The sequence below is a fragment of the Hippocampus zosterae genome, chromosome 4, assembly GCF_025434085.1.
Source record: "Hippocampus zosterae strain Florida chromosome 4, ASM2543408v3, whole genome shotgun sequence".
In the NCBI taxonomy this organism is placed as follows: Eukaryota; Metazoa; Chordata; class Actinopteri; order Syngnathiformes; family Syngnathidae; genus Hippocampus; species Hippocampus zosterae.
In genome coordinates this window covers 8,086,779-8,230,957 of record NC_067454.1, presented here as the reverse complement: position 1 = coordinate 8,230,957, position 144,179 = coordinate 8,086,779, and the positions used below count along the sequence as shown (strand labels likewise).

The window sequence follows — 144,179 nt, the reverse complement described above, 5'->3', positions numbered from 1 at the left end:
AATATATCCACCGCTTTGCTGGCAGGGGAAGAAAACTGGTGGCCTTTGGGGAGTCATTGTTTTCAGAGGGTGGGGGGCGCAAAAGGAACTTCTTGTGTGTGTGTGTGTGTGTACCCACTTCATCGAGACTTTTATTTATTTATTTGCCGCCTCAACAGCTTGAGGTGAAGACTGCAAAACACACAGCATTTTGTGAATGGGTATTTGCTCCCATGCGTGTGTGTGTGTGAGTGTGTGTGTTTCTCACTGGTAATGTGTAAATAAAATACCCCAGTGGTGAGTGGTGAGTGTGTGTGAGCTAATGGACACCTCCGTGCGTTTGCAGTGCATGCTGGGAAACACACACACACACACACACACACAGACACGCACACACGCACGCCCGAAGAGGTCTAGCAGTGCTGATATATATAAAAAAAAGTAGGTAGCTGTGACATTTCCAATTTGCCATGCACCAGCCCACTCCATTTTCTTCCCTGCTGCCTCTTACATGCTAGAGTAAGCCTCCAGGATTGACAATAATTACAGCCCGCATAAAATGAAGAGGGTAATATGAACACAGCTTTGCCATAATTGCCTTTTCATTATTTGCTAACAGTGAGCTATTCAGTCATAAGAAAGAGATTGCATAGTAATTGGCTGACAAAGGGAGGCTGCGGCTCTTTTCAGAAGTCTTTTTTGGGGGGGTTGGTTGGGGGGGGGCAAGTGTGTTGCTGTGAAGGATTTCTTCTGTTTTTTTATATGATTATTAAAAATCTCACGCATTAAAGTGTCATTTAAAACTACAATTTTTATCCGTGAATGGGAATCTGGGTATTAACATGAGCGTCCTATTTAGAGTGGAACATCCTATTAGCAGTATTAGCACTATTTTTGGTAACTTTCCATATCAGGGCCGCCTCTCAGCCCAAATGGGATTTGGAGACAGCTTTGTTTCTGATCAACAACCACACAGTCTTGTTTATATGCTGCTACTGCTAATTTATTGGCTAACATGTGCTTATTCAGTGTTAAGTGAGCATTTGGCAGCTGAAATGCAGCCTCGGTGCACAAAGGAACACACCACTTTCAGCACAGTGATCACAAACGGTAATGGTGGCAATTTAATGAGGAGAGAGTCTTACTTTCATCCTCCCAGATAATATGAAAAGAGCTTTACAGTGCATACCGAACCCAATCATTTTGTGAAACTTTATTTTATTAATGACGAGTCAAACAAAGGTATACCTTTTTGGGGTGGATTCTCTTATATTTCTTTCTGTCTTTATTTAATTTTTGTGGACAATATTCAACCTGGTTCAGGACAAGCGGCGTTGAGAGTTTGCATGTTCTCCCCGTGCCTGCGTCGGCTTTCTCCGGGTACTCCAGATATTCTAAAAAACATAAACGGTAGGTTAATGCAACACGCTAAATTGGTGAGATTGGGAGTGTGAATGGTTTTCTTTGTGTGCCCTGCGATTAGTATACTGTGTGTGTGTGTGTGTGTGTGTGTGTGTGTGTGTGTATGTGTGTATATATATATATATATATATATATATATATATATATATATATATATTTATTTTTTTTCATTCATATATGTATTGTGGGCGGCCCGGTAGTCCAGTGGTTAGCACGTCGGCTTCACAGTGCAGAGGTATCGGGTTCGATTCCAGCTCCGGCCTCCCTGTGTGGAGTTTGCATGTTCTCCCCGGGCCTGCGTGGGTTTTCTCCGGGTGCTCCGGTTTCCTCCCACATTCCAAAAACATGTGTGGCGGGCTGATTGAACACTCTAAATTGTCCCTAGGTGGGAGTGTGAGTGCGAATGGTTTTTCGTTGCTGTGTGCCCAGCGATTTGCTGGCAACCGATTCAGGGTGCCCCCCGCCTACTGCCCAAAGACAGCTGGGATAGGCTCCAGCACCCCCCGCGACCCTAGTGCGGATCAAGCGGCTCGGAAGATGAATGAATGAATATATGTATTGTATTTTATTGTTTTTTAATTATATTTTATTTAATTAATGTTGACATTTCATCGTATGAGAGCAGTACAACACATTGTTTTATTTGTTGTTTGTTTTATTTTGCTTTATTTTTGTAATGTTCTGTCTGCTTTGATTTAGTTTTCAGCCCCAGCTGGTGTGAAGGGCCGTTTCCCTCCAGCCGGCGCACCTGTTCCTTGTTTCTCATCAAGCCTTGCCATGTATTAAAGGACCGCCAAAGCTTCCTGGTTTTTGTTGCATTGTTGTCTTTGCTTGGTGTTGTGTTTCAAGTCCTATTTTTTTTTACCTCCTGTTACTATTCAAAGTTGCTTTTGTTTTGTTCATATAGCATTGTCAGTGTTTTTATCATTCAGTTTTTGCTCTTGGTCATTTTTTTTGTGTTATTGGACTTTTGAAATATCATTTGCGTATTCTCGGTGTCCAATTGAACCCTGCCTTTGTGAGCGCCTTTTGTTTCATGAATTGGTTTGTTTCATTCTTGTGACCAGACATTTCAGTTTGTACTTTGTTGGTGCCATTTTCTGTCACAAATACTTTTGTTCTTGCGCTTTGTGTGAGCCTGCGGTTTTGAAATCAAGAAACATTATTCAGTTCGGTCTGAACATTTTTTTAATCATATATTTATTATGTATTTTATTGGTGCTTTGTATGAATTGATCCACGTATTTGCTGACAATTGTGTAAACATCATAATCAATACATAATTATTTTCATTTAATTTTATTGACTTTGACATTTTATTTAGGTGTTTTTATTTGATTATGTATCAACTGACTGCCTGAACCTAATTCCGTTAATGCTTAATATTTATAATGTTGAATTTTCAAACATTTGTTTGTACAAAGAAAGATTTATGTCAACTCCTTTTCTCCTAATGGATAACCTTTCTGAAAAACATTCATCTGAAGTAGCCCCGCCCTCATCATTGAATAAAAACCTCCAAGCCAATCAATATGTATCCCAGACAGCGCGCTCTTGACTCGCTGGCCATAATCGTTTAGCTCGAGTGCTCGCCTGAGTGGTGAATAAATTACATTTGCAAATTTATAATGCCATCATTGGTTGCCTGGGCATTAGCGCATATTTAGCTGCGGCCGCACATTAAAGAAGAGGTCGATAGAGGCGGGCAAATAACGTGCCAAGCACATGTAAGAGAGTAAGTGGAGGTTAATGTGATTGCGCCACTAGTGAGTTATCCATTCTTTAGATTCATATCGACTCATGTTTTTATTGTACTTATAAATAGATTTACACAGAGTAGCAAGCATGTGTTGAAGCAAAAGCATCTTTTGATGGCAGAATCTTTGCCAAAGCAATGAGGATAACTTTACAATCTCGGAATGTAAACAGACATGCTGTTCTGTACTTGTCAAACAAAGTTTTTGTTGGATAGTTTCCCGCAACATTGTAATGTGCATTAGCACCACCTACAGGACTGGAGGGAAACAAGGACCAACTGTTCTGCAAGTGTATTTTTTTGTATGGCCAGCTAAAAGTTGGCAAACAAATTGTCATATGTCCATCCATCCATTTTCTAATCCGCCTCTCTGACAAGGGTTGCAGGTGTGCCTATCTCAGCTGTCTTTAGACAGTAGGCGAGGGACACCCTGAACCGCTTGCCAGCGAATTGCAGGGCACACAGAGACAAACAACCATCCGCACTCACGTTCAGACCTCAGCACAATTTGGAGTGCTCCATTAACTTGCCATGCATGTTTTTGGAAGGTGGGAGGAAACCGGAATACCCGGAGAAAACCCACACACGCACGGGGAGAACATGTAAACTCCACACAGGAAAGCTGAACCGGGTTGACCATAGAGTTGACCATATCTACCACAAAGGAGGGATGATATGTTTCTTTTGGTTTTGTTTTTGTTTGGGTTTTTTTCACTCAGGCGTCCTCCAATTTTTTTGCAAAATAATGTCGAATGTTGAATTGTAATAGGTCCATGTCTCATTGAATGTCCAATTACTGTGCATGCGTCGTCTCCTTTGCTGTCCATCCCCCTCTCACCTTAACCCCCCGCCCTCACCGTAGCAGAGGAGTCATGCCGGGGAGCCCCCGTGTGTTGTTTGAGGTGAGAGTTGGTGTCATAATTATCTAACACAACGGGGCTGCTGCTCTTATTAGTAATTAGCGCCCACCAAAACTGATTGCTCCGCCAACTCCCCTTCCCCCACTCCCTTCCCTGCTCATCCCTTATAATGTTTAAACATTTACTTTGTGCTTGAAGGATTTGTTTGTATATATCTCGTGTGTGATGAGCGCTTTTCAAGTAATTGGCTCCTGGGGGACGCCACTTTCCCAACAGTTAAGGAATAATTACAGCCCCTATGAAATGTTAAACTGCCCCGACTGTCTTTTTCGCCGGCACTTAATTGCGCGCAACAAGTTCGAAGGCAGCCTTTTCATTTTGTTCCAGTGCTGCGATGCACGGGACAGAACTCTAGTGGAAAAAAAAAATGCATGCTTATTTTTTTTGAAGGCTTGTAAATAGCCTCTCATATGCTAATTTAACAGGACACCAAAGCTCTTTGAAAGGCGAAGCACTCATTGAAAGTGATGCCGTTAACTTGTTTTTTTGGAGGTGTAGGGGGCTTTTTGTTTTAATCTTGTTGTGGAAAAATAAAGCTTGATGCATTTCTGTGCTGTAATAGACTTTTGGATTTATGTTGTTGTAATTCTTGATGGGGAAAGACAAAATAAAATGCCCAAAATACGAGAGTGTGAGGTTTTCTGTTAATGTTTGATATGGTTGATGTAAGTACACAGCCTATTAACTTGGGAGTTTTACACATGAAATTCAAATGTCATTGGATAAAGAGTTATTTTATTTCAAAGCTGAAATGATGGATTTTAATTAACTATTTTTTGATAGGAAATAATAAACATAGACATAGTCATCTTTTACACATTACACTTCCACGGGCCACGTAAAATGAGGTGGCGGGCCGGATCTGACCCCTGGGCCTTGACTTTGAACCCTATGCTCGATGCTATCCATCTATCACTACGATGCTAAATCTCTTCTCTTCCTAGTTGTTTGATTTGAAGCATTCAGGTACCTGTCCCCATTTTGAATGTTCCATGCCATCGCTGGTGCCGCAGTGCCACGAGATCGCGCAGATATTTGAATGAGAGATGATCACATGCTGGCGGTGAGACTCAATCAGCTTCCTGAATGCCACGCTTCCTTTAAAAGTGATTAAGAGGAGAACGCACCATGCAGAACTCTCCTGCAGCTTTCCGCTCACGGATTTTAGGTGTTGATAATCTGGTATTTGGTTTAATTAGCGGATAGGCGTGCCATGCGCTCAGTCAGGTATGTGTTGTACTGACAGAGATGTAACGTTCTGGAAAATGTGTTTGCCTTTGTCACCCCCCCCCCACCTGTTTCACAACATGAAGGCGAGACAGATTCGTTTTATTTATCATTTTTAACTGCATATTCAGATTAAAATCTTAAGAGACATGATGTGCATTTTTACTTTGGTCGAAAAACTCAAAGGATCCAGAATTTCAAGACATAAATACAAAAAAAACCTGTTTTAGCCTGTTTTTAGGCTGTGGCCTTGCGCACGTCACTCTCTACTGCAGGGTCAATTCACAAAAACTTTTGTTACCATGACGACCGAGGGTTAAACTAAGAATTTGCTCTGTCTGTTGATTTTGAGATTACCAACAAAGTGGCTCAGCCTGTGTCTAGAGACATGATGAAATTTTAAGTGTTTTTTTTTTTTTTTTTTTTTTACAGCTGGATGTGTAGACATGATCTCAAAGACAAGACAAAAAGTTACAGCATTTTTTTATTTTATTTATTTTTTTGCTTGTCACTTTTTTGAAGAATGGTTGCTAGATGGGTCAGGTAAGTTTCTAAGACGGTATTGCTGAGTCGCCTTTGCTGAGTTAAACCACCCTAGCTCTGAAGGAGGTAACCTGTAGTTGAACCATTGGGTCTTGTTAAGAGGTTTAAAAATAAAAGGGAACGGAGAAGGTGTGGTCAGAAGACCCGTTTTGTGTTTTCAGCCTTACCTTGTTTTCACTTGTTTAGCCATTTTTTTTAGGTGTGGGGGCAAAAAGGAACATAAACCTTAATTGTCTTACCGTTGAAATTTATGCTGATTACATCAATTTTAAATAAAATAATCAATGGTCATTGAGGTCAGTTTACCGTACGCAGCAATTATTTTTTTTTTGTGCCGTGTTTTACGACTGACTCAATCTGACCCAAAACGCAAAGCAAATACGACTCTTCATTGTTTTCCTTTCACTTACTGATGTATTTAGAGGTTCAGTGTGCACATTCAAAACATGGATCCAACCTCACCGTTTGGTTTTGTAATCCAATTTGATCGAGGGCATTCCTGTTGAACCAGGGCTGCTCGTGCTAACTCGATGGAGCCCTGTGATCCAGATGGGAAGCAACACAGCCCCTGGCTAAACAAATCCTCCTTTGTTTTGTGTGTATGTGTGTGTGTGTGTGTGTGTGTGTGTGCTGAGTGATCTCCATTCAGAGGAGGGGACGGGTAAACACTGCAAGCTCTATGGAGCTGCACATTGTAAACACACAGCGCTCATTAACTATAATGAGATGTTATGAGCAGCCCTTGAGCTCATTGTGTGCCTTCTACTGAAGAACCTGCCTTGCTATTGTTGTTGTTGTTTATGCAAAGTGAGTCGTGGGTTTTTGGGGAAGGGGGGAAAAAACAACAACAAAAGAAACAGTGCATTCCTCTTGTAGTTTTCATGCACTAATCAGCAACATCAGGGGAGCTGGTTTAGAAACACCTCGCTTGCTCTCCACAGCTACCTTTCATGCCCTCTCTTTGCCCCTTTCAAGTCGGATTCCCTGCTACTCATGTTATCCTAATTCCCGACTAGGTCTTGAAAGAACGAGTTCTGCGGTTGAGAACATCTCCTCCGCATAGCTAGCGGTTAATTAGACCGAGGTTTTTTTTTCTTTTTTTTTTAATGAGGACGACACCGACCCATGCCGGGTCACCGTGACCTTTCTTTGCATCTCCAACCCCGATGGCATTCCAGCCGATCACGCTCCGCTTATCATATTTCCTCAAATAGCGGCCAGGGGCGTGTTTGGATACTCAACAGCAGAGAGGTGTTCATTTGAAGCCTTTATTGCGTTACAATGCCGGTGGAATGTTTAACTGCCTTTCATTCAGCAGTCACGATATTTTTAGTTTCTATCAATAACAAAGTGCAGTAAATTGGAAGACCAACTTGACATGCATTGGTTTATTGATTTTTCTCTCTTCAAAACAGTCTTTATGGGCTGTTTTGTATCAAGAATAAAAGCCAGGGTAGCACGGTGGACTGCTGGTTCCCAAGTTTGCTCACTGTTCGGAGGTTTGGTGTTTAAATCTTAGCTCCGACCAGTGTCGTACATGAACAAGTTCATTAAGTTGTTCGTACTTGAACGCAGTGTATATGAAAACATTTCTGAGAATAAGCTCATTATGCAGGACAAGGAGACAACCTGGTTAAACACAGAGTAAATGAAATTGGCAGAAAATGTCATTATTTGGCAATTCTGTACACCAACAGTCGCATGACGCATGCGTCATCAAAATGGGATATAGGTACGGAGCACGGATTTTATAGGCAGTATATGCTCGTTGGTGGGAGGGAATTTGTTTTGATCAGTTGATATGATATACAGAAGTATACCCCGAAAGAAGCTTATTTGAGGCGAGGCGTTTGGATATTCAAGACGAGACGCCGTTGCTCTTTGAGAATATACCAAAACCCCTATTGGTAATGACACCTTTGCCAACATGGTCTCCTGCATGCCTCGGTTGAAGTGACTCCTCTGTTCCATTCAAGGGCCTAATTACCACAATAGTGCCACAGGACACTCCCACGTAACAGGGAGGGGTCTGAATATCACAATGGCTGGCTGGCCAACGAGTGGCTGCACCTTAGGCCATTAATTGCCCACCCCCCATGCCTATGTGACATCCCCCCCTCTCCACACAATTCATTGGATCTTCCACTGCCTGGACCCCCTCCCAGACTGATTGGGAGCAATCTGAATTGGCTGACAGTTGGCTGCGATTTCTCAGCCACATGCAGCCTGACGCCTCCTAATTAGATGCTCCTATAGGGTGGTTTACATTAGACAAACATTTGCGCAAGACCACGGGACCTGCCAGCTTTTGTTTGGAGAGCTCGCACACACAAAAAATGAGAACATTTCCAGACTTTGTGTGTGTGTGTGTGTGTGTTCAGTGTGGATTTATATATCTGTGCACATAATGAATTTTAAATCCTGTCCCAGAGATGGCTGATTGGAAAGAAAAAGCGCATTAAAGTTAATTTGCTTCCTGAACATCATGAACACATTCAGACTTATTGGCCACCAAGCATGAAAGCACGTGACAGTATTGTTTGTCACTCACTGTGTGTGTGTGTGTGTGAGTGTGTGCGTGTGTGTGTGCAATGCTGGTTTTCTCAAGACTTTTTGGATCAGCAGCACATGTATATGAACCAGTTAACCTTTCAGTGTTCTCAATGAGAGCAACATCCCAGTCATCTTTTCACTGCTTTTCAGCTGTTTTGTTTTTCTCAAGCAATGTTCGTCCCACTTTTAGGGTTCTTATAATAAATTAATACCCTATCTTCCACTGTCGTGTTTGGTAGCTGATGTCTACCAAGGAGATGCTTGTACAAATATTTCATTGTTGTTGCTTTTTTTTTCCTCCCTCGCCTCAAAATTGGTGTGGATCTGTGTTGAATCAACAAAAAGCTGACCTTGGTGCCGCAGCTTTTGGTGCACGTAGCGTATTTCCTGCCCCCCCACCCCTTTGACACTTGGCAGAGGATGTTCGGTGTGTCGGTGTGAATTGTTTATCATGATGTATGTGCCCTGCAATTGGCTGAGGTAGTGAAAATGAAGGTATGGATCTTTCGGACCACAATCTTTCTATCTTGGTGTGTGTGCTATTCAAGGCCTTACTTTAGTTTAGTTGGTTTTTGATTGTTGTTGCTTCATGCCCACACAAACCGATGGTAATGCATGGATCCAACGCCATTGTCTACCACATTTCCGATGCTCACATGATAAGTGCCCTGTAACAATACGCTTCACACCAGTGGGCCATATTTCCATCAGGCCAGCCTTTTATTTCCTATTTAATTTTCTGAATGGAAGCGCAACGCCCCGCCACCCCCTCGCCGATCGCATTTTTTCTTACTTATCAGCCAGGCCATCGTCGGCCCTTTCAAAGCCAACAATCCTGGTTTCAAATAGGCTTGTTCGGCAGGTGACAAGATGTAGCTCATTTCACTCACAGACCGGCAGCAAGGTCACCACTCTCTCAGGTTCATTTTGCGGGAGGTGGGAGGGAGACAGGGGGGGGGGGGGGAGGAGGAGGAGGCAGCCGCCGCCGAATAAGGCCTCGTCCGCTTGCCTGGAGGTCATTCCCAAAGCCAGTCATCATATTCAGTCGGATAAGGGAATTGCTCAGATAAGTGTGTCTGTGTATGTGTTTCAAACTATATATAGACACTGTGGCTATACTTGCATAAAGTACGCACGTCTTAAGTTTGCCTGCTTTAGTCTGCTAGCATTTCTGTAATTACGATGCCCGCATGAAGATCCTGATAGAGAGCCGGTGAATTATTAGCATATCCCCACCGTTGGCTATTCTGGGGGATTTTCTGTAATAAGAGGCCCCTTTGTACTTTTGCCTGTCCTCTTGTGTGGCTGCCGGGCTTGTCAGCCTGATAGTTTAATCAGCCGACATGTCACAACCGGTGCTGGAGTGGGACTGCGGCCCTGTAAATGCAGATTCATATCTAAGTTACATCATTGAATTACATTTTCTGTCTAAATAGCGGGAGGGGGCTGGCGGAGGGGCTGTAATAAAACTAATCTACTGTACATACAGCTCTGGGTGGATAATCACATCTAATAAGTGGGGACTCACGCCCCTATTAGCAGGCAAACGTGGGGGGGGGGGGATGACGGGGGACAATTTGAGGAGTCAGCTGTGCTCGCTAATTATCTCTTTCGCCCGACGCCCGAGTGTGTTTGTGTGAGGGCTGAGCGACCTGAAGAGGTTCCGCCGCATGTGTGCAGCAGGCCCATCTTAGGAGCACGCCTCACTCATTTTTCAGGGTGGCTCGGATCGATGATTTATCACCAGTGAAGATGCACCATGTCCCGGGTTTCATGTTTTTGGTCTACACTGGTACCTCGAAGTTCCGAGATATCTGCCACTGAGATCTATTATACGTGGATTAATTCATTCTAGAGTTCAAGGCGCCTCCGTAACAAAGTAATGTTTTTTTTTAAAGTCAAAAGTTTAAGTATACCGAGATGTTATCACAAGACTCAAAAATCACAAATGGATAAACTCAAAAGTTGGAGAATGTTGTTTCATTCTGCATATAAAATGAAGTTAGTCAACAAAGTGAGCAAAAAAGTTAGCAATAGCTGGCAACCCAGTCCGATTAAGTGAATGGGAGCCAGCAGCAGGAGCATCGCAACGTATATACGAGAAGAATATGATTTGAATATTCGGCATAGTTTCAGGAATATATGGGATTATTTTTCAGCAGGCGCAGTCAAAGTGTATCCAAATTATAATCATTCATTCATTCATTCATTGTCCGAGCCGCTTGATCCTCTCTAGGGTCGCGGGGGGTGCTGGAGCCTATCCCAGCTGTCTTCGGGCAGTAGGCGGGGGACACCCTGAATCGGTTGCCAGCCAATCGCAGGGCACACAGAATCGAACAACCATTCGCAACCACACTCACACCTAGGGAGAATTTAGAGAGTTCAATCAGCCTGCCACGCATGTTTTTGGAATGTGGGAGGAAACCGGAGCACCCGGAGAAAACCCACGCAGGCCCGGGGAGAACATGCAAACTCCACACAGGGAGGCCGGAGCTGGAATCGAACCCGGCACCTCTGCACTGTGAAGCCGACGTGCTAACCACTGGACTACCGGGCCGCCCCAAATTATTTGTTGAAAAAATGTTATTTTGGGACGTAACAAGGTACCAAAATAAATAACCTCTCAAACTCCAATTGCTTGACTTAGGGTAGTTTTTATTTTTTTTCCAGTGACAGAAAATAGCAACAGCACATGCGGGTCTTCACCTTAAGCCATCCTAGCGATCTCAATTTCCGCTTCTTCTTCGCTTCTGACAACAAAGTGGCGAAAATTGGGGGGAAATGAAGGAAATGCAACCATGTGAGGCCTTCAGAGGGTGTCCAGAAGTCTTCTGAGCTTCTCAACATGCACGCATAATAACCAGCAAATCCAGGGCGGCCCCCTCAAAAATGAGTTTATGAAAACTGGGATTTGCTTTGAATGGTGGCCTCACATCTTGTGTGTCTTTGGTGAACCCCCTCAAGGTGACAAGCGTAACACTTCACCTTCTTAATCTGCCCTGACCTCCAACGTTGCGTGCCGCCGCCCTCCGGGCACCATTATCCCAACCCGAGGCCTGTGGCAATGTGTACCTCTCAGTTTTGAAATAGGACGTTCTTCCGGGCAACTAGAGTTTCGAGTGTCACAGTGGTCATCAGCAAGTTGCAGCAGAGAGAGACTGAGACTGGAAGACTCACAGAATGGGGGCGGCGTGGACTCCTTGGAAATGTGTTGGTCGCTTGAAGGATCCAACACCTGTTGTGAATTTTGCGGTTTTAGCTTCTTGTTGGAGAACAGAAGAGTGTTCAAAAAAATTACCCAAACATTGGACAGCTGCATGTAATGTCTGCATTCAAAGGTTTGGAGAAGGTCAAATCAAGTTTGACTGAAAAGGTGCAGTTTAGATTGATGACGAAATTTAAACCCCCCCCACAAAAAAAACAAAAAAACAAAACAAATGTCCTCATTGTCTTTGGTCAATAACTCGTAGCCGGAATCAAACCCTGCACCTCTGCATTGTGAAGTTGACGCGCTACCCACTGGATCACCGGGCCAAACTTGGTCAAACTCCAAAAGATCAGTTTTGAGAAAATGCCATCTTTCACAGGTAGCGCGAAAGCTTTGTCACACATTACTTCAGAAGCCAGAAATGTGCAATGTCAATATTGTCCCCCACACCTCACATTTCATCCCAGAAAATAATTTTTGTGAATTGAGTTTGCAATCATATGCAAACTATCAGAAAAGCTTTTGGTGACCGATATTTCCCAAATACTGGCCCATGGCGAAGAGGCCCTTGATGATACGATGAAAAAAATGAATCCCATCCTGTGATCGAGATTCACATACAACATCGCACACGGAACACTGAATTATTCAGAGGCCGACTCATGTCGTTTTTACATTAATGACACTATGATAGGAAATTAATGAAGCATTATCCATTTATGATTTTTTTTTCCACCTGACTTATTAATACCACACCCACCAGGTAAAAGTTAGCTTTTTAATTGGTGGACAAGCATTAGGAACATGATCTTCATGGCCACTTAATCACTGCTGGCCATCAATTATTGACTGTAAATGTTTCCACTGAGGGCTGCCCCCCCCCCCCACTCATGCTCGCTCACACTTGCACAGGCACTCATAGTCTCCTAGTATTCTCACACACAGACATTCCACTTACTCTCTTACACACAACACATGAACAACACAGGCCTTCGTACTTCAAAATGACACGTTTGGGTGAAATTCACAGCGACATTATCATCATCTCGGCTAAGTGGGCAATCTCCAGGCTCGGCGTACTGTTAGCGCGCAGTTTTTTTTTTTTTTTTGGGGGGGGGGGGTTACCCCGATTGAACTGTCGAGATGCGATGCGAGGCGTGGTGAGGTGATGCCAAGCCCCCGGGCGCGCTGTCGCCACATTACCTAGCTAACTTGAGACTCCTGTTTCACCAGAGAGCTATCACATTTCATAACATGGAAAAATAATACTTTAAAGCAACAGCGTTTGAGGGGGGTCAGGTGGGAAAATGGCACCTCCAAATGAGGGTTAAGGCCATATCATTGTCTTGCTCGCCAACGCTCACCGCCGCCTCCAATAATTCCGCTGACCTTCGGCGCCATTCGGCTGGTTCGACATGGAGGGGTGAGCTGCCGGGGAGACGATCCTTTTCACGCCGCCCCGCTCCTCCTCAAAATGGCTTTTTTCTTCTCGCAGACAATCATCTGATACGCCAGTTGAATGAAATCACAGATTACATAAGAAAAGGTCCTCGCCGCCGCACACCGCTGCCGATAAGGCCGCACCTGAAGTGACTGCTCTCACTGCGCCGCAGTCATCTGCCTTATCTTCTCTCCTTCCTTCCTTCTCCCTTTTCTTCCGCCTATTAACCTCTGCTCTTGATTTAAAACATCGCGATGGTGCTCGGCCGAGCAGATTAATATGTAAATGTCTGTAAAGCTTTATAATTACAGAAGATTAACTGTATTGTAGTATAATACTGGAGAGAGATGCTAAATTCCATCCGTTCTCAGGTGCATAATAATCTTTTCTCCTTTTTTTTTTTTAACGAGAGGAAATATTCCCCTTTTCTCCAGAACAAAGCGTTAAATAAGAAATGATATCCATTATGCATTTGTGGATGAAAAATAATTCATCACATGTGCATCTCTATGTGTGTGTCAGAGCGTGTGTGTGTGTGTGTGTGTGTGTGTCTGTGTGTGAGAGACCAAGAAAGAGAAATAAGAGAATTTTTGATCTTGGTTTTCAGGAAGGTGAGAACGGCCACCTTCGACATATGAATTTTCAAGTCTGTCGCTAAATCTTTACAGGCGGACACTTTGAAGAAAATGTATTTAATATTATCCCCCCACCCCTTTCCACATGAGGTATTCTTCAAACATATTCCGAGACGATCTGAATAAAGTGGTTTCCGTGGTGTAGCGTTTGTGATGGAATCAGAAGAATATGCCGCTACCAGGGCGCTTAATTAAACTCACACACATATGCGCTGATATTTGATGGCGTGTGAAGCAGAAGGGAGGGAGGGAGGTGGCTCATTAAAAAAAAAAAAAAAAAAGACATGGCAAGAGTCACAGTGCCACACTGTGGGCTGGAGGGATATGAATCATATTAAAACGTAACATCAGGTATATGTGTACATGTAAAATAAAATTGGATGAATTAAATACAAAATAAAAGGAATAACATGACAGAGGAAGACGGGAACCGAGGCACACAGGGTGAAACTAATAAGGTGACTACTTCTCCAGGGTATCAAAAGGGATTCCCACAATATTGCGCAGCAACTGCTTGTCAGAGTTGACTGGAAAAAGAAAAAGAAAAAAAAAAACGCTACAATATTGCGCGGAAATTAATTGAAACATTGAGAAACATACCAGACACAGCAGAACAGTTGAGTTGCTTCTCAGAGCCAACCTATGGCAACACTGTGGAGAGACCACAATGTTGCCAGAGAGAAAAAAAAAGACTATTTTAAAGAACTGAAGCACAAAATGCAAGAAGAGGGCAGGCTGGCAGAACACGGATTTTTTTATGGCTTCCCAGAAAACAAACATCACTGTCGAGAGATCATCAAGGTTTAGGAGGAAGGAAGAAATTAGGCAAGGCAAAAGAACTTACATTTTTTCTTGAAATGTCGTTATCTATTTTTTTTCTCCACTGCTGGGCATCATTTTTGGTCTTGAGTGAACTGCGGCCTATCCCGGCTGGCTTTGGATGATTGCTATTGTACCGCTTCATCTGAAAGAAAGACACGTCACACGGAGTGAACATGCAAACACCACACAGATTTGATTCAGACGGAAATCCCAACTCAGATCTCTTGACATCCAAATTTGAATCTTACACGAGGCATAGCACACTAAGAATATTTACTACTTGTTCATATTGGATTCATTCCTGAACACCTCTTGTCCAACACCGTGCAGTCTATCATCACATTTTTCACTTTTATATGCAATAAGTATGTTAATATGTAACAACAGAATACGTTCTTTGTACATGTACATGTTCTTATGAACATCAAACTCACTTTTTTTTCTAAATAAATCATTGACATGTATTCCAGTGTGATCATCCTTCCATCTTATCCGAAAACTTTCTCCTCTCCTTTTATGCGGCAGAGATTATCCTTGCGGGGGTTTAACGATATTAAAATCAGAAATCAGTAATTAAATGAGAACATGGCCAAAGTATCCTCAGGGTATAACATGTACAGCAGATATTTTCATGCTGTAGGTGGTGGGAGCGAGGGTGGGGGTGGGGCATCACCAAATCCATCAACAGTGGAAATGGGCTGAGAGCTCCTGCATGGATTACTCGAGTGTAGTTTTGACTGTTGATATTAAGGTTTTTGTTCGTAATAATGCCCCCCCAATCCCCCCCCCCACTCCAAATGAAATGATGACAATAGCTTAGCATACATTAGAAGACAACAGCTGACTGATCACAAAGTAACACAAGGACATTGTTTCCAAAAGGCGGCGGAACTTTTGCCGTGTTGCAAAGAATCGGATGCTTTTTGCAATCTCTGAAAGACTTCCCGCCGGCATAGCGACTTCCTGGTATCAAGTGTGTTCGCCAGATAAGACGAGGAAGTCAGGTCTTGTCGGATGCTTCACTTATCTCAGCGAGACGCGAGAGGCAGATTGCATTTCAATCCACATGTATTATCTCAGACGCTTTGAGGTATTTTGTCGAAGAGCAACTCAGCTACTTAGAACGCTTTCAATGTTCATCCGGGGATGCGCTTGAGAAAGTTGTCCCCCTCCCCCAAAAAAATACTTCCTAACCCTAACTCCCCCAAAAAAAGAATCCTGTCCCGCAATGGCTTAGAGCTTCACTTCTCCGCATTCTTTGTGTAAGAAAATGTCTAAATCAAACGAGGTTATCTTAAGCAGCCCCCCCGATTACAGAATGAGTTCACGAAACTCTTTCCAACTTATTTAGCCTGATTTGTTTATCTCTGAGTATTTTAACCCCTCCCTTGTTGAAATCCTCTTTAATTTATTGGTTAAAAAAAGCACAAAAGGGGAATACAGAGGGGGGCTTTAACGCCGGGACAAACCAGAGTGCACATCCAAGACAATCCCGGCGCTACCTGTGCCATGAAGATTAGACCATTGTGCAGGGCGCAATGTTATCGTGCCAAGTGAAGACGGTGCACTCGGAAAGTCGCCAGTAAGGTGCTTAAGATATGCAGTTTTGCCACGGGATTTATTGATACGTTTACAGGGAGAAAAGGTGACCTGCTATCTTGGATAAAGTCCTCGCCGGAGACACTTTGGGGATTTTTATGATGGTATATATATATTTTTACACCTCCTCGACAGTGTTTCTTGGGGTGTTTGCGCCTTGCTAACATTTCGGCGACAGAAATCAAAATCCTCAGTGAACTAAACCTCCATAGATGAAGCCCAACCGTTTTTGGCCTTACCCTAACCATATTCCTCACCTTACAAAGACTCCAAGCATCAGCACGCTATCCTCTAAACGACCTATCCTGACTCGAACTGTGACCATTTGAGATCTTAAACCTCATCAGTCTTAGGCTAGCCCACAAACCCAAACCCTAACTTTCCAGAGATCGAAAGCCTCACCAACCTTACCGGTAAGTTCTCACCCGAGTTCCAACACTCATTACTAGATCAATTGGAAGACTAAGCACCTAATCTTGGCGCTAACCCCAGCTAAACCTCACAAACCAACATGGGCGAGCGAACATTTCAAAACCACTTGTATCCACGACCGATTGTAAATCCTAATCAACTTAAAAATAAAATCAATTCGGTTGATGTGTTAAAAAAATCGCAGATGTAATGACTTGAGAGACCATTAAAAAGCACCGGGATCATATAACAAAATCGTAATATATCTCAAGGAGAGCGTATTAAAAGGACGATCCAATCCTGGAGCAAGGCTCCGTTCGAGGACGCCGAGGTGGACTCTGGGTTGGAGCAATAAACAAATGAGCAGAATGGCGTCGGAAGTGGCACAGTGTTCCGTATCAGAGCTCTGCTGCGTCGGCACTCTGATTCCGTTTGTGCTCTTACATAATTAAATTTGGACTTGGACGGCGCTTTTTAAAGAGATTATGCGAGCATATGTCGCTTGAACACGTGCCATCCTGTGAAGCGCGCCTCCTTTTCATGAGCGCGTATTAGCTTTGGAGAGTTTATTGGAAATTAGAATGAAGTTTGCTGCCAACCGTTAATGAATTAGCCTTATGATGTGAGTCCAAAAGGAGGCGAGCTTGCTGGAACTCGCTTGTCATCAGGATGAAGGAGAAAGGTCTATTAAACAGACTGCATTTTGTTTTTAATTTCACTTTAACTCAACAGTAAAGACGCTTCATATGCCTCACTTTCAAATAGCCTTTTATCCTGTTGTGTCGAGTATCGGGGGCAATAGTTATTGTTGCTTTTGCAATTGAGCACGTTGCACGGATGTATGCAATATTAGAACAGAAAATGTTGAGAATTAATACTATTGCATCAGCTGTACCTTTTTAATGTATTCTCTTCTCAATGAGGATCACGTCCCACATTTGAATGCTTCAAACAATTTCAATATTGCCATTGGATAAATAATATGCAATAAGTGCAAATACATTGCACTCAATGTAACCATTTAGTAGAAAGAAAAACATAACTCTGCGGACGTTGTATCGGTCCGTCATCGAGAGGAGCCAGATGAGGTGGCTTGGGCATCTGATTCGGATGCCTCCTGAACGCCTCCCTGGTGAGGTGTTCCGGGCATGTCCCACCGGGAGGAGACCCAGAGGAAGACCCAGGACACGCTGGAGAGACTATGTCACCCAGCTGGCCTGGGAACGCCTCGGGATCCCCCGGGGAGAGCTGGAAGAAGTAGCTAGGGAGAGGGAAGTCTGGGCTTCCCTGCTAAAGCTGTTGCCCTCGCGACCCGGCCCCGGATAAGCGGTAGAAGATGGACGGATGGATGGAAAAACATAACTCTGTGACATATTTTGGGGTAATTTGATGCCTTTAAATCATACATTATGTTTGTACCTCATTTGAAAATATTTATTGATATTTGTTATATCATTGAATTATTACTCTGTCTTGAAATTTTCACCCTAGTTATATGCAAGTATGGCAAAAAATATTTGCGCAGCAATACATGCAGCCTATTTACTGTTCATCTTTGCATTATTGTGGAGTTATGCATGGGGCGTGCCTGGTGGCAGTGGCATGCATGTTTATTTGTTTTTTTTTTGTGTATGTTTTCTCACTAAATTCGTATTGGGCTGCGCTGTTTCTGATTGACTCCAAACCAAGTGCACGGATTCACTCTCGGACAGAATTCAGTAGCTCAACCCAAATTAATGGGATACTTTTAGTGTTATTTTGTTTACTCTGCACCATCATTTCTGTCCTCACGCCGAGTCCACGTTTTCCTGCCACGCATTCATCAGGAATGGGAGCGGACAAGCCAGTTGGCTCCAGTTGAACGCGTGCACATATCAGACTGCGCTCCCCTCCCCGCATCTGTCATTTTCTCTTTGCTTGAAACATGGCCGCTGTCAGCACACCGGCTGAATATATCACTCAGCCGCTAGCTTGCCTTTTATTCCCGTCTTGCTCCGCCGTCACCACTCCGGAGCGGCTGTGAGGGTCCGTAAAGGTTTAAGCGGTTATTCCAGTCATTATTGGCTGTTAAATCTGTTGATGGTCGTAAAGGCCCAGCCTGTTCTCCCCCCTCTGTGCCTCAGAGGTCAGCCGATGGTCTGGTTTATGGGCTCGCAGCACCGTGCATCATGACTGGGGCCGCCGGTTCATTCCAGACTCCTCCTCTCCAGCCACTTTCCATCCCGTGGGCAGGACGGATGGGTAGGCAGGCTATCTATTTTTCCAGTGTCGGCCGGGTTAAACCAAAGCACCGAAAGGCCACCGGAGTGCCATATTACTTCTCGTGGGCTGATGGGGGGGTGCCCCCGCCGTGATTTGTGACACGGCACGATATGAATTGACTGGACTTGCAAGAGTGGAGGCAACCGTTACGGGTGGCGCCGACGTCAAGAGCAATCCAGCAAATTTATGGCGCATTTCAAGAAATTGTCATTTTATTACAATCCCATAAGTGTGAGAGTGAGTTACGTGTCCTCGTAAGTTTGCGGCGTTTCCACCATTCCGTTTATCGGGAAGCCTGAATTCCCGAGATCACCGTTGGGTTTCAAAATAAAAACGAACATCAATTTTATTTGACGTATTCAATAAGGGCTTTGCCTCACGTTCACTCGTTATGTGAGACCACATCAGTTACGACTCAAGGAGACTGGAGGACGACTTCTGTCATACCGAGAGCTTGTTCCTCACATTGACACATTATTAACAACGGTAAAAACTTTTCAGGCTTGTGATTGAAAGCAGCTATTTTATTTATTTTTTTTATTCAAGAATCCCTTTCGGCCGCGTGAAACCTTTGTTCCTGTGAAGAAAAGTTACATTTAATGGTGTTTCTGCAAGAAAGGGGCGATGTTCTCACTGTCGCTACCGTGTACGAATAATTCATTGACCTAACCAATTATAATCTCACAAAATAGGAGGCAGGAAGCAGAAGAAGGTCCGCTAACGGTCCGCTGCATCCGAGTCAAAGATACTTGGATGTTTTCCTTTTCCTTTTTATGGCTCACTCATTTTTGAAGGCTTTCTTTTTGAGCCGCACACCAAGTGTGCTGTCGTTACTGCGAAATGCCGGAGCCTTTATTGCCAGTGCCTCTGGTGACCTCACCTTACTGAATGAAGTCATTGACTGGGCTGCGGGACGACAAACCGGCATTCCGCGAAATTAATCAGGTCCATCAGAAGCAAAGCGGCAGAACGTTGTATGGCTATGCCACCGCCGGACTCAGGGAGTTGACAGCCAGCTGATAGACCCACGGCTGTCATATTAAAGTACTTGAAAGGCCGGCATCTCAGATAAGCTGTGATGGTGAACGGGGGCCTCTCGGCATGAGCCGGCCGGATGAGTGGAGAATGACCTCATCCCTAAAGCCACCAAGCACTGTAATCGGGTTTAAAACAATCCAGAACCTTCAACAGGGTTACAAGCCCCAGTAGGAAGGGGATTTTTGGTTTCTTGCTCAAGGACATCTTGGCAATGCTCAGTTGTTGATTCCATACATATCCAATCTTTATTTTTCTATGTCTGCATTTCCTAATGTCTCTTACAAGTCGATCCCAGACATGTTTTTAGTCGTGCAAAGTTCAGTTTTGTAAAGCATGGATGTGGCAAACTGATCTGGTCGAACGAGCATAACAAATCCAACCTGTCAAGAAGTCAGCAAAAAACAGATACAGGTCCAATCACTGATATTATCTGGAATTTGTTTTTTTTTATTGTTTTTAATTCAACAAATTATATTTGTGAGTGAATTTTGCATTCAATCACAGATAAAGGTTCACAAGTTTGAGTTGCATACTAGTAGCATGGGTGGTGGATTTATGGATTTTAATAGACGAATGGATTGAAATTATTCTGTGTGTTGGTTTGTAAGTCAATTTACTCATATCATAACAGATTTCACCATTGAAATGGATTGAAATGTGCCCTGCGATTGGCTGGCAACCGATTCAGGGTGTCCCCCGCCTACTGCCCGGAGACAGCTGGGATAGGCTCCAGCACCCCCCGCGACCCTAGTGAGGATCAAGCGGCACGGAAGATGAATGAATGAATGAATGAAATGCAATTAATCCTGAAACATTAGGGGAGGAAGCTCAATCATCTGGGAGGGCCACGAAAGCCGCTCCCGCTGCTCCTCCTCATTGAGAGGAGCCGGATGAGGTACCTCTGGCACCTGGGTAGGATGTCTCTCCTCTGCTTCGTTGGTGAGGTTTAACGGGCACGTCCCACCTCGAGGAGGACCAGGGACTGACCCAGCACATGCTGGAGAGACCGCGTCTCCCAGCCTCGGGGCCCCTCCGGAAGTGTTAGACAAAGTGACTGGGGAGAGGGAAGTCTGGGCTTCCCTGCTGAAGTTGTTAATGACCCGGAAATAACTTCTGAAAAAGGTTCTTTGTGTTGCGTGATCACATAATCTTGTTCTTATTCTAGTTCATTACATGCTGTTTGTCACCTTGAAACGATGCATGTCAGGACCCCTGTACTGTGCTTGAGCTCTGCTCTTGCCATTGTCCTTGGACCATAGCCGGCAAGGTCCAACCTGAAGGAATAGACACCCGAATATACATCACCTAATCCGGAGCAGAGCCGTCAAGTAATTTGTGAGTTCTCACAGGGGCAACAGCATCGTCCTGGTTCAGCTCTCCCAAATTGACTTTGGACATCTACTAATACTTGTGGCCTCATGAATATATTTTCATCTCACTTTGAATGTCTCAGTGTGTCAACGCTGAGCTCTACATTTGACTTTTTGTTGCCTGAAAGATTAAGTGAGAGTTTCATACAGATTTATGAGTGCCGCAGTCGCAGTTGTTGAAAATCCGACTACACACCTGCCCGGCGCCTCAGGTCTGTGGACCAGACATTATTAGAAGTACCAAGAACTAAACTGAGGCTCAGACGTGATTGAGCCTTTTCTATTGCTGGTCCCTATCTCTGGAATGACCTCCCACTGAACATTCGGCAAGCCTCCTCGCTGCCCATCTTCAAAGCCCTCCTCAAAACTCTCTTGTATTCTTTGGCATTCGACTCATCATGACTTAGATTTGTTCTTGGTTTTACTGTTTGGTGCTTTCTACCGCCTTTATTACCAATTTGTCTGTTTATTGTGCATGTTAAATTGCTCCATGTACAGCACTTTGTATGCAGCGATGGCTGTTTGAAAGTGCTCTATAAATACTGTTGACTTGACTTGACTTGACTTGAAAAGCCAGAAGACGAGGAGCCAATAGCCCACAGACTAGAAGCTTTGTGATGTTAACTCTTCCGCACTCTATGGGGAAAGATACACCCTATTTGATCCTTTTTCAGCCAAATAGACTTTATTTTACCATTTTATAGCTGTCTTTCTTGTGCGAGAAAGGCACTCTTCTGCGATGTTTGACAGCTCGAGCGTGTTTGTGTGTGTGCCTCCAAGAGAGGGGGCTGATGGGCGGTGGGGGCGCGGGGTGGTGCGTCTGGATTCCTGAGCTGTGTGAAAAGGATCGCCTTCTCTTGGGGGTGGAATTTAATGAGATGATCAATGACCCTAAAGCTTCGCATTCACAACACGGAGAGGCAAGAATGAGCGTCCGTGGACTAAATGGGTTAACTGTGATTGTGTTTGTGGGGCCCTCTTGGAAATGTGCATTGTTTCTGAACTCTGTCTTTTGATTGCACAGCCTTTCTTTTGATGTAGCTGCGAGATGGATGCAAACGGCTCAAATTCTTTTTCAAGTTCTCGTAATCGATGAGTGTCTTATTTGTCAATAGCTATTTTCGGTATTTTGACCGAAATGTTTCTGTTAATTGCTCTCACCTTTGCCTCTCCTTTGCTTTGAACTGCAAAGGAAGGATGGCAGAAGGGTTGGTAGGTTGGATACTGTATTGACAGAAAGCAGCAAGTTCTCACTTTGAATTAAAGGCCACATGAGCCTTTGTCGGATCATGTTGGCCATCATGCAAGTTTGGTATTCATTTGTAGTTTGCATACGAAGTAGCCTGCACTGTCTACAATAAAGCCCGCTACACCCATACAAATTTTTAAAATTATTCATGACCAAACCAGACTAGATGTCTGTCATATATGCAAATTCAAGCCTAACCTGTGAGAAGAAGCATGGTGCCACAGCATATGGAGACTGTTAGATAATCACTGCCAAAACTGGACTGAGAAAAAAAGCACTACAATGTAGACCATACGTAAGACATGCTTACAACACAGAGTTCAAACTTAAGGCGATCACGTAACTCAGTTGAACACGGAAAGAGAGCAGCGGCAAGAGAGTGCAACGTTAACAAGTCAATGTTATAACTTGTTGTTGGTTAAGTGAACTGTGTTGCTGTTTTATTAAATATGTTTTACTGACATCTGATCGTGCTGTTGGCATTTCCTTGAGCTCACCTCCATCTAGTGGATGCATTGCGGATTGTGTCTTATAATGCTATGCGTCCAATATATGAAAAAAATGACAAAATAGGCCATTCATTGAAGGTGCGCCTCATAATGCAGTGCGCCTTTTAGTGTGGAAAATATGGTAGTCTATTTATATACTACCTATACCTATGCGTTTTTTTTGTTACTTCAAGCTTACACAACAACCATTAATAAAATCTCAACAACATGTTATTAAGTCAGATTTGTACGCGATAAGCAAGTGAAATGCCATTAAACAAAAAACGGAAAATATACTCATAATCTGTAAAAGAGACAATAACAAATCATGTCATTTGATTTGAGCTATTCAGTCTTAGTCAGATTTTGCAATGTGGTAGTAGATGGGAAACATGGAAGAAGCTGCGTTTACAAACTAACAACACAACCAGTTTCGCTTCTATTTTAAATAGCACGAATTTCGGGACACTTTCTAATTCGCTGCCGTTCGATTTCACGTGACAATCACAGAGTCCGTGGTTCCGCCTAACTCTGTTGACCTCACGCAGAAGTATTTGCAATCGTAAATTTTCAAAAGGTTTAACATTTATGATTGTCAGCCCTGCCCTGGAGAGGTTTCAGAGCAGTTTATGGAAGGAAAAATATTCCCAAAATACCCCAACCCACAGGATAATCCATAAGTATAAACCTTATAATCAATTTTTTTCCCAACTTTGGAAAAAATGCTCAAAGTCAGGCCTGTCTTTGAGCATTGTGGGCCCCTGCTCCGGTCAGCAACCACAAAATACACTTTCTACTACTGTTGTAGGTCATGTGTCATGACAATGGAAGGTCACTCTCTGGTGTACCGCCGTCCCCTCACACTTTGCCGATTGTGAGAGTGAAGTGGGGGCGGTTGGGAGCGATGACATCATGCAGCAGCTAATGTTTGAAGTGCCAGTCCTGAAGGAACCACTTACAGCAATTAGGATATCCTTTAACAAGCGTTTGCGCAACATTGGCTGGTTTTTGGCATTTGCCTCGCCGTCCCTGCCTACTAACTAGCAAGGTTTGATCTCCCGTAATTATCCGCCCAACCGGCTCCTCACTCCTGACAGCTCCCTCCCCGGAGAGGGCTGAATGCCGCGGCTACTCACTGATTGCATCAAAGTGTCAGAAATTGCAACATCAAAAATAATAACTGATATTCCAGCAAGCAGGCGGCGCTTTGAATATTTCCTTTAAAACGTCCTCTAATTTGTGTCTCGTTCGGTGCCAGCCAGCGCGTGTGTGACTGCGCCGGGCTTAAAGCAAATAAAAGCAGAGGAAGCACATTCATTATTTAACTGCTATTTACATATGGCAGACTATTCTGTCTGAACTGGCATGAAATAGATAAATGCTCATTCTGGTGTTGCTTGAGCACCATTCTGCATTTCTTTCAGGACTTGTTCGGCATCTGCACTCTTGGCCGCCTTCCCTCACGGCGTGCCTCATCATTCTTAAGTCTTTGTTATCCTTCCTCAGCAAAGCTAATAGAGAGACAGGTGGTACGCAATCTAAGAGAGCAATCTGCTAAAATTGTGAAAACAACACCAAAGAGACCCCGATTTCCCTTGTGGGATTAATCACGTCTACCATCAAGCTATTTATCCATTGTCATTTTCTCTCAAGTCACACACTGTTTACCTTTCATACTCGCAAGAGCTCGCATTTCACGGCAATCAGTAGAGTTAGTTTCAGGGTCTAAGTCCTTCAAAATACTTGTCAAGAATTTTATTTTTGGCACTACTCACTGGAATCACTATCGGCACAATTGTGCCGTCACGACCAGTCATCAGTGCATGTGGACTGCGACGCTCACTGTCAAATGGAAGCCCCGAGCGGTGCTGCCGGTAGCATTAGCATTGACTCCACTGTCCACAGCTGAAAAAAAAAACATATCAATATTCTATCACCCAACGTGTGTCCAGAGGGTCCACTTGCAGCGATGTTAGCCTGCTCCTTGAGGCTGACATCCATATTTCAACACGCATCTTGACTTTGCCGACCTTGCCGAGTTGTGCATTAATAACACATTCATAATACATCATCTTCCCCCTTGTTCCTGGCGTGTACCCCGTTCGGTTCGACATGGGTGTAATCCGTTTTTAATTGTGGACATCAGAGGAATCATTTGCAAGCGCTTCACATGCTTAAGCGTTGCACAAAAAGGCCATTTGCATCACATGCCCGCCGTCTGCGGATGGGGTTGGTAGGCGCGCTCATGGTGAGTATCACTTCCGCCAATTGAAAGGGACAATTGTGTGTTCAAGCAATGAATCGAGGGAGACAGTTGGCCAAGCTTTTTTGCAAGACTGAAATTAAAATCAGCGCGGCGGCGAATGGGGCTGCTTCAGCGGCATAAATTAATGCCAGCCGAGGGAGAAGAGGCAGGTTTGCTTTGCGATGACAAATGTTGATTTCCCCTGAGGTATTGAAAGTGATTTGACCCAGTCATTCTTTTAAATCACAGACAGGAGATGATAAATGTGTTGCTAATGAGGCCTCTACATGTTATCTTGTGCTTTTCCTCCTGCAGAAGAATCGACCAACATTCATAAGGGCACTTGCTATGTTTGCGTATGGATCGAAAAGCAGACTTTGCCATTTATTTTGTTGGCACGTCTCCACAGCTATTCTAAAAGAACACCACGCTCCGTTAAACTCACCATTCAGAATGAGACACGCTGACAAAAAAAAAAGCAATAAACTATTTACATTCATTCATTCATCTTCCAAGCCGCTTGATCCTCACTAGGGTCGTGGGGGGTGCAGGAGCCTATTCCAGCTGACTTCGGGCAGTAGGCGGGGGACACCCTGAATCGGTTGCCAGCCAATTGCAGGGCACACACAGACGAACAACCATCCGCGCTCACGCTCACACCTTGGGACAATTTTAGAGTGGTCAGTCAGCCTGCCATGCATGTTTTTGGAATGTGGGAGGAAACCGGAGCACCCGGAGAAAACCCACGCAGGCCCCGGGAGAACATGCAAACTCCACACAGGGAGGCCGGAGCTGGAATCGAACCCGGTACCTCTGCACTGTGAAGCCGACGTGCTAACCACTGGACTACCGGGCCGCCCACAATATTTACAGTGTCCGGTATTTACTTTTTGACAAATAGCTACGAGACACATTTTATCCGCAGGAGAATGAGGGCAGTGAGAAAACAGACTTTAGCAGCAGAGTGGAGACCAATACGACAATGTCCAAGTGCTAAGGCACAATGACAGCTAATAAAGATGAGCTTGGATCCATATATTTTTGATATACTGTACTGTATGGCTTCCGGTTTGCATGGTACATTTTTGCCTTGCATTTGTAGATGTAGCGACGAGCTGCGTGACCAGACAACGGTTTTCTATAGAGTTCCTTGCGCCCACGTAGCAATGTCCTTTACACAATGATGCCGATTTTCAATGCAGTGCTCCCCGAGGGATTGAAGGTCATGGACATTCGATGTTGGTCTTCAGCCTTGCCCAGCATGTTTTTGGAATATGGGAGGAAACCAGAGTAGCCGGAGAAAACCCACTCAGGCACGGGCAGAATATGCAAACTCCACACAGGAAGGTCGGAGCCGGAATCGAACTCAACATCTTTGCACTTTCGAGGCCGATGTGCTAACCTGTCGTCCACTGTGCCACCTGTTATTAAGATGACGATAATTTGTTCATTCAATTAAATTTTACAATGATTCTGAGGGATTGTAGTGCGTTGTCTTATTTATGAATGAAATCCACCACACACATCAGCCAAGCACAGAATCGGTATGTCTGTGCCTCGATCAAATCCGCCCAAATCCCTGTTACACCACCTGCGCAGCAAAATAGACCCTGCTTTGTGCCAGTCTAAAATGTCATCAAATTGCGAGTCTTAAATTTGGTTTCATTAAGCCTGCACATACCCTGAGTGACTGTTACTTTCTTTGCTTGCAATGTCCACGCAATTGGTTACAGAAATGATGTACGGAGACCTCCCATAGCTAGTTGTGGAGTGCAGTGTAAAACAGGGGGGCTTGTGTCCCAACAATGCACACGTCGGCAAATCCATCCAGCAGATGCTGCGAAAAATTATCTGAAAATTAAAAATCAAACATATAAATCGCATTGTTCTGCAAATACACTGCCCCCCCACCCCGAAAAAAAAGCCCCGCTAATCTCAAAACGAGTGAGTGGAATTCAACCCTGTCAGCGTTTGTAGACATTATGCTAATCTTCCTAGCATAGGCCCCTCTGTGTTTTTTTTTTCCTCTCCCACCTCACATCTCAAAGCTAAGCACTTTGCTTTATATACACATGACAAAAAGCAGAGCTCCAGGAGCTGTTAACAGCACGGCTCTCATTATCTGTGTCGCCGAAGGAGACGAGGGGCTCCTTTCAGGTGCAGATGTAGAGCATCATTGATAGGCTCCTCCTTTATAGCCGCGGCACCCCTCTGATCAATCAGTGCTGACAGGGCGCTTGCTTTTGTGTGTGGCACACGGTAGGGACAAATGTCTGCCATGGAGCGGGGGGCACACCTGAAAAGGGGAAGAAGCTTAGACCCCCATCCTGCTTTGATGGATTAGCATGTGGAGAAATTACTTGATTATTGATATGAAAATGTTTTTTATTTTTTTCCAAAGGGAGGTAAAAAAAAAAAAAAAAGGTCTTGGCCTGGTATGTTTTCTCTCTACTTCATTTCCCCTTCCTCTCACCTATCCCCCTTATACGTCTTTAGAGAAAAGTGATGATACAAAGAAAGGACATGGGGAGGAGACACCCCCCCAAGGCGCGACACGCCGAACCGCCCTTCACGAAATATTGTTCATCATCATATTAACAGGGCTGAACGTGCAGCGATAAGGCACAAAATAAAAAAAGTAAGCAGAATGTCCCGGTGAGATATTTCAATCCTTATCCCATCACCCTTCCTCCCATCTCCATCCATCCTTCATTCATTCACAGTGAATATGAAATATAGCAAGACCTTTTCCCTGGCCCAGAAAATGATGACATAATCACCTCCCCCTTTAATTGCTTGATTTGTCAATGCTTCTCTATCCTCTCGCTCTTAAATATCTCTCCCGCTGACAGGCCCAACACAGGCTTTGGACCGTACAGACTCATGTTGACGTTGCCTCAGGATCGTTACACTTGAATCAACATAATTTTGTAGTTACATGCAGTTAGGCCTTTCCAGACCTTCTCCAAAGCTATCAAGAAGCACTGACCTACATTTACAACTTAGACAAAATGTATTAAATCTATTTTTGTATCAGTTTATGATCATTATTTCATTGCATGAGATTTGACTGCCCAGCTTCTAGAAGCTTATAGTAAATGTTGATTATTATTATTTTTTTTTTCCTCAATCAAATTTCAATTAAAGGGGGCAACTACTTGTCAAAAATGAGTGTCATCAAAAGTTGAGCCAATGCCATTGAGGAGAGTGAAGATATCCCCAAAAATTCGGGAACAGGTAAAGGACCACAATTGTAATTTCTTGTCGTCTGGCCACATGTCTTCTTGGTAATCAAGCACGGCGCAACTCAGACTCTGGATCCTTTCCATCCTTAACTATACTGAATGTGAAACAAAAGGTCATCTGAAAACCAGCCAACGGATACGACAGTGATTTCTGACTTATCATTACACCCCATCTTTGGTCTATGAACAAAATGAACACACAATCAATGATCTGATTTCTGACACAATGCATAATTGAAATAAACAGAACTAATCTGGTGTCATACAAACCAAAGTCAAAAGAATTTAAAATACAGATTTTTGAGCACTGCAGAGAATAAACCGCAAGTACTGTACATCCAGCCAAACAGGTTTATAAATCGGCATCACTGTTGTCAATTCCAAAGTAAAATACGGTCTGAGACATATTCAGCATGCACGGGTTTGATTGATATAATCACTTCGTGAGCCAGTTATTATTAAGAACCATCACTTTGCACAATAGAAAGAAAGACATTCACTAGAAATGACCAACAGAAGCCAATGAATACAGCGTGAGTGGCCTAGCGTGAGAACTGGTGTGCCTTTTGGTTTCTCACTATTATGCCAGAGCAGGAACACATTTGCTGAGCTTTATTCAGACAAACCACCAATGTCAACCTCTGTTCATCTCTCACCTCTCACATCGGGGATTTTTTTTTCTTTTTTTCCGCCCGTGTGGTTAACGGCGTAGCAATCTCAGGAAATCGGTGCTCCTGCCTGTCGAACATCAGCGAAAATTGACGAACGGGACGAGGACTCTCCCACAATCCCGACGATGACCCCCACGAGGGAGCAGTGCCTAACTAATGGAAACAGTCTGTGCTCAGTCTGAACCCCCTGCGCCCCCCACAACCACTCCATCAGAACACCGGTGACAAACACGGGCAAGGAAAGAAAAAGAAAAAAAAGTTTGTGCTTTACAACCCTCCTCATAAAGGCCCAGTCATAAAAGGGGAAATTTAGCCCTTCATTAGTGGTAATACAATGCACATAAGTTCCACGTATAACAATTGGGAATAGCTGTAAAGTTAGCATTTTATACCTTCTCAATCTGCGACTTGTTGGTGACCTCTGCAGAGGCAAGCCAAGGGCGAATGGATTTACTGCCACTTTACATGTCCTCCGATCGGCCGGCCTGTTTGGGGAATTAAAAAGGTGCTAAAAGACAAAATAACTGAAGCGACTGCACAGTGTCAGGATTATGAATCTCCAAAGAATCATTTACAACTTGTAACTGGAGTTTTCGTTCAAGGAGATTTCACAATAACTCATGTCCAACTCTGCTTTTTATGGCCAGCCAGGGACGAATGGAAACCTATTGCTCTTTTCCTGCTTGTTTTACCCTCTCGGCCCACTGAGATGAGGTTATTACCGCTCGCATCGCGAGTAGTGGTTTTACGGCTTATATAGTATGATGGAAAAAAAAAGTCGTAAGCCGTCAAGGTGGGAACATTTGTACTTGGCAAACTTGGAGCTCTACTGTAAATGTGCAACTATGGGCTAGTGTGACCTGTGATGGAAGGGCCCCAGGTTCAAGTCTCTGGATTTGCGATTTGCCCTGTGGGTTTTCTTGAGCAAGGAACCAAAAACCCACAGACCAATTCAGTAAGAACAAGAAGTATTTTATTTTTGAATATAACCGTATTTCATAACAGTTCCTCTGTTGTTTTGTTTCTGTGCTATCTTCCTCACATTATTGAAAATGAAGGCATGATTTCAATGATCCCTTGAGATTTCAATAAGCTCAATTGTGACCCTAATAGGTACAGAAAACAGCAGTACAGAAAATGAACGTACGGAACGGAATACTGAGGCGTATTTACATTTGCTTTGGGTTCTCTCAACTGGAGCCGTGAGCTGGAGAGTGTCCTGTGCACTAGTCAATCATTCGGCCGCCATCAGTGTCAGAGGCTGGCACACACTGAGCAGGTCGGGGGTGGGGGGGGGGGCGACTTCAAGAGTGGAAGCGCGGCGGCCATTGATGAGATGAAACAGGTTGACTTCTCCCTCGTCGGAGTGGAATGAAAAACAAATGTCACACGGGGTGACGGAGTGCGTCTGCGTCTTATCAGCGCGGCCGATGTGAGTGATGGCTCTTATCTGACCCCCCTCTCCGCCTTCTCCCTGGACCCCTTCCTCCGAGGCTGTTTATTATCCTAAGGTGGCAGGGTGGTGCTGGGCCCTTTGCGATCCATCTCTCCGGAGGACTCCTTCCCCCACTCTCTTATCTGACCGCTACATGATAGCCGTAGCTCTTGTTTACAGATGCCAGCCCATTTGAATGAGGAGCAGGCTGAAGGATATGACTCCTTTGCTCGACCACTTCCTGCTATGGAGGAGCCAGGTGAGTTATAGGGAGGAGGGCGAGCACATGCATCATCCTTTAGCACGCCACTGCATCATCACGTCCTATTTTGCTCCTGTGTGGGAAATAAATGGTGACTGAAGAGGGGAAAAAACAGTACACACGCGCACACACACATGCACACACATGCGCGCATGAGAGACTAAGCTTAGTTTATCGCTTCTCGTGAATTACATTCATTTCTGTTATCATGTCCTTTTTATTCTCTGGGTTATCTCAGCCAGCATGTGTCGTCGGTGTATACATGAGTGAGTTGATATGAGTAGAAAGAAGCCATCTACGCCAGTGGTGGTGAGCGGGTACTCTATTGAGGTGACTGAATGGGAAGGGTCGCTCCTATATTTGCACGTGTTTTTGAACGGAAAACCTCAATAAAGACGGCAGTTTTTTTTTTTTTTTTGCCCCACAGCCCACCCCCCTCACTTGTTCCATTTCCTTTCACCGTCCATCCCTACCGGGATATTCCTGGTGCCTCCCTGGCAGGGCATAATGCGCCGGTTTCCATTTCAAACGTGGCGCTCGTGTCCATCACATCACCGGGGGTCTCTCCAAAAATACATACCTTCTGTTAAAGCCCAGGGAGGGAGGGCAATGAAAGGAGAGGTGTTTTGAGGCTACCACTCGCCCGTTTCTTCCCCCCTCACACCCTTGGGACTCGCTGGACTGGCAGGCTTTCCCTTCACATCCAAGTCAGCTTTCAACTAAAGCGGAGATTGAAGGCCTGTGAACGTGTAATCCCCCACCCCTTTGCCAACATCCCCGGCAACTGGCCGTGACATTCAAAACACTGCTTTCAAACCACCCAAAAACAAGCAGATGGCATGAGTCAAAGTGACAAAAATTCCATTGTGGGTAAATGTTGATGAAGGTATGAAGGATATGGGACGAGCCATGAGATCAATGCACACCACAACGTCACCATAGACTTCCTGTAGACTAAAACAAAAAATGCATCTGTCATTATATAATTACATAAAAACAGAGCTCTGGTGTCATTCCAGCAAGATATATTTTTTTTAAATAAGCATATCCCATCTGTTGGCGGCCATGTTTAAAAAGCAATAAAGTGTTGCTGCAAAAAATAAAAGGGACTTGCTTTTTCTGCCAGATAAAATAGATATCATCTCACAATTATCCTTGGACCTTTGAAAAATGCATAACTCATAAGCTTAAGTTACCCAACAGATACAGTAGAAACTGTCTCAATCTGATAGGGGAAATTGTTGTGACATTATTTATATTCCCCACCATAAAACATGTATTAAGTGAACCAACAATGTTTTAAGTGACACTGTATTGGCATGCGAGTGAAAAATATAACTTCATCAAGGCTCGGTAACTCATGTGCAAATTTGCTTTTTATGGCCATCCAGGGATGGAGAGAATATTGCTCTTTTTCTGCTTATTTTTCCTACGCTTGCTCTTCCAAGATTTATATCTCGATTTGCGAGCAGTGTTTTTCCATTTTCCTCTTTTTTTTGTATGACCAGGAACACAACTACAGAAACAGAGGCAACGGTTCTCAACTTGGATAAGTTACGGCTGTATATTTGTAACAGTAACTGTGTTGGAACAGCTATGGACCAATGGTTTAGGGTGTGACACGTAACCGATAGGCCCCATGACTGGCATTGGGATTTGCTTCCTATTTTCACAGCTGTCCATGACTCAGATATTAAATTTAAGGAAAATGTACGTCAAGAGTTTACAGAAATCCAGCGCTCAAATGAAATCGAGTGAGATAAAAGGTTGAAGAAAGTTAACTGTTGTTAATAACAAAGGATTATTCAGTTAAAACACCCCTTGTTGGGGCTGCTCTTTTTGTGTATAAAACAAAAGAAGAAGCAAAACATGAATTAGTATTGAGTGGAACATGTCAAGAGTGAATGAATCGCAAAATAAAAAGTGAGAAGAAAACGGTTCAATCCAGAGCACATGCAAAAAAAGGGTGGGATGAGACGAAGCCATCATACACATGTGAAATGAAAATGTTAACGGTAAAACATCCATTTTTCCATTAAATCTTTATTGTCCTAATTGTGGTCGCAGCTGAGCTTAAGCTTTTCTATTTGATTAAGGGTACAGGGGACACACTGGAGTGGCTGTTCATTGGTCCAGGGCATGTATTAATAAATATTCACCCTCATATTAACGCCTACATAAAATTTTGAGTCTTCAATTAACCCAATCTAACCTATGAATGACTGAAGAAGTACGCAAAGTATTTGGAGAAATGCAAGCTTGGAGGTCATACAAATTCCACACAGGAAGGCCAGGCAGATGATTTGAACTCAGAACCTCAGAACTGTGGGGCAGAAAAGCCAACCAATTGCCCACCACCTTGCCTCGTCCAAAATAAAAAAATAAAAACTTCTAACAATCTCTCATCTTGCCTTGCTTTGAAGTCAACCTCACGTTCGATGGTGAGATGGTGTGTGACTTTTGTTTCTTGCCCAAAAATAGTGTACAACTTCAGGACAGTTGGACTATATAAATCAAAGCTAAACCTTTGGAGTATTGCAGCTACATTTGGGCCATGTGTAGGCTGGAGGTCATATGCTAGAGTTGAAACATGACTCAAGGTTCATTCTTCTCAGTCCAGGACTTTAGAAAAAAGCAAAAATGTCTCAATTTGATCCTCACCAGAACATGCTCTGCGTTTTCTCTCATTGCAAATCAAGCTGACGCATCCAACAAATCCCATTTATTGCTTTGTCATTGACCAAAGTGGATCTAATGCGCAAACGATTAGTTGATTCTTGCCTCTGGCTCTTTCCAATACTTTGTCAATTAATTTCTACTTTTAAAGCCCCGACTCTAAACGGGCGTGATCCACCTCCGACTCAACACTGCTAATTAATCACGGGGAACAGCGGCTTGCTGTCAAAAATAATGGTACTTTAATAACACGACGCATATAGCAGAGTGCATTACTCGGCGTTTCGAAATGTCAGAGGCTTGCCTGTAATACACAACGACAGGCAAACTGCTGCGTGTGCACCCCAATGTAAGGTAACATAGGCATCATCCTCATAGCAAAGAGGCTATGAATAACAGCGATAATCACACCACAATGGATTCATTTGTCAGCAAGTGCGGCGCGACGACATTAGCGCGATTAGCAGGCGTCTTTATTTTCTCTTGACAGTGATGTCACAGGTGTCTCTATACTGTCTTGTGACCTTTGTTTTCTAGTGTGTGGCAGGTAATGATGGTTGGCTCTTGAGAAATGACTGTTTAATGTATTGTTTAAACATTAGCTTAGGTGGTGGGACAAGCTGGCCTTATGCCGCAGTACAAACTAGTTCATTGTGCTTCGTTTGTAACTTTGTAATGTCGTAAGGTGGCACCTTCACAAACTCAAGACGTTATGTGTTATGAAATGATCCATTAATGAAATGTAAAACATCAAAAACACACACACAGATATAGTTAGCATGAGATGCTAACGTAGCCGTCATCTTCACTAAAGGCACCTTATTAAAACATCAAAACAAAGTTTCATGAAAAAAAGTGACAAATCAAAGCCTCTCCTAAAGCAACAATGAACAATAAATGGCCTCTCGTTGTATTATTCCGATTAGCAAAATGATCGTATGTTGCTTTTAAGTTGCATTATTAATCATTCATTTTATATGGTATTTGAGTCTGCGATGTAAACTCCACTGGAAAAAAGGTGCACATAAACTGTAACAGCTGGAGCTGAAGGGCGTGTCGGCAGCATGTCAGTTTGTGTGACAAACAACTTCCCGGCATTGTCGACATGATATAAAGTCACCGCATGTGCTTTAATATGAAAGTCACATTCTGTGGATGCAAACAATACAGGCCTGTGCAAAGATTAACAGAGTACCACACTGAGATGGGAAAATTAGCTACAATAATAATAATAATAATGTGATCAATGATGAAGATCAATAATGAGGACCTATGATGTTGCCACTTGCTGTACTTTGGATGAAATTATCCATCCTCCATCCATCCATTTTCCAATCGCCTTATCCTCACAAGGGTCGCCGAGGGCATGCTGGAGCCTACCCCAGCTGTCTTCTGGCAGCAGGTGGGGGTGCACCCTGAACTGGTTGCCAGCCAATTGCAGGACACACAGAAACAAACATCTGCGCTCACACTCACACCTAGGGACAGTTTAGAGTGTTCCATTGACCTGCCACGCATGTTTTTGGAACGTGGTAGGAAACCGGAGTACCCGAAGAAAACCCACGCAGGCATGGGGAGAACATTCAAAGTCCACACAGGAAGGCTTGAGCCAGAATCGAACACTGCACCTCTGCACTCTGAGGCCGATGTGCTTACCACCGATAGAGTACAAAGCACCACCTCACCCGATTGTTTTCAAACCGTGCGGGATCACTCTATGAGTACTTGCCCCGATACTTTTCTTCACTTTTCACTTTTCCATATTCGTCGCTAGCCAGCTTTAAACGAACAGTGTCATCTGGATATGGAGTTGTTCAGAAGTAATTTTCATAGCGTTCATCAGCTGCATTATTCGCCTGCACTCGAGTGCAATGTTAACACAGCAAGTCACTGTGTGGACAGCTGATGGGAAGATAGATGAGCTATGGGAATGCGATCTCTTTGTCGAGGGGGGTAGGAGCGTTCTGTCGTAGCTCAGTAAAAGAGTGAGATGGATAGGTTGACAAATGAACAGAGAGCGAGGGGGAGAGAGACTGCAACGGGGGCGGAGGCCGCTCAGTGGGGATCTGAGAGGAAGGAGGTAGCGGTGGAGCTGACCACCGTTGGGACCAGAGAAAGGTCATGGTGAAATGGAAACTGATTCTCCACCCCGACTCCCTGGGTAATATCCAGTGACTGTGCCAATCCCTCTCCACGATGACGCCGTAGCGCTACCTCTGCAGACCATAATGTTCAGGTCTGACAGAGCAGGTCGCAGAGTCTGTTGGGGTACATCCTTTATCATGCCCGAAGGGGTTGTGTCATATTGGTGGGGGTCTGCGTTGACTGAGCAAAGTTTCTGACAGCCTTTGAGCTTCCAATGGAGACTCCACCGGAGGTTCTGACCCAAGTTCCGTTCCTGCACAACCCTTTGAAATGCACAGCTCCCTCGCATCAATTACCATAACGGAAACCCACTGGGAGTCTGACCGTGTGGGTTGAAGAGAGAGAGAGAGAGACCTATTAGGGATGGACGTTGGACTGAAATTCCTCAAATTAATCAATACCATTTATTGAAGCATTTTCTATGATTCATTTGTCACCTATATTGGAACTGAACTATTTTTCAGAAATTTAGTGGAAACTGGGAAAATTATAACAAAATAATAACAACAATAACAATAATAATAACAATAATAGTAACTGTTCTTATTATTATTATTATTTAAGATTAGGGGTGATGTGAGCTGCATAGGTACATTTAGTCTCCCTCCAGTAGTGTCACCTTGAAAACAATGTTTTTCAGTTTTGACATAGCAGGGGTCATGATGAGTCCAAATTGACTCCATTGCACCAAAACACCAATCAACAATCAATTCCACCAAAACCTCGCCTCGATTCCTGTGTGGTTACATTTGAAGTTTCCAAGATTGCATAATCCAATAATCCCATTCCATGAACGTCACCATTTATCTGACGGTTTGGTCTCAAATCAAAACAAACATACAAGTCAACAGTCGTGTATCGGAGTCACATTATGGCCTGGCCCTTGAATAAAACACACAACCACAAGCAAGATCAGCTTTGTGCTCATTTTTTTATCAGCCCGCTAACATCGCACGCTCGGGATAGCGCAAGACAGATTGAAGGGCCAGCTGTAGGAAATTCAATGAACTGTACCCGGCGGTGAGATTACTTTCGTGAGACATTTAAAGGGCTAGCCTTTTAGCGCGACAATGGTGTGGTAAATAGCCATTATAATATGAAGTGTACAACCAAATTGCTTCCCACTTTCACTTTCACGGATGGTTTGAGGATCTCCTGCAGTTAAGAGTGGGCAGTGCTGCTTTTGTCAGATGTTAATCAGTGATGGGGATTGTTGTGGAGAAGTAAAACATTATGAAACAAGTGTAAAGGGCAGCACAAGCAAGATCATTCCTGCAATAGTAGGCCAACAATTCCCATGGTGGACTGTCTATTTCTGTCTCGGACGTTGAACATTTTGTTTGTATCACTTTACAATAAATGTTTATTTTATCCTGTAGCATCTATATTATAGTGTAAAGCAGCATGCATTTCCCGGCTATTTCTCGCCATCTCCTACCCAATCATATACTGTAAATAACATTCCTAGTTAGCCAGCCCAGACCATCACGGGACATTTGCTGCCAACTAACCAGAAAATGTGTTTCTGGTTCCTGAGACTATTATATGGTTTTCAAGCAGCAAGAGCCCACGAGCTTGGCTGACTTCCTGATAGAGATTTATACAAGAATCTGTGAAAGCTGGATGTGGATATGCATATGGAAGCGTAAAAGACATTTATTTTTCCACCGGGGCAAATATATGATGAAGTCGTTCTTTGGACCTCTTCCTTTTGGTCTTGGTGACCAATACAAGCATTTTATTTTAGAACATGTTTCAGTTGTCATAGCTTCAGTCAATTGTGGTTTATTGCAGCATAAAAGAACACCTATGACGATCACATTTAAAGATAGCTTTTCAGTGTTTAGTCTGCTGTGATTCAACATTGGCATTAAATGTCTTTTTGTTCCTAGGAGGGAAAGGAATGGACAATGATGAGCAGGAAAAAGCCTAACTTGAGCTATGTTTCGAAGTTGATCGATATACCCATCCATCCATTTTCTGATCCACTTTATACTCACAAGGGTCGCGGGGGACAACACCCTGAACTGGTTGTCAGCCAATCGCAGGGCACACAGAGACGAACAACCATCCGTGGTCACACTCAGACCTCAGGACAATTTGGAGTGTTCCATTACCCTGGCATCCATGTTTTTGGAATGTGGGAGGAAAACCGGAGTACCTGAACAAAACCCACCCGGGCACTGGGAGAACATGCAAATTTCACACAGGAAGGCCAGAGCTCGAATCGAACCTCTGCAGTGCGATGAGGTCAATACGCTAACCGCTGGAACGCCAAGTCGCCCGGATCAAAATACGATTATTCATTGTAATATTTTTTTTTTTGAAGTTTTATAACAATAGTTTGGTTGCCAAAAATAGGCAAAAGTGACCCATCAACCCTGCTTGGGAAAAAGTATCACAGATTGTTGCCGTACTTGCTTGACATATCGTCTGGTAGAGTAGAACGAGGGTACCTTGGGCAGTTTCTAGTTGGTGAGGAAAAAAAATGAACACGAGACTGAGGACAGCAAGACAATGAGGCACCACAACAGGGTCAGCTAATGTTTTGCATTTAGGGTTAATTTTTGTTATCTTTGTAGTCTCGGGGCCAAATTTTGCTTGACTAAGGAGCCACCAACAGTGGTCTTGTCTCGGAACACTTGAAACCCCAAATGTTCAGGTACTATAAACAAAATACTGTACAGTCGTGGTGGGTTCATGGATTAAAAAGCCCTACGAGTGTCTTCCAAATGTAAATTCACTCAAGAGTCGCGGAAAAGGTCCACGGGGCAGTGGTATGCATTGAGGGGTGTCAAATGTTGGCTCTTTAGTCAAGACACAGCCGAAGCGGCCTTCACTTCAGTGTATTTCATCGTGCCCAAGCCCGTCATCTCGATTATTCCTCTGCCCCCCACCCCTCTTTCCGATCTCTTGCCCTTGTTTTCAGCCGATCCCCACTTTGCGGCCGTCATTCACGACCGCCTGGCTTTTTGACACGCGTGCAAATTGGCAAATTACAGGATGGCGAGCTGTCACTAGTCAGATTCATGTGGTCACGAGGAGGGGGGAGATCGGGGCGGAGGGAAGGTGGGGTGCCAGATTTACAGGGGGGGACATTAGCCCGGTTCACTCTGGCCTAACATTGTTAACGCTGACCGCTTGATTGACATTCACTGCTGTCAGGATTTCAAAAGGTCTTCTGTGCTGTGCTGCTTTTAGGAGGCTTCCTCAAGTGCTCCGCAACCTTTTCTATCCATGTGCCCCTCAATGTTCTTTCCCTATTCTGCATCATACCACTTCATTTGCATCAGCCGCTGAGTTTCCTCTCACACGAACCCTCCAGCAAGGCCCTCTTTGTCTCAGCGTGAGCGCAGAGGGCCTCCCGCTCTGCCTCTTCTGCCCCGGGATGGGGCTGGCGTTTTTCAGGGTGGGCTTGCTGGGAGGAACAGCATGATGGTGTTATTGTAACTGGGCATGGGCCCCTCTCAAGCAACGTCCACACGGCTGCGTCTGGTTCATCCAGTTGATCCCCCGGGGAAGGATGTCTCTCTTCAAGAGAACAGGAAGCCGCTGCTGAGGATGGGATTTCTGGGTAAATAAAAGAACCGCTGTTTGCAATCCCGGAGAGGCTTCAGGGACCGTCTCTCGTCTCACTCAGGTGATTTGTAGTGCGGTGAAAGTGGACTTGTTGAGAGAGTTGATGCTACATGGTGCCGACTGAACAGTCCCGGAAGAACAATAAAAAGGTTGATATGATACTTATTATCAAAATAAAGGTAAATATAATTCCGAGAAATAGCTAATCGTCAGCAACATCAAACCGACTAACTTCCAAGTTTTTTGATCAGGCCATCCGTCGGTTCAAGTTGTATTCATTACATTGTACAATGAGGCACACACATCCCACATCACAACCGTTTTTTTTTCAATTCAAATCGTTTTTCGTTCTTACCTCCGTGCATAGATAGAGTTACTTAGTGAATGGGGAAATTAAGGGAATTCATTTTTTTCCCACATGCTAACACATCAGCTTTGCCATCAAAGGCAAGGTCATTGGTGTCATATCACTATGAGATCTTAGCACTTGGTAAGTCAAAAGTAGACTTGCTGATATTTCCAAAATACTATGGAATGCTATAACGTATGAACCCAATCGCTTATTTCTTTTCCATTTATTTCAGCCATGTGAAAACTAAAACAGACTCCGTCCCCCCTGCTGAACCCCCCACCCCCAGCCCCCTCCTGCTTTTAAGTGCTTTGAGCGTGTTCCTAGTCTGATTAAATTAATGGCGCCCCTCGCTGCGTGCGAGGGCACTCGTGCCCAGTTGATGGCTACTGTTTGCGTTGCAAGTGCAGTCTTCGATTTCAAAGGGTTAGGGCATTTCTGAGACCCTTTTTAATTAACACGGAGACAACACCTCTCTCCCTGCTCATCTTTGACTTGGGAGCTGCTTCCAGGGTGGCAAGTCTGACACCATCGCTGCATGCTTCTGATTAAATCGGAGCTTCATTGACCACTGCCTGCAATCAACAAAACACCACTCGTGGCACCGTGCCCAGACATCGGCGGTCGAGTAGGACCAGCCCCGCCCTCGTCCACATGAACAGATTTAGCCTGATCTCTGATACAGGAGCTTAATCTCTCTGTGATGTGATCAAGGATGCTTCTCATGTCACAGGACTGAAAAGGCTTAAACAGGTAGAAGCAAGTTGGCGACCCTGGCAAAAGTCACATTTGTGCTTCTTTCGTCAGCTGATGGATGGCGGCGTGGATGTGCCTCGCATTCTGCCGGTGACCTCATACGCATCCCAATCGCTCCGCCCGTCACTTCCTCTAAATATAGTCAAAAGCCATTGTTCAAATAGCTCGGGTCGCCCCCCCCTTTTTGATGTTCTGGGCGGAACAAAGCTGCCAGTGGCCCTCATGCACTTAAAGAGAACACTCAGGTTTGGAATCCTGAACATGACGCTTGTGTCAACCAGTCCATTAACACCTCGGCGCACTTGACGTTAAACGGATCTGTTACATACAAGTTAAATCACATTGTGTGAGAACCAAAATAGCAAGAACACAGTCCCCCCCAAAACAAACAGACAAGATAAAGGATGGTGTCGTTCAAATGAAAAGCTCGTCAACCTGAGGATGACTTTGTCTTGAAAGCCCAAATCTGTTTTCTCCTGCATCTACTGTTAAGCATGTGGCGAGACAAGCGATGTCTTTAACGATGAGATGTTTCAAACAACTTTTTTACATGTTACATATACACAACAGAACAATAGCTTTACATTTCGGAGACCTAATTCCTTTTGTTTTTCAATTAACTTGCTGCTGAACGTGCCTTTTCTCATCTCCATCCAGTCCCACGGCGATACCTGATGGTACTCCCAAGGTGCATTTTGACAAGGCCTCCATTTTACCACGAGCCCAACGCTATTATAAAGGAATACATTTCGACTGCAATGTCACTCTTCGTTAGTGTACGTTGTACTTTCTTGTCTTTGATTAGTTCACGAAAATGTTTCCATTTAATAATGCCAACAGCGATTCATTGGGCTTTTTCTCTACTTGTTACCTTTAACAAAGAGGAGTGCATTACGTTTGACGGAGTGTGCTGATGAATTAGAAATGTTTGTTTTTTATAAAGAGGCAGCTCCTCTCTTGAAGCAGCCCTTTAAATGTTTATAGCGTACAACTGACCTCAAATTGGAAATTAGTGTCGGCTCACGAATGCAACTCCCGGCTGTTGTTAATTTGATATTTGTCCAATAAATGGCACAGCAAGGTTACGGCACTGTTCATGTGGTTGATGAGGGGCTCCCCAATGTTTCATGCAACCGTGTCATATTATGGGCTCACGCAGTATTTGGCTTCACACGTTGTTACTGTATTCACTGAAATACTCACCTATCTGTGCTTTTGGTGCTCTTTCTGAAGAGCCCCAAAGATGCTGCAAAAAGCCTCTTTGTATATCGGTGAGGACTTTAGCCTGGGTTGTAAGTGGAAAAGTCGATGCCGCATGTGCATGTACCTTGTACAGTTCTGGTGAATTGAAAAAAAAAATTAAAAATCAAATTTACATTTCAGGTGGCCCGGTAGTCCAGTGGTTAGCACGTCGGCTTCACAGTGCAGAGGTAGCGGGTTCGATTCCAGCTCCGGCCTTCCTATGTGGAGTTTGCATGTTCTCCCCGCGGCTTGCGTGGGTTTTCTCCGGGTGCTCCGGTTTCCTCCCACATTCCAAAAAAACGTGCGTGACAGGCTGATTAAATGCTCTAAATTGTCCCTAGGTGTGAGTGTGAGCGTGGATGGTTGTTCGTCTCTGTGTGCCCTGCGATTGGCTGGCAACCGATTCAGGGTGTCCCCCACCTACTGCCCGGAGACAGCTGGGATAGGCTGCAGCACCCACGCGACCCTAGTGAGGGTTGAGCGGTTCGGAAGATGAATGAATGAATTTACATTTCATGCTTTAATAATGTAAAATAAGAATGGAATGACAAACTGTTTTGGGAATATTGGAATAAATTTGTAGTATAAGGACATGTAGATAAACATACAGTACATACAACTAACATACTGTAAAACTAACATACTGTTTGTTTGTTTTTTTTTCCCCACCTCAGATGCATTTGGTTGTCTTAGTTGGTACAAATCGCGTAAGTAATGCACCTTCTCCAGCCGTTTGTGCAGAAGTCAACAGAATGACACAAGGCAGGATAGGAAATGCGCTACAATGATTGCTGCCCGGGGCACACTGAACTGTGGAACCACTTAAAAAGAAGGAAAAAGAAAAGAACTCAAATGATGTGTTGTCAAACTGTGGCCGCCTATTTTGTCGGTGGAAACAATATCAGTGATGTAAAGGAAATGGGACATGAATGGGCCTGTTTACAGTGGTTGGATGTTCACACATAAGCAGCAAGTTCCAACATAAACCCACTTAGTGCATGTAAATCTTTGGGCTATTAATAAGCTCTTTTATCTGCTCTTTTTTTTGGAGAGCTGCCCTGGAGGCTTCTGGGTAAACTGGCTCCTCACTCACTCACCCACCTCTCGTGTGTATGTCTTTCTCTTTTTCTTTCCTTTTTGTCTCTTTGGCCAAAGGCAAAGGAACCGCTTTCCAAATGTTCACGTCTCCGCTTCAGAGGTTTCTTATTGACAGATTTTAGTCCGTCTTAATGTCGCACCAGCGATGCGGGTGATTTATGAGCATCCGATACTTGATGACAGAACTTTGTCGGTTTCGTTGGAATCGATCGTGTCACATTCAAATCAATGCGGTGTTTCTAATGTCGGCCTAAATGATTTCATTTCCTGCAATTCATTTTTGCTCAGCATGCGTGCCGTCTGAACGGGCCTCGGACGTTTGATGTGGGATCATTTCTAGCCAGCAAATAATTGCATTCATGATGACATTTTAGCACTGTTTCTACAATTGAATTGCAAAAGACAACCACAAAAACAAGGCTCTCCATAACAGGATGCTGGTTGACCAGGTTTTTCTGATTTTGCAGACACTGAAAAAAAAAATGGCGTGTTGAATGTACTCAATGTTATTTTGTCAAGCGGCTGCACACAATAGAATCCGCTGGATTTTTTTTTTTAAGTAGCTGTATAGTTTGCTTGGGAAAAAAAATTGGTCTGGATCAAGATGGCTTTATTTTGCGCAACCACTTGACAAAATAAAATGTGACATACTTGCCAGCTGTACACCTGGGGAAAAAAACAACTGCTAATATTTATACAAACAAAGACATAAAACTCAACTCTGAAGGCTGAATGTGAAGGTGAGCTGCATCACATCCCTCGCTAATGCTGCTTTTTATTTGGTAAAAATGGAAAAAGCGAAATCGAACCTTTCCAAGCACACTTTAGTTGGGACCTCAATCTGGTCGAAATCAAAAGTTCTTCATGCCTGGAGTAGCTTTCGTCCTGACTTTCCAGTCTCTCTCTGGGTGTGTTGTGTTCAGCAAGACGGTGACAGCGCTCCCTTCCGCATTTTGCTCTGCAGACTGATGAGTTCTGACAGAGCGTATGAATTCATCTCCCATTTTTCTCTCTCCCTCTCTCATGCAGACCGGCTTTCAACTTTTCTTATTTCTGTTGACAGAAAAAGTTGTTTTAGCTTCCTCTCTTCCCTGCGTGTCCACGACAAGCCTACTTTTCCTGGGCTTGGCTGCGTCCACACCACTGTGCGCGTGTGTGTGTGTGTGTGTGTGTGTGTGTGTGTGTGTGCTCGCACATAGTGTCCGTGCATGTCTATGTATGTGCCATTACTTCAGTGGAGTCGAAGCCGCTTTCATGTGCACGCCAAGTGCGCAGAACGGTTCCACCAGTGAAGGACGGCCTCTCCCGCCGCATTGGGTTACCCGCTCTTTTCGGGAAGAGCCAAATACATTTTTTTTCTTTCTTTTTAATCTGATGTGGGATCTTTTGTTATATGTCCATGAAATTACAACTGAGAACATGTTATACTTGAGGGACGCAATGAGTGATCTTCTCCACACCGGCGCGTGGACGCGCATAACTGGAGCAGTTTAGCATCGTATATTATGAACGACTCATAGCCAGATTCCCGCAGTAGCCATCTTTTTGAAATAGCAAGCAGTATTCCTGGAAGCTCTTCCCGTAATCGCCGCGAGGGATAAGCCACTTGGCCCGAGCCCGCCACCGCCGCCGCCGCCGCCGTTGACATCCCAAAGGCTGCGATGTTCATGTCTCTGCGTTGTGCCTGAAGTAAACTGACAGCCATCTTGAAGCGCATGTTGCAGACGACTGTCTTGTGGTTTGCGTTGGTCTCGAAAGCAGATGGTGGCACAGTTTCCCCCAATTTCCCAATCATCCACCAAAGCGCTTTAGTTGTTTCCTCCCCGGGTCATCGATATCAAATTTTGGATCGCTACGTTATTGTCGGTCTCAAGTGGCCGGTGCTTTTTCACCACTGTCAGAATTTTCAAAACAAACTCCGCCACCCGTGCGTGAACTCTCTCGCCAACACGCACACACACTCTGCAGTAGATTTTAATCTAATTATGCAAAAAATATGTTCACTTCTATTTTGTGTCACGACAGCACCAACAAGCAAAACCACTTTTTTTTTTTTTTGGTTAATTGAAATTTGGAACCAAATTTAAAACCTGCAAATCTCCACCCCCAAATTCCATGCACTACTCTTTCTGGTATTAAAAATAACATGGACACAGGTCAAAATATGTAGGGAACATTATTGTATAGCTGCCCCCCACTCCCACACACTTTCTTTCCTTGGCTTACACTGATATGTCAATATTTTATCACCCTAGTAAAAAAAAATGGCAAAAATTCAACCAGGCCTGAAAAATGAGACCCAGCATGTCCATCACTGCTTGGGAATAGTTGCCACTCCGATCCAAGAAATGAAAAAAAAATAAAAAGTTTTGCCGTCTTATTTCAACATTGTAAGTGTGCTTCACACTTGAGATGGAAAGTACAGCCTGGCTGCCAAAAGGCTCGACGATCCAGCAGGACGCTTTGATATCTGCTCACATTTCTTTGATGCTCCCAACACGAGATATGCAGAGATATTTACTAAATCAAAGACGCCTTTCTTTCGACAGCTGCGGAGAATTTAAGATGAATGGAAACAGTTGTCTCACACTGAAAACACAGCAACGGCACCTTGAGGAGAAAGCCATGTTTTCATGTCTGGTGAAATGCCATACCCCTTAAAAATGGATTTTTATTTCATGTCTGTGGGAGTGGAGGACGGACAGGGGGGGGGGGGGGGGGTTGGTTTTTTCAATAGAAAACACAAGAAACAAGATTGAATAGGTCTACCATTTTATGTTTAAGCAACAGTCTATGATGAAATGCCAACAAACTATTTGCCAACAAATTATTATCCACGTTCATGTCGGCTCTTCATTTGGAGCATGATTTGTAAATTATAATGTGCTCACACTACTTTTATGCTACGTGTACGGTATCATAAACAATCGCCTAACGCCCACGTGGGATACATTCTGGTTAACGAAGACCTTACATCTGTAATTTCATGTTTTTTTTTTTTTTGGTGGTGGGGGTATCAACATAAATATTTGTGTCTTATTTTCTGCAACAACTTTTTTTTTCTTTGAGGAACCAATGTCTTTTTGCCTAATGTCTTTTAAAATGATACATAGGACTCAGTTATTAATTTACTGTATTATTCATCATAATTTTCATAATTCATTTCATTTTTTGGACTTAATTGTGTCACTTTCCTGAATGATCCCTGCCCTTTTTAATGTGGGTGTTGACAATCCCTTTTTTCACGTTTTTGTTTGACACGTGCAATTTTAACTCACATTTCAATTATTTTTCAGAAGAACATTTCGGAGCCTCACATTGACATTTCTTCATTTTTAAATTTTTGTTTTTTTACTTCTTTATTAATCATATCAAATCACATGTTTGTCAGGCTCACAAATGATGTCTTAGTTTCAATTTTTTCTTGTATTCATCTTCATTTATGTTCCACCATCCCTCCTTATTTCTTAGTTTTGGAAGAACTATCCTCATATGCCGAACATCGTCATTGTCCCCAAATGATTCTTTCATCGGGAGAATGAAAACGAAACGACCGGAGCTGCGCTTCCACCAGACTCGACGCGACGCTTCAAGAGCGCTTTGATTGACGCGAGTGGCATTGAGTTTGAGCCGCCTTAAGATCGCCCATATCCCTTTACACTCCGCTGGAAGCGGAGGCAGGCTGAAAATGGCCCTCTCCCAGGGAAAGCCGACAACTGGCTTTCAGCCCGACCGTTTGTCTTCATCAATCAACCTGCGCTTGTTGACCGAGCAACATGATGTCAATATTCTTGTCATGCACACCCTCAACAGGGAGTGGGGAGCCCCTGTTGGTCCTCTCGATGGGCGTTTCCTGTCCCGCAGCATTCTGGGAGATGTCAGCTTCCGTTTTTATTTTCTCTCTTTCTCTCTCTCTCCTGCATGCCGCCCGCTTTGTGTTGCCGTTGTTTGCTTTGTGGCAGCTCCTCTTGTGTTTTCCCTTTCTTGTGACGCTTCCCACCTTACTACGCCGAAGTGGATGCAGCGGCGGCGTTTGATCGGCGCCTCAGATAAGCGGCGCGGCGCGCTCAGATCAGCGCATTAGTATCTCATTTGAAAGAATGGTGTCACCGTGTTGACAAGCCGGCGATAAGTCGGCGGCTTCTGACGGGGTAGAGCGAGGGAAAAGGAAAAACACGTTTAAAGCAGATAAATGCCTTAGGACTCCATCTGTCTGTCTCATTGTCCCGACTGTAGTTTATTTCGGGGTGATGCTGAAAAACCTCTCGTTTAAAACGGCCTTTTGGGATGTTAGTTTATTAGAAGTGCGGCGAGTTAATGTTATCTGCCGCTTGCTTTTGTATTTACTGTCTACGGTGGGAAGGCTTTTATCATTGCAACATGGGAAATTGGCATGGACCTCCTCTTCGCTCGCTTTCAACTAGCATCCACGTCAAGCTAGCTGACTGTTGCGCGTTGCCTGATTTCTTCCTATTGGACTTCTCTTTCTTCTTGGTCATTCGCGGCATTGCGTTTGCCCCGTGGCAACGGGGTGCCTCTCACAGGTCACTTTGAGGGAGGAGACTCCTGCTTGTCAGTCATTTGGAGCACACCACACGATATGAGAGCAGTGAGCGCTCGTCAAGATTTGATTGACATTTTTTCACATCAGGTGAGATGTTCGAAAACTCTTTCTTTCCTCTCCGGAAATGGTTTGCGGAATGACTCAAATGATTCAAATTTTCAGCTTCTCTCAAGCAGCTCATTGTCTTTGTTTTTCACCCCGAGGCGTATCTCAGGTTTGCACGTTGGTTTCACCGAACAAAATGCATTAGTTTCTTTCCGTTTGTTTATTCAACATAAAACATATACAGTAATAATTTCACAGGAAGTAAGGTAAGTAAAATAGTCAAAAGGAAAGAGAATCAGTCATCATTCAACACAATTATTATGTTCAAGGGAGTAGGAAGAAGTAAAAAAAACGTATCTCATCGTACCCCATGTTACGTGTTTGTATATAAATCGATCATTTTTATATCAATCAAAAAAGAAAGAAGGCTAATGCTTTTCCCTGAACGGTGATATTTTTACAAATTTTGGTTTATATCGGCATTTTATACATACACAGCCTGGCACTCTTGTGTCAATTTTCTCTTGTATTCAAAGAATGATGCACCACAGAGCATTGAAGTGCCCATTTCCGTCACATATAAATGCCTCGGGAATCTTTTGGACTGATTCATTGTCTCCCACTGTTGGTTATTTAAGGTGAGGGAGAAAAACTTGTATTGAAAAAAACCTTTTTGAGATGGTACTTCATTAGATTAAGTGCAACAATTTACTGTTGTCTCCCGCTGGCTTCTGTATTTACTGTCTACATCGGGAGTTTATTATCATTTCTTTTGATTACGGCACAGGAAGTTTGTGTTGGTTATATTATCTCCCCCCCGCCCCCCTCATCCCCTCTGGCTTTAAAAGAAGGCTTAGCCGCAGCTTAGCGCCCAGGTCAAGCTGCCCTTTGCCCTTCCCACGGCAGCCTTTTGATGTGGTGCCAGCGTTCTGCCTTTTTTTTTTTTAACGGGACATCCGAGGGTCACGGGAAGGCCCCCGCATGACGCCTCCCGTCGCAGATGTTTCTCGCGATGCCCCCTGCGCACGTCGCCCTGCCCGCCCTAGTGCCCATTATTATTTTATAGTTTGGTTCTGCATTCCTTTCAGTGCAAGGCGGACCTTTTGGGCTTTATTGCTTACACATGTCCTTGGCTCTCTCCCTTGGCCGGGAGAGCGGATGGCCAATAGAAGACCTGCCATCCAAACTCTCCCCACCTTGAACTAATCGTTGAGAGAGGGCTTGCGTGGCACTCTGCCCCCCACCCCCACCCCCTCCTGCGCAAGTCAATTTGTAGAGACATAAACAGATACTAAAGCCAACGTAACAAACGCTGTGATTTATCAGGCCGCTTCACATCAAATTATCACAGCGCCCTCCTGCCGTCAGAAACCATAATGACGACCCCCCCCCCCCCCCCCCGCCCATTTACCCGCGAGCCCCTTCAGAGGTGAACCGTGGTCACACTTCATTTGGGAATGCACAAACATGTGTCCCTCTGTCTGCTTTCTCTCTGAGCGTGACGCTTTTAAACAGCCAGTGATCACGCAGGAAGGAGCGTGAACAGATTAAAGGGGACACGCGTTGATAAAAGGGAGAACGTGCGACTGCGCTCCTCTTCGCTACTTACACGCAGGGCTGTAAATGTGCAGAAATCGTTTGGTAGTGAGCACGGTTGCACGCGTTTTCAACCATGTATTGTGAAAAAGTGTGAGTCGCCACGTTTTGCGATTTTCTTTTCACTCCAAATAGGAGGACAAATAAAGTCATCTCCCTATGTCATGGCTCAATCAAAGCAGTCCTGCTATATTGCCGTCCAACTTTTTTTATGCATCGGAAAATGTATTCAGGCGGTACGGCGGTCGACTGGTTAGCATGTGCAGAGGTGCAGGGTTCGATTCCGGCTCCGCCCTTCCTGTGTGGCGTTTGCATGTTCTCCCCGTGCTTGTGTGGGTTTTATCCGGGTATTCTGTTTACCTCCCGCATTCTAGAAAACATACATGGCAGGTTAATGGCACACTGGAAAATATCCCTAGGTGTGACGGTGAGTGTGAATGGTTGTTCGTCTATGTTGCCCCCCCCCCCCTGCCTACTGCCCAAAAACAGCTGGGATAGACTCCAGCATAACTCAAGTCCTGACCTTCATGTTTTCAAACAAGTGCTAAGTTACCGTGGCAAGAAAAATCAAGCAAGTCAAGCCAAATCTCCACTCCAGGTCCAGTTGACTTAAGTCATTACTTATGTTAAGAAAGTCCAAAATCAAGTCTTTTTTTTTTAATGGTCCCAGACCAGTCTCCGTTTTGTCTCTGACTTTGTCTTCTCAAATAAACACATAACTGACATGAAGTTCATGTGGTGTACCTTTCTTTGTGGGTGTGAAGGATGGCATGTAGTTTTAGTTGTCTTATAAAACTTGCGCTTTGCCACCATTATCGATTTAATCGGATAACTTATGCTAGAATGCAAATTTATAATTAGGTGATTCTTTGTTGTCGTCACGAGGTGGCCTCCAAACTCTGGGTCATAGCATTTTGACCGAATCAAGTGACTCGAGTCACGGCCAGCTGCTAAAAAAAACGGTTCAAAGTGTTCATTACTCTTGTCGAAATGAATCATTGATTACCTACTACGTGTCCATTAAAGCTGGTTTGATTTGGGTTTGTGTGACATTGTTTCTTGGCTTTACAAACTAGCCAAGTCAGTTTTATTCATGTCGTGCCAATTCAAAACCAAAGTTATCTCGTGGTATTTTACGCATTGAGCATGTCAAGAACCACTGACCGGGAATGCATCTTCAAACTTTCTCTCGACTGTCTTGCTCTAACTTTAGAAAGCTTTCTTGTTTTTATTAGATCGCTGTCATGTAAACACACCCTAAGTATTGCCATGTTAGTTTCTAAATGTCTCCATTTCAACACCTGCAGTGGGCTGCAGAAGTCATTGGCTATAAAAACACCCGCGTCGTCTTCAATTGCGTTCCCGTTCCGTTAGTAGGAATTTTTCTGGAAACGAACAGATGAAAAAAAAAAAGTTTTTTTCTTTCTTCTGCGGCAAAATCAGGTTTCAGCGCGACGTGGTGCTCGAACAGCCTTTGATCTGCGGCAGCTAGAGGCCAGCACATGGATAGTATATCTTTCAAAGATAAAAGTAAAAATGTGCAAAGGCCCATGATGTCATGCAGTCGTGGCCGCACGCCCGGGAGTAAAAAGCGAAACTTTCACAGGCCCTGGGAAAAAAAAAAAAAAAGAAGGCTTCACCGGGGAGAAAAGGAAGGAGGGTGCACTCGTGCGCCTTTTGGGAAATCAATTACACATTGTCCGAGCTGTGATTCGTGCTGTAGGAACTTAATCGTGGGGGCCCTCTGCGTAGGATCATCCTGATGAGTTTGGACACTGTTGTTGCTCCCTGATGTCTGCTCACCTCTCTCCTTGTCCCCGTAGCCTTTAAAAGCTTTTTGGGTGTAATTTGCAACATTGGTGCACAACTTACAATCCTGCAGAGGGTCATTCGTCATCATTTGCTGCCGTATCTGTGCGGGACGCTTCGCCTTTGATCACTTTGTATTTTATATTTTACATCTGTTCTACGTTTAATCTTTTTTATTTTTTTTTTTGAAAGACGGAAGGAAGAGTTTGTACCTGGTGGCTCTGAAAGCATACGTAAATCTGCCATTTGAAAGCTTGCGATAAGCGCATATATGTCGACTTCCTGCCTTATGGGACTTGACTCACAACAATCTCTTTTTCTTTTTGAGGATGTGCTGCTCTTTCAAGATCTTATCTGCTCCTAAATCAGCACTCCCCCCACGAGGAAGTCCTTTTAAACTATTTCCAGGTCTATCATTTCCAGTCACGCTGAGTGCATGTACGGTGGAGCCCGAGGAGCATAAGGCCCTGACCCAGCCTCCCCTTCTCGGCATCCCTCTCTCCCTTTCCACCAACACACTAATCATCCCTAATCACAAGTGAAATGCATTTTTCTGAGGAAGTAGCTGGAAAATTTCACAATCTGCATTGGTCCCGACCGGGCTGATTAGGGAAACATTACCCTGCTTTCACAGTCACTTTCAATCTGCCTTTAATCTGTCACTTCAATCGCCTAATTATTTAGTCCTTGACCCGAGGACGCAATCTTACAAAAGAATGAAATGCATGCCATATCATTTTCCCTTTCATTTGCGCCTGATATCGCCGCTTACATGTGTCCTCTTCCCTTTTCGGTGGAATACAGTACGCAAGCCTTGTCGGCGTGACACTTCGGCATTTATGTGGTTGTTTCTGGGGGAGTGTACGCAAGTAAATGTGTCGAATCCTTGAGTGGGATGAGGCATCATTTAGTTGCATTTACAATAATATCAAACAAGCCTGCGACCGTAGTGAGGGTTAAGCGGTTCGGAAATGGGATGGATCAAACAATAGCAACATCATATTGCAATGAGTGAGTTTAAATAATTAATAAAGAACTATACTGGAACGTAACTGGTTCTTACTAAAAAAAACACAACAAAATGCCGTCTTTCTTTTAGATCAGGTCCGTTTCAGTGCTTTGGTAGGTTTTGTTGTCTTGGTTATGAACATTCAATTCAGTTAATTATGATACCAATATCTATGAACTGTAATAATTGCTGTTAATACCTGTTTTTGTTTTTGTTGTTCTTGATGTGGTGGCGAAGGGGGTTCGCTCGACAGTATACGATGGAGGAACTTCTGTTTCTGGAGTTTACGTGTATTGTGTTGGACAACAGCAGATTTTACAGTATCTGTTAGGGAGGGGCCAGCCAGGCAGCCTCCTCAGCCAGGGTGCTCTGCACCTCACACCTGAGACTCATCAGCTCATCACACACCTGTTGCCTATCCGCTCGTTTGGACTGGTATAAATTGACTCACAGACCATTCCCCAATGCAAGTTTGTGCCGTTACCACAACAGTGGACTCTGTTGCCGTCTCGTGAAGCTTCTTGTTCCTTTGCGGACCTTGTGGACTCCTCGTGCTTCTCCCTGAGTGATTTTGTGAAGACTCTTAAATAAATTACGCCAAGTGTTGGCTTCCACAATACCTGCCTGTTGTCGTGCTATTGGGGTCACATCCAAACACTAACAGTATCTGTTGAATTCAGAACAACACGTCGGAATATGGTTAGCATGTCTTCCTCACAGTGCTGCGTTTCGGGTTTGATACTTTTCATATCCATATCTCTGGTCATGTTTGAACTCTTTGCCATCACTGGTACTTACCCTGGCGTGGCATCAACATGATACAGTACTTTAAATTCTCACTGAGCTGAAGTCTCAAATGCTAGTCATAAGTCTTATTCCCAAGAAACCGTGGCTATACTGTACACACACCGGTCTCAATGTAAACAGTTGCAAATTCAAGTGAGATCCAGTACAAGAGTTGTATAAAATATTTCACCTTTGCAAAAATAATAACGCATTATTTCATTATTACCATTAAAAATATTTGAGTCATTTAAACAGTGTATTATTTTTGTAGTTTGCAGTCATCACTTTGCATAGTGATGTAGTTTGCATCACTAAAACATGATCTGTTTGCTTACCTCAAGTAGTAACATGAGAAATTCCAAACAGTTCACATTTTTGGATTGGATTGCTTTGTCATTACACATTCGTGCAACAAAATTTCACAATAGAGGACAACCACAGCAAGAAACATGCTGTATTGTTTAATTGGTACCACTCTGAAAATGTCAAATAAAAGTGAGCAATAATATCTTTGCGACGGCATCATATTTGATCGATCTCTTTTTCATAGAATGTAATCATGGTGTGGACTGGTTTGTGTGTGCGCGCGCATGCCCTGCTTTCATAAACGCGTGTGTGTGTCAACAGTAGCTGCTGAGCTGTGAATGCGGGCTGGGAATAAAGCAGTTTAGTCTGAGGAGCCTTCGGGGGGAGAACGTGGCTCAACGGGGGAAGCGGAGTTATTGGAAAGGTCATGATTACAGTAGGAGGTCAGAATAACTCGCTGACACTCTTTATACACAAGCGACTGTCGGCGTGCCCGGGGGCTGTGGAGAACTATATTGAGTATTGACTATATGTCACAGCAATAAAGAGGCAGCCTGGCGAGCCTCCAAAGAGAGCGGGCTTAGGACAAAAAGAAAGAACGAGCGTCGCTGTCAGTGTTAACATGCTAATTTGACTCTGGAGGGGGAAACGATGACGTCAAACTGTGAGCCGGCTATTTGTCTTTATCGTGCTGTAAGTACTGTACCGTGTGTATATCCAGTTAACATCCTGTTACATAGTGCTGGGCACGAGCAGGGTGGGTCAAAGCTAGGGTCAGGTATCAAAAAGAGTCCTAGGTCCATTTTTAAGTGGTTTTGTGCATTCAAGTTGTATTTAGTTTTTGATTGTAAATCAGTCTTATTTACGATGCTAATTTGCTCATAGAAAATCTTAACTTATTATATTGTATTAACAGCAGCAGGTGGATCCACCAATGGATTGTGCGGCTGTCTAATTGTTCTGCCTGTCGCTATACATCATTGACAAATATACAGTAGATGGGAAAAAAAATACCATCTGGAATAAACAAATAATCATTACAAGACACATTAAGTGAAATTGGATCATTTCCGATGACACTACTGATGATCCCTGACAGTGCAAGAATGTGCCATGCTGCCCTGGTTAAGAATCACTGCTACAGACAATGATCATAACTCTAAGTCCAGGGAGAAAATTACATTACATTGCTTTCAAGCTGAAAATATGACAAAATTCCAAGCCTTTTCTGGTCTTGATAGACAACAGCATCAGACACAAGCAGTAGAATTTGTTTAACTGGGCCAGTATGCCACAGTCAGACCGATAAGGACCCAGACCGGGTCCAAAGTATTTCTTTCATCTCTGCCCCTGGCCCTTCCTCTAATTGTGGACGCCTTGTTCCTCTTATCAAGCACACATTCTGGAGGGCCCATCATGCTTATTTGTTCCTGACACACAATCTGCCAATAAAGCCTTGTTTAAAAGCGTGTAAGAAAACATTCCAAAGTCTGTCTGGCAGGCGGCGCGTCTATAGCCTGACTTTTTTTTTTTCCCTCCACCCCTAAAGCCAATGCTTAGCGCCCTGAGTGGCAAAACACACCCGTGGAAGAGGTCATGAACTCCGGCACTGGCAGAACACTTTGACTTTTAGGAAAAGCAGTGTTTAAGCCAAAATAAACACAAAAAAGATGGACATCAAACAGAGTCACTCTTGGGATGAAATTGCATATTTGGGCTTCTCTTAAATGGCAAGGGCATTCACACATAGGATGACTATATAATAAGCTTTAATTTTAATATACCAGAAATCCAGGCACTAAAAGTATGTTTTTTTGTTTACATTTGATTTTTTTAATCATTTGACATAATGTAATAAAAGTTGGTTCCCATAAAAAAAAATGATAGAGAAGCCCCCTTGTTCATAAAAAGTCAAAACAGGCCAAAAGTCATATTGAGTCAGCAGTCATTATAATATATAGATGAGATGCCATCCATCCATTTTCCGAACCGCTTGATCCTCACTAGGGTCGGGCAGTAGGCGGGGGACACCCTGAATCAGTTGCCAGCCAATCGCAGGGCACACAGAGACGAACAACCATCCACGCTCACGCTCACACCTAGGGACAATTTAGAGTGTCCAATCAGCCTGCCATGCATGTTTTTGGAATGTGGGAGGAAACCGGAGCACCCGGAGAAAACCCACGCAGGCCCGGGGAGAACATGCAAACTCCACACAGGGAGGCCAGAGCTGGAATCGAACCCGGTTATATATATATAATATATATATATATACACTCGACTGATCATATTTAAATATGATAAATTCGCTTCATAATTAAAAAATAACACACACATAGCAATTAGCCGGTCAATGGCTAGCACGATAAGCTAACATATGGCTTCACTCAGGGCTTCTTCTTGTCAAACAGCTCGATGCCAGTCACAGAAAATCCGAATCAAAGTACTCGGTCACAAAAAGCTGCTCAATAGTCTGATTGAGCCAAATCAAATGGAAAAAAAAAACATCCAAAATGAAAGCAATGGTATGACTGTATTGCAGTCTGTTATTGACTGAAGCGTATTGGGGATTTGTAATTTTGTGTCACCTTTATTTGTTACATAATGCCATGCAGCTGTTACTATTGATGCATTTAGCTGTTGAACGGCTGTGAATGTGATTTTAATATCAGATGACTTATTGCATTTGTCTGGCTGGTTGATGCAACGTGCATGATGGGGCTTTAATAACAAATGGAGGGAACAAGTCAATCTAAAAACATTTTTAAAAACTGCTGCATAGGAAAAGTATTGATCGAGACAATTCCGCTTGAAAAAGAATGCTCTGTTGAAGATCACAAATATGTATGCTCTCGTCTTCCTCCTCTCCTTTTATTTTCATCACCGGAGGTGGGGGGGGGGGCAAGGGAGGGTGGGATGGGGAGAAATCTCATCTCCATTGGACTCGATTGTGCCGGAGCATTATCAGTTCACAAGAGCTGGGGATTTGACAGCTCTCTGCTCCATGGTGATTAATTACAGCTTGACTGTGGTGGGCCCTCGCCTTGCCCTCTCCCCTCCCCTTTTCCTCCCAGCATGCCGCTATCTGTAGGTGCTTGTGCGTGTGCAAGTGTGTTTGTGTGTGGTGGCTGGAGGCAACACCTGATAAGTGCTGCCCTTATTACTGGTCTCATTGGGAGAAGGCCCAGGTGGCTAACGCAACCCAATCACACCTCGGTGAGGCCATGCGTGGCATGCTCTGTTTTCTTTACGCTTTACAGTGTAATAGAAAGCTACATAGTAGGTGAATGTGAGTTTTTGTATGTGTACCATGTTGGGTCAAATTATTCAATCTCACCAGTTGTAGGATGTAACATAGTCCAAATACGTCCTTACTCTACTGAAGTATATGAGTGTAATCAATACTTCTACATTTACCAGAGTCATAGCTTGAATATATTTCAGTTTGACTTCTACCTCTGTATCTCAGTCTTGGTCGATCGCTCATCATTGCGGGGCCAAGACTCTCGAGCATCAGACAGAAAGAACAGTCTGGTGGAAAGTCTTGGATCACTTGCGGACACCATACCCTGTGTAATCACACAGGAGAAGTGGCGAAGCGAGTCGCGGATGTTAAGCATTTAGTTGTGTTCATATGTGTGCTCATCTATTTGCATTCAGCAATCCAATCGGTCCTTGGGCATCTTCTCCGTACAAGGCCCCGGTGTGCGTCTGAGTGGCACTTTCCCCGAGGCTCTCACCCGCTCACGTTTTTGCATGTGATGGGGGGCAGGTGGGGGTGGGTTTCATTATAGTTGCTGTCAGCACTGTGGTTCTACGCCCCGAAGGCAACATGGCGGGGATGAGAGACGGGAAGACACATGGTAAGGCCACGGTGTGTGCATGCCTGTCACATGCCTGTCCCCACTGGTGGGCACGCAGGCCATGATGATGTCTTCCAGATGGACATGTTTTTGTGTGTGTGTGTGTGTGTGTGTGTGTGATTCACCCCAGAGGAAGTCAGTTAAAAAGCAAAACAAGAGACTCACAAACATGTGACTTTTCTTACAACAGCGAATGTAAACATCTCTTCCATGCGCTCTTGAAACTCTAAAACTTTGGTACTTTGAGGCGTGACCACAACTTGTTCGATATGGTCAACTTGAAGGCAAGTGACAGCACAATTCTCTGTTGAGAAAAGTTATGTTAAGAAGAACCTGTCACAGAAAAACATGACTGACTGGACAGGCAATGCTTTAAGGAAAAAATGTAAATAGTATTAAGACGAAAATTAAGTGAGCCACTGATGTGAAGTAAAACAGATGTACCTGTACTTGAGTAGCACTCACTGTCAGGCCTATGCACACAATAAACAGCATTGGTAACTTCCAAAATTTTTTCGTAAAACACTGGTATGCAGAGGTGGGCACTCCATCAGTACTGACGGAAGTTCCGTCAGACGCCCGCTTTGCTGACGACAGACAGAAACACGCCCCTGCCTCGTGTGTTTCTTCACAGGGCTGAAGACAAGCCGGATAACTTCCATTGAGTATATATGAAAACGCTTTGCGCTTCCTGTCCAGAATCCATCAAAGAGCTATAAATCCGCCTATGAGAAGAAGAAGAAGCATACTGAAGAAGCAGATGACAACAAGCATTTATGAACAGGAGTACTTGAACTGGGGTTTTCCCTTGGACACAATGCAGAGCTGGATTCTGGTTCAGGTACGGCAAAAAACGTTTGGGTGTTTTAGGGGTTACAAGCCATGAGCATGCGCCTGCTGTACTTACTGTAGTTTAATAGATTGGCAAATAAGTTTGTGTGTGTGTGTGTGTGTTTGTGTGTGCGTGTGTGTGTGTGCTTTTGTCATCCACCCCTATGATCTAGATTCACCTCTATATATTGCACACCATCTACCATTTATGATGGTTTTGTTTTTGTTTGTTTTTTTGTTTAATTTACTGACAGAAGAGATGCTGTAAGTGCAGTTAAAATAACATGATAAACCGATTGATTAACAATTTTCGTTTGGTTGAGCTTGAAAAAAAATGATGGAAAGATGATGACGGACTGGTGCTCAGATCAATGACAGAGTGGCAAAATGTTGAAAACTGCCCACCTCTGCTTGCATGTCAGTTATATAAATTGATGACCAAAAATATGTTTCGGCATTAACAAGATGTTATACTTTGCTGACATTGACAGGTCGTGAGTGGGATTGTGCATCAAACTAGCAGTGGAGCCTCAAACACTGGAATTATTTGACTGGAAAGGGAAACCAGTAGCAGGGCCACTTGAAAAATAATAAATAAATGCACGCACATTTAAAATGGCATCCGCTCAGGATAGCTGACAAACATCCTTAAATCATCATGTCAGCCTTTAAGGAATTCACCAAAGGCTCTCCTGGAACAATGAAAAGACGGACAATATACTGTCGAGTCTACTTTGTACTTCAATAATGAAACAGATGGTCAATCAATAACCTCTTTACCGTATTTGATCCCAAAAAAAGTTTGGTTCTGTTAAAAAAAAAAAGGCATTTCTCTCTTCGCCTGCACACATGCTCGTAACCCTCGTCCTACTCCCTGACTCACGAATCCGGTCACAAATCACAGACTCCTTTATGGTCTCAGAGACGGATGGACCATATAAAAGTTTTCACAGCAATCCACACGACACAACTGCAGGTTTGCTTCAATACATTCTAGCAAAGCATGACCGCTGTAGACCAAGTACAAACCCAGCACTGGTGTTCCGTGAACTGGTTTTATCGTTTAACAATTTCCGACAGTCTGCAAGGCAATGGCGGTGTCGTCATCAGAACGGATGAGCAGGTGTCTGAATATAATTGGATGAACAAGTTGGCAGTGTGGTTTGTGCAAGTGAGGTGAGAGTGAGTGAGCGGGCTCGTTTGGAGACGCAGGCATTGAGTTGACAACTGAAAAACACATTCATGACATTATCGCTTAATTGAAATCGATTCAACTGCCTACACCTTAGTGTTGACTACAAAAAAAAAAAAAAAAAAGTTATTCAACCCCTAATATTTGTATGTTGTTGAATGGGACTTGTTTTCCCATCGAAAAAAAAAAGACGTGATTTACTTGACTGCATCTCTGACATAGCGTAGACCAGGGGTGCCCAAACTTTTTGGATCGAAGATCTACTTTTTGATCAACTAACCTCACGGGATCTACCCTTACCGGCGCGCGCACGCACACACAAGTACAAATTTAAGATTTACCTGCTTTATTTTATTTTTTATATATTTTTTTTAGTGAAAATGAGACTGATTAGTGTGCAGTGTAGATTAACACAAAAAATATATTACTAACATGTACAAAGACACACAAATGGTTGTTTGTTTTTTTTCTTCTCGACACTCCTCGGATCTACTTGGGACCTGTCTTAGATCTACCGGTAGATCAGGATCTACCTAATGGGCACCCCTGGCGTAGACAATATGTCCCCTTATAATGTACATATTGCTGGTGCAGCAATACTTTGTTAAATAACTCGTCCACGAACGTGCAATCCATACGAGCGCGCATCAAGTGACATGTCTGTTTCATTCCCAAGTGCTATCAGTCAGCCTTGTCCATCACTGCCACATAAACAGCTTTTAGCGCCATCAATAGTTGAGGTGTATTCCCTCACCCCCTCTTTTGGATTTACCTTGTCATCCTTCATTTGGCAAAAGGGATTCCGAAAAAAATGAATGACAGGCGAAGAAGAGGAGAAAAGACAACACCGAGGGAGGATTTAAGGGAGAAAAGACACTCTCGAGCCTTTTGCTCTGCGATGGACGGACAACAATGAGCGAGCGCAGGCAGCCATTGCGAAGAGATGACAAGAGATGAAGATGAATGAGGGGCCACTCGAGAAGATAAGAGTGTTGTCTTTCTTGCGCTCTCTAGCTATGATGAGGTGAAAAGGCGATCTGGAAGTGAACATTTCCGAAATATTTTTTTCTTTCTTTTTTTGTAACCCCAATCCAAAGATGGTCACCTTTCCTCTAAGGGGGGATGTTGGGCATTTGTAATTTCAGCCACGAAACTAGTGATTACAAGCGAGACAACTTTTTTTTTCTTAATTCCCCTCCCCGCCTTTTTTTTTTTTTTTTTTGGGGCTTCAGATCCCGGCAGCTGACGATCTGCCCCAGCAGCCGGGCCTTTTAATCAATCACAGAGATAATCAAATGTCACTGGCTATCTGCTCCATGTAATTACTTTTGCAATTAAAAATCAATCTCCAGTCACCTCGTCTAATTAGAGGGATGGGCAGATCTTCATTTGGATTGATTTGATAATGCATATTGACTCCCAAAAAAACATGCAGTTACGTGGCCGCATTTGCTCATTATCTTCGCCTGTGGAGCAACACCCGACAAAATGCCAGGGATTATGGACGCGTGCGGCTAAGGCGTGTTGTGATTCCTGCTGTAGAAGGAGGAGGTCTCCTGTTGAGGAAAGGTTCAACCTCGCGTGCTTGTCTGTCATGACAACACTTCATCGGAGGAGGAGGACTAACTGAAGCTTGGAAGAATGCCTTTTAGGTTCGTGACGGTTGGGGGGGGGCGGCTGAAAAATAGATTCGGTTGACTCTTGGACCATCAGTGTTTCAAAGTGTTCGGTCAGTTGTTAGTCCTCAGCAAAACGGGAGTCCGTCAGTGATGGGCCGCCAGTATTGACGCACTGCCCACCGCTGTTAAATTCCAGAAGCAAGTGCCATGGGTATACTCAGCATTACACATATTAGTCGTTAGCAGCACAAACAGTTCATTTCGTCATGAATGTCATGTTCTAGTCAGGATTCACGAGCAGACATCCTGCTAAACCCGTTTTAGGACAGGCTCCATGCCACTTATAGACGTTCCACGAACATGTTCTGTGCGTTCGTCGTCATAAACGTGAGATCCTTTTTTTGTCACAGGGGGAGCCATGTCTATAAATCACGCGTGCTTAAAGTATCATTTAGCCTGTGCGCTTAAAGCCACCGCTGTCATTTGAGCGGAAGGTTGACTTGTGCAGCCAACGACGTCGATGCCTTTAATTTACAGCTTTTGCCTGGAGGATACTTCTTTAGCTTTATGAAGTGGTATTAGGGGGGGCCTATTTAGTTGTCATTGCAGAGCTCCGCTCAGTGTGGCGCATCCAGAGTGAGCCAGGCTGACGAGGGCGAGCAAAGGGAGCCATTTCAAATGGGAATGGCTGTGCTTTTAACTCAAAGAGCTGTGTAGTGTGGCAGCTGAGCAGCAGTGCCTTTGAAGGGAAGGAAGAGAGAGGAGTTAAAGGGGAGGGGGAAATATAACAGACGTGGGTCAGCCCCGCATATTATTCCCCCTCAGGACGTACACGTTCTATATTGGCTCAAGCAGCACGATGCCCCTTGGGGTCAGGAAAGCCTTTCTTGGCCCAGTGCTTAGAGGGGCCCTTTACAAACGGGCCGAGCAGCGGTGAGCACTTATTAAATTTCCATCAAGTTCATATCAAATTTGCAGGATTGGCGGGGAGACGCCACCAGGGGAGCTGATGCCACCGGCTGCAGCCTCTCTGTGTCACTGAGGCCCTGTGTGGTTTATCCTCACTTTCATCTCTCCCTTGATGCCTCCTCCCTTCTACTATCCATGCTTTCCTATTCTATTTGCAGAAACAAAAATGGCGTTTCAATGTCGAAAACAACGTCACTTTTAAAAAGGCTCTAAAACTGAAGGAAATGTACAAATACATGCCGATCGTATACATTTCTGAAGCTGTTGCACTTATGACTGCGAAAGGTTTCTCCTGGATTCAAATGAATCAAAGTCCATAACAATCACCGTCACCCACTACTGAAAGCATTTATCATGTGATCAAGACTGTATATAAGTTAATTATGACCATAGGCAGACGTATATAAAGCACAGTTTATTCATTTTATGGTACGGTCAAAACTAAATATGTTTACCTTTGAGAAGTAAAACACTTTGGAATTGAGCACACTTGGATAGGATACAGTATACAGTATAATGCATTCCCGGATCCAAGCAGCTCAAATAAGGTGTTTGCTGTGATTTGTCACTCAGAAATGTGACAACACAACAATGTAGATGGAACAAATAAGAACTCGTAATGAAATGCCACTGGCCAGTTGGGTTTATAGGTCAAGAGCGTGACCTGAAAGTGCACACGGGCCTGCCTGTGAGATCAAGATGGTGATGATGGGTTATACACGACTGTCCCATTAGTTCATCTAAGCCCCCAAAACCCCCCACACCCCCACACCTCCTCTGCTTAGCCCCACTCTCAAAGATGATGGCGGCCAAATGGACCGATCCTGTCGCCTGATAATGTCTGGGCTGTTGATGGGTCTGATGACATCTGCACTGTCCGTCTGCGCCAGCAGACAAATGCAAGCCCAGCAAGGTTATGGCTGGCTTTTTTGGAGGCTTATCAATCGATTACATTTTGGCTTTGTCAAATTAATTGTATTGAATTGTTTGCTGCAGATAGGGAGTAGGTAGTTTTTGGACAGGAAGGTGGCCTGTTGTGTTGGGTTCTGTTCAACCTGGTTCACTTTTACTTCCCCTTGATCTCTCCTTTATGGCTGTGAATGTTTTCTTTGGGGGGTGGGGGCAAAAAACAAATGGAAACAGTGACCAGTTCAGGGTGTCCCCGGTCTACTGCCTGAGGCTGGCTGGGATAGGCTCCAGCAACTCCCCCCCCCTCCAACCCTGCGACCCTTGTGAGGATAAGCGGATTGGAAAATCGATAAATGTGTGTATATATATATATATATATATATATATGGTGCTGTGTTGGTGTTTTACAAACGGCTTATTATTATTTTATATATTTTAACTGCACAGTACACGAGAATGAAAGGTCATCCCAGGGTGTACAAAGCAACGTGAAAGTCCCGATGCCCGTCAGAAACTCTTCATCAGTGAGAATCGAAACGATGTGGACGGATATTAAATGTCCTTCTGATCCCAGTCAGGAGATTTGTGAACCGCGTTTCTTATCGCTTTGAATCTTGTTTGGAAGTCAACCTTAATTGTAGTTGTATGCCCTGGACCTAAATCCCTCACACCCACACCCCGAAGTCAGTCGAGTAGAATGCATTCCATGGGTTCTTTGTTAGTTTTCCCCATATTCAATCAATGATGGTTGGTCAAAAAAAGCCTATTCCTTACACTAAATTAAAGCAAATGTGGTTCAATTAAAAGCAGAAGTATGCTTATAGGTTGGCTACGGAAGTCCAGCCCCACGTCCTTATGAAAAGCCGGATTGATTACATAACCCTCAGCTCACCATGCCTAATAGCTGATAATGATGTGTGATGGGTGAGTAGAACTCTGGCGTAGCAGACTGCCAAGCCTTGCCGGAGCCAGGGTCAGGCTGTGTTCATCTTCCTAATGAGATGTCGCACGGAGAAGATGAAGCGACCGAGTGGTCATTTCCAAACTAATTCCTCCTCTGGCTTTGTCCAGACAGGCCCGCCAAGTGACCACATCACTCCAAAGATTCATTTGTCAGAAGGGTATTTGGCCTGGTCTGCTTACCCCCACCACAGTAATGGTGGGCCTGGGGTCCTAATTAATCCACTGCAGGGATCATCAAACTGTGGTGCATGCAACCCTGAGGGGGTCTGAGAAACCTCCAATATATTGATCCGATGTTACAGGGCTGATCCCATTCAGTGAGGTGATCAACTTCCTGCAACACAAATGGGAAGCAGTTGTTACCGCACAAAGTATGGAGAATCATAGGAAAACAAAATTAGCAATCATTGATGCTCTTTTTCCCATAAATATGTGTTTGTGAAGAAAATATAACGCCTATGTCAAGTAATTCTCAGGAACAGCAGTTTGACCAGTTTGGTAAGTGCGCAGTTTCAAAGAAATTCTCTTACCTTGGTAACAATTTTGGATGGCACTCCAGCCTTTGGCAGAGCTTATCGAGTTGTCGTTTCTTTATTGTGTCACGTGACTAAAAACAGCTGACTGGTTCGGGAAACATTCAAAATGACGTTCCCAGACCTATCTGAATCCGTTCTTCCGTCCTCAGCCACCACAGAAAAATGTGATCCCAGCTTTGCGGGAACATGAATTCCACTTTGTCCCTAAAAGAAATATATGGTAGTAAACGTAATCTAGACCAGGGGGAGGCAACTAAATGCACTTTAACGAATCGTCGATGGTTCACTGTTGTTTAAGTCAAGTCAACTGTATTTATAGAGCACTTTCATATACTTTACATACACTGCATTACTGAACTTTTTCTGTCCTGAGGAATCAGTATTGTTTATGTGTATTTAATTTGTTTTAATGATACTGCAATTGTGTATGTATGATTGAACACGATGCCGTTAATGGCGATATACTGTATTGGCTTTTTTGATGCACCAACCGCCAGAATGCCGAAATAGAGTGTGCAGCTTACAAAGACCGGGAATGGCTGATTTACCGGACGCATCGCGAGTGATCCGGCCTCCCATCCAGTGTTTACCTCCACTCCCGAGGAGATGAGCCGAGGTTAAATCAGCGCTTGTCTTTTCCCTCTGAACATCTAAATCTTCAATGGAGAGAAGTGAGATGTACTCATTCTTTCATCCAACCACCTCCTCCCCCCCTTGGGTGAGATTCTCTTAAGTTCTTCGCTGCATTTTCAGTGGGTCAGGTTGATCCCCTCCATCATTGAAACTCATTCAGGGGGCATTAAAGTGTAAACGAGATGAAAAAACAAAGGGCTTAGGCAAATCAGATGGCTCAAACAACAACAACAAACCCACACTCTGTAATCTTCTTAGGGAAATTAATGAGGGGGGAACCCACCCTCGGCCAAGGTGGATAATGATCCCGGACCGCGGGGATGCGAGGCTGCAGTGGATCAGGCAGAAGGTGAGAACGGGAAAGGGGGATTAGAGACGGACTCCCACCAGAATCAAACAGGACTCTGCCAAAGGGATCCCTCCCCTCCGATTGCCCAAACTTCAAAAAGTCCTGCCTAAGCTGGAAGTAGGTGTCTGTAATCCCCTCTGTGGCTGCAGATCCATGCGGCCGACCCGGACCCGGGCTTTCATGCTGCAGCTTGTTCGCCGTGCTCTTCCTCCATGTCCTGGGAACGTAAACTTTTGCACCGCGGCGGCTCGCCGTTTGCAGATTGCCGGGATGGGCCCGCTCATTACCTCTTCATTAGTGCACCGCATCGCCGGCTGCCAAGAGATCAGTCCCGTGCATTGAAGACCGCCTTGTTGCACTGCGCTGCTCATGAGGGGCCGCAGACCAGAAGCCTGAAATTTTACTTGGCATTGATACAAATAAATATGAAGAGAATGACTCCTAGGAAAGCAAATCTTCAAGGATCTATTAACATCTCCTGAATGTTTTTAGACTGCAGCAATGAATTGGGGGGTAAATCAGATAATGTCGCTTTTTATTTTTTTCTCAAACCATTTCATGCTGAGCTGGGACAGTCTCTGCAAATGTCATTTTACATAAAACTGTTACAGGCTGTGAAGCATGTTTGACGGTTTTTACTGTTCAAGAACATACTTCAAAGGAAACAAAAAACATGTTTTTAAGACATTGGATGTGCCTGAGTTTACAACCAGTCCTTTAAAAGCTTGAATGTAGCCTGTCATTTTTGAGGTAGTCTTGAATTGTCAGATCAAAATGTAGATTGAGCACTTATACCAATACATTTGAATAATTGTGTGTGGATATCACGCTTATATGAAACATACATATTTTTGTCATATAAATTCACGTATTTTTTTGAATTCACAAAGTATTTCATGAAAACAATTCTCTCCGCAGGTTAATAGAGGTCAATTTTGCGACTAGATCTCCTCAAAATTCCTTCTTTTATTGCCTTATACCTGTCCATTCCTGCTACATGGTTGTCTAATCAAATCACGAAGGAATGGAAAGGGATAGCAGAGGGGGCAATCTTCTAAAAAGAAAAAAAAGACATATCCCTGCGTCTTAGATTCTTAGAATTAGTGTCACAACTGTCACTTACATCCTGCTGGTGTCTTTTGAGCTACCTTTTGAAATGTGATGCCAGATGCCACTCGCAGCTGGATTTATTTGCCGCTCGCTTTACTTTTGTACCGTTCGTAGAGTACCGGATTATTTAAACTGTGTGGAATTGAAAAAGGAAAAAAAAAAGAGTTGATTTGTGGCGCTTAAGGCGTTCTTTCCAATTGCCCCCCAGTTCCAACTCATCCCCTCCGATTCCGTTCCCTCCCATTGAAGCGACCAGCCAGAATCAGGAGCTAAGTCTCATCAACCGCTCTGCCATCCTCTGGTGCATACGTATGCCAGCTGCATTGCAGTGGTGGGTTTTATGTACGTCTGAGCATGCTATATGAAATTAAAAAAGATTTTGGGGTAAATAGCACATTTGAACTGGATTTGTCGTGTTTTGGGAAAGAGCTCTTCAAATGTCACTTTACATCAACAAATGGACCAGCAAAAAAATTACTGCCTGTTCTGTAGTTTGCTAGGCCCAAGGAAATCATGCAGCTACGTTTGTGCACTGATGCTAAAAATATTTTTTTCTCTGCCAACGTATAGGTCCATATATGAGATTGTAGATGAAGACATTTGTAACTCATGCATAACTGGTCTTTTTCTAGTGACGTGGACTGCATCTTGTTGGCTTAGCTTTTCCAGTATTCACGTACGAGTACCAGCGAAACGTCCTCATGTTAGTAGCACAGCGGTAGGATTTTAGTTAACAAGCTTTACAAAACAATTGTTTTAAACCGCCTACACTGTTCAGTGTCAAGGGGAGCTGGAGCCTATCCCAGCTGACTGGACCATATGCCTTGGACTGGTTCCCAGTCCGTCGTAGCGAACATGGTCGCAACATACCCTGAAAAAATGGGTGTGTTAAATTGATTCCATTTTCTTTTCTCAAGTAGTTGCACAAAAAAGCATTTAGATCTAGCTTCATGTATAGTAGACTTAAAAAGAAAATTTGGATCCAGATTATATTATTTTGCGGAAACGAAACTCGATGAATGAAAACGGGGGAAATTCAAGAAAACAGTTTTTCCAGTGCAGCCTCAATTTAATGGTAATTAATTTTGTATATTCTCTGCATGTGAGGTTAATTAAAGACTCTAAATTGTCCGTAGCTTTGAATGGTTGTTAGTCACAGTATTCTCTACAAATGGCTGTCGATCTCTCCTTGGTGTATCTTGCCTCTCACTCAAGACTGCTCGGACTTGCACTTTGGCGCATATAAAAAAACTGAATAGATTTTAGAGTCACTATTGTTTTCCAAAATGCACTTTGCCCACCATCGCAAACAGCATTGACAGTCTTGCATAACGCGACACCTAAACTATTCGGTAATGGTGTTGTGTCCCCTAAATTAAATTACTGCATCTCCTCTCCCGACAGAAATTTACAAGGCCACGCACACACGCAGCGTTGCCGGCCCCACGCGGTTTTCGGCCAGGTGTCGAAGCTCGACTTCTCTGCTGGACAGCCGAGTGACTTTCATTAGAGTGCTCACTGCTGACTTTGCTCATAGATTAAACACCGTGGCTGCGTTTGAGATGAGCGGGGTCGTCTTTAGATAATCCAATAAGCGTCACCAAACAGATTTGAACAGCGGCATTAATGTTTGTATATGCCTTCAACTGTATATTTTTGGTGTATGAGTTAGGAACAGCATGCCATTATTTTAGAGACGCATTGAAAATGTGGCTTCGATCCAGCCACATTTCTGTTAATTTGGAAACTTCAGCCTCTCATAATTGGCATCATGTTGTCTTTTTTGACAGAAAATTAGTCAAGAATGAATTAACAGCATCGTTGATGCGTTTCCTTAATTGCAGCAATTTGCGGTCAATGCCACACATTCGATCGATTCCTAATGGTGTTCATGATTGTTCGTTACCTTCTGAAACATTGACATTTTTTTCCACTGAATAGATGCATTCACTTGCAACACACACACATGAAATGCCTCTGGATTCCCCCAGCATGTCTGCTTTGCTTCCCGCCCTGCTGGTGTTGTCATGAATACCTGCTCGACCTTGTTTTTTGATATTTACATCCACTCGCCAGAGGATATTTATCTGCGGGAGCATATTAGCTTCAATTTCACCCCCTCAAAATGCTAACAGTTGCAAGGACACGGCACTAGTAGCATGCTAATTAATGCCTTCAACATGGTCCCTGGAACAATTAATGTGTGTCATTATATTGTAATTGCGTGATAATTCTAAATCTAAAGCACAAGCGGAAACAACGAGCAACACTTTTTTTTTCAGCCCTGAAGGCAGGATTCCATGCTGCTCCTGGGAGCAGATTATGCCTTGTGATTATTCGCCTGTACAGGATTAATAGTAAACTGAACAGTAAGATTTGCCAATGCTTTGTTCTTTTACTATTTTGGGATGCAATTTAACATGTATTGGAGAAGGAGGAGTTCAAGTACACTCCTTAGAAATTGAAAATGTTCAGAAAAAAAGGCACCGTCACACAAACGTTGCAAACTACTATTCATGTGAATGGGGCGCATGTGTCCATGTTGGCAAAATTAGGCTTTTTTTTTTTTAAAGCACGCTAGGGAGTCGGTAAATGCCCAAATTAAATATGATTATGATAGTATGAATGTCTGGATGGATTAACTACCATATATGCAATGTCATGAAAACTGCCGTGTTGCACAAGTCAGTTGCAGTAATTCAGCATTGTGTTATGACTCGACTCAAACAATACCGCTTTAAAGTCATAAGGTGTCAAGTATGGATTAGTGTGACCGACTGTTGCAGCAAAAACATGCTGTGAGGTGGGTTTATCAGCGCCCCCCTGCACGGACACTTGGTGAAGACATATGGTCCTCTGCCTGAGGAGCACCTTGCTTGTCATCCACCGCAAGTCCGCTCACCCTCATCCGTACTTTTAATTCACTAAACTGACTTGCACTTTCCTCGGGGGTCCTTTCACTTATGCCACCGGTGACAAGAAATATGCAAAGAGGACAATCCCTCATCAGGAAGGCTGACAGGGCGCCGTCTCATTTATTGCCACTCACCACAGTGCTGTGGAGCTTCCCCTTCAAAGAGCCTTTTATTAACCCCGTGATCCAAAAGATCTTGAAGGTGTTTGGCTATTGATGCAGCGTCGAGGGATCTTGTCGCAAATTTTGCAAGGGTGCAGAGAAACTGCAATGAGTTGACTTCCGATGAGAAATAGGTTACACCTTCGATCAAAGGTGCCAAGTTCAAGGCCTGGCGGCCAGATCTGGCCTGCCATGTTATTTTATGTGGCCCGCGAAAGCAGCTCAAACATTTCAACTTCAATGATCTTTTAAATTCTCATCTGTAATTAATAAGAGATGTATTCAAAGCATTGTGACCAAACCCTTCATGATAGTAACTTAAACAATTGTTGAATCAACAGTTATTCTTCATTTCTTTATATAATTTTAGTCATAACAGCCCTTCTAGTGAAATGGTAGCTAAAATGTGCCCCGCCCCAAAAATTATTTTGACACTTCTGCCCAAGACTTATCGTCACTCACAAGGTACAAAGGGATCAATCCGATGGACAATTTACACTCATCAATTAATCCAAAGCTCGTATCCCACTGAGTTTTGCAAATGTTTGCGAATGTCTGGCGAACACCTTTGCGACATTTTACGAGCCTGAACTCTGAAGAAAAATCAACATTCTCCACCTCTGCAAACACTCGTAAACATTCGCTGCTCAGTGGGATACGGCATTAAAATGGAAGTCAACCCAATTTTTTATTTTTTTAATGCAGCCCGACAAGTCTCAACATGGCATTCTGATTAACATTGACATTAGCTGCTATGAGTAGTGCTGCTGGCATGACGGAAAGTCTAGTGGTGATCATGTTTGCCTGAACAGTTCTGAGGTTCATTCCTCAACTTTCGGCACGGGGCAGTTTGCATGCTCTCCCGATACTAATGTGGGTTTACTTCATGTAATCGGGTGAGCCCTAACATTCCGAAGACAAGAAAAGGGTTATTTGTCCAGTGCCTTGCAATTAACTACTGCCCACTTCAGGATATCTCGAGCATTGTCAGATGGAATATGCTCTAGTTCATCAGTGACCTGAATCAGGATGAGCACTCCAAAAAAAAAATGGATCGATGGATTCTCCCGATACTTTCATTCTTAAGCGAGAGCTTTACCAAACCCATAAAGCAAAGGATCTTTGGACGTGGCTAGTGATTCAATGGAAGATTGATTTTGTTGAAAAGTTTGTAAGAGTTATTTGAAACTACAAACCGCTACTTCTTCTTCAGAATCAATCCCAACCTTATTTCCGCCCATGTGTTTTAATCTTCGCCCCACTTGAGTGTAGTCGAGTCATTGATGGGCACAAATAATTGCCATCAGTCTTTCACTCTATTTTAGTTACTTTTTTTTTTTGCCTCCGTCGGCCTTGCTTACAAATAAGACACTTGGCGAGCTAGTGGAATTTCCTGCCCGTAACGCTGGTGATGTATTGGATTTTTTACGGTCGCAGCAGCTTCACCAACAGCCCTTTCATTGTCTCGTCCTGAGAACAATCTTCTGTGAGTGTTTGCAATAGTCACTCACACCCTCACTCGCTCCTCTCTGTGCATTTCAGGGTATCATTTGCAATTTAATGCTCACCTGGGGTGAGCCTTGACAATAGCTTTCCACCATGAAATGGCCCGGGCCCTGCCTGCATGCCTAATGAGGTTGATGTTGAGCTATTTAGGACATTGTCCCTTTACAATATCTACTTAATGCAACTCCACGGGAGTGGATTGTCAGAGCGGTTAAAGATTCTATTAAGTCGATACAAAAAAAAAAAAGCCATTCCATTCCACGCCATGCACCCTCCGCAGTGTAGTGGGAAGGTGCAACCCAGCTGACACTTCTTGTGTGTGCCTGTTTGCTCCAAAAATCATGTCGGTTTTTGCAACATATGAAATTGGGCTTGCGCTGGCTGGCTCGTGTTAATTGTCTCAACAGAAAAAAAAAAAAAAAAACGTATGCCAGCGCAGACGCATCCTATGTGCACTGTTATTCGGAATGTGTTTTTCAAATGACAAAACAGGGAAAGAGTCACGGGGTGCTGTTTTTTTTTTTTTTTTTGGTACTTGATATTATGAAAACGGTCTTGTTGTGCTTTGTACCAGCCTGTGGGAGTTTTTAAACAAGCCCATATGGTGATAGCCACCAGCTTTTGAGAAGACGGCTGGAGTAGGAGGGGGGTGGGTGCTATTGGCCGAGGCCAGGATTTCACACAGTCAGTATTGAGTGGGATTGAGGAGGCGAGCTCTTAAGCTGTCTTTTCAGGCACAGCAAAAGCCTTCCATCTGGCCTCTCCTAAAACTCAGGGCCGAGTTTACTCAGCTCCCCGCCGGCTGATTGGGCCTCCTGAAGCAGAAGTAACAGCATCAATAGTGTAAACCCTTGCCACTTGAGAGTATTACATTTCTTTTCATGCTTGACTTAATCAAAAGTGGGGAAGTGAAATTAACACCTTTTTGATGTCCTTTTCTCCCCGCTCGCCGAGAGGGCCGACGTGAACCCGTTTGATCTCCACAAGAGCCCCCGCTAAATGGCTAAATATGCCAAGCAGACGGTGTGCGGTTGCCAGTTTACGCAGGGTCACCCTGTCGGAGCACTCCATGCGGTGGGGCGAGCAACCTCGCGGAAGGCTCGTCCAAGACCCTTCGCCAGAGTCCGGCCAAGCTGCTGTCCTTCTTGGAAGCACGCTACGTTTCCTCCAACTTCCATGTAACCAGACCGAGCCAGAAAATCAATCATACTGATGATCTAACCCAGAGTAAGCCTGGTGTTGATTGACCAACATCGAATAAGACTGTAACTTCCCAAAAGAAAAAAAAAGCATATTAGTCAAGTGTCAAAGCTATGATGTGTTTATTTTATGGGACCGGCATGGCTGTGCTAATTTAGTGTGCATCAGACAAAAGATTGTGTCAATTAAGGAGCGGTTGGGGTGGCATCGTAGATGATTTATGGTAATCATTAGAACTCCTACCACAATCCTATTATGTGATTTCCTGATTGGTCCACGTTCAAAACCGTGTTTTCCACTGAAACCAACTTTATTCGAACTAGAACCAGTCGTTGGCTTACGAGCTAGTAGCTAGCATGACAATACCTTCTACAATTTCACTAAGTGACCCCACCCATGAAGTAAATTCTTCTAAAATAGCCAGGGATCACTATGCCTGTTCATTTATTGCATTAATCAATAAGTATCTGCATATAATCATCCCATAGATAAGGGGTCAGCGGTCTCAATAAATGTTGCCTGTATGTGGAACTCGTACTTTGATGATATCAAATAGCGCCACATCACTTGAGCTGGGGAGTTGTGACTGTTGTGACTGCAGTGCCCAATGAAAATCCAAGCTGTTGACTCACTAAAGCTGAGAGGAGATGGCCCGGGAATGTGTGAAGATGCCCCTCAATGGGAATCGGGCATGAGCCAATGACAGTTGCTCTCGGAGCCGGCCTGGCTTTAATGAGTGTGCGATGTCTGCGAGTCTTTAGCTCCTTTTAAAGCTGGGGGAATCACAGGCCAAGGATCCGACTGATAGGGGGAGCCGTGAGGATTTCAGTATTTCGGGGGACGTGTTTGCGCCTCGCCAGCAAAGACACAAGCTTGGCCCTCTTTGCTCTGCCCTTCCTCTCTCTGCAGGCACCAGCGTTGACCACCACAGGGAGACTCACCTCACAAGTTCCTGTTTATTTCTCAGTCTTGCATGTTGTGTAGCACCCCCAACCCCTCTCTTTTGTTGTTCACTCTCTCACTCTCTGGCTGGACTTGAAAAAAAAAAGCTGATAATTAAATGCCTTGTACCCTGCGGACAACAAATTTCCCCCCCTCTTTGAGCTGAATATAAATGACTGTCAAAAATGTTGTGAAAAGAAGGGGGCCCCCCTACGACCGCCATCCAGGCAGCCAAAAATCCCGCTGAGGAACTTGTCTAGAGATCGCCATGTTCCGACAGTTCCAGCTCAACAAGATACATAGTTTCCTTTCAGCGACAAGCTTCTTATTGGTTACTATAGTTTCACTAATGCGCAATTGAAGGCGATGCCTAATCTGGACAGAATGGGTTAAAAGGTGCCGATGTCCATCGCCGCAAAACCACATGTTGAGAGTCAAGGGACCACTGGCCCATAAAACCCGCGTGCCCCCCACCCCTCACGCACCCTCCTTCTCGGCTTTGATGTGGCCCCTATCAAGAAGCAGGAGATTGAAGAGGGATGGGAGAAGAATATCTCGGGGCCCCTTGCAGCACACAACTACAGCAGACAATGGCATAAGGGGCCCCTCAGTGCAAAAGATGGGCGGCCGGGGGGAGGTGGAGGGGTATCTCTCAGAGAACACGAATCACCACTTCTTCAGCACCCTATCATAATCATCATCTCGCATCGAAAGTGTCGCGGAGAGGCTCTCATATTGGGCTATGGAGGGGGAGTGTGTGTGTGTGTGTGTGTGTGTGTGTTGCTGGGGACCCTGGTTTTCAAAAGACCGCCACTCAAAGGGCCCCGAGGAGTAATTGAAAAGCTAATATTGTTCATCATATCCCAGGGATTACATGGCATTGTTGGAACAAGGATGCAATACTGCAGTGTTTATTTTTGGTCAGGCTTTGTTGCAGCCACTAATTGGTGCCGTGTGTGTGTGTGTGTGTGTGTGTGGGTGTGTGTGGGTGTGGGTGTGTGAAAATATGGCGGGCGCATCGACGCGACCAAACAGTCCAACCGTAATGGTTTTGTGCCTTGTTATCCGCAGCAAATAATGTGGGAATGAAACCCTGAACTCGATGGGTGTCATTTTACAAGCGGAATGAAAACATTCTCAAAATTCCCAGCTAAAAAATGAACTTGATTAGTTAACGTTAATTAACTTGCTAGTTTACTGCTACTTGTAGTTGATATGAATATTAGTTTGTTGTCATTACATGACTTCGATTGAGGCTGGGCAGAGAAAGCAAATCAACAATCAACATGTCCACATTGCTGGACAACGGCACACACAACATTAATTTTGTTAATTATATATATTGAGCATGTTTTAGTGAGGCATGTGGTGGTGGCTCTAGTGGGGGCAGGGGAAGCATCTGCACATATTTCTTTGTAAACAAGACGGCTATTTCAATGTTTAGTCATTAATGTGTATTGCACATGTGTATTATCCATTTATTAAGCTAACATTGATCTGAGTGTTGATGGTAATGGCCATTTGCATGACAATAATCAGGAAATATTGTTTGTTTATTGATATGACTGCTTTTTCTTCACACATTTGTGACATATTAATTGCACTTTTACAAATTCATTATAAAAGCTCACATGGTCCTGATAAAGTATTAGTGACTCATGTGGTTAAAAACAAGCTGTGTTTTGATATTACTCCAATAAACTTCTGTGAACCTTTGTGGTGTCTGGATAAGTGATGATATTGGGGAAATGATCATCTGTTCACAAGCTGGTGCATTATACTAGATTTAATACATGTTTATTACGCATATATTAAGCCGTTATTATGCATACATTAGGGTTCAGCATGTTAGAGTGTTACTCTATCAGCCGGTTGCCACATCTCCCCTCATTGTGCGGTTTATGGTAGATTTTAAATCAATTAACTATGTAATGTGCAACAACTGCTGAGCCTGGTTCTGGCCTAAACAATGGCAATGGGATAACTGCCCTTTAGTGAAGCATCAATGGGCTTACAATGTGCTGAATTAGCTGGCATATTAATGACCAGCCGCAGTAGTCCTCCATTGCCCCAAAGCCCCTCCACCCAAATCTGCTTATGCAAATGTGCCATGAATCCAGTTCAAAGGGGCTCTTTAAAACCGAGGCCGGTACCCAAAACTCATTGTATGGGTGAGTGCGGGGAAAGTGACATGAGAAAAGTTAGGGACTCTTGTCTTTTCACTCTCACAGAACATGATCAAGTTAGCATGCACCACTACTGGTTGCACACATGCGGGGAGCAGGCTAATCCAGCCAATAGGGTACTACCGTGCGTGTTTAAAATGTGCCGTTCAGTGAGACCCCACCACCACCACCACCACCACCGCTCAAGCAAAAAATACGGCCTGTCCGACTTTGTGTGTGAAAGAGAGGAGTGAGGCGGTGAGGTTGAAAGTTTGATGGGATAGAATAATCCCCCCTCTGTCCCTCCCACCTTCTTCATTTTGTTAAAGGGGCCGCCAGGCTTTTTGTGTCATCCGGGACAAATTTGAAAGGCAATGTCATAATGGCTGAATTGAACTGATATCTTTTGAGCACAATAGACGTGGCTTCTCTCCACGAACAACTTAAAGCCTCATTGTCCCCATTATTCAGGGAGATGTTTGGATACATGCAGGCACCCTGAATGAGGATAAATTGTTGTAGCTACACCGTGTTGTAAAAATATTGAGCGTGATTACGCATGTTGGGCTCGCATCGAGGGTGGCGGCGAACAAAGAGGCAGAGTTTCCAACGGGAAAATTTGATAATAGCTTTCCGGCGGCACTGATGTATTCATAGTTCTGCATTTCAACTGACAAACTGAGAAAGATGTACCCTGTAAAAAGTTTTTGGTTGAATTTACTCACTTTGGCAAGTGATTCCATGAAATCAAATCATCTGGATGCAGATGCATTTTTAAGTAGACTGTAGGTCTATTTTTAAAAAATATATACAGTATATGGGTCCAAATGATTCTATTTTGTGAAAGTAGGTGTCTAGTGTACTTTCAAAAAATTATCTGGATCTAGATGATGATTTATTTGGTGCATTAAAAGTTTTATCGGTGTACGGTGTTAGGACGGTTGCATCAAAATATTGTGATGTGGTATTTTGTTGTGAAATCGTTGAGGTCATACGACATTGTACAATGAGTTTACGAAATGTAGGACACCAGTGTAATAATAATTTGACTTAAGAGAGTGACAATACAGAAAATGTCACAATACAGTTCCAGTGTTTCAACTGTCATGATTTTGTGACATACTTTCCTGAGGCTTTCGTTATAACATTTTGGTATTGGTAGGAATGGAACCATATACTGTGCTCTCTTTAGAAATCATATAGGAGTGGGTGACATCATTTAACGATAGAGTTTACCTAAATCTGTCCTGTATTTGGTATATTTACCACTCCTGCACTGCTGGAAACAGTAGCTGCTACTTGTTCACATCCTGATGATTGATCATATTTCCTCCAGGGCGAGGCACTAGACTGAGAAAAGGAAGAGTAGTGAGTCTTCCCTGCTTGACTGTATAAAACACTATAAGCAAAATAATTCCCCCTCTAACTTATGACCAGCGCCTCCCCCCCATCATCCATCTTGGCACTGGGGGTGGTGCTGGACGGTGGCCTCCTAGTGCATTTTCCCTCCCTTTTTTTTTTTTCCAAGGCGCTCATAATGGTGGTGTGAAGTCCCTCCGAAGGGGGAGGGGGCCTTCCACGAGGTGACAGATTCTTCCTGTCCATGAAATTCCCCCCGCGATAATTTGTCTTTGTGCTGATGGGCCCGTAACTCCACGCGACATGGGTTATGGCAGCGAGGGCGGGGACCATCCTCATCACCTGCCATCTCCGTGGCCCTCTTGACACTCAGTCACCCCTCCAAAGGCACACACACACGCACACACACACACACACACACTCATATATACTCTATTCTTCGCCCCCCCCCCCCTTCTTTCATCTCTCCAGCAGGAGCTGTCTCCTCGCTGGCAGAGCGACCAAATAATGGAGCTTGTCACCAGCCTTGTTCTTTGTGGTTTTCAGGGCCCGGGAAAAATGCAAACACTCCATTGTAGTCGTTAGTTTTCTCATCCTTTCTGGGTTGCCGCTGGTGGGTGGGAGGGCTTTGACCCGATTCAAAAAGGGACTCGGAGAGGAATTCTTTTCTGGAGAAAGTGAATTCTTGATGTCACATGCTTGCTGTGTGCTTGTGTGTGCCTATCCTGAACCTTTTCATTGTCCAGTACAGGTTCCCTTTGGAGCAAGAACCGACAGGGGTGCACATAAGGCATTTGCGTGCATGCTGCCCCCCTGCGGGTCCCCTCCTCAACTCATCAGTCATTTGTCTCAGTTAAACCGGACTGGTACAAATGTGAGCCACTTGAACGATTTGTGTAATGAGCTCAGTGAGTGTCTGGTGGAAATTGATTGTTGTGACACTCACAATGGAGTGCTGCAGGGAACCCCAGCATAGGGGTGGGTCAGGTGGGTGGGTTTGAAGCATGTTGAAGAGGTAGGAAGCAGGTGGTCAGTACTGTTCGTAATGTTCACCGTTGGGGTCACCGTTCTACTACTGTACAGTAGATACAGATGGAAATTATTCTGTTTCAGTGTCAAATTGTCACGGAATACCGGGCATGTATACACTATGAACAGTGTCTTGCAAAATTTAAACATTGGCTATAAAGGATGAAGAGTTACAGCTCACTTGACATCCACTTGTAACACTTACCGGTAGTTGAATTTGGTCTGTTTTTTTTATTTTTTTGTGTGTGTGTGTGTGTGTGTGGGGGCGCTCTGTCTCATTCAAGTGAGCCATGCCTCCCCCATCCTTCCGGGAGCCTTGCATTACTATGATCACAACATAGCGCTGTCATAGGGATTTAATTGTGTTTTCATTGGCAGAGGTATCATTTGATCACCCAGCCACTGAGTTACACTTACACGTCAGTTAGCTTGCAGGTCAAAAGCGATATTGTCCCATTTTGCAAAGTCTGCTGTTGTGGGAGTACCTCATATGTGGAGTTTATATGTTCTCCCTATTCTTTCGTGGGTTTGCTACAGGGAGTCCCGCTTCTTCCCGCATTCCAGAAATGCCCATATGAAGATGACTGACTGAATTGACCATCTGCGTAAATGGGAGTGTGTCCTGCAACCTGTCAGGGGTGTACCTCGCCTTTTCCCCAATGTCTGCGAGAATATCTCTTGCTCAGCCATGAGCCAATCAGCATAGAAAGTTTGAGGATGAATGGAGTTTACGTCCTGGATCTCGTTACATTGTTGATGTGTACCAACTGTTGTTGCCTGTCAGTATGTATCGTGCGTCTCTACCAGCTTATCCGATTCCGACATCCCTTTGAGTGGATCCTTAGATCCAGACACATGACTGACTAGAGACTGTTGTCAGGATATTGTGCGGAAGCTTGTAGATACAAACAATTTGGGCCTGACCGGGAAGCTAAAACCCAACGCCTACGCGTTTTTTTTTTTTTTTTTTTTTGCTGCCTTTGTAGTCGCTTGAAATTCAGCTGTTATCTGGAATGTACCAGCTGTCCACTGTACACAAAAACTGCTGCCATTCCCAAACCCGATCCTGGCTTTCGAGTGAAGAAAGGGAGGGGGATCGCCAGCCCTGTTCCCCCCCGCTAGCCTCTGTGGGTTTAGAATTGGGGTCCCCTGGGAGGAATCTGATGGACAGCAGCGGAGGGGAGTAAAGCAACAGGCTGGCCATCACACCGGGCCGTAATTGTCTCTTCCCAGGTGTACGAATCAGCATGCGCGTGCGTATGTTTGCATGCATTCACCGGCATGTAAATACACGTTGGCGCTGCGTCCGGTGTAAATACGCCTTTCTATGTATAAGCATGAAAGAACAGTATGCAAACATGTGTTCACACATCTTGGCTGGCTCGACAATCAGTCTCTTTGACCGACGACGGAGCTTCAAACAGCCTGATAACCCAAAGAGCAGGAGAGATGATGGCAGCCACTTTGAAGTAAGGCTTATCTACTCTGCGGCGAACGACCCAGTGTGCAAAAAGTCACAGGGTGTGTTTACACGAAATCTAGTCCGATTCGTGCAGTGGTTTTGAAAAGTCGCATGTCCAAAAATTGTTTCAACGATCGCTTAAAATGACTGAACAAATTGGTAAGGTCACTATCAAGTATTTTTTGACGAATCTGGAGGAGGTAGCCATGCGTTTTGCAAAATTTTCATTCATAGTTGTTCTGATTGTAGGAACACGGCGGTCACATTCTGCAGAACACCTCCGCGGCTTGTTTACGTGCAGTCGCTTTCCCTCATTTTCCTGGAAGCGCTCGTGCTGCATAATATGGAGTTCACACTTCATTTGATGTTGTTATCTGGCATTAGCCACAGTCTTCCTCCCTTTCGTCTTCTCCGGAGCCCCCCTCAGGTTAGAGGGCCCCTTCTCATCTCTCCTCTTTTTTTTTCCCTTTTCCCTCACTAAACGACTTAACCAAACTAATGAATTAGCCAATTAATCAGAGCAGGACCCTCTCCCCTGCCCTTAAGTGCTCGTTTATGGAGGCGGACCGCCCCTTTGACCTCTATCCCCCGGAGGGCGCCTTCAGCTGGCTCCGCCGAGTTAACATTAACTAAATATCATTTCAAGGCCGTGTTAATTCCTCGCATAGCCGTCCATAAGTAATTAGTCACACTTACTGTATGCATTCCAGGTTGTCAATACGCGTGTGTGCGTGGGCGTTTGTGCACAGTAGCTGTAGGTTGGTGTGTGTTGTGAGTGTTTTTAATCCATTTAAAGCAAGTCCAATTCAGCCACTTCCTCTCCACACGAAGCTTATCTGTAGCTGCTGGGGACAAAAATCATTTGCAGTCGAGTAAAGTGACTGGAAAATAATGGGGAAATATCAAGAGCATCTTCATTTGAGTTTTTCTCATTTATTCCGCCGAGCTTTATCGGGTTGAACACATCTCAACATTTTTTTTTTAACTTAGATTTTATTTTTTGCCCATTTCCTGACTTTTCATTTCCTGACAGATTGAGGCACACTATTTAACAGTTTTATTCATCTGCGCCTGAAGACAGGGCCCGACGTTACAGTCAATAAAAAATAGCCGAGCTTCGCACCCAAAGCCCGCTCCCCTACCACTCCCCCCTCCCATCTTCCCTCTCATTTGTGTGCATAGTGCCAGCCGCGAATTTAATGGAGGGAAAATGTTGTGATTACTTAATGGTTTCCCAGGCAGTGGTGGACGGGAGAATTAAATTCCGCATCTGCTTTTCCGAGGCGTTAATCTCCTCTGCTCACATTCAGCCTGTTATAATGTGCACACAGGAGATAATGTTCAAACCAACTAAAATGTGGCATAAAGGAGCACAGTTCTGTCGCTAGCCCTGTAATGACAAAATTAAGTTTTAGTTTTTAGTCTGAACTAAGGTAATGGTAAATTCAATTGGCAAACTACCGAATGCCAACACAGTGCAACCTCCACGGTTAAATGGCCCAAAAGCGGTAGGATTAGGATTTCAGATCAAAATATGCAGATTTATAAATAGAATGGAGGGTGGAAAAAAAAGAACTAGCATGTGTCATGTGACCATAGACAAGCCGAGTGAGTATCTAAGGCACAAACGTATGATTATATAAGTGTGATTATAATCATAGAACAAAAAACTACAATCTACGTGGACAGGAACATCTTTGGTTGGTAGTTCTATTTCCTGTTCTCTGGTAATCATCACAGCTTTTGTCTGGATGAAGTGACCCATTTTGTAAACATATTGACCCCCCCTCCCACCCCCACTCCCCTGTACATCAATCAAATGAGTACCGGTTGTTTACTTTATTTTCAACTGATGTGATTTTATGACACAGTAGCGAACTGAATAGATTTTTTTTAAACTCTTTCCAAAGGGGCAAATTGTTTCAGGAGTCAACCAGCATCTCAGAATGGATTTTGTTCAACTTTGGAGTTTTTTTTAACAGGAAATTCCATTCATCATTTCCTCTTTTTCCCGTCAATGTTTGTAGCTCTGAGGGCGTTATCAGTGGGAGTGTAGGTCCAAGATCACTGTGTGTGTGCGGGCGGAGGGGTGGGGGGGGGGGGTGGATCAGTCCATGCCAGGTGCATAACAGTGGCACTGTAAATTACCTCTGGCCTACCCGCTTTGCGCAGCCACTGTGGGGCGCTTGACCCTCTCCATGAATTAATTCCATCTTTCCTCACCCCTGATCTCCTTCTTATTTCTAATTTACATTGAGATCATACACGTCTGAAAAATGATATCGTAAAAAAGATGAATGTACTAATTACCTTCCGCTCTTATCTCCCCGCCTTTTTTTTTGAAGCAGTGTGTAAGGATGTCACTTATTTCACAGTGACAGGGGTAATGTATTCACACAAGTGCGCCATAAATATGAAGCGTTCGTCTTGGGCCTCCTCCTCTCCGATGGCGAATTGACAAACCTTCACGCAGCCAAATTGCCCCCGCGGTGTCACTGTGAAATAAGGCGCTTGACCCAGGCTTCTGATTCATGCTTATATTTCTACATCGCCACCCACTCCTCACTACTTCCACCTCAATCGGTTTTCATGCGTGGCCGTTTTGGAGGTAAGGGGTATTTTTTAATACACCTGTGAAATGAAAACGGGCTCGTCATGAATATGCTAAAGTGGAGCTGTCACAGCACTCGGAGTGATATCCGCTCAACCCCGCCATGAGGGGATAACTGACTCCTGCTTTGAGGAATGAGGTGGTAGGGGGGGAAATGTGGGTGGGGGTGGTGGAGGGTAGCTTCTGCTGCCTGCCACTGTCATTTGAACAAATGGGCTTATTAACAGTTCAGAGGCCAAGGACGACAGCAAGGTGACGCAACTCCCACGGAGGATACGGGAGAAATATTGAAGTGCGTTCGCCCGCCATCTCATTACAGCGTAGCCTCGTCTGAATGTCGTCTTATGTCCGGCTGTCACCCCAACTGCTTCCTCAAGTGTTTGTTTGCGTCGCCTCGGGGTGAACCCGTAGCATGCCTGTCTACATCTGTTTGCCCAAGAATTCACCTTTCGAAATGACTTTGACTTTTACAGCCAAGCATGCTGTCATTTTACGGCGCGCGCTATGACAGTGAACTTTGGCACTTTGACATCCCGACCTCATTCTCAGTCACGCTAAAGCCACCCCTCGGAGCTCGGAATGAGGAGCAATATAACGGTGATTCTCGCAGGTCGTGGTTGCTAAGCTCAGTTCAAACAAAACTCACCAGAAGTCATGAAACATCCCAAATAGGATACTGGTAGGATTTCTGATCGATGTGCCATGGACAAACTCTCGGATCATCACACAAGATTAATATTAGTCGGTCTCCGTCAAGGATTAGGAATGTATACCTGTGTGTATTGTTATACGGTCTGTCAATATGGGTTTATGTTTAGATATAAATGCAAGAACACCATCAAAATAGATGCTCATTGTTAGTTAATGCGGCTATACAATTTCCCATTGTATGTTAGCATTCAGGTAGTGGAGGCTATGTGGTTACTTTAAATACGCAACATGTAATTCTCTTTGGCGGCCCGGTAGTCCAGTGGTTAGCACGTCGGCTTCACAGTGCAGAGGTACCGGGTTCGATTCCAGCTCCGCCCTCCCTGTGTGGAGTTTGCATGTTCTCCCCGGGCCTGCGTGGGTTTTCTCCGGGTGCTCCGGTTTCCTCCCACATTCCAAAAAAAACATGCATGGCAGGCTGATTGGACACTCTAAATTGTCCCTAGGTGTGAGTGTGAGTGCGAATGGTTGTTTGTTTCTGTGTGCCCTGCGATTGGCTTGCAACCGATTCAGGGTGTCCCCCGCCTACTGCCCGAAGACAGCTGGGATAGGCTCCAGCACCCCCCGCGACCCTAGTGAGGATCAAGCGGCTCGGAAGATGAATGAATGAATGAATAATTCTCTTTGCTTGATCAGTGGCTATACAGCTGCCAACCCACTGCCTGTTGGGAAGTCGGTTAAGTGAGTTGAGTCAATGCTCGTACTTCAAGTCCTTTCTTGCCGGCGTTCGTAGTGAAGATCCACGCAAACATGGACAGAACATGCCAATTCCACACAATAAGGCCATAGCCCGGTTCGAAGCTCCACGCTGAAAAGCATGACGCAGATGTGCTAACCACTAGTCCACCCTTGACTGGTCAGGCCACTCTTGACTGGTTACCAGTCAATCATAAGACACATATCGGAAAAAGAAGCCTTCACGCAGTGTCTGCCATTTGACCTCAAATAGCATGACAGCGAACAGTGAAACGTTGACATCTTAACGTCATTTCCAGTTACGCGAAAGCCGCCCCTCGGAGTCAGGAATGACATGAAATATAACGCTTGTTCCAGCAGGTCATCAGTCAAAGATGCACACTAACCTTCGCTAAGTTGCTGCGCCTTACCCTGAAGGTTGCAGTATTACACTCTGCTTTTTTTTTCCAACTTCGCTGTTTTCCTGATGCTCTCCTTGCTACCCTCAGTCTCCTCTTAAATAAAAATGTTGTGCCTTTGTACCATTTCAGGATAATCTAACAGAAACGACAAAAATACTTCACAGTATCCACTTAGCCGGCCCGTTTTATCGCAGTTCGTAGTCTCCTGTCAAATAAGTAAATTTTTCTATTTTGGACTGTCAAGCGGACCCAGTAATTAGGCCACCACGAGCTGTGTTGTTATTCCACAGCAGTCGTTTGGACTTAAACTTAGTGAAGTAAACATCAAGTAGGAGGGGAGATATTAAGGGTGGCGCACGGACGATGGAAAACCCCATTCAGCTTTGTTGAGGATCTGGATAAGGGTGCAGTGTGATCTTTGAATACCACAAGAAACTATTGAATTAATTTTTACCTGACAAAACTTTGGCGAAAAGTCTTTCTGCTTTCACCTCTGCAACTTTTTGAAGTAAAGTACAATCTGGTGGGGGGAAAGAAGGGAAAGTGTTCTCCTTTGAACCACCAGTTTTTTTTTCTTTCTTGCGCGTGAGTATGCAGTCATTACCCTTTGGTGTCACGCTTGGCATTTGTTTTAAGTCAACTCTTTTGGCGCACACAAAAGCACTGCCTCGGCCCTCTGAAAGCCTGCATGAAACGCTTTGCTTAACCTGCTGACACCAAAGAACCACTTACCGGTAAGCCATTTTTGGCCCCGTCATCGTCTACGAGCGCCCTGACTCGCTTTCCGTTTTGGATCAATAAAAGTGGGGAGACAAGATAAACACGAAGAAGACACAAAAGAAGGGAGCCAACGGTAAACACCATTTAGACTGTGATGCTTTTAATGCAATTACAGAAATAATTTGGGCCTGTAAGAACACACTAGTGGCGGCCCGGTGGTCTAGTGGTTATCGCGTTGACCTCACAGTGCAGAGCTACCGGGTTCAATTCCAGATCCAGCCTTCTCCTGTGTGGAGTTTACATGTTCTCTCCGTGCCTGCGTGGGTTTTCTCCGGGTACTCCAGTTTCCTCTCACATTCCAAAAACATGCATGACAGGCTGATTGAACACTCCAAAAAAAATTGTCCCTAGGTGTGAGGGTGAGCGCGGATGGTTGTGTGTGACCTGCGGCTGGCTGATAAACGGTTCAGGGTGCCCCCCGCCTACTGCCCAAAGACAACTAGGATAGGCTCCAGCACGCACCGCGACCCTTGTGAGGATAAAGTGGATCAGAAAATGGATGCATGGATAGGAAGGACAACCGACATGTTCATTCCCAATAAAGGTGCAACTTCACTAATTGTTTTTCACTTTCCACTGTCCAGAAACCGTTTTGTTTTTTTCGTGTGAGTGTCTGTGTGCGTTGTTGGTATGCCGCGACTGTCGTACACTGAGGACACCCTACAAAGACATGCTAAAATCATGTGGTAGAATAGACCTTCATAGGTTGCACCAAAGAGGTTGTGTTGGAGGTGAGGTTTGGCTGTATTCTCCATGTCTGGAGGGCATGAGGCCACCTGGCAAAGTGGGAAGCGTCAGTGATGAATGCACCTTGTTTAGGGTGCCGTCGTCGAGATGAGACAGACGAGGGGATCAGCGTGATGGATGATGGCCGGAGCGGGAGGGTCTGGAGGGCTTATAAGACATGGCCCATGAATCTGTTCTACATCATCGGCTCCTTTGATCATTGACACAAGTTCAGAGATGGGCCTGTGTGCATCTGTCCAAACAAACAAAAGCGTCTTCCCTCCCTCCACAGTGGCCATCCTCCACCCCCACACCCACCCCCAGCCCCCTTGGCTCTCATTTGGAACTAATGACGCAAACACGGATCACATGTGAGCGACGAGATGGAGTGATTAAGGAAAGGATGGCACAGTAGCCAAAAGCAGGGGGCTTGTGTTCTGTGAACCATGGCAGGAGCCCCTCCTCGGCAATGACAGACTCAGTAGATAAGAGATGATCCATGAAAGCCGATCGGTGCGCTGACAGCGGGGAGAGGGGCCGGCGGGGCGCATTACTGCGGGTAAATGCAGCTGTTGGGGCCAAACAAGTCTTGGGCAGCCTCTTGCCATCGTGACGTCACAAAGCAACAACCCCCCCGCCCACCCCGCCCCTGAGCATTCCACCCGCGACACATTTCCACACCAGGCCCGTTGCACAACTTCATTTTTGGGGACGGGTGATGAAATTCACTTCCTTCTGCAACGTATTGACAAGATGCCGAGGAATGTGAGTGTAAAGGGTCGCAGGCGTTCTGACAGGTACGACATAGAAGATTAGGACCAGGATTTACCCGGGGGACGAATCGCACTGAGCCACAGCTACGAGTTTTCTCTGACTGGCCTAACGCACTTAGATTAAGGGGGCTTTAGCGCACGTCTCTGGATCGACAGACAGAAATATGGACGGCATGGAGAATGCGATCCACTGTGTAGAACAGAAGACTTTCATGTACTTTCCCCCCCCCCTCACTTCAGCAGAAATTAGCCCGTCTTCTGAGGATGGTGTGCGGTGGGGGGACTAAGAGAAAAAAAAAGCAGTCGAGATGATTCCCTCAAGGAAATGAAAGGCGGTAATAAGCTATTTAATTTATACTTTATGCTCAATAGATACACTCGGGCTACTTATTGCTATTTAAATGATTATTCCAGCCAAATTATTTTAATCTATTTTCAGAGGAAGGAATTGTACATCCCTCATTTGAAGAGCTAAACGGGGGCATCCTAGTACTTCACGCGGTCGACGCAGTAAATTAGAGAACTAAGACCCCCACCCCTCCATACCCCCGTCCTCCCTGTTTTATTTGGGCGTTCATTTCAAAGTATTATCTCGGTAATGGGGTATCCACACATCCCCAGGAATTATTTTACATATAAATGCTGAATTAAGCACACAGACTTGAGGCTTCTTGGATTGTTTGTGTCCTTTTAACAAGGACCATTATAAACAACCTTGAAGTAAACCAGTGACGGGGAGGCCTGCTTTGATCAGCGCCCTCCTAAATATGTGTCAAAATTGGAGAAAAAAAAGTCATTTTCTTTCAAGCATTTTGGCCTGAATAATTCTGAATGACAGCACTCCGAACTAGTGGTTAGCACAACTGCATCAAGGTTCTGAGATTCTGAGTTTGACTCTCAGGACCGGCCTTTGTTTGAGGAGTTTGCATGTTCTTCCCGTACTTGTACGTGGGTTTTCTACGGGTACTCTGGCTTACCCTCACACATCAGGAACATGCATCGTAGATTCATTGAAGACCCCTGGTGGGAATGGGACTGTGAATGGTTGTTATTCTACGTACTGTATTTGGCTAGCAACCAGTTCCTGATGTCACTCACTAGGCCAGGCCCCTTTAAGGCACACATAAAACATGCTAGTTTTTGTTGTTTTGGGTGATGGAAAAGATTAATAGTTTCTGTATTTCCATTGACTAAGTTGTGAACAAATCAGACTTGTAAGTCAAGGTGATGACAATTTGGGGGCCTCGCATGCTATATATCCTGCTTGATCTGCTTCTGTCTGAACAAATACAGCGCTGCCAATGAATGGAACCTCATTGCTGGGGGTATGAAAGAACACGTTTTCGATCAAAATGCAAGACATGCTACGGGCTCTCCAATCCTTCACCGTGTCTGATTCAAAGCTGGCTTTGAGATAAGAGGCGTTCATGAACTGATCAATTTCATATATTTCTTTTAACTTTTTTTTTTTTTAATCTTGTATCTCAGCGTCTCGTTCTCTGGCTCGCTCTCACCTTTCGACTCGCATTAAGCGGCAAGGTGAAAAACATGAAAAGATGGCTGACCTTTTAATGAAAATGTCAGTAGTCCTGTAAGGAGGAGGTGCGAGGAGGCCGTCGCCATGACGCCGGAGCTGGCGCAAAAACTCAGCTGTATAAGAGCCGTGACAGCCTCTCTTTTAAATGTCTCCGTTTTTTTTTCTTCACCTCTATTGTTTTAAGCTCCGAGGCCTGTCTTCAGCAGAAGACAGAGCCGTCGTAATAAGCGTGCCAATCCCGTTACAGTCAGCCTTCTTGGCCTGCTCGCAAAACAAAAGAGGACACACGAAGATGCAACCTAAATCTCAACCAGATGTTTTGCATGAAAGGCAGACAAAAGGGAAGAGTTGATAAATGATTCCATGGTAATTCCTGTAAGTGGACTTGAAAAGACGGAAATAAAGAAACCTTCCTTGAGGGCTGATGTCACTTTGTCTTCTTCTTCTTCTACCGAGGAGCTTCCACCACAGCGCTCCATTTTACCTTTTGTGATGTTTCGTCTCACGGATGCTATTTTTGAGCACGGTGGCGGGACGTCAAGGCGAAGGTGTACTTTAAGTAAGTGACAACCTGACGCCGGGCTCCATTTGATGCCCACCAGATCAAAGCCCTCACGGCGAGGCCGTGCTAATTTGAAGTCTGCCTCCGTGATGATCGCCGCACGTGATTAGCCCACAATGGCGCTCTTATTAATCACATCACTCTGATTATTCTAATTTGACTCGACTCTCCCTCTCTCTCAGTCTCCCCTCTGTCGTTTCCCAATAAAACTGTCAAGCTGGGTCGACGGCTCTCCGCGGTAAGTGGGTGACATTTAAAAGGCTGCAACATGACTGACAGTGTACTCACAGAGGGAGGGAGTTAAGAGTGCAGAGAAGAACGGGGGGTTTTGGGGGGTGGGGGGATGCCCATGTTAATACGTACAAATGGGTAATGTCTCCCACAGCAGGTGCCCCCAAGCAGACAAACTGGATAAATATTGAGACTCTGTCTTACGTAGCGGCATGCCGAGTGAAACCCAACTGTTTTTGTTTTCCCATCAACTTTGTCTTTATCAAATTCCCATAGCTTGAGTTTAGCACCCCATATGGACTTGAACCAAAGTTTCCGGGAAAAATATGACTCTAATATCCCACAGAACTGTCACGAGCGATGTCGACATATCACAGCTTAGCTCTAGGAACTCTGGGAAGGTGTCTTTTTTCTTTGAAAATTGTCACTAATATCCTTTTTTTCACTTGTCTGACAGTTTAGAATGTTAAAATGAGAAGTTTGAGACACAATGTCTGGACGAATACGGGAATATACCTGTGTGCTATATTTAGGCACATAGCTACTCCCCGCTCAAATAATCCTTAAATAAACCTTTTCCTGTTTCCTTTGATAGAGACTAAAACAAATTCTCTGTGTGCAACCTTGCTGTGCGAGGCCACACGCTCAGTGAGAGTGGAACGCTCCACCCCGAGTGAGAGTGTTTTGTGCGTCATACTCAGTGTGTCCCCGGCTCAGAGCCCAGACAACACCGGTGCACATCCTCTCATCAGACAATGGAGGCTGGTTGCCATGTAATACCCGCACAGCGGGCGTCCGTGCTGCCTTGCATGGCAGGAAGCTCCTCCAGCTGACCCGATGCCGCCTTGCATATACAGTACAGTCACAGGAAGGTGCTTAGGACAGCGAGTCCACCGTAATATCCCTTTTCTGTCATACAACTACAACATACGGTTTTAGCCTAGATTCCTGTCAAAGGCCGCAACGTGAGGTTTATTCAGAAATAAGCTTCACTACTCACACACTGCGCTTTATCCTAAAGATAAGAACAATATTTCAAACTAATGGCCGAAACAATACTGATTTGGTTCGGAAATAAATTGTATGCTTTCGATGATGACAATCTTGCATGGGTCTGAATTGGTTTTAGGAACCGTGCATTATGACTATTAATTGTAGCGAATGTTTTTTTTCCGGAGAGGATATGTCACCTATCATGAAAACAATCTTCACATTGGCTAGCCAGAGCCCAGATAAGAACGTCTCAAAACTGGGAGGCCGATGTGATGTGCCACTCAAAACAACCACGAAAGTCAAAACCAAGTAATTATGGGAAATGTCATGGCCTGTTTGCAAATGGTGATAATAGAAAAAAATTTGGATTTATAAAAATGTGGGTTGTAAAAAACAAAAAGATAGCTCAGAGCATTCATCGAGATATGCATCAACATTTACCAAGCTTTTTCCGTCCCCTTCATCCTGCGAGCTAACAAAACTAAAACCATACCACATTTTGCAGGAGTAATGAAATAACTACCAATACCCCGTGGTCATAGTTTGTAGGTAAAAATATTCCGTTTTTTTTCCTGCTTCTGTGAGGATGCTTCATGGTGATAAAAGACTGTCTGCTCCCTCTCTTGTCATTCTAGGACACTGCAGCGACATTTCGGCAGGGACTCCATAAATGCCTTCAATTATTGTAAAACACACACACACACACACACACACACACTCCAATCACGCTGGTTCAGTAGAAGAAAAAGTCCCTTGTAATTGTCCATGCGTGCACGTGTCTCTGGGAGTTCAACCAGATTAGATATGGAACAGTCTTTTGTTTGCGTTGGGGCACCGCAAAATGTTTGGAATGTTTTTTTTTTTTTTAATGTTGCCGGAGAACGAGGAAAGTGGGGGCCAATGTGTACTCAAACACATACAAGACCCCTACTGTGTTTAATACACGCGAAGGCCTGTGATATTCACACCTATCAGACCAGAATGCCCGTCCAGACTGGTCCATTTGGCATGCAGATGGCCCTCCTGGTAAAAGTGTGATGTAATTGGTGCAAAACCGTGCCACTGTGAGTCCGAGCAGCCGTGGTAGTGGGTGGGGGGGACTAATTTTCTGGACAAAGGGCAGGCGTTTTTTTTTTTTTTTTTTTGGCTCCATAGTAAATCGCCGAGGAGAGCCTATATTGCACGAGGCCATATGTTCACCGCGTCTTGGAGCAGCCAGTATGTCTTTGTGCGCGCGTTGCTGCAGGGTCATACGTCTTTGTGTGCCATGTGTTATGGTGTGACATGGCCATTATGGATGAGTGCTGACAGCCGGTGGAATGGCCACAGACAGAGAGCTTGTACTTGTTGTGTTAACACTGGCGGGGACACAATAATCTGCTACTTGTAAAGCAGGTATCGTCCTGACACAACCATTATTGTGTCCATATGGTAATGAGGACTGGGGAGGGACTGGGAAATAGATTTAGAGGAGGCCGGTCCTGGGCCACGGCCTGAGATGAGAGATGGGGGGGTTGAAGAGGGAGGTGGGAATGGGGGCATTAGGTTTGTTCTCTTGCATCACTGAGCACTGAAGAGTTGTCTAAATTGCCACAATACAAATTAGCTAGGCTGAAGAATGGACGAGGGAGGGGTGAAGCAGATGACAAGTCTGAAGATTTAACTCAAAAAATACAATGAGCCCCTCCCTCGTCCTGCCCACATCCTGCTCTCTGAGCAGACACTCAAAATGGAATTAAAAGAAAGCAAGACGGCCGTGTCGTTGGTGTCTTCTAATGAAGCAAGCGAAGATGCAAGTCAATAGAGCAATTCATTAACAAATCAAAGTCCCAAAGGGCCTGGCAGCATGGCCGTGTTTGTGAAAACCTACGTTCAGAATAGATGCCCATATGCCGAGGGTCAGGAAGAGTTGGGAGTGGGGGCTTTGTGCAAACGTCCACCATTCAGCACGGCCGTTTAGATTACCGCCGTATAACGCGGCCAATGCTCACACAACACAACTTCCATATGGTCCATCAAAGTTGATCTCCCTTACTTCCCACTGATTGGAATTTCGTTGCAACGTGTGCTGCTTTGCATTCATTCGAAGGAAGTGTCAAATTCCACTGATTGACAGTTTAGAGTTTTCGGTCACCTCGTTGATTAACAATGTTATAGCATCTGTACCAAAAACTAAGGGTAAATAGAGAGCAATTCAATATTTTATTAACATGTGAAGTACATTTGAAAAATATGATTTTTTTTAAGTACTCAACGGTACAACAAATGTTCAAAACGTAAAAATACCAGTGAACTACTCAGAATTGACCCCTCGGGAATAATGAATGTGCCTCAAAATGTAAACATGATCTGTTGGATTTACCTGCGGCTTTAAAATGGGGCGTGGCTCCCACTGACAGGTGACCATTCACTTGACCGTTTAAAAAAAAAGGTAGACTGTCGTAGATTGGTTCAGTAGGAAATCATTCACTTCGTCGCCAGTGTAATCCCAATGGTAAGATGCGTTTTTATTTACGCTTTTCTTTGACAGATCTGTAGATTTTTTTAGATTCAATCATGCTTGCTTGCTTTGTTTGCTTTGCGTCCGTGGCTCTTTATTGTATGTTTGCTGCATCGCTTGACGTTACTTGCTGTTCGCAAACGGCAGTGCAGTCGCCTGCGTTTAAACAACGTGGGGGAAAGTTATAAAGTTAAGACTTGTAATCCTCGTGGTGTCCATGCTTAGTTCTGTTTTGTTGTGGTGTTGCCACATCATGGTTGTCCGGCTACATTGGAAAGTTTGAATGATGATTTTGCGTTACGGCTCGAATTAACAGTGCCGGCGTTTTGCTTCCGGGTTTGACTGCTGGGAGCTGTAGTCCTTTTGTTCGGTTCCAATTGTATGGTTTCCTCATTCTGCTTCGATGCTGAATGTTGACGTTATAAATAATTTTTATTATGTTTAAAACATTACGAGAAATATTGATGACAATGATAAGACGTCATGCTTAAAAACCAATGGGGTGTGATAAAAATCGTGATTGATAAAATTATAGTGGCTTTACATTGTGAGGCATGAAGATCGGTCCATTATTTTTTTATGACCTGCCGTGTGCTTCAATAAATGATCAAAGAGTACATAGCGAGGGATCCTTCCATGATAAGTGACGATCCCTATTCAGAGGGCCGGAAAAAAATGGAAATAACTAAACATGGTCACTTTTAAGTAATGATCTTACCTACAGCATTAAGATCTCTATTCCTTGTAAATGTGCATGCTCAAAGGCTTACGCTTACACCTTACTGTTAATTTCTGTTTACTTCTTCATCCTGCAAACTAAAGTTGAGAAGGAAGGGGTGGAGGGTTGTGGGGGCAAAAAATAAATTAAAAAAAGCCCCTGTGCAGCCTGGTACCTAATAGCCCAGGGAATGGTGGTTGGGGCCCATCGATCTACTGGTTTCTTGATAACCCTTCCTCCCGTTAACATTTACAGCCAGAGCAACCACACAAAACCTAGCAAACACTTCCACCTCATTAAAAAAAACAAAAAGTGATCAATGATCTGAGCTGATATTTTCGTGATAGTCAATCAAGGAAATTTAATCCAAACCTAAATCGCAGATGTTCAAGTCATACAGTCAAGTGTGCCAAATGGTGTGCTCATCCTTTACCTCTGAGCCAACATTCCTCTTTCCATCATGTTGTTCATTTGTGCTTCGTGCTCTGACCAGCAAACCGCCGACACGTCCCCCACTACCCACCACATATTACCTCCCACCCTCGCTGCAGAGAACCTTTCAGGGGACTTTAAGAACTTCTCGCAGCAGTGGCGTTGATGTTGTTCCACACGAACGTGAGGGCAGTACTGATGTGACTGAAGCCCCATTGAGACGGCAGTGACCCGCTGAAGAGGATTCCAGCTTGGAGGGCACTTCACATGACTCTTTCAAATCCGCACAAATAAAGCTCTTTATGGCCTGAAAATGGCCCCCACAGAATGGGTGCTACAGAGCCCCCTGAAAAGCCCAACACGATTGTCATGGATATTACATGACACAAGCAACAACGGGCCAAGGAGACAAGTGTAGACGGCGAACAAAACTCGAGCAGACTTTTCCGTGCGGTGGGCCAGGGAATGTTGACAGGCCGCTGAATGGTCTGTTTAACCCTTTGAAAGTGAATGGGGGCTCCCTGAAACAAATGTATTCTGATAGACTTTGTACGCACCGGGGACACAAAAAGTACACTAAGCCCCCGCCAAAGGGAAGCAGGCAGAAGGCGAGAGACGAAAATAAGATTGGAAAGGTGGGAACGTGTTTGCGCCAGATTCCATCAGCCCGGCTCCTTCCATTTTCTGGCTCCAACGCGTCCCTTTTGAGCTCGACGGAGAAATGATTTAAGCCTTGACTGGGCTCTCGCATCCATTTGGACTGAGCCTATTTAGAATTTTAGACAGACTGTTTGTTCACAAGAGTATGCTGCGGTTTGATGGAGAATGTCAAGCCTGAAGAAAACGCTCTTCCTTTTGGCACTGGTGCTCATTCATTCGAGCACCTACAAAAACTTTTTATTTTTTAACGAGGCGCAGGAAGGGAAAGGGGTGTGCGCTTGACTGACAGCTACATAGAAAAGAAAGACTTGCCCACAGGCCTTAGCAGAGAGAAGGTGGGGGTAACTAATAATAACATCATTAAAAAATGCTAATCACCACCATGCTAATGCTTTACTTTGTAATTAAACTTTGCTCTAAAACAGATATTATTCCTGCTGATTTAAAATTGAGCCAATGTGACAGTTATGGGGGCTTTTAATTGCAAAATTACTCAGCATTGCTAATTGTTCCACGGGTGATTGAGGAAACACTCCGCCAGGGTACTCCATCAGGGCGGGCGATGGAGCAGCGGCCTCTCTGGCATCGCAACCTTTGAGCATCCGTGCATTCGCTGTACCGTCATCATGATTTATGTACTTGTGACATATTGTGTGTATTGATTCTAATGTGTATGTGTGACACATTGTCTATAATTAATGCTGATAAGAGAGTTCTGTTTGTTTCGGAGGCTTATACAAAAGGTTGCATATCATTAAAAAAAAAGAGAAGCAAAAATTAGTTTATTTTGGTGTACAATGTAATGTTACTTAGGTGGTACCATCAAAAATATTTTTTTATAAAGCTTAGGAACAAAGAGTGAGTTTAATTTGTTCTGTGATGATGCTTGTAACGCTCATATCTTAAATCTTCATTTGCCATTTCAATGAATGGAAATGCCATTAATGCATTCGAGCCCTCCTCCGAAAAACAGAAAAAGGCATATGTGCACTCGATAACACAGTACCCTCACCCAATAAATGTTTACAGTAATGACATAACATAAAAACATTTTGCCACAATTTCACATATTTCAATTTAATGGACATTTTGCTACTCCTCCTGGTGTGTGCACCTTTGCCAGACATAAGGGAGGGTTTGACAACTCACAGAGGAGTTTCACAAGGATAAAATGCATGTCGGTATGTGGTTATAGGCTTTGTCTACCTGTTTTGCTTCACACTTTTTGTTCAAAATCCTTTGCTTAAAGGGTTAAAACAATGCAATACTGTTGTTATTTAGCTTTTTTGTGAGAATACATCTTTATAGAGAGCTTGACTGTTTACATTGTTAGCAAGCTAAAAAGATTTTCAAGGCAAACGTGTGTGGTTGTTTTAGATACATAACAATTAGTTCCTCATTTGATGTTTAGTTTGACGGTTAGCTCAAACTGGGAGAGACACTAAGCTGCTAGAAACCTCTTTCCTGAAGAATTGTTCACAAACACGCTTCCAGGCCAAAACTGCTTATGTCAGAACTGTTGAAAACCCAGGGCCCCCTGTAGGTTCAATCTGTGACTCGTGATTTCAGAAATTAGCCACATTCGGTATATTAGGCCCATTTTCCGATGCACACTTCACCTATTGGTGTGTTGCTTCATTTTTTTTCATGTTGTTTACAGTCACCTTCAGGGAGAAAAGAAGTCTTACTCTGAGCAAAGAAATAAATACAATCGACCCTCATTTTCCACTATTGTTGTTTGTTTGTGTGTCGTCCCAACTGACATGCCCAGTTGCATCATGATTTTCTCCGTTTTTAGCGGGACTATGTTCCAAACCAAGAGAAACAAGTCTGTAAAAGAGGTTGTGACAGTATGTACATGTACTGAATTTTTTTGTTTGTTTGTTTTTGACACTCAACATTAATCCGAGGTGCCTCACGCTCTAGCCATACATACTTCCAAACAAACACAGTGCAGCTCAGCTTCATGCCACCTCTACATAAGTGACAGGTCGTTCCAATGCTGGCCCCAGTAGCTAAACTCAACAGCAAAGTGCTGCAGCTAAACCGTCAAACTCGACTCTCAAAACATCCTCTTAGGAAATCCCACCCCCAAACTTCTGCCTGTCGACGGTAATTCACAACTTTCAGAAAGTGCACGGCGAGGTAGAGAAATGTGCTTAGTTCAGCTCCATCTTGTCACGGCACCGTAGTTTCGAGTGGGAGCAGACTCTGCCGCCATCGTGGGGAGGCTTTCGCCGCGTTTGTGTCGGCGCCACTTCCAGCCAGCGAGCCTTGATGACAGCCGCGGGATGTGTGAGATGCATTGAGATGTCCTGATTCTCGGAATCCTGCCACCGCTATTGCCGTTGCGAGGTCGGCCAATTATGCCTTCAGCATGCAGATGTCTTGCAGAGAAGGAGTGAAGGGGAGCGGGGAGGCGGGGGAGGTTCTAAGACAAAGATACAATGAGGTCTGTGAGGGTTCCCGTTTGCACTCCACTCCAGTCTGAGACTCTTGTTTAATTGTCGTGTTTACCGGGAGACTACATCCCATGTCATTAGCGCACAGTGTAGTGTCATTTGTGTTGTCACACCACTCTACGGCTCCACGAGGTCATTATCGCTGTGACTGGCTTGAGTGGAGAAAATTGACATATTTTACATCACTGATGCACTCTGAGACATTGTTTTTCCCGCCGCCTTCAAACAGCCATGGGGCCAATTAATTTCTGACCGGTCCAAATCCTGATGAGGGCTGTTGCACTTAATGGGCTCAGTTTCACATCGCTCCCTGCTTGATGGGACAGACAACTGTAGCCTTTTACAACAGGGTCTGACGAAAGAGCACTTATAATTACAAAATGAATATGCGTATCTGTGATATGTTTGCAATGGAATAACAATAAAGCTATAATTGCAAGTAATTTAGAGGAAAATAGAACTAAGGCCAGTCTGCTTCCCGAGCCCTTGAGCCAAGCACTGAACCTACAAACTGATCTTGGGTGCAGCACATCGTGCCTTTAAGCATAAATATGTAATAAGAAATAAATATATTTTTCAATTCATCTTCTAAAGTGCCTCTCATAATCGGGAACCTACTCCAGATGACTTGGGGTAGGAAGAGGGGGAGTGCGCGCTGACAATCTACACAGGGGTGCCCATTAGGTAGATCCTGATCTACCGGTAGATCTAAGACAGGTCCCAAGTAGATCCGAGGAGTGTCGAGAAGAAAAACAAACAACCATTTGTGTGTCTGTACATGTTAGTAATATATTTTTTGTGTTAATATACACTGGACACTAATCAGTCTCATTTTCACAAAAAAAAAATATTAAAAAAATAAAATAAAGCAGGTAAATCTTAAATTTGTACGTGTGTGTGCGTGCGTGCGCCGGTAAGGGTAGATCCCGTGAGGTTAGTTGATCGAAAAGTAGATCTTCGATCCAAAAAGTTTGGGCACCCCTGATCAACAAAGTAGAAGACGATCATTCACAGCTATGGACAATCAAGAGCCTTGAATGCCCCTAAAATGCATCTTTATGGAATGTTGGAGTAATCCTGAGTAACAGTCAATTTAAATAATTTCTAGGCAGAAGTCAGAATGGTGAGGGAGTTGTGCGAACCACCCATCCAACGTGCTTCCTAAATTTGTCTCCGTTCATCAATGCATTTTCTTATTTTTGTCTTTTTACTTATGGAGGAGTATTTTTAAGTGTTTTGCTTTGGGTTAAATCTAATACCATATTTTATAATATTAGTAAACAATAGATATAGAAAAGCATTGCATTTAAGGAGGTTCTCGTGGTTATTTATGGTTTCCACAGGCCAGGTTAACTACAGTACATTTGGTCATTAGAGTGGGTGTTCAAAATGGAAGCTCCTCAACTCAGCCACTCGATTTCTCCTATTCAATCAAGAAATTTAATTGTGATCATAACTATATAGTATCGATCATAACCGGTCATTGTAAGGAAACATTTACTGAAGGCATATATAAAGTATTATGGGGGGAAAAAAAATAGATCAGACTTCATGGTGCTGTTGTGTTATTATAGCAGAAGAATGCATTAATATCAATGAAGTATTGCACGGAAAATAAATTTACATATTTTTAATGTATGCATTGCTTGGATTTGCACACCTTGGAGGCTGTGCCAGTGCCGGCAGTAGAGTGGGATGAGAGAGCGAATAAACACCGGTGGGAGTGGGAGGTGACTCCCTGACTGCCCGGTCAACACAGGTGGCACATTCACAGGAAACACATTTAATTATGCTCCTTGATAACAATGCGTTGTCCTTACAGCGGCTGACATCGATGTTGACAAAGGCCGCCGCCGCTGCATTCTAATCAGCAAACAAAATGCAGCCGAGCACCCCCCAAGGCCCTGCCGGTGCATCATTAGCTAACCACCTCCGAGTATCCAGGGGAGGAAACGGCGGAGTGCAGAAGTGTCATCCAGCATCACGACATCAGGCAGCCAGAGCTCGCTTCCCACCCCGGGAGGAAGAAGCTGACCAATTGACGGACAGACGGGGCAGGGTGGAGGAGGTGGGGGGGGGGGGGGGGGGGGAACAATGCTGCATCCCTTACCCGCTCCGTCCCAATAGGGCCCGGTTTAACAAGAGGGCTGACAGGCTGCAGCTGGGTCCTGCCTAACTAAGGCGGGGACATTAGCGAGCCCCTGTGCGTCTGTCTCATTAAAAGACATCAGCCTTCCATTCCCGTACTCGCCACGCACTTCCGTGACAGCTCCCCCCCCAACCGCTCCGGCGGCGGGCAGGTGACGCGAGGAGATGTTGACATAAGAGCGCGGCGAGGGACAGGGGTCAAATGTAAGGGAGACCCCTGTCTCGAGGACAGTGATGACCTCGTTAGGGGCCCCTGACAAAGGAGTAACCGTCTCGGCGTCGCAGTGTACGCAGGGGAGGGTGACATCGCGGCCGGCCCGACCACTGACACGCCACTGCTCACTAATGAGCATCAAAGCGGCTGTCCTTCAACTCGTAATGAGGACATGTGAAGACAGTATCACACCGTAACATGGACTGTAACTGCAGTCTAGACAGTCCAGACAGAACAATACCGCTACCTTGATTTATGAACGTTTCAAGTTACAAATGGGCTCACGGAACCAATTTAGTTCATAGCTTGAGGTTCCACTGCACTCTTATCGAGGAAATGCTCATATCTAAATGACGTATTTGGTAAAACAAAAACAATGTGGGGTTGATATACACTAGAGTTGATGTGTAATTGTTATATCAGGAAATGATACTGATGCCCCAACATCCCCTCACCCCCCAAGGAGGGCACTCATGCACACACACCACAGTGCGGGCATGACTATTTTCGTCGTTCACAAACATGCAGACTCCACATTGCCAAGCCCACAACGTGAAAGCTAACCACTGGATCACTGTGCTCCCTTCTGCATTTTCCACTTGCCCTCACACTAAGCGACACTTGAGTGCTTTTTCATCATGTGAAACCAGATTCATGAACATTCCTAATTATGCAAAAGGGTCCCAGCGCAGCGGCATTAAGCGGCCCCTCGCTCGCTCAAACCGACTGCTTGTATACACTTCCCAGCATCCTTCCTCCGCTGGCGGGGTCTCCAGAGCTAGTCTTAAAAGAGGAGGATGAATGGCGTGATGAAGTGCGGGTCACACGTCTGTTTGATCAGGTGATAACGAGGGGGCTGGAGAAATCATCTATCTGCAATAATCCCCCCCGACTCGGGAGAGATGCGGCGAAACACGCCAGCGGATGACAGATGCACACACTTATCACCATATTCAGCAAGGGCCTTCATTATCCCTGTAATGTGAAGCAGGGGAGCCCACAACCAAAATGTCCAATTATTCAGCATCTCGTTTATCAGGCCTGGCTTCGCTTGCTGGGGCCAAAAATGGAAGCAGACAGGCGTTGTTGTTTGTTGTCATTGGAGGAGTGGGCTTGTAAAAGAAAAAAAGAATAATAACAATAACACAGAGCAGAGGTTGTCTAAAAAAAGGTGACACCACTTTAGTCCCAGGCTGAATTTACAGTGAATGGTTCAAGTGAAATTCTGTTTCTCTTCAAGTGGTATATTTCTGATATGACCGCGTAAATAGAAAAAAAAAAAGCACAACAGCCGTTGGTGACCCGATTGCTTCACATCGGAATCTGGCCTCTTCCAAATGAAGATACAAATCAAACACATGTTGGCTGTTTGTCTACGCGAGGGCAGTGTCAACACAAAGATTTGATGCATACCCTATCAACGCAGCTTGACGTGATAGAAGATCAAAACTATAGTTGACCCGTGTATGTTCGCAGCTCGGCAACCGCAGGTTCGCATATTGGTGATAGTGTTTTTTTTTTTTTTTTAAATCAATTTTGTCATTTTTTCCCAGTATTTCTGGGATTTGACCCACCACCCGCAATTGGGGAACATTCCGAAAAAGGGAGACTATCAAAAAAAAAAGTCCACACACTGTAATCACAAGGAAAACTGAAACATACTTTTAAAACGTATTTCACAGCAAAAAAAAAAAAAAAAATGAATAAGCATAATTAGTTTCTATTCTTTTTTAAGAGAAAAATCTGCGATATTGTGGTGAATTTAGACTACAGAAGGGGCTTACTGTTTGTTTTTTGGTTATTCCATGTAGCCTCACAGATTTTTTTTTTTTTTTTAATGGAGTTATTTGCGTACAATTTGGGCCTCCGCACTCTCGGGTTGTTTGATTTGTTCCATGCATGTAAACACAGCCGGGATGGATATGTGTCACTTGAAATGTCTATAGCAATAGACAGCCAATATAGGTATTAAATTGGAACTGTGCACTTGGACCTCCGGTGTAAATCCACCCTCATTTGCCGTAACATTTCCTCCTCTTCTTCAGTCACAGTGAAGGAGAGGATCTCATTTCCTGCCGGAGTCCGTGTCAGGGAAATCATGTAACCATTTACATTCGCCAGAAAGAAGTATGGAGATGAGATGAAGAGTCAGCAGGAGGCGTGACACAGACATAAATCCACAATGACAAATCTAACCAAACACAATTGCAAACGCTCCTGTCCACGGTGTCACAGGACAGTCTGAAGTCACGTCACCGGTTTCGATGCGGAGGCCGTCGCCGCCGTCTGTTGTTGTGCTTGCAAATGAAAGGCTGAGGCGAAGCGAATGAACAAAACAAACGCGCTAATGATTGTTTAGACGGCGGAAACATGAGGCAATTTTGGCTGATTATCACGACAATGTCTGCCAATAACGCTATTGTTAGCAGACTGGCCAAAACTCTGGTGGGGAGGGGTGGGAAGAAAAAAAAAAGAGTGATTGAGAACAAAGCGGGGACAGCTGAACCCTTCATCTTTTATTCATTACATAAATGACATTTTAACAAGAGAAAATTCCTCATTATGACTTCATTGTACTGTATTAGATCTCTGTCTCTCAGATTGATAGAGTGATGGCGCTTTTATGAATATCAATATGTTTAGACAGAAGGGCTGTTGAAGACCTCAGCCAAGGTCAAAGATATATGTTATGATAACAGCCACAGTGATAACACAGCGATCGGGTCAATAGATGGCGGTAGGAGTGGAAACATAGGCTTTGTACTACTGGTTGTGATGTATAGCTTTTTAATTGCTGAGGGGTAAGGAAAACAACTGAACACACGATTCACCAAACAATGTAAACTACGGTCTACTGCAACGTTGAGTCGAAAACGCCCCCCCCACCCCCAACCCCCTAGTAAAATCCCACATTGGACAGCCCAATTGTCCTTCTCTTTGAAACTGGTACGTAGCAACATAAATAACAGATAGCCTGTTGATGAGAAACGCCATTGTGTGTTAGCATGAAGCTAATTTTGCTTTGGCCACAATTATTGTCACATTATCACGTACCGCTGAGACCATGGAGCACAGTTGCGAACTCTGCACATTGTTAACCAAAACAGCAGCACTGAAGAAGACAAATAACCTTTCGGATGAATTCAAGCTCAGAACATCACTGCAAAATTTAAGTTGTGTTTCCTACACAGTATTATCTCAATATATGTGAAGATGGCGTTTTTAATCATGGTTAGCTTTGCAGTAGACTCAATTGGTTACTGTTCCACATCCAATATTGTGTGTTTTTAAATGTCTGTATGCCTCCATAAACTGTACTTCCCTTTTCATCTTATTTCATACTCCATGAATGTTGGAGTCCTCCTCCAACTGTCACCCTCCCATAAAGGATGCCTCCCACTTCTGTAGTTGAGTACATGATCACCCCTGCCCACTATTTCCAGAAATATGGTTAAAAATATGACTGTATTGACCAATGCATTATTATTATTTGCTTTTGATCACACACCATTACACTCATAAGTGAATCGCAATGCAGTACTGCTAATTATTCAGTCTGGCTAGTTTGGAACGGTCTGAAAAAAAAAAGGAATCAATTGAAAAATGCATTATTCCTTTTTTTTTTTAAGTAACATGTTCATAGTCTTTTTTTTTTTTTTTCACTGCAGGTTTGTGTCCTGATCATAAAACACATTTCAGCATTTCTATTCATCGCAGTATATTCTCGAACGCACCGGTGCATTTGGATTTACATTTTTGTTTTCTTTCTGAAAAATCTACGTGTCAGTCACCCGCGAGGCGAGTGCCGCCTGACAAGTGAGAATACTTTATTCAAATTGGTCTTGGGCGGCCGAGAGCAGACGACGGTAAACGTCTGAATGCCAAATGAGGTATTTATGAAAAACGGAACCACGTTGTCCTCCATCCTAAAGAAGCATTACGCTCGCACGAGACGGAGAAAGTGGAAGTGTTGACCTTTTACGCCCGGGAGTATGGACATAAACACACACACACACTTCACCATCTCAGCTCTAGGGACGTTATCTCAAATAATTACCGTCGGCCTCCCCTGTCCCCAGTGGTGGCTGCTTGTGAGCGGGTACCAAACAACAGCAGGTCACCGCGGACAGGCTCCAGGAAGGAGGAAGTGAGTGTTAGCAGAGTGGAAGATCTAAAACCGGCCTCCTATGGCCCTGGCAACAGCTCTTAATTAACCACCCAGGTATTCTTGAGCCGCACGGCCCGCTGCCCGGCCGGCCATATGGCTGGAGCAGCGCCACCGTCCTAATTGCCAGGGGAAGCGCTGCATCAAAAAGAGCTCAGCCAACATAAAGCTTGTGTAAATTATTTTTAATGGTTCCCTTCTGGCAGGGGTGCGTGTTTGTCATCACAAAAAGAGTGGCCAGGGCGATTTATTCGCCCTTGACCCCCTTTTTGTTTTTTTTGTATTTTTTTTCTTGCTCCCTGCATGACGTTGTGACCTGTCTACCTGATTCTCCCTGGTCTCATACACACAGACGGGCCGAGGAGCCATTAGCTCTGTCAACCAGCAACTCCCCCCCCCCCCCCCCCAGGCCCCATGCCCCTCATGAATTGAATGAGTGGTTATAATGCAAAAAGTGCCAAGCGCTAATTCTAAATGACTCATTGCTGTTGTACTTTAATTATCAGTCACCTCATGGCTATAAGTCTTAACACGTTAAATTCTAAGTATGCCCTTGTTGCTAAACGTACCCGTAAAGAAGAGCAGGTGGTACAATTAAGACTGTTCACACTTGGAGAACATATTTTAATGCACGCCTGGCGCTGATACCGGCAAGTAAAAACCATACAGGAGGTCATCTTTTTATGACGGAGGTCAGTTCCTACAGTGGCAACGGTACCCCAATCTGTACACAAGTTGGAGTACACACTAACATGTACTAAAAGAGCAATATCATCATAATTACAGTAAATACGCAAACTACCATTTTTGACCTTACAACCAAAGGTGGCTGAGTAAAAAGTATATACATGCATCGAGTCTTGTTTGGGTGAAAATGTTGGTGAAATTGGTCCTGCCAGCCCCCCCCCTCGATCCACTTTTGCTACCTCCCTGGCCCTCACTTTCGTTCCCCCCACCCCTCAGTTTACTTTGCTAATTGTCCCCGAAGGGGTTCGTCAGGGACAAAGTGAGCAGCTCATTGCAGTTTTCCGCTTGTGATATTTTTGACTCTCCTTCTTGTAGAAGGATGTTGCAAAGAAAATGAAGGTGGCGGTGAACAAAACCCCAACCGGCTCTCCTCCCAGTCCACTTCCCAGTATGTCAGGAACACAGGACATTTCCATGCCCCCACCCACCACCTCCTGCGGGTCTCAAGCCAGGCCATCGGTGAGCTGTTTTTATAAGGAAGCGAGCCAGCAATCTGGTCAGAGCAACCTCACATCTGCCTCGCTAATGAGGAGGCTGGCATCCTCCCAATTCGCCTCCTTGTAAATTGTTCTGTATACCTACACGGGTCACGTACACTGTGGGGTCAGCCTGCAAGATACAGGGGGGGAGGCGCAAGGCAGCGCAAAAAAAAAAAAGAAAAAGTCAAACAAAAAAACATGCATACACCGTGTAAATGATATTTACACAAATGTGTTGATATGTCGTCATGTGACCCCCTTACTAATTATGTACCAACAAGCTGTTGTGATGCCAAAATAGGACGTCGACTGCCACCTGAACAACAAATGCATATAACTATATTATTACTAAATATGCAGTGGCAATGTTAAATGTCAAATGTTACTTCAAATTGCACGGTTAAAAGGTTTATCATGGCGACATTTTGTTATTGTATCATATTCTACCTGCAAAACAGATCCTACTCTTAGCTCCACAGACTTCAAACTGTAGTTAGATGATAATAACAGTTTTGCAATAAAGTCAGTAATTACTCTTCCCAATTACTTTTTTTTAAGAGAATTCAAACCTAAACACACATCCACATGAGTGTCTTGCCCAAGTATGGACCATAAACCTCAGGAAAACTCACAAACTCAAAACCCCAGCTGCTCCTTCGTCCAAACTCTGGCTTAATGACTTGGTTGATGCTTGGTACCGCACACAGCGCACTTGAGTGGAAATGAAAGCATAATTGCCGCCATAGATCCAACACACAGTGAAAATAATACGAGCACGCCTCCATGCATTTAACTGCACCAACCGCCCCAATCGCTGTCTCTTGACGACATCAGAGTCATTACTGCACTATATTTTAATGGTGTTTTCCCCCAAAACTTCACATGGGCGAGTCGCGCTATCGGGCGCAAGTGTCTCCAAACAGACCCCCGTGCATTGACTTGATCTGCTGCCAGTTTAATGTACCTATCCTGTGATGCAGCTCCAAATCTCCTCATTGGCGGTTTCTGCATCTTAGGCCAAATGAGACGGCGACACAGGCGGCTCGTTTCCAGTTTTAATGAGCCTCACACAGCGAGACAGGGAATGCGATATCGGCCAACGCGGGCTAATCTGAAATGCCCTAAAACGGCAGGGCCATGAATTAAGCAAAAGACACGCATGCCTGAAACAGCAAACACTTTGTAAAGCAGCCTTTTGTGCTGTCACTTTGACTTCCATTTACAGTGCTTAAAGTTTGTTCGGACAAGCCTCTTCCATCTGTCCGCTTTGCAAACACTCCACTGATTCTGCTATGTTGTGACCTTAAATTAATCTTCCATTCGTTTATGGTAATGTAAGATTACACAAGAACCTTTTATTTTTTATTTTTTCAAATTCTGGCCCGAGCACGTTGATGAGCATTTTGCAATGAATGGTTTCCAAGGCTGTGTCTCAGCATTGATTTTTCTGAAACATCACCATTATGTTTTCTAACTTGTGTATTATGATTTTGCTTTGCAACGCGTTTAGCGCATTTTGCAACTACACGACCTGCTCTCTTTCTTCCAGTCACACCAATCCATTTCATTTATTTTTACACCGTTATACATGGAGAAAGGCATAAGAAAATATTGATGCCTGTTGAGAAGCATTGGGTTGCCTATAAACGTACAGGTGAACGTAACGTTCATCCTTTCTGAGGTGAAAAAGGTGCGGCGGAACTCCACTCTGGGTTCGGGCACAAATTTTCACAATCAGCTTAGTCTTGCCCGCTGGTTTTGCAGTAATGTAAAATTTTAATCGCAGTGGCATGATGTTGCAAATTATAACCAATCAAAATGCACTGAAGCTTACACACAGGCAAAAAAAAATCCCGGGTTATAAGTAAGCAAGACTCAACCGTTGCCAAGCGATATAAATGAACCATACACAGGACGCATATTGTGTTTTATAACAACACCTAACCATATTTATACTTTTGGATGTACCTGTGGAAGAAATAGTGAAATTTTGGTAAAGTTTAAATTTCGCTCCCAATTCAAATGAATGGGAGCGAGCCCCGCCTTTCAATATATGTATCCCCATTTTTTTCATCATTTTTCACTCCCATGTTCACTTCCTTTTGCAACCGGTGTCACCTGACTGGCACTCTTTATGCATTAAACAAAACATCAATACAACATAATGTATGAGCAGATTCAAAATGTGACGTAGACTCACACAGTTCACGTCGCAAGGATTCATCTATCATTTTTTTTGCGATGAGCCGTTCCTGTCAGATTCGGAAGCATTGCAGTGCGCAGAGGCCCTAGAATCAGTTGACTGCGTTTCTACCAAGTAGTCATGTTAGGCCTAACTATATGCAAGCAGGTTCTCTAGCAGACTCTGACATTCGAAGAAGAGCGGCTATTCTCTTGCACAATAACGTATGTTCTGCCCTGAAATGACCTGAAAAATGCTCACATAGTGAATACTCACATTGCTCAATGCTCACATTGGCACACCATTGTAATGCTCTGAATAACCTAAGAGCTATAAGCATATGTTGGAAATGCGGTGTTCCTTTGTTTATCCAACTTTTCCAAGGCGAGACTGTTGAAAAGTCATATGCAGAATGTGGCTTGGACTGCAGCCATGCATTGTAAAGAGATTAAAGTCTCCGCTCAGAGATGGTGGTTGTGAAGTACAGCATTACGACTTCAAAAGCTAAGGCACAGCAAAGTGGTAAGCTGACAGCGATCTGCTCGACCAGTGAGCCACCAGCAACAGTTTACATAACCTTTAAAAATATGAAATAAGTGCAACATCGACCAGGTACTAGAAATGGCACCTTACACTACTTGGTATCCGGCATGTACTTGTGCATGATGGAGTGATGTGAATCGATGTCATACTGAAATAAAATTGTCCATTTTATTTGAAAGCGCCTTTCATGGTTCTCAAAGTCACTTCAAACAAGAATAAAATGATACAGGATAAAAAACATACACTTTAAACCGAGGCCACTCCACCACCTCGGCCAGTGAGGAGTGACTGGCCGATGTTGGTGTATCTTGGGCTGGAGGGCTTGGTTGAGTGAAAATTAGTCCGGGTTTCTGCGATGAAAAGGAAGTCCATGTTATTTTCATTTATCAGTTAGTTTAAGATGACTGCTTTGTTGTTGAATTGTTAAAGAGAGACAGTTTGAGGATATTCTGATGTATGAGAGGTAGTAGGAAGCAAGGGAGTGGGTGGAGGTTTGGATTTGGCACTTTGAAATATTTTCTCTCCTTATTGTCGGGGCGGAGGGGTCCAGCTGTGATGATGGATTGAATGGGATAGATGGCAGCAGGAGGGCACCGTGACAGTGACAGCTGGAGCCTGTGGGGGGAGCTCTGGCAGGGGGAAGTGCCGTGAAGTGGTAAGAGTCGAGGAAGAGGAAGCTGCAGGTGTGTCATTTGTAAATAGTCAACATGTGAAGTGATGAACAGCGTGCTGGACGTTTGCTGCCAAGCTCGTTGGGGTGAAAACCGCTCGCCTTTAAGAGGGATGGATGGCCGCAAAATAAATTCAAATTGTCAATGAAGCACACGAACTGAAGAATTTTGTTGATGTGCGTTTTGGTGATTTCTGACTGCCGGCGGGATTCATCAACGCAGTCAAACATGGACAATAATTCTATGAACAGATGGTGGAAGTGAATGAAGCAGAGCGGGGAGTTTTGCGAGGATGACAGGAACAGCGGCTCTGGGGTAAAACGTGTGTTGTTGTATTTAGAAAACAGAGGTTTCGGGTGGTCGTCGCCCAAAATCAGGGTGGTTGGGAGAAAAATTGGGCGAGGCGGGCAGTCGTCGGGGCTTGGTGATGGGAGAGTGGATTTTGGAGTAGGTTACATCGGCGGTGGTGAGGTGGAGGAAGAAAAGCGGGTGAGCGAATCTTTTCCCATACATTGTCACTCAAGGGCTACTCTGTCAGTCATCACTATACTGACAAACTACAGAAAAGGAGGCACACTTGCACGAAATTGGTCCACTGGAAGCAGATGCTTCAAGATCAACTCTCTCTTATAGGCAGAGGCTTTGTTCCGTTGATCATCTGCTTGTCATGCCAATTTAGTTAAGCCAAATGAAGCTCGCAGGTGCTCAGGGGCCCCTATTCTTGGACCAGACAATGGGTGGGGGGAACCATCGCTACCTCAGGTTTGTGTCATCGAGAATTAGATTAGCACATTTTAGATTTCAGGACAAGGGTTTGTGTGGTGGTGGTGGATCACAGCGGTAAATCGAGAACATAGACGATATCGGTTAGCTTTCACAGCTGTGCCCAAAGCATTTTTGACCAGAGGATACCTGATCCTGAAATTTTGAAACGCCTTTCCAGATCATCCACAAATTTGTTTTGACATATTTCGACACAAGATGTAAAATTATTACAAAAAAAGAAAAATCCCCAAGCTGCTCCAATTGCTTTTGATTTGCCACTCCAATTGTTTGTCCACAAAGCTAATGCAGTGATTCATAAATGTGTTAAACCGAGAAGATGACAAGCAAACAAGATGCTGCACATTAAAGCCTTCCCAAATACATCCCCGAGTCTAAAAACTTAATTTCAAAACAACAACAACAAAAGTGATATGATATGTTTTGAAGGGACGGCTTTTCAACTCGACAAACGGCGCCGTATTTGACGCCAACTTGGTGCCAAAGCAAGCCGTGATCACACAGACAACAAGAGAGCGGCCGTGTAAACATTGCAGCACAAAAGAAATGTTGAAACGTGACGATGGGTTCGCGATGACGGCTGATGGACGCTTTGAAACGCAGCCGCCAAGTATTGTCACGTGCCACTGACTCACGGCTGCTCTGATATCTCTTTTGCTAACAGCCTCATTTTGGAATTATCCCGTCTGTCTCGCGGTGTGATGAAAACGCTCCTTCTCGGTGCACTTGAAGGAGGCAAAGTGATCTTATTTTAAAAGTTGCACGTTTTAATATCCAGACGCTTTCGCCTTGGCTACACGCGCAGCGGCGTGATCAATGGCTCGGTTAAATTATGGTGCCACACGGCGGCGCGGAGGGGGGGGGGGAAATTCATTACCGCTCAGGGTCGTTTCCTCCCAAAACAAAAACATTTCATTGCGACGGAAAAGCTAAATTAATATTGGCTTCGCACGAAGCCGATTTTATTTGCTAAAGAACTGCCACTCCCCCCCCCCCCCACCCCCTTCACTTCATCCGCCGCATGAAGGATTGAACGTGTGACTTGAGTAAAATGACTTCCACGCTCTCACACACAAAACGCGCACACATCTAATTTCACTCCCCTTGTTTCTTTGCCTTTGTCGCCGCCGCAAACACACAAAGCGACACGCGCACGCCGCATATGCGTCGCAAAAAAAACCATTTCATCCTTCCTTTCACCAAAAGGCCTTTGTTTCTCCATGATGCCTTGCCATCAAAGGCGCCTCGAGTCTCACTGTTGACTCTGGATGAGGCTTTTCGACGTCACCACATTTAACTGTGTCAAAGTCTCCACATCAAGGGTGTGCTTAGCTCGTTTGATGAGCAAACGGTGTGAGGACGCCAACGAATAAAACGTCCGAAGTGTCTGCGGTAAAGATGGCATCAAATCGGAATGTTGGGACGACAGTCAGGGGCTGTTTACAAAGACATTATTTTTAACTGCACAATCAATCACACACAATCATTTGGAAGTTTGTCTACGAGTCTCACAATGAAAGTGTGTAAAAAAAAAAAAAAGTGTTAAAATGTGTGTAAAATTATGCAGTGCTGAAAATGGCGCGTGTGCTTGTTACTCACATGATTCTGTCGTAACCCTGCAGCTACTGATTGTGATTGATTCGTTTTATTGATATTGCCATGGTTCTCAACAGTGCTTCTAGTGGCAAAACAAGTCAAGTCAAGTCAAGTCAACAGTATTTATAGAGCACTTTCAAACAGCCATCGCTGCATACAAAGTGCTGTACATGGAGCGATTTAACATATACAATAAACAGTAAGACGAATCAGTAATAATTCGTATTACTAATAATAATAATAAGTAATAAGGCGGTAGAAAGCACCAAGCAGTAAAACCAATAGCAAATCTAAGTCATGCTGAGTCAAACGCCAAAGAATACAAGTGAGTTTTGAGGAGGGCTTTAAAGATGGGCAGCGAGGAGGCTTGCCGAATGTTCAGTGGGAGGTCATTCCAGAGAGATGGACCAGCAACAGAAAAGGCTCGATCCCCTCTGAGCCTCAGTTTAGTTCTTGGTACGTCTAGCAAAGACTGGTCCACAGACCTGAGGCGCCGGGCAGGGGTGTAGGGGCGTATGAGCTCAGAGAGGTAAGGTGGCGCGAGATTATTCAGAGATTTGAAAACAAAGAGGAGGATCTTAAAAATAATTCTAAAATGAATGGGGAGCCAGTGAAGGGATGCCAAAGTAGGAGTTATATGCTCCCTCTTACGAGTACCAGTCAAGAGGCGAGCAGCGGCATTCTGTACCAGCTGAAGGCGCTTGATGGAGGACTGGCTGACTCCAAAGTACAGGGCGTTGCAGTAATCGAGCCGGGATGTGACAAAGGCATGAATTACTGTCTCAAAGTGTTCATGTGAGAGGAAAGGTTTTATTTTGGCCAGCTGTCTAAGGTGAAAGAAGCTGGATTTAACAACGGCACCAATTTGCCGATCGAGTTTGAAATCACTGTCCAGTTTAAGTCCCAAGTTTGAGACCGTTGATTTCAGATAAGGAGATAGGGGGCCCAAGTCTACAGGATGGAATGTACAAGGTCCACTGGGGCCAAACAATATCACATCTGTCTTCTTTTCGTTGAACTTCAAGAAATTTTGTGCCATCCAGGTTTTGATTTCTTCCAGACAGGATAGGAGTGGCCTTAATGAGAAGGTGTCTTTCTTGCTCAGTGGGACATAGATCTGGCAGTCATCTGCATAGCAAATACAAATAGCAAAACAAAGCAAATACTAGTTTATTTTGTTGTTCAGAAGTTTTGGAAGCAAACAATATAAACAGTATTTTGTTGCCGTGTTAACAAGGGAACATTTTACAAAGCGCTTTCTTTTTTCACCGATCACCGTCATAGCATTGCTGAACCTCCAGCTCGCATCCTCCTTCAAGTCTGCCTGGTGCCAGTGCCGCTTGCGTCATTAATCTGTTTCGCCGTCTGACTCGGCTTCTCGTATAACTGATTTATTCAGCTCCCTCATCATCAAGCATTTGTTTACGGTGAAAACATAAAAACAATCAGGATTCTGATGTGCGAAGGATAGCGTTGCACGCGGCTATTTATTTGGCCATAAAGACAGTATGCAAAGTCATCCCAAACGGATGCAGGGAAGGTCAGGGGCACGGACAAGGAGACGAGAGATGGAGGCTTGGGTGTACGATGGCTTTGAATAGCTGATGAAGTCCCGTTAAAAGTTTTATAAACATGGCTGAGGCTTATTGACTGGGAATAAAATACGCACCTTGTTTCCCACTGCTGACTGGCCAAACATGGAATAAATGTGTCCCATAGCATGCAATGAAAACATCTCAATCAGGATAAAGTCAGATTATATATTTTCCACTGCTTTTTTTTGGGTTTGTTCTGTTTTATCCCTTCTCGTTCAGCCGAACAAATCACATCCATAAAGTGACTGATAAGTGACTTGTGACTAGCATTCAGGTTTGATTGGCCGGCTAAAAGTCCGCCCAGTAAAGTACAGGCTGCGGATGTGAGGCTAGTGTTTATGTTGCATGTGCAATTCACGGTGTAACACCGAAAACGACGTTTCTTTTATGACCGCTTTTGCTTGAGCAACACATTTCAGCAAGTGATTTTTGAGGTCAACATCATTTTGGGTCAAAATTAATCTCACTGTTCTGTCTCAATGGCCATCTAACAAACAAGTCACGTGCAATTCATAGTTGCAGGAAAAGCCTTTATTTTCCACTTCCACTTTGTTGTCTTTTTCACCACCTTCCAGGGTTTAAGAGAGCACGTGATTGCAAAAACCGTTTTTGGGTCAGCCCTGATTTCTTTATCCCTTAAAGCGAGGCACATATCACGCACCGCTGTGACTATCCATTCGACAGTAATACTTGGCATACGCCCTTTCTTCTTCTACTTCTGCTTTGTTTTCTTAAAAGCCACCTTCCACACTTTGAGTTAACATATTTGACACTGATTTAAGGAGAAAGCAACATATAATGCTCTCTTGTGACCATTCCACATTATCTGCAATAGGATGTCACCATCGACTCCCTTGCCAAAAGTATTCATTCGGCCCCTTTGACTCAGATATGAACTTAACTGGCATCCGATTCTTGATCAGTCAGGTTTAATATGAGTTTAGCTGAAAAAACATTTTCATCTTTTCTGGAAAGAGTTGTCTCAAGGTTGAGGGAAGTCCAGGCGTTCAATTATAAGATAACACTCTTATGTTGGACGTGATGGCCTGGTTTTCCGTCTCCACTCTAATTCTTCCCAAAGGTGTTTGGTTGGTTTGCGGTCAGGACTCGGTGCAGGCCAATAAAGTCCATCCACTCTAAACTCTATCCTGCATCCTGATTTTTTTTTTTTAATTCTGAATGTCAGTGCATACCAAGCCCTTTTGTGACGAATTCTAACATAAAACCTCCTTTTTTCTTCTGCTTTGTTGCCATTGTCAATGGCTTCCATAACTCTTTGTTTGCTCAATTTTGGCACATTTTTGTGTGATCTACAACCATTCTTGGCAGTCAATCCAAATTCTGTTCTTTTGCAAACGTTTTGGGTCGAAATATTTTTGGTTTTAGAATGAAGTAACTGCACCATAAAAAGGCCATAAATTCAGGTTGTAACATTACATAAAATCAATACTGGTTATTACTGTCCCAGGTGGAGTGCAAAATGGCACGCCTCATATCTACATTTGTCATCTGAGTGTGGAAAAATTCAATTTTTATTTTTCTTGCCAACAAAGACTGGGACGACAGCTCAATCAAAGGACGACGCGAAAGCAGCCGTGATCGATGCTGAGAAGCAAAAGCGGGGAAAATCATTGAGAGGCTGTGGCGATTCATTCGCTCAGCTGCCACTTGCAAAGTTGACGTCTGACGACCTTTCGCACACCGCCATGTAAAACAACAATCATTTCATTTTTCATGTGTCCATTATTATTTCAATTACATTTGATGGATTCGGGTCGCCCTGTGTTTATATTCAACCTCAAGTCTAAAGCAAGCGCATGCAAGACCTTCCCCTTGAAGAACCAGTGAGCCATCATATATATTTGCATACATTTTAATCCCCCACTAACACCCAGACACATATGTTATGCACACACAGACTGCATGTGCGAATACACAAACAATTTCTGAGGTCCCCCCCCCCCCACCCCTCATCTCCACCTCACTCCATATGCCCCAGACGTAGCCTTCAAAATGCGATGTTTGGGTCAAGCCAACTTGCACTCCTAAGTAATTTATAATGCACTTTTACTCAGAGGTATTGCGCAATCTCATTATCATTACATTTTTGCATATTTAACAACAGTTTTTAATTAGAAGGTTTTTCATTATTCATGCACATAATTTGAGTCGAGCACGAGCTGTTGAGGACGGACAAAAAGGCGAGGTGAGGAAAAGCCAAAGATGCAGATTTGATCTTTCTTTTTTTATTTCTTTTTTTTTTATTTTTTTTTGCTTGTAAGTGGATCCAGACAGTAGTCTTGTAATGGCTCTTTTAATTTAGCTAATAGTGATCATGTCGGGTACCTTTATGCATTTGCTTACTTCCCAGCTATGGGAGTTGTTCCCCAGTGCCAAAGCTGAAGAAGTGTGCTTTTGGCTTGCGTTGTGGTAGCTTTTTTTTTTTTTTTGCTCCAGCTCCTTGATGTATTATTAAAATTGGAAATGGACTCTGGGGACAGCATCTAGTTATGTGCTTTCATTTGCCGAATAAACCAAGCGTTGTTTTCATCTTTGCTCATGATTGTTAATGGCGCCGCTGATGAGAGGGGTGTGTGTGTTTGCTCCCGCTCTCTTTATCGGCGCACACCCGTCATTACTCTGGCCAAATAGCCCAAGCTGCTGATTTTGTTTTAGGTTTTCAATTAGTCATTTGTCTAAGCACATCTGTTACTGGCAAAGGCCCAGAGTGCGAACAGCCCACTCGGTCTGGCGCGGCTCACACGTCCTTCGAGGAGGCCCTTGGTGGTGAAGAGCACTTTGGAGCTCCTCATGGGTGTGTTCCGGGGTCCCTATCACATTTTACAGCGGAGTCTACAGAGAAAAGGTGCTTCCAAAAAAAAAAAGAACAGAAAAAAAGACACCCACCGTCTGTCCTAGCGTGTGTTTTTCTGCTTGGGTAAAGCCCCCAGCGTGTGGGGACCTGATTGTGTGACGCCGCCTCCAAAGATTTAAAGTTCACTGGTTATTGTCCGCATACATCTCCCGGTATATTTTATTTGCTTTTAATAATTTATGTATCACAGTCTGCTTATTCCCTCCCTCCTTGCAAGTACTAAAATTGATGAATATACAATGTGCCGTTCTTTGAAGGGCTATGTTTAAATGCGCACTATTGCAAGTGAACTGCATATTTCCTGAGTGAAGTAGACGTGCTATTTAACTTTATTCATTTTCTCTCACGCCGGGATGTGCGCTCACATCTTTTTAGAATATTATACATAATGTGTTCATACCAACAAGGATTCTATTCGGGATTGGCATTTATTGTTTGAAGCTAATTGCGTGTGTTTTTGGAATCATGTCTCTCAATCAGCCAATTTATGGAGGATTTCAGCTTGCCCGACTGCCTTCTGCCATCAACATAGTGACACAATATTCACAGTCCTGTGAGGGTCCGAGAGTGCAGTGGATGAGAATAGCAGTAGGCCTCATAAGCTTTGGCTATACTAATCACCCCTAGTCATAAAAATATTTGAGTCTTGAAAGACTTTTTTTTTTTTTTTAAATCAATCATGAAAAGCAGATTGACGGATTATATTTCTGTTGAAGCGTTTGTGTGAAACATTTGCATTTTATGGTAGCTGTGGCGAAGTGGTTAAGATTTTCACCTCCTACCATGCGGACACTGTTTCAAGACCATCCCCGGACATGTGACTGAGGCAGATTCACTCAAAACTGAGCGCGATCACTCTGTATGGCCTGGGAGTATGTAGAATTTCAAATATTGGGACCAAAATTTGTATTTACAACAGCTAATGTATTTTTGTTAATTTGTTTATGCCAGTCATGTATTGTAAAAGGCAGAACATTGAAATGCACTCACATGAGATAGAAATTGGATTGTGGATCTATTGTTTGCGCCATTTTTGTTTGGTCGTGTGCAGTGAGCTTTTTTGTTCATCCCCTGTATTTACTGTCATCAGTAAATAACTGCAGCCTATCCCGATGGACATTGGGTGAGAGGCGGGCCTTTATACTGGCCTGATTTCCAGTCAATCGAAATGCACACACAAACATCACAAGTCCATCCATCCATTTTCCGATCCGCGTATCCTCAGAAGGGTTGCGGGGGGTGCTGGAGCCTATCCCAGCTGTCTTCGGGCAGTAGGCAGGGGACACCCTGAACCGGTTGCCAGCTAATCGCAAGGCAATCACAAGTCTTATTATCAATTAAGAGTACAGTTTATGTTGAACCTAACATGTATTTTTGCAATGAGGTAGGAAAGCGATGTACCTGGAGAAAATACATGCAAACGCCACACACAAATGTCCCAACTGGGTTTCAAACCGGGATCTACTGAATGCGAGTCAAGCGAATATTTCACCTTGCTGCTTCACCTGATCCACGCATCCAATAAGGAAGACATTTAAAAAGTAATAATAAAGACATTGGAACTAAAAACTCTTTGTGTGTTGAGTCTTCTAAAATGACAGTCAAGTTAGATTTGTAGGTTTTCAAAAGGCAGCAGAAGCACAGTTTGTCTGTGGTCAGCGGTTTCCAGCCGGAGCGAGCGCGTCAGACGCCTCAATCATATTAAATGGCGGTCTATTTTTGGGGTGGGCGACACAGGCATCCCCGCCCAGTCGAGCTGTAGCCAATCCCTGATTGTCGAGAGTTCAGGGAGGGTTCAGTCGGCAGCACCGTCGGGTCTGACTGATCCAAGAGGGACTCCCACTGGGCTTTAATAAAACATTTTGCTCATTGTGGAAAGTAATGACCAACAATGTAAACTTGTGACTCGACAACAGATGTTGGCATGCTTAGTGGAAACAAGGTGCTGTAAAATTAATTTGTTTGAATTATTTACTGCATGCATTACGTGCTTGAGGAAGTAGGTGGGGGTGACGGGGCGGGTTTGGTTGGCAACAACAACAGAAACATATTCAATTAGAGGTGAACTAGTGGGATGAAAGGGGATGGGGGGGAGGGGGGGGGTTGGCGGGGGATATGGCAAAGAGAACGATCGCATGTGTTTGCTCTTGAAATTCCAAAATGGGAATCAGAGCCACAACTGCTGACATCACCCGTGTGATTCATATTTAATCGGATTGATTCTTTCATAGTGTCACTTCAAAGGTTGTGCTTGCTTAAACTTGCCCAGAATGTTTCCCCCGCAATAAAATAAAGTCAAATGAATATTTGGACAACTGCAGTTGAAGAGGCGGGCATGACTGTTTGTGCTGAACAGACTGAAGACAAACGCTGAGGAGATTGTGTTTAAGAGGACGTTTTGAAAAAATAAAAAATAAAAAAGACCAAAAGGAAAACTACATAAAGCGAGTGAGACTTCCTTCGTAAAATTAGTATTCGGTCTCATTGCACATATTGTACATAATGCATATTTAATATATCAATCGGATGGATATATCAAATTATAAAAATGCAACAGCGACAAATTTCCATTCATAGATCTTCATCGAATATTACACTGTATGACAAGAAACGGTAAGACATGAAGAAGTTAATAGTTCTAACGTTTCTCTATCATAACTTATTTCTTAATTAACAGTAACTTTCTTCATCGTCATAGTAACCCTTTCAGGGTACAGCAGTTACTACAGTGGACGGCTTATCAGGTTACAGGGTGCATGAGAGGGTATATACCACAAGAAATAAACAATACATTTGACTTTCATTTTGCTGATTAGAGAGATTATTGCTTATTGATTGATATGAAAGTAATTTCATACTGAGTAACCAGGACAAAGACAGTTGAACCGCTCCTTTACAATACAGTTAAATTTCCACTTGTGCTTGTAGTTGTGCTTCTCATTACACTTTTACTTGTTGCCGCACTGTTGTGAAATCAGAAAAAAAAACACTCTCGGGGGGTTAATCTTTTGGACGCTTAGTGAGCAGAAATCCAGTACAGTCATCTCTGTGGTTTGGAGGTATTTGCAAAGTCAGAAGTTTGTCGGCTTTTATTTGTTGGTCATTTTCGACATTATTTCTTGAAAATACGAATGCGTGGGAGTTCCTTGAGCAAGTGGCAGACCCGTTTCGGTTCTTTTTGTCCACGCAGGACAAGCGCCAACTGGGCTGCGCTTGCTGTCGTATCAGTTGGCAGCCGGCAGCGCGAGGCCATCACAGAGTCACAAAGCTGGATTTCCTTCATCGCCCTCAGGCCGCAACGAAACAGCACGATGCCGCTGTTGTACCGCCGCGCTGTGGAAAAATAACAGCGGGCGCTATTTATACAACAATATTTCCTCCTAGCCATTGACCCCACCCCACCGACCCCCACCGTGCGTTATCCATCTACGTGTTTATTTTCTTTTTGTTGGTTGTGCAAAGGTTGTCTTTGTTTGCAATGGTCCTGCAGAACCGTTCAGCTGAGTGTGAAGTGCTGGGCTACAGGAAGTGAGCTTACTCTTTCACCCGAGCCCTGTGATAAATGGAGACACTTAACAATAGTGTATCCTGTGACCCGCAGCCTCAGCTGCTGACATCAACGTGTCCACATCTTTACACGTCCTCTTCTTTCCCCAAAGCTTGCCTTATCAGCTTCGCCAATGTACATTGCCGAGCCCCTCGTGCAGTGCAGCCTCCGAGGTTAAGCACAATGCATTGTGGGATGTTACCCACTTCTGATGTTTCTATTTGTCTCCCGAGTTTGACATAGTTTGGATCAACCTCGTCAGTCGAGCGGCACCTAGTAAAAGCATCATTTGACTTTTGGGGATTTTCACTCCTGTGGTTAGCACTTGATCACCAAGCCACTGAATTGAAATTAAACAATGAGTTTTCAGAACATCAGCCTTGCGGTGCTGATGTTTCTTTTTCATGCAGTGGCTGTTTTGATTTTGTGATGGAACAAGGGTGAACGATTTGATTCTGATTCCAAAGTCATTCATTATTGTCAACGCGATAAACAAATTGGGACTTGGAGGGCGAGTCTCTGCCCGAGTGATAAGTAATGCGTGTCCAATATTACTGTAACTGCTGCCTTTGCACACAACAGAAGTCATTTAAAGTTCACAGTTCAAATGAAGTGAGAGAGAAAAGCCAGCTATACACAAAACACAACCAGCTGTAGCGGTGCAGAGATGAGTGCTGCATCAGCACTGCACGCAGGCGCACGCACACAAAGAACCCATTACCCCATTAGCCCAGCAGTCTGAAGTTTCACTCACACTTATGTATTATTACTAAAAATCCGACAAAGGGTTTTGCACGTCTGTCTTTGGCATCCACATTTCACCGCAACATCCGTCTGTCAGCACACAAGTCTCCGTGATTCTCGGAGTCACGGGTATGACTCATTCCAGCGCAATGCCACATGTTCCCGGCACAACTTGATCCAAACCGGCTTCATGCATTATTTGTCCAGCGTTTATATAAAAAAAAAAAAAAAAAAAAAAGAGAAGCTTGTCAGCTTATTTGCGGTGCGCCGCAAGCGTCGCCGTCGCGTCACTTCCACGTCCCCACATGGCAACGCACTCGACCGACGTGGCCACTTACTCGTATCAAATTCCCATGCTAAAATATCTGACTCATCCATATCACATGATCTCAATATTTGCTCTTGAGTGACTGAATGGGACTAAAAAATATCACTGAAGAATTTGACCACATGTACATGAACGCAGATTTTCTCCAACATGAAACTTACTCGGATGTCAACTAACTACATGTTCTCCGAATGTGACTGTGATAGGAATATTATTTGAAGTATGACAATCGCTCAATCTGGGATTTCCGGCGCCCACTCGGCATGGATTATTACCCTGCACTGTGACTCACAGTTCTGTTTTAAAGTCCTTCTTTCTTATACTGTCTTATACTAATTTCCCCATTGCGGGACAAATAAAGGATATCTTAATCTTAATCTTATACAGTCTGAACTTGCAAGAGCCTCCATTCTCATTGCTCATCATTTCAGTCACTGTTGATGCAATGTTTGGCTATGATCTAAATTTGAATTTGAAATCACTTTTTTCTTGTTGAGCAAAAGAATATTCTGCAAGTACCTTAATGACCATTGTAGTATTGAATTGTTATGTAAAGGTTAGCCAATATAACTTGTTATTGGTTGATTTATCGGAAACATACTCAAATGTTGCACCAAGAAGTGGTGGGGGAGGTTGAGGGGGAGTCGGGGTTAGTTCCGCTGCATGTGCCACTTCAATGGGTCCACTACACTGAGTCCATCCATCCATTTTCCGAACCGCTTGATCCTCACTAGGGTCGCGGGGGGTACTGGAGCCTATCCCAGCCGTCTTCGGGCACTAGGCCTGGTACACCCTGAATCAGTTGCCAGCCAATCGCAGGGCACACAGAGACGAACAACCATCCACTCCCACACTCACACCACCGGACAATTTAGAGCGTCTAATCAGCCTGCCATGCATGTTTTTGGAATGTGGGAGCAAACCGGAGCACCCGGAGAAAACCCACGCAGGCCCGGGGAGAACATGCAAACTCCACATAGGGAGGCCGGAGCTGGTATCGAACCCGGTACCTCTACACTGTGAAGCCGACGAGCTAACCACTGGTCTACCGGGCTGCCCACTACACTAAGTGATAAAGTCTAATCTGACTGCTTGGCCGTGAAGTGCTGCCTTCAGAAGTGAAAATGCAATTGGTATTCCCTGGCACATGTTTTACTCGTCATAGTGTTGGCTGATATTAGGACTCGCTGAAAACTGAAAACTGAAAACTGGCCTGGCTGTACAGGAACCCTTAAAATTAGTTATTTCAACCACGGTAATACAAGAGGATGTCAAGTGTACATTAGTCCTTCGTTGTTTGTGTGTTTTGACCAAAGAATGCGAGGCCCCCTTAAGTGTGGAGAGAAAATGCCCAAAATAAAGTTATTTCATAATTCATTCATGAAAGTCCAGCAAACACTAATAATAGCTTTTTTTATGCAAATGAAATATGTTTCATATGCAATAATCTTAAACTCTACTAAAATATAGAGAGTTTTAATGGTGATCATAGATTGTATGTTCATGGACCACTCTGGACACTTTTTGTTTTACTGGCTAGCATTTGTGCAAACATTACTGTTCAAACGAAATGATGAGACAATGTTTAATTCAATGCTGTAGTTATACTGGTGTTTAACACGTTCATAGATGTACATCTATCAAATTGCATTTGCCAAAGCGAAAGTAACCCGCGTGCTCGATTTTTTTTTGTTTTTTTTTTGGTCAGGGGTCCTCGTATTCCTTACTTGTGCTTAAAAGACAACATATTAACTCCTCTAATCTGCATATGGATCAGAACAATTTGCCTTCACACAGCTCGGGACAGCCGTGCCTATTCAGAACGCATTAGACAAAGTGTGACACTGTCACGCTGGCAGATGTTCTCTCCATTCCCAACCTATTTCCTTGTCACGAAACCACCAAAGCGCCCCCCTTTGCTCCCTTCACTCGTCTTCCCTCCCCACGACGGCGCACAAACACACGGCGAAAGACAAAGAGAAACAAGATGAATTATAATACCAAGTGGGGTCCCAGCGGTATTGAGGGTGTTTGGGGGGCACGGTGAGGGATGTTTTTTTGTTCTGCTTGGAAATATTTCTCACTTTTTGAGGGGAGCACGCTCTGCTCCCACATGTATTGTCTGGCTGTGATCATGTGTCAGAGTGGTACAAGTGGGATGCAGGGCCGGGTGCCCGGCAGGCTTGTCTGAAGCAGACGGCTTGTTTGCGTGTACTTAACAGCTCCTCACAGCTGTGTTCTCTCCAAATGTAACAGGAGAAGACCTCATCCATCAGAACGTCGCATTCCCCCATACGCCCCACTTCCCCTCCCCACACTCCAGCTTTCTTACTCCTCTTATACGCCGCCCCACCCCCTGCCCGGCTGCCCTCCATTTTTTCGTTCAAGTGCCTCCATTGCGCAAATGTCAGCAAACAGGCGAGAGGTCGCGTCGGAGGTCAGTCTGCGAATGGCAACGTCAGGCCGCCTTTTTTGTCTTTTCAAGTGGGTGTGCATTTCTCAAGAAGTTGCTTATGAGCAAGACATCCAGGCTAGACACATGTTTAAGGGGGGCGTGGAGGGGATGGGGACTGTGACAGCTCACATGCAGCTGGGCGAACATTAACCTGCCAACAAAGGGTCCGTAAGCTTACGTTCACACAACTTTGAAACTCCTAGGTTGAATGCAAGCAGTTCCACTGTGATCTGTTTGACGGAAAATAAAATACAATAATATAAAAGTATAAATAATCCATTTCAGGCTCATACTATTGCCATCAATTAAGGTTTGTAAGGTGTAAATTTGCCATTTCAAATGAATTCCTAAAATTAAAATTAAACCAGAATATTTAAACATTCACAGCAAATGAGGAAAGGGTTAATAAAAAGTTCCATTCATTTTTTATTTATTTATTTTTTTTAAACAAAGTTTCACACTGTGGTGGCACAATATAAAAATAAAACATTCTCTGGTAAGATGCAAGGATGCATATCATGCATATAGGCTCAAATCAACTCAATTGTATTTACAGAACACTTTACAACCACCGCTTTGTACAAAGTGCTGTTCATGGAGCAAATATCATATATGCAACTATAAACAATAACTGAATAATTGAGTCATAGGCTAGCTAGCTAGCTAGCAATCAGCTAACGTTACTGATTGATGAGACTATGGGGATTGCTATGGTTAACAGTCGACGCCATCTTGACTTCCCTTGTCTATATTTATGTCTTTTTTTTCCACCACAAAGCAGTTGCTAAATCGGCAGTTACCTGGGTAGCACTAGCTAAGACTAGTGCTCTATTCCAAAATCTCAATGACATTCACTGTATCTACTGTAGCTTTACTCTGCACACCAATCCCCATGGCTACCAATGTTCAACTCCAGGTGTATTTCTGACCACATTTCGGTCATTTCGCTGGATTTGGTGACCTTGGGAGTGATTGGATTAGTTATTCCACTGTTATATTGAACCAGCAGTACTGCTGTTTTGATTCAGCACGTTGTGAAAATACAGAGTTTGTCCACATTTGAGTCTCGAACAGCTTCCACCGATCTGGAAAGATATTGGAATGTGTCTGTGTCGATTTGTTTTTTTTTTTTTTTGTCTATTCACCCAGATGAAGACTTGTGAGCAATTCATACACGCCTTTATGAATCTTTGCATTGTGCACTGGGAACAGAAAAGGGCATTTTCAAAACTGTTTCACACATTGTTAGAAGTATAGACCTGTCCAAAGTATGCTGGAGCAAGAATGGACCACATTTTTTCCCCCCCAAAGAAAAGTCTCAACCTGCTTTGAGTGCGTCCGTGTCTTGCTCCCAGGTTACTCACACATCATTTCTGCACATCGCCCAGCCATTAGTCACTAGGCGTACGTCGTAACCTTTATGCCACTGATTAACCCCGAGGTCTGCATAGGAGGTTGGAGGAAAAGTTTCCAAAGACAAGAAAACACTTTCCCCGAGGGGGGTCCCCCCCCCCACCCCCCAAACACACACACCTTTCTCTGGTCCGGCTCAGTGCACAGCCTGTTAATGTTTCACTTTGATTTCAAATACAAGGTGATAAATTAAGGGGCATTCATCAAAGTCAAAGTCACTTTGTTGCCGCCTGACAAAAGCCACTTTATGCATAAATTACGATGCAGGAATAAATATGTTTATCTGTTTGAAGTCGACAAGCAGGATTTACTTACGGCAACAGTGATACATGTAAATATGTTTTGCATTTTAAGTGTCAGGTTGATGTGCGTATACTTGTGACTTCCTTGGCAACAAATGGAGAAATGTAATGAGCTGCACTGCATCACTGCCAACAGTAAATATGATATGGATATCATTGAGTATGCAACGAGAAAAAAAAAAACAAAACGCCACATTGGTTTTGTAAGGATGGTGATCCAGAAAAGAAACATCTTTTTTTTTATTGCTGTTTTGGCAATATATATTCTGTTACCATAACAAACACTGGGAAGTACAAGCACTATTATTTTGTCTTAATATTCCGTGCATAGAAGAGGAGTGGTTATACAGAGCAACTTGCTGGTTGTGCTACACAAGGTCTTCTGATTAGCATAGTGACAGTGGGAGCATTTGGGTTCAATTTGTATCCAGTGAGAGAGAGAGAGAACGCTGTGTACAAAAAAACAGCTTTAGGTAACCTCCCGCATATCACTTCACCAAGTTCAAGTCAAGTCAAGTCAAGTCAACAGTATTTATAGAGCACTTTCAAACAGCCATCGCTGCATACAAAGTGCTGTACATGGAGCGATTTAACATATACAATAAACAGTAAGACGAATCAGTAATAAGTAATAAGGCGGTAGAAAGCACCAAGCAGTAAAAACAATAGCAAATCTAAGTCATGCTGAGTCAAACGCCAAAGAATACAAGTGAGTTTTGAGGAGGGATTTAAAGATGGGCAGCGAGGAGGCTTGCCGAATGTTCAGTGGGAGGTCATTCCAGAGAGATGGACCAGCAACAGAAAAGGCTCGATCCCCTCTGAGCCTCAGTTTAGTTCTTGGTACGTCTAGCAAAGACTGGTCCACAGACCTGAGGCGCCGGGCAGGGGTGTAGGGGCGTATGAGCTCAGAGAGGTAAGGTGGCGCGAGATTATTCAGAGATTTGAAAACAAAGAGGAGGATCTTAAAAATAATTCTAAAATGAATGGGGAGCCAGTGAAGGGATGCCAAAGTAGGAGTTATATGCTCCCTCTTACGATTACCAGTCAAGAGGCGAGCAGCGGCATTCTGTACCAGCTGAAGGCGCTTGATGGAGGACTGGCTGACTCCAAAGTACAGGGCGTTGCAGTAATCGAGCCGGGATGTGACAAAGGCATGAATTACTGTCTCAAAGTGTTCATGTGAGAGGAAAGGTTTTATTTTGGCCAGCTGTCTAAGGTGAAAGAAGCTGGATTTAACAACGGCACCAATTTGCCGATCGAGTTTGAAATCACTGTCCAGTTTAAGTCCCAAGTTTGAGACCGTTGATTTCAGATAAGGAGATAGGGGGCCCAAGTCTACAGGATGGAATGTACAAGGTCCACTGGGGCCAAACAATATCACCTCTGTCTTCTTTTCGTTGAACTTCAAGAAATTTTGTGCCATCCAGGTTTTGATTCATAAGTCACAAGTATACGCACATCAACCTGACACTTAAAATGCAAAACATATTTACATGTATCACTGTTGCCGTAAGTAAATCCTGCTTGTCGACTTCAAACAGATAAACATATTCAAGTTCAAAGACAAAGCTATTCATATATGATTGCATGCAGCACCTTGTGGTCGGAAATAGGCATTCCAGTTGCAAAATGCGCTATTCGCGAATGACCCAAAATAGCAATACGGTTTCTCGATGCATATTTTGTGAGACTTCAGTGTGGCACTTTGTGAGCAAGTGTGCGGATAACTATACATCAGGAAACAGGAATTTATTGTGACATTGAAATGTTACACACACTTCCCTGTCCTGGTTGCTCCGTCTAGTACGTCACCAATAAGAGCAAAAGAATTGAAAGTATTCGACTTGTAAAATTTGACTGCGCTGTTAATAAAGGTGATAAGAGAACGGTTATGTCAATATTTCCTGGAGAAATTGTTCAAAATCTGAACACATCAGAAATTCCAAAATGGATTGTGTTACACCTCAGAGTTTTGACTGTTTAAGTTTATCCAAGGTTGTCTGACCTGCTCAACAAGACTCGTTTAGATTGCGAGCTTTTAAGTGTACTTTAAGTGCACACATAAATCAAACTCTCACACACGTGAAAATATGTCAATATAGTATATGACCGGATAAAAGTGATATAATGCGACACATAAAGTGAGTGCTCAAACGCAAACAAAACACACACACACACACACACACACACACCTGGAGCTGGCACTATATGATACATTCCTAGTGTGAGACCTTGACGAGAATGTATTCATGTATCGCCATGTCTTCAGGGAGACGTCTAATTGCACGAGAATAGAAATAGAGCTGCAAGAGTTTGAACCTGTTCCCTGAGAGACGCCTCCCCCCCAGCCCACAAAAAGTCACCCAACGACCGACCCCCCGCCGCCTCCGCTATTCAGATTTGCTTCATGCCTGTTGCAATAAAAAGTGCAGACTGAGTAAAAAAATAAATAAAAATAGTCACATTGTGAACTCTCCCTGGAGAGCCCTAAGTGAAATGTGAAGGATCCGTGCCTTGGTGTGATGTTCCGTTTACATCTTTTAATGCCTCTGTCACCCGCTCAACCAAACAAGCAAAGTGCAGGGGCGCGGTACCTCCAACTTTGGTGACACTCGGCGCACACGCCGCAATGTGCAGCCTGTCGGCTCCTAACGCTGACACGAGAGTTTTTTTTTTTTTTTTAAACAACACGCACACGAGAACAACCCCACCCATCGCCTCCACATGAAGAGCAAGCAGGCAGCGAAAAAAAAAAAAGATTCTGGCTCACAGGCATTCTATGGAGGACCATGTGCACTCCCGCAACAAGAATACCAGCAGTGAGTTTAAGTGACAAAAACTTGGCTAAGGTCTCGAACAAAACAGAAGAATGAGGAAAAGGAAGGTGGGGGCGGGTCTGGAAAGCAATTTGAGCATTTATCCGATATCCTTGATATCTATCCAGTTGAAAGACCTTGTACTGCTCTGCTCTTTGTTTTCACGAGTAAGACAATTTATTACTGTAAGACATTTCTGCACAACAGTGAGACAGCTTTGGCACACCAATAGGAAGACTCTGTTACTTGTGAGGCAGAGACCACGCACTACTTGACATTTTTGGCTTATGATGGTGAAGCGCTACATGTTCATCAGTACAAATTTACAATATAAAATAAAACTAGTTGCACATAGTTGGCAAAACAGTTCAGCGCACCACTAGGACGACTGTCTTATAAGTCACGCTTCAACGACCTTTGCCCTTTATGGCCGATTAAATCTTACTCTTAAACTGCTTTGTGGCACTTGGCCCGACTGAACTAGTAGACCTGTATCAAACACTAATAGCCTCCCACACTATTAAGAGCACTAAAAGTAAAAGACAAAACCAAAATAGCCATTAAAGAAGACGGTGAGGAAGATTTAGAGAAGGATAGTCACTGAGGGATGAAGAAGAGGTTGGGAGGCGAGGGCAAGGATGTTTCTGAAGAGGAAGGAACACAAGAAAAGATGCCATGGAAAGTAGAGGAAGATACTTTGTTTGCGCAGGAAATGTTACACCATAAAAAGAAGGACGGGCTGAAGGCGGTGGGAGAGTGTGCAGGGTGAAATTGAGGGGCAAGGCGATGAAGGTGGGAAGACCGGGGTGAGGGAAGGAGAAGGAGAAAGGAATAGAGACGAGTCGAAGAAAATGGCGGAGGGACAGTGAGGAGAAAGACAAGAGTGGAGAAGAGAAGGAAGTGCCCTGCGATTTAGCATAAGCGGGACAGAAATGGATCGATGAAAGGGACTAAGAGAGACGACGAGAGCAACTTAGTAAGTTTGCTTATTTGTGGCGGAGCCTAGCTGCCTCCTTCCTGGGTAACACACGCACACAGCCCCCCCCCACACACACACACACACAGTGAAGTGACATCCTCCTAGAGATCTGATGTGTGCAGCATGCTGAGAACACTTCAGCCAGAATTTCTGTGGAGTGAAAGGGAAAAATGTGCTTTTGGGTGTGTGTGGGGGGGGGGGGGGGGGGGTGACAGCCTGAAAAATAAAAACGTTTGGGGAATCGAGAGAGTTTTCACCAAAGTTGCCTGTCAGCCCATTAAAGATGTGAAGCTGGCATGGCGGCCTCATTGAAACCAGATGCGTGTGAAGGAATTCCACTGCTGGTAATCCATTCCAAATACAGGACTGTGGTGTTCGTGTTAATTTAAGCAGCATGTTGAGGATGTGCGGCCACGCTTTGATCATACGGAGATCCTTTGGTACAAATTGAAGTAACCCCCCCCCCCCCGCCCCCTCATCCCCCACCCCCAACTCCATTTGGACCGGATCACGACCGTGGATTTGTTGAATTAAACGCTTCGTTGAATTCCGCGTGCACATGAAAAGGAACGTCACTCGCGGGAATCCGATCGCACCTAGCCGCCAGGTCTGCTCCATTTTTATTACTTTTAAACTCGATCCACACTGGGTTTGCGCCGCTTTAACAAGACGGGGGCCGTGGCCTGGAGGAGATCATGTTCCGAGTCCAGGATTCACCTGGACTGTGTAATGCAGAACATGGTCAACAACCAGACTGTACATGCACTGGACATGTGTGTCATCGTTTGACAAACTTTTCACGTAAACTTGAACCTTAAGTTGCAGTTGAGTCACTCTTCGAACTTTTTTTAGTTTTCTTGACTACTGAAAGATACAGTGATGAATCTAAACTGGTGGGTCGGGACTCAAAAGTGGGCTGGAGGTTTTTTGTTTTTTTTTTTGAGCTACAGATAACTACTAAATCATCCATTGACGATTTTACCAACATGCAACATTTTGAGGTTGTGAACAGCACCTGGTGAACTGCTTTGCGCAGCGGCGGAGGACATATGTGGTCATGTGGCAACAGAAGGGCACACTCAGTGACTGCCAAACTTAATGATTCTGATTACAGCACGTTCCGCCTTGGCTACAAATTAGAGTTATGTCCTCAATTTGCAGCTGAGTCACTCTCCGCTCTCTTTTGTTTTCTTGACTACTAAATGATGCAGTGATGAATCTAAACTGGTGGGTCGGGACTGAAAAGTTAGGCTGGAGCTTTCTTTCTTTCTTTATTTATTTTTAGCTACAGACAACTTGTAAATCATCCATTGACGTTTTTACCAACATGCAACATTCTGAGGTTGTGAACAGCACGTGGTGAACTCCTTTGCGCAGCGGCGGAGGAATATGTGGTCATGTGGCAACAGAAGGGCACACTCAGTGACTGCCGGACTTCAAGATTCTGATTACAGCACGTTCCGCCTTGGCTACAAATTCGAGTTATGCCGCCGCAGTTTCAACCCAGGAAGCCTGGACAGTGAAATATTTTAGCGGGTCGGCCTTATTTTGACAGCTATGAATAGGACATATTAATTGCAAGAGTGTCACAGTTTGTAAATCAGATTTGTTTACCCTCTGAAAGCATTAGCTAAGGGACAGGAAGTGGAACTGTCATGTACTTTTGTGACACTTTTACTCCCTTAAAATAAATCAATAAAACACACTGCAGTGTGCAGTTGCATTGCACTCCTCCTGGCTAAAGATAGATTTTTCAAATTTATCTGAAACAACATCATATGGACATTAACTATCCGTGCAGCATGAAAGAAAACCGCTGCGATGCAAGAACAACTTCCCGTGATATTTCAATAGCTTCGACCAAGCTCTTCAGATGTCTGTGGATAATCCCAGCAACACCACTGATGACACGCATGGCCTCAACACCTTGCGGTGTCCATATGGGTTCACCGTCACACTATGAGGGCAGAGGGGTTACTGATCTGGTGCTATTGATTTTTTTTTCCTTTTTCTTTTTTTTTTTTTTTCTTCCATTGGCTCCACTCCTTATTTGGTAAATTAGAACATGATGTGTGCAGGAGTTTTCCTCAAACATGCAAAGCCAGCACATTCTTGTGATTTGTCCCAGCATTTTTGGCATGTTATGAGGGATAAGTATCCACATTTTGGCATGTTATCCTGTCGGATTGATAGAAACCACATCGTTTTTGGGAGACGGTAAAATATTTGTCACCTTTTATGGGTAATCAAGTCAAAGGGCTGCCCTGAAAATACACTTGAAATTAATTACCGGAGAGCCTCGGTTTAGTACCGTTTGTTCGACGGGTAATCTGATTCAGAACCCACAGACTCTTTCTATTCTATGCTAACGCAATAATAAATCCGTTAATCTTTCATTGAAAAAACATGTAGGCCATGAATATGATACTAATCAAATGAAAAATAGACAACAAGAGAACAATTCTCCTGCAATCCCGTAGTTAGCTTGGGAACTAGAAGTCATGCAAACTAGAGAGTAGTTCATGACTGCAAAACTTTCGTGTCGGTGAGTGATAGACTACAACGCATTTTGACTCGAGTAACAATTCAGTTTATAGTGCTGCCGTTGGAATGGAACTTTGTTGTCAATTTGCGAGTACCTGTAAAAATGCAACAAGAAAGCCTACACAAAAGTTTTCTTTTGCACTTTTGGATTTCTGATTGAGGCTAAAAATATCTTTACATATGCATGTGATAAACTATCGCACATAAAATGGAGTTTATGGCAACAGTAAATAAAAACTTTAAATGAGCTACCCAAAATACGATTTTATGGTCGGCATAATAAAGCACTCGCCCAAATGGTTGGGAAATCCTCAGGATTGATTTGTTTGTTTCACAATCATGGTTTCAAAGATTGCCACTAAATGTTGCGCTAATTGAAGGCTACCGTAGCCTTGACACACTCGAGACAAATACCCACAAACACAATGCAGTTGAAGGAGGCAAAACACAGCACAGAAGCCCAAATTGTGGGAAAAGAATGAAGTGCAGTCGCCCATTTATGGTTGATGTACACAAGTGTTGTCCTCCGACGCTGCGAGCGCAACACTCCACCGCAAACGACACAGCAGTCGGCTGCCGCTGTCTATATTTTGTCACCCGACCGCCGATTGCCTCCCATGCAGGCGGTGCGCACTTGCCAAGGCCACAGGCACGATGCAGCGCGGCCTCAAACAGACAATTTTATTTGCAGCATCACTCGAAATGGCCTCTACCACACAAGCTGAATTCAATGTGCAATTGCAGCTTTCAATCAGAAAAAAATAAAAAATAAACACCCACACATTCCGTAAAAAAAAAAAAAAATGCAATCATACATCTAATGTGCTGATACTGTCTCTAGGTTTAGGTCTTTACATTTAATGAGACTGTACTCGGGGAGTTCTGTGCCATTTATTCTTACTCGGGTCACACGTGGCGTGGAGCGTATCCCAGGTGACTTTTGGGTATGAGGTGGGCTACACCCTGGACCTCTTGCTAGCCCAGTGGAAAGCACATAAAAACAAACAACCATTCACAAACACACATTCACACCGACGGACATGATTAGAGATTTGAGTAAACCCTAACATGCAAGTTTTTGGACTGCGGGACCAAACCGGTGCACAGGGACAAAAGTCCAAGTACGGAAAGAAACATAGAAACTTCAGTCAGATACTTGATGTAGGAGCCCAGATTTGCACCACCCAACTGCCGAACTGCGAGATGGATGGATATGCTCATCGTTTTTCCGCCATGCACTCTTGCATTATATTGTGCTGTCATCACACACGGTACAATATCGAAAGGCCGACATGAGGTGTGCACACTGCTGCTTTTTTTGAACGAAGAGCTAAACTTTACAACAACATCAAGAATGCCGCTGACTTGTGTAACTTTGATTTAATTTAAAACAAAATTGGGTGGTGTATGTGTAAATTTGGTGCATACTTTCAAAAATGAAACGTGAATTCTGTTGCATTTGATTTAAAATATAAAAGATTTTCAGACATGCATCAACACCATCAACTGTGGATGAAGCATGCAGCCGCAGTTTAATGATCCCGTTGAGGATTTCGCTTTTGAAAGATTCATTGCTGCTCCTTTAAATTTTACTTTGCACTCTACCGTCAAGGCTCAGACAAACATAAACACAAGAACATATCTTGTTTTACTTGCGCCAAGGGGGAAAAAAAAATCATGAAATGGCCACGTCACCGTTTCATCACACTGTTGTTGAAATATTAGTGGATGATGCCTTCCCCTTCTCCTCCTTCATACTTTGCCATGTCATTGTTGGCAGTGTACATAGAAATAATATGCGACTGCAAGTTGCTAGAATTGGCCGATTCCCACCTGTGTGCATTGATTCAAAATTGTCGAAGTGTAAAACGGGTCTGGTCCAGTACCTGCTCCAGCCAAGTTCCTGGGACTGCACGCAAGGCTTAAAAGGTGTGGTGGCTGCAGCTGGGGTTTGTTGTTAAACTAGTGGGCCAGATTTAATGGATTTGTGATGATGTGTCTCTGAATTCTTGCCTAAGACCCCCTGACTGGGAGTGGGCTCAGGATGCTTATCTCTGCGGACATCTTGGGCCAGCTTCAGGGGGTTTGGGGATCTGGTTTCTGCCGCCCTTGGGAGAAATCCAGCAAGACTTGAGTAACTGGGGATTAGTAGGCATGACCCCAGGAGCAGCAAAGCAACATTTGAGACCACTGAAGAGAGAAAAGTTATTTGACCTTGAGGTGTGCACAAGGTGAAAACTAAAAGAGATTATTGGCTTACTTGAAGTGTAACATGACAATTGATGTATCGGTGCTAAAAGGGGTAAATAACATTTAGGAGGAATTTTACACAAAGCCACATTTCCTTTGGGGGGAAAAAGGAGCTTCAGAATTACGCTTAAAATCTTGTCAAACACCACACATGCAAAGTTGATTAATACTGAAATTGCATTAGTGACAAAATATTTGAAAACATGACATGTGACTGTTCGTAACTGGAAATGTTGTGGAAAAGGTATCTGGCGTACATGCCACATGCACAGATTGAGACACTTGATGGCAAGTGGAAACGTTTCCGCTCGCTGATGAAGTACTGTCTCCACAAATGAAAAAATAAATCTCGCATTCGACTCTGGGCTGAACAAGTGTCTGCCCTCTAGCTCCGCCCCCCAGTGGGCGTGGTAACAAAAGGCATTGGACTGAGATGTGGCTCATTAGCATGAAATGGCACTGCCCCCTCATGGGAGGGAGGTTTCAGCGATGGTGAGAAAGAGGATGTCGCCAATTGTTGATCCTTGAGGTATTTTAAAGAAATTGTAGCACGGACATGTTATTAAGAAACATTGAATTTAGTTCTTTTTCTTCAAAGCCAAATTGATTAGTTTAAACACATTAAAATCTGTCGATACTAAAACGATTACTAAGTTTATATTTTAAAAAGCACACCAACCAAGTGTCACTGTTTGCTAACTACAGTAAGTGACTCATCCAGGTTACCTGAGCCAGAGGTTGCCCCCCAGCAAAGCAGTCACAGTGACACCCATTAAGACCATTCAAGGTCACAGCACAGCCTAGCCTTCCTTCTGCCTTGGGCGGAATGTCTTAAGGCCTAAGCTTCGGCAGATTACAACAATGCTCCCAACAAAGGACCGGCGCCTGTTCCCCACCCTTTCTACCTTCTTTTTTTCGACCCGCTCTCAAAAACTGTGCAACCAGAGATCTCCTAAAGGACTCATCACCTTGTCTCGAGGCCGCAGCACCAGAGCAGGGAAAGCCTCTACTTCAACCATCTTGGGGTCGAAGGTTATGTGGGTCAAATACCTTGGCTGCGATCTCCCAACTCCAACCCCTCCCATGTTACATTGACAGGCAGTGGTCAGTGTCATGGGTCGGACCCTGAACACACCCAAACCTAGATTCTTTTGAGGATCTGACCAAACATAAGGACATTACTCTCGTTATCTAGACATTGTCACTTTCGTCCCCCCCCAAAAATCTTTACATTACCTTGACCTCTAATCACCTTTTTTAATGCCTTCCACAATATTTTCCCTTTTGGTAGACATCACAAAAGACTACCGCGTAGTAAGTGTGTGTTAACAAGATTATCCAAATGTCGAGAAGGTGTTTCTTTAACAAGGTTCTTTTTATGATCTCTGTTACCATAAAATGAAAAGGTAAAACATAGAGCGATCACATAATGGAGAACAGATATGGCTGACACCATCCTGGAGCTCCCTAATGAAAGATTACACTGCACTTTGAAGACTTTTATGGCCTCCGTAAATCAAGTAAAAAAAACGACATGATTTGAAGAGCTATTAAGGGTGCAGCGTTCGTGCTACGTGCGAGCCTGTTTACGATTAAGAAGGGGGATCGGGGAAAAAGCGTCGGGATTTCATTGAGGATTTTATAAGGGAGCGCCCATGTACTCTGAAATTCCAACACTTGAGATGGGGTAGCCCCTGAAAGCGTGTTTGTGCGATCATGGATGTCGATGACGTGACAAAGCCTGAGTGAAAGCAGATCAAGGAGAGTCCATGCGCAAGTCTTCCAGTACCCTTTGACATCCTGCCTCTGAGCACTGGGCTTGAGAACAAAAGCACAGAAAACGGTAAACATGTGCTAACAGCTAGCCTGGTCCTTGTCGATCTGCTTCTGCTCTTTTGTTTGGCGTTTTGACAGTGGCAGTCTTTCACCACTCGTGCTCCTGTAGGATGACTCACCGCGGAATTACCTGACAAAAACCATGACATTTAAGTGATTTTTTCACAGTGGTTGTCAAATGATGCAGTAGTGACAATGTTCAAGTTCACGTTGGCTATAGTGAGCTAGCAAAATGCAAATCACATAACTCCTTTTGTTTTGTGTCAACAGGAAACTGCTAACAGTGCATTCCCCAATCAATGAAAATTACTTCATAGATAAAATAGTTTAGGAAGGGACCACAGATGAAGGAATCCCCCATCCAGGGTTAACAAACAGCAAATGATGCCGAGTGGGCAATTTTTATCATATTATTTGATACTGTACAATGTTAGGTAAAAACAGCATAAGAGACTATTTAATTAGCACTTAAATAATTGTGAGTTTGCATTAAAGATGAAGTCGTTTTCTGTCATAAGGACAGATATCCACATCCCTGAGACATGTGCGTCCCCCATGTATTTATTTTTAAATCTAGCTTCCAATCAAAAAAAATTAAGAATACCTTTATTAGTCTCGCAATGGAGAAATTCCAGATTCACAGCAGCAAAGTTATGAAAGGAAGAAGTAGAACAACAAAAAAATAGGAGCTGCTGGAAAGGCAGCCACTCTCGCGGCGCCATTTTGAAGTCAAAATAACAAAAAATAACACAAGACAACACATAGGACAGAGACAGTCGTGCAATCTTCACCACTTTTCTGCATACAGTTTGTTGTCTGAAGCAGTTATAGATGAAAGAGGAAAGGATCAAAGTGTGCATTTTAAAAATGTTTTTAGCCCTTTATCCTTTGGACAACACATCTGTTACCTTCTGCCATATCTAAAAGTACGAAAAACTGTACTGTCCATACTTTTTTTTTTTCTTAAGTCATTCTGACAGAAAACAGGACTGGAAACGGATAATCAGGGTCAGAAGCTTTTACTGCAGACCTCAGGAAAGCCTTCAAAAGGAGGTGAATCTTCCCGATGATAAACATACACTTAAAGCTGAGGACCCCACTATTTTCCCGCATCCTCTAAATGTCAACCGCAGGAAGATAACAGCAGTCGTATAAGTCATTTAGCAAGGGGGGGTATGGCAGGAATCTTGCCTTAATATAGCATGAGCAAAGCAGCATTTTCTTTTCAGGTCTTGATTCCTTTCAAAAACAGAGGTCAGTCACGATAGACTAAGGGCATATGCTTTACCCCTGTAAAAATAGTGCCGAGCAAGTGGTTTCAATTTGCTCTAGTGATTAAGTTCACGCCAGCCCCCAGTGCACTGGTAAGGGTCATTTGTGCGCGGCCAAGTTACTGATGAAGGTGGGGAGGAGTGATGCTAACCGTGAGCATTGGTACTGACATGGCATTAGTGAGGCATAAAAAAAGGACTCTGGATATCTGTGCTATGCTACAAGTCCAGTCAAGGTCAAAAGAAAGCTTACATGCATTTTATTTCTTCACCTACCTGGCTGTGCCTTTGTTTTAAACCGTCCTAAAAGGCTCAATGTCAAAGCAGTCAACCGGAGTGATTGGCAATTTTTTTTACATTGGTTTGTTTTGGGGTTTTTTTTGCCTCCAACAAAGCTTGTCCAGACATTGAAATAGACCTTGAGCATTGCCTGCACATTTAACATTTTATTCAATACTTAAGACAGCAGTTAAGGAACATTTTTGGTTGAATTGGATGAACGGTGGATTCCAAGTTGGGAGTTTCATGTTGTAACTTCATTAGGTACACCTGCAATTTCACACAGAGAAGCTGCATTATGTGATTTATAGCTTGGTGTTTTGTCCCCATTGAATTTTATCAAGCTCCAGTGTAACACTGTTGCAAAGACAAATAAAACTTAAAACATTACAAAACACCCACACATCAAGTTTATTAGTCGTTTTGGAGCCTATCCCAGCTGGTGTCGGGCAGTAGGCGGGGGGGCACACAGCCAATTGCAGGGCACACACAGACGAACAACCATCCGTGCTCACGCTCACACCTTGGGACAATTTAGAGTGTTCAATCAGCCATGCATGTTTTTGGAATGTGGGAGGAAACCGGAGTACCCGGAGAAAACCCACGCAGGTACAGGGAGAACATGCAAACTGCACACAGGAAGGCCAGAGCTGAAATCGAACCCAGTACCTCTGCACTGTGAGGTTGAGGCGCTAGCCTTTGGTTCACCGGGCCGCTGTTTTAGATTTAAGGACACAAAAACAAACAAAAAGCCTGCCATTTTCATCTTCTAGTCGTGAGTGTTGATGGTATGCTTGTAAAATGCCTGATCCTAGCTCCTTTCAAACCTAATGGCCCATTTCTTTTGTCTTTCCGCACGTGGCTTTTTGAGTTTTTTGGGGGGTTTTTGTCTACTCGTGATACATTTGCCGCCAAAATGTCATGTTAAGTGAAACTGGGTTGATGAACTGGAATTTTAAAGAATTTCAGGGTTCTCCCAAGACAATTTTTCTGAGTCATGCTTCAATACCAACTTAAAATTTTCACCACAATGAAGGCGCCTGCACATTTGGAGAGTCATCACACTTTGCTGCCCACCCCTAACTCCCCCTCAAAAAAAAAAAAAAATACATCTGTTATTGGCAAAAGGACACTAAAATTGTTAATGTTATTAGTATTAGTTATTATTCTTGCTTTGGCTTTGGGGAATATCTTATTGACACGTTTTCATGATTGACAGATTTACAAATTCAGGCTACGGTGGGCCGTGGGGCTCACGTCAAAAATCCCTATGAAAACCACCAGGTTTGGCTCATTTGCAAAATTTGGTCAGTTTTTGAATATGGGAAAGCCCTCGAGATGTATTTGACTTAAGAATAAGAAGACACAAAGCAATTTCAAGAGTCTTTTCAACACAACATTCAGAGAGAATGTGAAAAGAATACCCTCGCTCCAATCAAAAATGAGCATTTTTGTCAAAACAAATTGTTTGTTGTTGGGTCTAAATGACGTGATTTATGTTTGGACAATCAATGCGCAAAAACTGCGTCACCGTCATTTTGCAGGATGAATGCCTATGTGCCGTTTGGGTGGGTTTGTGGTGGTAACAGCAGATGCGATCTGCGCGCCATTGCATCAATAATAAAAAGGTCTCCCTAATCTTGACTCCCACTGCCAGTCGCATCAAACCTTATGGTGAACAAAAACTCAGTGTCGAGGGTAGCTAAATTATTGATATTGTCACAATTTAAAATCTCCCTACTGCAATTTATTATTTTTTCTTGCAATGTTTTCCCCCTTGCTCAGGCGCAACACCTTTTATTGATGTATTTGTTTTCACTCTAGGTTTGGGTGTTCTGGAAGGTGGTGAGGCGGGTGTTAGGTGGTTGCCCCCCACCCCCCTTATCTAACCAACGTCACCTTTCACATCTTGCTGAATTCAGCGCGCTCATTTTCCTCCCTCTGATACGGAGCGTGCTGCTTCTGAGGCAACTGTCAGGTTCAGATCAAAAACTGGGTGCAGTGGGTGTAATATCGAGCGGAGGAGTCTTGAGCGATGTCTACGGCACCCAATTTCCCGGGATTTTTCCTCTGTAGTCGGAACAATGCGTGAGTGCTGTCGGATACTCAGAACGGCGATGTTCTGTACAGCGATTTAGTACAAAGGCGCCCCCGTAATGATCTTTTATTTTCCTGCTATCTTTGTGCTCTTCAAGCACCGGTTCTGGAAATCCGAGCTGTAAACAGGCTGCTCCCCGTTTTTGAGCCAAGTGTTTACGGTTGGCGCTTTGCTGTTCTATCTCAACAGCAAAGGATGCCATAGCCAGTAGCGAAGAGTAAAACTCCTCGCATGCATAAAAAAAAAATCTAAAAAAAAATGGCGCCTGGTGACATTGCTTTTCAAATGTCACAAAAGTGCTTCATTTATCTGCAAGAAAAGGCATATTCATGTCAACTCTATCAGCTTGTTTTTCCCTTGTTTGGAGAATATTATTTCAAAATGAGTTTTTACTGTCGTTTTTAAAACACATTTACCCATGAGAAATAAAATTAATATGAAAAACCGCTGCCACCATAACCCCTGTAATTAGTGTATGGGCAATGTTTTAAATAGGTCAGCACAGAAAACAATGTTGGCTCCCTGCCACTAGATTCTAGGTTCAGATCAAGTCCTCTGTGTGTGAAGTCTGCATGTTCCTCTCATTCTTGTGTCGGTTTTTACTGTGTACTCCATTTGCTTTCCACATTCCAAAAACATGCATGTTGTCTTTTTCCAGCTTTGCTGGAATGCTGTTTTGACAGTGTGGTAATAAATACGGTAATACAGTCACACAGGGATGTGCAAAGTTGGTAGAAATTTGAAAATTCCTTTCTGGTATCATGATTTAATAAATTGGGAAGTTAACGGCAAAAGGGAAGACACTGTTGGAGTGTCTGCTAGTTTTAGTGTGCATCGTCCAACAGCTCCCACCTGAGCAAAGGGGCTGAAAGAGGTGGTGACCAGGATGTGGTGGGTCAGAGAGAATTTTGTTTTCCTTTGCCTTACTCCTGCACATCGGGTTGAAGGATATCGGTGATCTTCTCTGCAATCCTAATTGTCTGCTGCAGTCGGATTATGTTAGGGTTCTTCCTTGCCCGACGCCTGTTCAATGTTCCATGATTATTGGTACTGCTCAAAAAACGTACAGAAAACAATTGGTGAATAACTAAACCATCTTTCAAACCATTAACCAATAACACAGTGCGTGTGTTTTTTTTTGTTTTTGTTTTTCTTTTTTGGGGGGGGTGGGGGGCATTATATTAGTTGGTTTGACGCGTCCTCTACACACTCACTCCCCCATTTAAGCTCCTGCCTGCCGGGCACAACCTCTACAAGTACAAGCTGGTTATTTTGCATCGGCCAACAACAAAGTTTGCTGTTTTTGGCGGCAACTTCCAAAACATGTTGCGTCTTTCAGGCCGTGTGGCAACCCAAAACAATCCCTCCGTCACATCGCACCTGAGGCGCTTGGCTTTCTTTACAAAAACAAAACGGGTTGACAAAATGAAAATGTGTTCCTCCCTCATTTATGTGTCATCTCAGCCCCGACCCCGTCGGTAAAAGATCAAACGACGTTTGAGGCTTGCTCCCATTTCAGCCACTTCAGATGGACAGCTGAAGAGTTGGCCAGTCCAATGGGAACTTTAATGGGAATTTTTTTTTTTTTTTTAATCAGACTGTGCACTGACTATGTACACTGGTACTGTATGTTTTATATGGAGGGGTTGGGGGGGTTCTGTATACTGGGGCCAAAATTGAATTTGAAGTAACAATATTATGTAACATATGCAATACATTGTGCACATTTGTGTCTCTGAACCCTGAACTGAATTAATTAATTAACAAACTTGTTTTTCCCCCCAGTGGAATTCTTTCTTTTATATCAGGGGTGTCAAATTTTTTGTTGCGGGACAGATTTTAAGTAGTTTCCCTTAGAGGGCAATTAACATAAAACCATAGAAAAAAGTCAAAAATAACAGTTTATTTGCTTCTTCTTGAAGTTACTGTAATGAGGGGATTGGTAACATGAAAATGCTTACAGTATCACTCTTATTTATTACAAATGAGAATTTGACATTTTTGTAGCGATTGTAGCAAACATCATGAAAGTTTACATCTTTGATTTGCTTTCATGGGCCACATAAAATGATATAATGGGCCAGATCTGGCCCCCGAGCCTTGAGTTTGACACTTGTGGGGGGTTTTTTGGTTAGTATTAATACTAGTCATAGCAACAGTTGAACTATTTTTTCTTCCAAATGATTTCACTCATTTTTCAATAAATCTATTTTAATGCTTCAACAGTTGGCCATTTATGTTTCCTTTTTTTATGTCAAAATATGAAACAACCGGTTACATCACCGACTCTCAAACACACACACATGCACACACACGCACACACACGTATAAAAACCATGGTAACAGAAGAAGCCCCCAGGGTGTTGAATCAATAGCACTATGCCAATCTTTATCTAAGCAAGCCTCACTCCCTGATGCTTGTGTACTGCTGTCACTTTGGCTATAATGATCTAACCTATGAAGCAGTGATGAGCAGTTGGCCAGCGTGTCACTCCTCATTCAGACACACACACACACACACACGCACACACACACACACACAAATACCACAGACTAGCTTTCTTCATCAAGAAACAACCTGTTTATCTACTGTACGTCATTGTTTTTGTCCACTAAATGCAATATGCTAATGCCGTCCATATTTTTTTTTTTTTAAAAAGGCATACAGTACAAAGACCTGAGCGCAACCATTTTCATTTGACCTGCACACTCGTTGCATCACAAATGGATGCCTATTGACCAGTGTCATCGACCTCGGAGACCTCTTGCTCTCCAGCCAATCCGTAGCGGGCCTCGGGGGCGATTATGACATTTACTCGCACAGATTATAATTTCAAATGGCTGTTGAGATGGAGGAAAAAAGATTCCCCAGTAGGAGCGGCAGGGCGGCTCGAAGAGGCGAGTGGTCAATAAGAATAGACTTGAAATAATCGATTGGAAATGGACACACAACAAAGGCCCTGCGGGCTGTACCGATCAATAAGCTGTGTTAAGTGGCGGTGTTGCCCTCCATTGATGAGCAAATGGCTGTTTCGGCTGTCCTTGCTCCTCAACTCTTTCTTCCCCCCCCCCCCCCCCCCCCTTTATCAGCGCGTCAAACAGCGGGGCCAGGTGGTTAACCACATGTCGCCTTTAGACATAACACACCCCGGCATGAATTCCGTTTGGCTGGAATTGGTCACATGGTGTGCACCCCTCCCAGTATCCAAAAAAGAACCCCTGTCCCCCAACATTTACAAACTTGGGGGGGCACTGCAAGAGTTCAAAAGTCTTGCTTTTGTATGCAAAGCAGCCTTTTTTAATTTGTATATCTTTTGACTTGTTCATGTTATAATAGTGGGTGGCCCGGTAGTCCAGTGGTTAGCACGTCGGCTTCACAGTGCAGAGGTACCGGGTTCGATTCCAGCTCCGGCCTGCGTGGGTTTTCTCCGGGTGCTCCGGTTTCCTCCCACATTCCAAAAACATGCGTGGCAGGCTGATTGAACACTCTACATTGTCCCTAGGTGTGAGTGTGAGTGCGAATGGTTGTTCGTTTCTGTGTGCCCTGCGATTGGCTGGCATTCAGGGTGTCCCCCGCCTACTGCCCGAAGACAGCTGGGATAGGCTCCAGCACCCCCCGCGACCCTAGTGAGGATCAAGCGGGTCGGAAGATGAATGAATGAATGAATGGATGTTATAATAATATATACACCTTTTGTGGATATATATATATATATATATATATATATATATATATATATATTGCGCGTCGTCCCGCACGCGGTCTGTCCTTCCGTCTGTCCCTTTTCAAAACGTACCTACTTCACCGCGCCGCTGCGCGCCGCCACTGCGCCGCTCAGGCAGTGGCTCACTACGATCGCGCGGGCATCTTCGCGAAAAAATGTTGTCTACCCACAAGCATTGCAATAAAATTGTTAGTTATTTAGTAGAGCTAAACATCTCTTTATTTTCGGGATAAGCAATGAAGATGAACAAAATGTTGAACCAAGCAACAACACTTTTGTGGGCCGAAGGCCCACCTTACCAGCCTTCCGCAGGAACTAGCCGATGAGCCGCCCGGAGGGCGGCGAACCACCACCTTACCAGCCTTCCGCAGGAACTAGCTGATGAGCCCCCCTCGGAGGGCGGCGAACCAGCTAGTACTGTATATACAAGTATATTCTTTTTTTTTTTTTTTTTTAAAGGAAGGGTGGGTGCATTAACTCTGTTTTGATATTAACCCGGGTTGAGAAATAATGACTGCCCAGTTTCTTGCAGTGGTACGAAGCGGTAGTAGATGCTCAGCATCCGACTGTGTAAAAGCGCCATGGCGCCGCAGGCAAGAATGAGAAGGTAGTTGTGTCAGTTATCCGTGATAGGTAGCTGATTCTGAGCAAGCGGTGAAGATATTCTTGTGCATAATTAGTCAATAAAATACTGGTACGCACAATCCAGTATGTATTTCATCAGTTTCTTTTTTCAGGGGAAACTTGTAGACTCGGAGCAATCGCTGCAATGTCTGGACTTTTTGAATGTGTGTGCAGAGGACATGTAATTGAAAGGGAGTGTTTTAAAATACAAGCTGGCTGCTCGATGCATTTCGTGTACAATGAAAAGGGGGTGTGCATGTTTGAGGGGGAGAGGAGGTTTCCAATATATGTACGTTAATGGTGGTGCATAGCTATAAAAAACATTCTGCAAAGACTGAAGTAGAGCAACATGTATGTGTCATGCGTTTACTTTTCTTTCTGTTTTCTGTATTGGAGGTTTTGGGTGTAGGAGAGAGGGTGCGCCAACTTGATCGGGATAATATTGGGGGCTGTTTACCTTAAATGTTCCAGAAAGACTATGAGAATAGAACAAGATGTCTTTTCTACCAATTCAGTTGCGATGTTGGAGTAGGTGTGTGGAAACACTCAAATAGAGCAACACATCTGCTTGATGCCTTGAGATGCTATGAGGGTCTGTGCAAGGACAAAGAGGAGTGTTCTGTGTGTAGCTTAAAATGCCTGGAAAGACAGAAAAAGAGCAAGATGGCCTGTCTGGAAAGGCGATAAGACATTTTTGGAGTTTGTTTGTTTTGGAAAAGAGGTGCGCCAAGAAGGTTAGGATGTTGATATGTGGTGTCATTTCAAATGCTTGGGACACATTTCACAAAGAGACAGAGACTATTTCACAGGTTCAAAAGAAGTGAAAGAAAAAAAATCTATCATTGGGGAAAAAAAAGTAATGTCTGTTACTTCCAACACAGTATTGTTTGAAAACAACACCTGTTGTGCAGTCCCGCTCTGGGCCATCCATTTCGGTGTAAATCAAAGCGATGCAGGGTGCTGACACGAATGTACCAGAACCAAGGCGAAGGGAGAGGAAGATAGCTCCGTCTTATTACTTCTTGCCATATGACACACGCATGAGCCATGAATAATATACGACTACGCCACCTCAACTCAGATGAAAGTGGTGCGCTGTGAGTCGGTTACAAGGGAAGAGGGAAGAATAGTGAGTCCATGCCAAGGACTGTGAGGTAATTTGCCTCTTTGTGTGTGTTTGGTGACAGCGCACATCAGTGTCGCGAGTCGGGAAGTACGTGCAGATAAAAAGGGGGGGGGGGGGGGAGAACAATGAAGAGTTTGCATCCGCACACACGAGGGAAAGTGTTCCTCTCTGGAGAGGTGATCAAGTGCGTGGCACTTTGCCTGTTTTCACTCTGCTGGGACGCGGCGGTTCTCGCTCTCTCGGGGCGGAAAGCGGGAAGGCGTAGGGGGGTAAAAAAACTCAAATAAAAGGCATCTTTTGATTATCACGCTCACCCTTTGGAGAAGAGTTGCAGGTTGTAAACAGTATCTTCAACCCCAACCTCTGCCTCCTTGCATGCTGCTTGACGAAACATACTTTGGTGAGAACATGCAAGACACCAGGCAGTACGTCTCTGTTCATCTTGTCATGGTATTGTTTGGAATGATCGATTTTAAACCTCACAGTTCCACCGTGGTAATAGCTGTATATATGTAGTGTAATGTCATGTGACATACGCAAATGATCAATAATTATTGTCCAATTAATATACATAATATAATATAATATATATATACAAGCTGTGAATGAACGGTCATTGAGGGAAACCATTCATTCATTCATCTTCCGAACCGCTTGATCCTCACTAGGGTCGCGGGGGGTGCAGGAGCCTATCCCAGCCGTCTCCGGGCAGTAGGCGGGGGACACCCTGAATCGGTTGCCAGCCAATCACAGGGCACACAGAGACGAACAACCATCCACGCTCACACTCACACCTAGGGACAATTTAGAGTGTTCAATCAGCCTGCCACGCATGTTTTTGGAATGTGGGAGGAAACCGGAGCACCCGGAGAAAACCCACTCAGGCCCGGGGAGAACATGCAAACTCCACACAGGGAGGCCGGAGCTGGAACCGAACCTGGTACCTCTGCACTGTGAAGCCGACGTGCTAACCACTGGACTACCGGGCCGTGAGGGAAACCACCTTTCGCGATTTTTAACCATAGTTTGGCAGCCAGGCTTCAGTCGTCACTTGAAAGTGGCTCTGGAACTTCAGACATCCGAACATCCCATTGGCGGGGAAACGTGTGGATATAGTGGGATGGAAATTCAAAACAGCTCACTTACAGGCATATTTTCAGAAGTAGGCAGACAAAACATCAACTGGGGGTTGCTTAACTTTGCATTTGAATGGTGCGAAGAGTGCAAAGACACTTTTGTCTGTAATCCAATAAAATGTTCAATTCCCGTCATACAACCACTTTGTCAGTTGTTCCCAGCCTTTTGTATACGGCACAAGCAAAGAAAACCACGGGCAAAACTGCACGCTCACCAAATGAGTAAAAAATAATGAGTATATTGTCGCTGCCTGATGAATACACCATCTTAGGTCTCAATTGTAGTGGTGCGACAGCATATGTTTGAATAGGATGGCCCGAAAAAAAACGCTTCAATCCATTGATTGGCGTACAATGAAGTGTCACATCTGTTTTACGACAAAGAACCGAATATTGTACCGTATTCATCCAAAGGACACCTGAACATGCTTTCATGATGTCATGTCATGAATGAAAGTAACGCACGCCCTACAGTGGAAACACAAGTCCGATCAGGGTTTACCTGATCTAATCCCAACTGTGGAAACTGGAAGAAACATGGCTTCAAGTGCATGCACAAAAAGGGTATCATGCCGAGCAAGGGATTAGTTGGAAAAACATGTTATCCCAGATACTTCTTTCAGCAACACCTACTATTTCAAAAAGATTGTTCAAAATGCCGTTCCCACAAGCCTCAAGTTGTCCATTCAAGACCAAAAGCGTGACGTCAGGCCCACAACAGCTGTTAAACGATACAGTACATGCTTAATTTTTTTATTTTTTTTTATATAGTATCACATGCAGTGCGTGCAGTGTTAGGTTACCATTGTGACTTTCAAGTATTGTGTCATCGTATGAAGGAGAGAAAAAAAAACGAGAAGAAAAAAAAAAACCTTTCAGCGAGCAAATCCTACCAGGAGCCAAGCAAACAGGCCAACAAAAGGTTGGCCGTCGCGAGCGGGGGGCCGGCACCAGCATTGTGCCTCCAGTCAGCAGCAAGCAGAGACAATGGGTGAAGGACGTTTTTTTCAGCGCTTGACCCAGGCTACCTTCACTTCACCTCAGGAAGACAAGGTTAAGATGGATGGCTCTAATTAAAAGAACCGGCCTGTCTCGTTGTCTCAATGGCATCGGGTTTATTTTACAGGAACTTTAACGGGAGCCTTTGTGGGCTGGTAATTACAGGGTGAAGTGATTAGAGTTGCCCAAAGGCATGGAGGTGACAGACAGACTTGGTGGGGTAACCCAAGTAACCTTTCTGTGTGACAACTTTTCCTATTGTCATTCTTGACAAGTATAAAATTTAACCTGCGCCTCTTGCGCAATGTTGGAGAAAAAAAAAATCCAAATGAGGAAACGGGTCATACTGGAATGGAGGGAGAGGTTGTTGGGACTTCCAAATAGGGAGTTTGCACATACCGATTTGTCCCCGTAACCGACAGGGGTGAATATGCTGCAAACAGCCCAGAAAATAAAAAAAAACAG

The 144,179-nt window shown here is 44.0% G+C and overlaps 1 long non-coding RNA gene across 1 annotated transcript; it reads right to left on the bottom strand.

Moving 5' to 3' along the window:
• Window positions 1-25,681: 25,681 nt before the first annotated feature.
• On the bottom strand, window positions 25,682-134,662 carry LOC127600073 (uncharacterized). The gene is made up of 2 exons (XR_007962250.1): window positions 134,530-134,662; window positions 25,682-25,828 (listed from the first exon to the last, which is right to left on the bottom strand). It is a non-coding gene; the product is annotated as an uncharacterized LOC127600073 (long non-coding RNA).
• Window positions 134,663-144,179: the final 9,517 nt, after the last annotated feature.